General features: G+C 47.3%; 3 protein-coding genes across 7 annotated transcripts; all 3 read right to left on the bottom strand.

The window, feature by feature from the left end:
* Nucleotides 1-17778: 17778 nt before the first annotated feature.
* Nucleotides 17779-36128, bottom strand: Slc26a9 (solute carrier family 26 member 9). Its single transcript, XM_052200007.1, has 20 exons — nt 36004-36128; nt 33714-33853; nt 33486-33596; nt 32685-32860; nt 31140-31304; nt 30325-30477; nt 29944-30026; nt 29129-29276; nt 28184-28297; nt 27915-27992; nt 27220-27315; nt 24851-24957; nt 24111-24180; nt 23928-24020; nt 23702-23815; nt 22874-23167; nt 21919-21973; nt 20934-21076; nt 19701-19772; nt 17779-18358 (listed from the first exon to the last, which is right to left on the bottom strand). The coding sequence occupies exons 1-20, from the start codon at nt 36126-36128 to the stop codon at nt 18311-18313; spliced, it is 2385 nt and encodes a 794-aa protein (XP_052055967.1). The 3' UTR covers nt 17779-18310.
* Nucleotides 36129-71775: 35647 nt separating this feature from the next.
* Rab7b (RAB7B, member RAS oncogene family) lies at nt 71776-95028 on the bottom strand. 3 transcript variants are annotated; one of them, XM_052200016.1, is made up of 7 exons: nt 94910-95028; nt 87457-87544; nt 87136-87203; nt 86339-86465; nt 85653-85868; nt 77944-78069; nt 71776-73673 (listed from the first exon to the last, which is right to left on the bottom strand). In XM_052200016.1, exons 3-7 carry the CDS (start codon nt 87186-87188, stop codon nt 73596-73598), a joined length of 600 nt encoding a protein of 199 aa, XP_052055976.1. In that variant the 5' UTR covers nt 87189-87203; nt 87457-87544; nt 94910-95028; the 3' UTR covers nt 71776-73595. The 3 variants fall into 3 exon arrangements, with proteins under 3 accessions (XP_052055976.1, XP_052055975.1, XP_052055977.1); XM_052200015.1 differs by lacking the exon at nt 87457-87544; XM_052200017.1 differs by lacking the exons at nt 77944-78069; nt 87457-87544.
* A 6393-nt stretch (nt 95029-101421) lies between these two features.
* On the bottom strand, nt 101422-130475 carry Ctse (cathepsin E). 3 transcript variants are annotated; one of them, XM_052200014.1, is made up of 12 exons: nt 130232-130475; nt 124027-124113; nt 121941-122028; nt 114935-115140; nt 114225-114381; nt 113577-113694; nt 112572-112690; nt 108786-108985; nt 105896-106018; nt 104344-104485; nt 104146-104244; nt 101422-102131 (listed from the first exon to the last, which is right to left on the bottom strand). In XM_052200014.1, exons 4-12 carry the CDS (start codon nt 115003-115005, stop codon nt 101967-101969), a joined length of 1194 nt encoding a protein of 397 aa, XP_052055974.1. In that variant the 5' UTR covers nt 115006-115140; nt 121941-122028; nt 124027-124113; nt 130232-130475; the 3' UTR covers nt 101422-101966. The 3 variants fall into 3 exon arrangements, with proteins under 3 accessions (XP_052055974.1, XP_052055971.1, XP_052055972.1); XM_052200011.1 differs by lacking the exon at nt 124027-124113; XM_052200012.1 differs by lacking the exons at nt 121941-122028; nt 124027-124113.
* Nucleotides 130476-142154: the final 11679 nt, after the last annotated feature.

The following is a 142154-nucleotide window of genomic DNA, read 5'->3' as shown; positions in this document are numbered from 1 at the left end:
AGGTGCCCAGTTTTCGGAGGAACCGCCAGACTGATTTCCAGAGTGGTTGTACCAATTGCAACCCCACCAGCAGTGGAGGAGTGTTCCTCTTTCTCCACACCCTCTCCAACACCTGCTGTCTCCTGAATTTTTAATCTTAGCCATTCTGCCTGGTGTAAGATGAAATCTCAGGGTTGTTTTGATTTGCATTTCCCTAATGACTAATGAAGTTGAGCATTTTTTAAGTTCTTCAGGTGAGAATTCTTTGTTTAACTCTGTACCCCATTTTTTAATAGGGTTGTTTGGTTTTCTGGAGTCTAACCTCTTGAGTTCTTTATATATATTGGATATTAGCCCTCTATCTGATGTAGGATTGGTGAAGATCTTTTCCCAATTTGTTGGTTGCCGATTTGTCCTCTTGATGGTGTCCTTTGCCTTACAGAAACTTTGTAATTTTATGAGGTCCCATTTGTCAATTCTTGATCTTAGAGCATACGCTATTGGTGTTCTGTTCAGAAACTCTCTCTGTCCCGATGTCCTCAAGGGTCTTCCCCAGTTTCTTTTCTATTAGCTTCAGAGTGTCTGGCTTTATGTGGAGGTCCTTGATCCATTTGGATTTGATCTTAGTACAAGGAGACAAGGATGGATCAATTCGCATTCTTCTGCATGCTGACCTCCAGTTGAACCAACACCATTTGTTGAAAAGGCTATCTTTTTTCCATTGGATGTTTTCAGCCTCTTTGTCAAGGATCAAGTGGCCAAAGGTGTGTGGGTTCATTTCTGGATCTTCAATCCTGTTCCATTGATCCTCCTGCCTGTCACTGTACCAATACCATGCAGTTTTTAACACTATTGCTCTGTAGTATTGCTTGAGGTCAGGGATACTGATTCCCCCAGACTTTGGAGAAGGTACCATGAGGTGCTGAGAAAAAGGTATATTCTTTTGCTTTAGGATAGAATATTCTATATATATCTGTTAAATCTAGTTGGTCCAAAGCTTCAATTAGTTTCATTGTGTCCCTGTTTAGTTTCTGTTTTCCTGATTGGTCCATTGAGGAAAGTGCAGTGTTGAAGTCACCCACAATTATTGTGTTAGGTGCAATGTGTGCTTTGAGTTTTAATAATGTTTCTTTTACGAAAGAGGGTGCCCTTGCATTTGGAGCATAGATGTTCAGGATTGAGAGTTCTTCTTGTTGTATTTTTCCTTTGACCAGCAAGAAGTGTCCCTCAGAGTCTCTTTTGATGACTTTGGGTTGAAAGTCAATTTTATCTGATATTAAAATGGCTACTCCAGCTTGTTTCCTGAGACCATTTGCTTGTAAAATTGTCTTCCAGCCTTTTACTCTAAGGTAGTGTTTGTCTTTGACCCTGAGGTGTGTTTCCTGTAAGCAGCAAAATGTAGGGTCCTGTTTACGTATCCAGTCAGTTAGTCTGTGTCTTTTTATTGGGGCATTAAGTCCATTGATGTTAAGAGATATTAAGGAATAGTGAGTGTTACTTCCTGTCATTTTTGACGTTATTTTTTAAATTTGATTGCTTAACTTCTTTTGGGTTTGATGAAAGGTTACTATCTTGCTTTTTCCAGGGTGAAGTTTCCCTCCTTGTATTGGTGTTTTCCTCCTATTATCCTTTGTAGGGCTGGGTTTGTGGATAGATATTGGGTAAACTTGGTTTTGTCATGGAATATCTTAGTTTCTCCATCTACGGTGATTGAGAGTTTTGCTGGATATAGTAGTTTTGGCTGGCATTTGTGTTCTCTTAGAGTCTGCATGAGATCTGCCCAGGACCTTCTAGCCTTAATAGTCTCAGGTGAAAAGTCTGCTGTGATTCTGATAGGTCTTCCTTTATATGTTACTTGGCCTTTTTCTCTTACTGCCTTTAATATTCTTTCTTTGTTTAGAACATTTGGTGTTCTGATTATTATGTGACGGGAAGTATTTCTGTTCTGGTCCAGTCTGTTTGGAGTTCTGTAGGCTTCTTGTATATTCATGGGCATCTCTCTCTTTGGGTTAGGGAAGTTTTCTTCCATAATCTTATTGAAGATATTTGCTGGCCCTTTAAGTTGTAAATCTTCACTCTCATCTATGCCTATAATCCTTAGGTTTGGTCTTCTCATTGTGTCCTGGATTTCCTGGATATTTTGGGTTACAAGCTTTTTGCATTTTGCATTTTCTTTAACTGTTGAGTCCATGGTTTCTATGGAATCTTCAGCATCTGAGATTCTTTCTTCTATCTCTTGTATTCTGTTGTTGATATTTGTATCTCTGTCCCCTGATTTCTTCCCAAGGCTTTCTATCTCCAAAGTTGTCTCCCTTTGAGTTTTCTTAGTTGTTTCTACTTCTGATTTTAGATCCTGGATGGTTTTGCTTAGCTCCTTCACTTGCTTGTTTGTGCTTTCCTGTAATTCTTTAAGAGATTTTTGCGTTTCCTCTTTCATGACCTCAGCCTGTTGACCAAAGTTCTCCTGTATTTCTTTAAGTGTTTTTTGCGTTTCCTCATTATTGGCTTTTGTATTCTCCTGGATTTCTTTCAATGATTTTTGTGTTTCCCTTGCAAGGGCTTCTAACTTTTGATCCATTTTCTCCTGAATTTCTTTAAGTATGTCCTTCATGTGTTCCTGTACTAGCATCATGACTAGTGATTTTAAATCCAAATCTTGTTTTACTGGTGTGATGGGGTATCCAGGACATGCTGGTAGAGGAGAATTGGGTTTAGATGCTGCCATATTGCCTTGATTTCTGTTAGTGACGTTCCTGCATTTGCCTTTTGCCATCTAGTTCTCACTGGTGTTAGTTGGTCTTGTCAATGCTGGACTCAACCAGTGCAAGCTGCCCCTTCCCAGGTGGCCTCTGGTGCACAGCTTACCTCCTGCACTGCCTGGAGACAGGGTGCTGTTGCCCAGGCTGTTCAGATCCTGAAGCAGACACCTGAAGGCTCTTGCTGGGGCCCCGCTGGATTCACAGGAGCACACCGACTTCTCCCCGCTGGCCGCCCTGAAGCCCTTCTTGCCTCTTGCAGGACCTGGAGATGTGGTGTTGCCGCCCAGACTGATCTGGATCCGGAAGCGGAGAGAGCGGAGCTGAGGGCTCCTGCCAGAGGCCTCAGGACTGAAACCCAAGCTCTGGGCCACAGGAGCAAGCTGTGCTGCGAGCTCCCAGACTGCCTCTGGGTGTACACCGGGTCTCCCGCACTTCCTGAAGACCGAGCACTGTGGCCCTGGCTGTTCAGATCCCAAAGCAGGCACACTGGATTCACCGGACCACACCGACTTCTCCCCGCTGGCCGCCCGGAAACCCCTCTTGCCTACCTCCAGTTTCTTTATGAAGGTGCTTAGTGCTGTGAACTTTCCTTTTAGCACTGCTTTCATTGTATCCCATTCTTTTGAGTATGTTGTGCTTTCATTTTTGTTGAATTCTAGAATATCTTTAATTTCTTTCTCTATTTCTTCTTTGACCCAGTCATTGAATAGATTGTTCAGTTTCCATGAGTTTGAAGGCTTTCTGTTGTTTTTGTTGTTGCTGAAGTCCAGCTTTAATTCATGGTGATCTGATAAGATGCAAGAGGTTATTTCAATCTTTTTATATTTGTTGAAGCCTGCTTTGTGACTGCTTATATGGTTAGTTTTGAAGAAGGTTCTGTGAGGTGCTGAGAAGAAGGTATATTTCTTTTCTTTTCTGTTTTGTTTTGTTTTGGTTTTTGGTTTTTTTGGATTTTTTTTTCTTCGAGACAGGGTTTTTCTGTATAGTCTTGGCTGTCCTGCAACTCACTCTGTAGACCAGGCTGGCCTTGAACTCAGAAATCTGCTTGCCTTTGCCTCCCAGAGTGCTGGGATTATAGGCGTGCGCTACCACTGCCTAGCAGAAGGTATATTTCTTCGTGTTTGGGTGAAATGTTCTCTAGATATCTGTTAGGTCCATTTGAATCATAACCTCTGTTTCATTATTTCTTTGTTTAGTTTTTGTCTGGATGACCTGTCTGTTGGTAAGTTGGGTGCTGAAGTCTCCCACTATTAATGTGTGGGGTTCAATGTGTGATTTAAGCTTTATGGTTCATTTATGAATGTTGATATCTTTGCATTTGGAACATAGATATTCAGAATGGAGATGTCCTCTTAGTGGATTTTTCCTTTTCTTTCCTGTCTCTTTTGATGGCTTCTGGTTGAAAGTCTATTTTATTAGACATTAGAATGGCTTCTCCAGCTTTTTTCTTGGGTTTGTTTGCATGGAAAAACTTTTCCAGTCCTTTACTCTGAGGTAATGTCTATCTTTGTGGTTAGATGCGTTTTTGTATACAGCAGAATGATAGATCCTGTTTATGCATCCATTTTGACAGCTTGTGTCTTTTTATTGGGGGAATTGACTCAACATTGAGATATGAATGATCAATTACTGTTAATTCCTGTTATTTTATTGTTGTTGTTGGTGGTGGTAGTAGTAGTTGTAGTTGTAGTATTAGTAGTATTATTAGTAGTAGTATATCAGCATGTGTGTGTGTGTCTTTTAGTTTTATTGGTATGAAATTATTTATATCTTGTGTTTCCTTGAATGTAGTTAGCTTCATTGTGTTGGAGATTCCCTTCCAGTATCCTCTGTGGGACTGGGTTAGTAGAAAGGTATTGTTTAAATTTAGTTTTGTCATAGAATATCTTGGTTTCTCCATATAAGTCTTGCTGGGTATGCATCTGTGAACACTGGGATGACATCTGTGGTCTCTTGAGACCTTCAAGACATCTGTCCAGGCCCTTCTAGCTTTTAGAGTCTCTGTTGAGAAGTTGGGTTTAATTGTGTTAGGTCTCCTATTATATGTTACTTGGCCTTTTCCCTTGCAGCTTTTAATATTCTTCCTTTGTTCTATATACTTCGTTTTTTGAATATTATGTGGCCAGAGGATTTCTTTTTCTGGTTCAATATGTTTTGTGTTCTGTAAGCTTCTTGTACATTTATAGGCGTCACTTTCTTTAGGTTAGGGAAATTTTCTTCTATGATTTTGTTTAAGATGTTTTCTGGGTCTTTGAATTGGGAATCTTCTTCTTCTAAAGGCCTTTACAAATCAAACACATTAAATTCTCAGTCTCTTTAAAATAGCAAATATCAATCAGAATCCAAAGTCTTTAATTGTGGGCTTCAGTAAAATAAAAAAATAAACCAAACACTTTCTTACTTCAAGGGGGAAAAATAGGGTACAATCAAATAAAATCAAAACCAAACTTCCACAATATAAATAACTCAATGTTCGGGTATCTGAGATTCACTCATCATCTTCTGGGCTCCTCCAAGAAGCTTGAGTCACTTTTCCAACTCTGCCCTCTGCAACACACAGCTTGTCTTCTCGGCTTCGTCCGGCTCCTCTCCACTGCTGCTGCTGTTCTTGGTGGTTATTCCATGGTTCTGGCATCTCAATGGCTGGGCTGCCATGCTGCAACTGGGCTGCTCTTTTACCAAGAGCCTCTCACAGGCTCTTTGTGGCTAAGCCTCAACTTCCCTGTATGATTCCATCAATCCTGGGCCATCAATTGCCACTGAAGCTGTACCTTCACCAATGGACTCTTCTGGCATTTCACAGTGCCAAACCTCAAGTGCTTCCCATGACCCCTTCATGCCTTCAAAAACAGTACCACCTGGGTGACTAATACTACCAAGTTCGGCTGCCAGCCGGAAATACAACCTTAGCTCCCTCTGGAATACAGCTTTTGTGGGCCGACTTTCAGGAAACACTTCCCAGTGGTCTCCTTTTGATCACTGCTAAATTCTGAGCTCTAGCTGATCAGCATCGAGTATCATCCCAGCAAAGCAAAGGCTTTTTGCTTTAGTAGTTCTGGTATCTTGTTATCATAGTTGATTCTTCAGCTCCAGATGACCAGAACCACAGAAGCTTAAATCAAAATAACAAATGGGCAGCCGGGCGGTGGTGGCCATGCCTGTAATCCCAGCACTCTTGGAGGCAGAGGCAGGTGGATTTTTGAGTTCGAGGCCAGCCTAGTCTACAGAGTGAGTTCCAGGACAGCCAAGGCTATACAGAGAAACCCTGTCTCGAAAAAAAAAAAAAAAAAAAACAAATCCAAAAAACAAAACAAACAAACAAAAAAATAAAATAGCAAATGGCCCTAATAGCCTTTAATATTTCTTCTGAAATTTCACAAGCCAGACCTCCATCTTCTGCACTGCTCTCAACATTCTTGTCTGGTGCCAACTCGTTTTTATTAGGGTTTCTATTGCTGTCTATTATTGGTTTCTATTGGTTTTGGTCATGAAACATCATGACCAAAACCAAGTTGGGGAGGAAAGGGTTTATTCAGTTTACATTTCCACATTGCTGTTCTTCACCAAAGGCAGTCAGGACAGAAACTCAAACAGAGCAGGGTCCTGGAGACGGAAGCTGATGCAAAGTTCATGGAGGAATGTTGCTCCCCGGTTGGGTGATTGTGGCTTTATTATAGAATCCAGAACCACTGTCCCAGGGACAGCACCACCCAAAATGCTCTGGGCCCTTCCCCATTGCCAGCTTATTGAGAAAGTGCCTTACAGCTGGATCTCATGAAGACATTTCTTCATCTGAGGCTCCTTACTCTCTAGCTCTAGCTTGTGTCAAGTTGACACAAAATCAGGCAGTACAGCCCTGTTTATATTTGTTGCTGTGGAGATGGCTCTGTGTAAGTGTGAGGACCTGAGTTGAGATTCTGAGAACCCCTCTAAGAAGCCTGTAAGGATTGTAATCCCTAGGTGGGAGGTAAAGTTACACAGATCTCTGAAGCCCACTGGCTGGCTAGCCTAGCCTATTTAATATTTATTAGTAAAGTTTCTGACCTCCATCCACATGTGCACACATACTTACATGTACTGCATCACTACATGAGCATGAACCCACATATCGACACATGATCACACATGCATACAACACAAATGCATCAAGAGCTTCTTTGAAGTGAAAAAGTAAAAACATGAAAGTTGCTCACTTAATAAGGAAAAAATTATATGCTGAAGTGCTAAGAATGAAATATATCTATTTCTGGAGTTGTTCACATTATCTTTTATAGTTGAGTCTTAGCTTCAGTGCATTATGGCAAAAAATGCATACAAATCCTTTAAAAATTACCAACACTTGCTTTCGGACATAGCATAGAGTCAACTTAAAAATATTAATTTAGGGGTTGGAAAGATGGCTTTGAGGTGGTTTTTGAGAGGTCCCAGGTTCAACTCCCAGTACCCACAGGGCAGCTCACACTGTGTCTAATTCCAGTTTCAGAGGATCCAATACCCTCACACAGAGATGCATGCAATACATGTGTGTATAAGAAAAAGGAAAAGTGAGTTTTATCAGTTGTGTATGGGTTTCCATAGATGTATATTACATCAACTTTTTTTGTTGAAATTTTCTGTACTTAGCCACTTTTTTTGTCTCTGTGACTAGTCAACAATGAATGAGGTGGATTAAAGTCTTTTATTATGCTTTGATTTGTTGATCTTTATTTTCAGTTTATGACATGACAGTTGCCTGGTGCGATGGTTTGTATAAGCTTGTCCCAGGGAGTGGCACCATTAGAAGGTGTGGCCTTGTTGGAGGAAGTGTGTCACTGTGGGGATGGGCTTAGAGATCTTCCTTCTAGATGCCTGAGCATGCCTAGTCTGTGCCTGGCTTCCTTTGGATAAAGATGGAGAGCCCTCAGATCCTCCTGCACCATGCCTGCCTGGATGCTGCCATGCTTCTGCCTTGATGCAAAGGACTGAACCTCTGAAACTGTAAGCCAGCCCCAATTAAATGTTGTCTTTTATAAAACTTGCATTGGTCATGGTGTCTGTTCACAGTAGTAAAACCCTAACTAAGACACCTGGTATGTGTGTGTGTGTGTGTGTGTGTGTGTATCCATTAAATCAATATTCTTTTCTTGTTAAGCTTTTCTGTATTTAGTAACTTTGTGACTAAGTAGCCTGTTACCCACAAAGTACAGAAGATGGCATCAGATCCATTGGAACAGGGAGTCCCAGACCATTGTGAGCTGCCATGTGGGTCGTGGGAATCACTGTCCCATGGATACTAGGGTTCAATTCCCAGTCCTTGGTCTTATGGAAGAGCAGCTGATGCTCTTAACCTTTGTACCATCTTTGAGCCCTCCCTCTTTAAATTCGTTTCTAAATCAGCATACAAGTAACAAGCTTTGGTATGGCATTGTCATACAAGCTTTGGTTGTGTTGGTCTGCCTTCCTGCTTTTCTCCCACATCTCCCTTTGAAATAAAATTCCTGTCATGATGTAATGACCTTTTTATGTTCAGTAATTCTTCCCCCACTCTTTGAAGGGTCTCACTATGTAGCTTAGGTTGTCATCAAATTCAAGTTCGTCCTGAGTCAGCCTCCAGGATGCTAGGATTATAGGTATGCACTACCATGCCCTCATTACTTAGAATAATAATCCCATTCTTTTAAAGCTAATTTGTCTGACATGAATGCAGCTTTCAGTTAGTATTCATCTGGGATCTTTTTGTTTATATTTTAATGTGTGATAAAATAGGTTGTCTTAGTAAGGGTTGTTATTGCTATGAAGAAACACCATGACCAAAGGCAAGTTGGGGAGAAAGGGGTTTATTTGGCTTATCCTTCCACATTGCTGTTCATCATTGTCTTAGTCAGGGTTTCTATTCCTGCACAAACATCATGACCAAGAAGCAAGTTGGGGACGAAAGGGTTTATTGAGCTCATACTTCCAACTTCCATGCTGCTGTTCATCACTAAAGGAAGTCAGGACTGGAACTCAAGCAGGTCAGGAAGCAGGAGCTGATGCAGAGGCCATGGAGGGATGTTCCTTACTGGCTTGCTTCCCCTGGCTTGCTCAGCCTGCTCTCTTCTAGAACCCAAGAACACCAGCCCAAAGGTGGTACCACCCACAAGGGGCCCTCCCCACTTGATCACTAATTGAGAAAATGCCCCACATCTGGATCTCATGGAGGCACTTCCCCAACTGAAACTCCTTTCTCTGTGATAACTCCAGCCTGTGTCAAGTTGACACACAAAACCAGCCAGTACAATCATCAAAGGAAATAGGGACAGGAACTCACACAGGGCAGGAACCTTGAGGTAGGAGCCAACATAGAGACCATGGAAGGGTGCTGCTTGTTGGCTTGCTCATCACGGCTTGCACAGGCTGCTTTCTTATAGAATTCAGGACCACCAGCCTAAGGATGGCACTAATCACAATAAACTAAGCCATCCTCCACCAATTACTAATTAAGAAATGCCCTATAAATGGATCTCAGTTGAATTTCCCTCCTTTCAGATAACTAGCTTGTGTCATGCTGGTACAAAATTTACAGTACATATTTATACAATTGTTAAAAATGTATTAAGAAAGGGTTGGACAAAACCCAACTATTTATGGTGTTTTTTATAATTATATAATTACATTTATTGATTCTCTTTGCAATTCTCATGTGAATTCAAATGATATCTATGTCTACTTGGTTAACTTAAAAAGCTTCCTTTAGTATTTCTTGTAAGTTGAGTGTTCTAGTAACACATTATCTTAGTTTCTATTATGTGGAAATGTTTTTGTTTTTACCTTCATTTGTACAGACTAACTTTGCTGCATATTAGATTCTTTGTGACAGTTTCTCCCTTCCCTGCTTTGTGGACCTTGAAAGAGAACATTGTTACAAAGAACAGAGAACAATGGACAAGATCAGAATAAGATATAGGCGAAAGTCAAGGCAAGCTTGTTAAGTGCATACTTGTGCCAAGTGGTTATAGAAGAGGTAAGAGGCTCTAAGGGAATGCATACTGTGGTACCTAAGGCTGGTGATTATCTAGGTTGCTTACTGTTACTATGGCAATACCATGATGGGAAAGCAACTTGAGGATGTGTGCGAGGTAATTTTTTGTCAGGTTGACACAAATTGGTCCGCTGAGAAGAGGGACCCTCCCTTGAGAAAACACCTTCAATAGAAATAAGCCTATGGGGCATTTCATTGATTGATGTTTGCTGTGGGCGGGCCTAGTCCACTGTGGGCAGTACCTCCCCTAGGCTGGTGGTTGGTATGAGAAGGATGGTTGACCATGAGCCTGGAGAGCAAGCTAGTACACTCCTGCCTGTATGGTTCCTGCTTCTGGTCCTGCTTGGATTCCTGCCCTGACTTCAATGTCCTTCAATGAAGGACTGTAATGGGGACATGTAAGCCAAATAAGCATTCTTCTCTCCAAGTTACCTTTTTGTTATGGTGTTTATCACAGCAGCAGAAAGCAAATCAGGACAGAGATGAAGGGCTTATTTAATCTTACGCTTCCACGTAATCGTTCATCATTGAGGGAAATAAGGAAAGAAGAAGCTCAAATGGGAACCTGGAGGAGGAACTATAGCAGAGACCATGTGGGAACCTGGAGGCAGGAACTGGAGGCAGAGACCATGAGGGAGCATAGCCAACTGGCTGGCTTGTTTTGCTTGTGCTCAGCCTGCTTTCTACAGCCGAGGCCCATCTGCCCAGGGAAGCACCACTCTGATGTGGGCTGGACTCTCCCACGTCAATCATCGACCAGGACAATGCTCCCACCGGCCAATCTGCAAGTCTTTAGTCCAGGGTCTCTCTTCTTAGATATGTCAAGTTGACAACCAAGATTACTTATCACAAGGACCTTCCCCTAAGATGGTTCAGAAAAAGTTATGTGTCTGCAGAGTGTGAAAGAGAGTAAAATAATAATGTGAATAAAATGTTAACAATCAAACAAGAGCAAAGATGTGGCATTTCTTATATTAATTTTGGTTTTGCAACTTTTTCCTTAGTTTGATTTTTTTTCCTAAATAGAAAATTAAAAAAAGAAAACTGTTAAAAAAATTGTTAAAGGAATTGGAGAGGTGACTCAGCGGTTTAGAGTACTGGCTGCTCTTCCAAAGGGTTCAGGTTCAACTCCAGGACCCACATAGCATCTCAAAACTGTCTATAACTCTCACCCTCACACAGACGGACATGCATATGAAATAAAAATAAATAAATTATTTAAAAAATTGTTTAAAAAAGCCTGAAAAGTGGGATGAAATCATGTTATGTCACTGCTATGCATTAAACCTTAGAGTCAGGAGATCTTTCTCTCATTGCTTAGGACCTGATTTCTACAGCTGGGTTCCTTTGACAGCATGCCTATAGAGGATGCATGGAGGAGAAGAGCCGTAGTCTTCAAAATACTCCATTCCTGGTTGGTATGGTGTGCTGGCCTTCTAATGGTGCAACTGTGTAACCTAGAAGAAACAGATTTTAAAGGTAGAAAGATACACATTTACATTCAGTTTAAAGGCCTCTGTGTGTGCCCTATGTAGACTTGAGAGTTCATAGTGATCTTGCCTGCCAGCCCCTTTCTGGTGTTTATTTTCTCATGGGCTACCCTGGAAAGCCATGCTGCATGTAACATTGAAGAGTTCATTGCTTCAAGGCACTGCATTGGTTACTTTTCTATTGCTGTGATGAAGCACCACAACCAAATGGATGTTAGAGCAGAAAGACTTTTTTTTTTTGGCTTATAGTTCCAGGGGGATAAAACCCACCATGGCAGGAAAGGCAGGACATGGCAGTAGGAACCAGAGCTTTCCAATCACAGTTTCACCCCTATAGAAAACAGAGAAATCAGGAGGTGGGAGTGAGGCTATAAAGTCCTCCCCCCCGAGTCACTCACAGTGATGTCCTTTTTCTAGCAAGGCTCCTTCTCCTAAAGGCTTTGTAACCTCCCCAAACACTACTACTAATTGGATCACATGAGCCTATGAGGGGCATTTCCTATTGAAAGCACCCCAGCCACCCATGCGTGACTAATGAAAGATGGGAAGACGGTTCTTCAGGAAGGTTTGCTGTGGCAGCCTCAGGAATTCCTGGAAGACAGTGGCCCTCAGCAGGAGGTACCAGGAGTCATCTTTACATTGTTTTTCCCTCCACTGAGGTCTTGGTCTTGCTCTTGGCTATTTCCTGGGATCCCTCTTAAAGAGCTCTGGTCTCTGATAGGATGGTGGGAAATTAGGAAAGAAAAATGTTCTTGCATTTTCTTCTTCTTGGGAGAATTAGGCTAAGATGAAGGTTCATTAGAAGAAAATCCAAAACTCAAAAGGGAAGGAAGATGATCGGTAATTTCCTGAAATTCCCATGGTTCAGAGCAGCAGAGTAAAGCAGGCTAAGCTGAAGTTAAATGTCAATTAAAAACTCCCCAGCCTCAAGCCTTTCATCCACTTCCCCTTATTTCTGTTCCCCATCTCCTCTTCCCTGTATACCTTGGCTCTGCTGTTTGTCTCTTTGCCTTGTCTTCTCTATGGTCCATTTGTCCCTTTCCACTTCATCCTCCTTCTGTCTTCTCACCATTACTGATTTTCTGATCCTCTTAGAGACAGTCTAGCTTGTTGGACCCAAGACCTATTACCTATGTAAGATCTCACATTTGGGAGGGAAAGGCAAGATTAGATCATGTCTTCCATGAAGGCTTTGCTGGCTAATGGTGGTATTGATCTCTCTGTCTCTGTCTCTCTGATTTATTTTATATGTAAATACAATGTAGCTGTCTTCAGACACACCAGAAGAGGGTGTCAGATCTCATTATGGATGGTTATGAGCTACCATGTGGTTGCTGGGGTTTGAACTCAGGACCTTTGGAAGAGCAGCTAGTGTTCTTAACTGCTGAGCCATCTCTCCAGCCCCCTATTGATCTCTTTCAGTTAGGGTTTTACTGCTATGAAGAGACACCATGACCCAGGCAACTCTTATAAGGACAGCATTTAATTGGGACTGGCTTACAGGTTCAGAGGTTCAGTCTGTTGTCATTATGGCAGGGAGCATGGCAGCATTCAGGTAGATTTGGTGCTGGAGGAGCTGAGAGTTCTACATTTTGATCTGAAGGCAATCAGGAAGAGATTGTCTCCCATGTAGCTAGGAGTAGAGTCCTAAAGTCCACCCCCACAGTGACACACTTCTTCCAACAAGGCCACTCCTACTCCACCAAGGCCATACTTCCTAATAGTGCCACTCCCTGGGCCAAGCATATTCAAACCACCACATTCCATTCCCTGGCCCCCAATAGGCTTGTTCAAATGAGGACTCATGCGTAAACATAGCATAATGGAAAATGTATTTAGTCCAACTTTAAAAGTCCCCAGTCTATAGCAGTCTCAGCAATGTTAAAAATCCAAAGTTCAAAGTCTCTTCTGAGATTGATTCAATCACATAACTGTAATCCCTTATAAAGTCAAAAATCAAAAAGAAGATTACATACCTGAAATATCACAGGATATACATTACCATTCCAAAATGTCATAGTGAGAAAATGCAGGACCAAACAAGACTAAAATCCAGCTGGGCAAACTCCAAACTCTGCATCTCCATGTCTAAGCTCTCTTTAGATCACCAACTCCTTTCATCCAGGTTGACTGCTGTTGGCAGATCTGGCATTCAGCAGCAACAAATTTCATTCTCTTGGGCTGGATCCACTCCTCGTTAGCAGCTTTCCTCAGCAGATAGCCCACAGCTTTGGGATCTCTAACATCCTGGGTCCTCCAAGGAAACTTTCACTTTACAACTTCTTGTTCCAATGTCTGGGATCCACACATGTTCTCCTGGGCTCCTTCAAAGAGTATGGGTCACTTCTCTAGCTCTGCCCCCTGTAGCACTCTAAACTCAGGCTGACTCCACTCCACTGCTGCTGCTGTTCTTGGTGGTCATCGCAATCTTCAATTCTGTGTAGTCTTCTACTGCATCTAGGCATCATCAAGAGGCTCTCATAGACTCCTCATGGTGCCAAGCCTCAACTTCTTTGCAAGACCCCTTCAGTTCTGGGATGTCAACCATAAATGAGGATGTACCTTCACCAATGGCCTTCCCTGACCTTTTACAGTGCCAAGCCTCAACTGCTCTCTATGACCACTTCATAGCTTCAAAAACCAGTACCACGTGGTAATTCTTACACATTAACGAATCCAGTCGCATTATGAGGTACAACCTTAGCTATCTCTGGAACACAGCTTCTTTATGCTCTCTGGAAACACTTACGAGAAGGTTTCACCTCAGTAATGCTGGTCTCCTCTTAATCACCCCTAATTTCTTAGCTCCACCTAACCAGCATCAATTGTCCCAGTAATCACTTCTATTCTTGGAAATCCAGAGCCACGTGTTTGAAGCTGCTGAGTTTTGCTGCTTGCTGGGGCTGGAATATGGCTCCCTTGTTCTATTACATTATCAACCAGATTTCTGTTTTACAACTCCTTCACTGCCTAAGCTTGGCTGTTCTGGAACTTGCTCTGTAGGCCAGGCTGACCTTGAACTCTACAAGGCTTTGTTCCCTGAATGCTGGGACTCAAGGCATGTTTCACTATGCCTGGATCTAAGTTGCTCGGTACCAGTGTGGCCTTGAACTAAGAGATCTGCTTGCCTCTGTCTCCTGGGATTAAAGGCATGTACCACCTGCCTGGGCCAAAGGTTTTCATGGCTACTATTTCTCAAGATCCAGATCAATAGCCTGTGTCTTCCAGCCTCAAGGTCTAGATCACAGTGCGCCCCCTTCCATTTCTGGATTATAGTTCATTCCAGATTAATAGTCCAAATGAAAAAAATAACCATGTAGTAATGCCCAACATGATATAACTATTCCTCGTTCAGCTGCAGACACATAAACAATAAGCTTAACTGGGTATCATCTTGCCCCGAGATCACTACTCCCTTAATCTGTTTATCTTCTTGAACACAGGATTCAGCTCTACTCTACTTCCTGGTGCCCCTTTATTCTCTGAACCATACATTTTATACTTTTCATTTCTCATCTTGCTAAGCTGGGTCAAAATGTTCTTTATGAGACGAAACCAGAGAACAAAGTCTGTGCTGGGCTTTTTTGAGACTTCCTTTGTCAATGCAATTGCTATAAATCTCTTTACCTTAGCTTCAGATAGACTCTTCAGACAAGGGCAAAAAGCAGCCACGTTCTTGACTAATATCACAAAAACAGCCTCTAGGCCACCTACTGAAATTCTTCTCCACTGAAACCTCTTGGGTCAGGTCTGCACAGTTCAAATCACTCCCAGCAACAATGTCTTTCATATTCCAACTAGGATGGTCCATTAAACATCACTTAAAGCATTCCACTGTTTTCCAAATCCAAAGTTCCCAAGTCCACATTCCTCTAAACAAAAACATGGTCAGGCCTATCACAACAGTGCCTCAGCCCCAGTACCAACTTCTTAGGGTTTTATTGCTATGAAGAGACATGATGACCAAGGCAACTCTTATATTGGACAACATTTAATTGGGGCTGGCTTGCAAGTTCAGGTTTGGTCCATTACCATCATGGAGGGAAGCATGGCAGTGCCCAGGCAGACTTGGTGCTAGAGGAGCTGAGAGTTCTACATATTGTTCTGAAGGCAAACAGGAGGAGATTGTCTCCCATGCTGCTAGGAAGAGGGTCTCAAAGCCCACCTCCACAGTGATGTACTTCCTCCCAAGATCATACTTCCTAATAATGCTACTCCCTGGGTCAAGTATATTCAAATCACCACACTCTCTAATAGACTTCACAGATGGGGAAGAATTAATGGGGGCGGGGGGAGTCTGCAGGAGGTATGAGGACGGTTTGATTCTCTCTCTCTCTCTGTCTCTCTGTGTGTGTGTGTCTGTGTGTGTGTTTTGAGGTAGTGTCTCATGCCATATTCTTTATATAGCCAAGGATGGCCTAGAACTCTTGGTCCTCCTGCCTCTATCTCCCAAGTTCTGGGATTATAGGTGTGCACCACTACCCCAAACTGTTAAACTTCCTTCCAGTTAGAAGCACAGAACTGACTCTCCTAAGTGGCCCTGAGTAAGTGGCCCCTCAGCTCAGTCTTCTCTCTCCAATCTGCTCTTTGTCTGGCTCATCAAAATGTATTCATTCCAAGGAAAACAGATCTGCAGTCTTGTTAGGAGACTCATGAGGAAACCTCGCATCCCACAGCCTCTTCTCAGGGTGACCCAGAGCAAAAGCCCATGGTTTGGAGGGATCTTCTTGGCACTCCTGAACACCCCTTCAACACACACACACACACACACACACATTCTCATTTCAAGACCACTTTATTACCAAAACAAAGGAGACTGGCATTTAAATAAATTATACAAATATCTCAAGAGGTAAGGTTTGCAGCCTTCCCAGGGAAATCTATGTCGTAGGTCAGTGTCTGTAAGAACATGCACAGGTATTGAAGACATGGATTACTGTTCCCTCACACCCTCCCTTCCTGCCTCAGTCATGTCCAGGGCAGCAGTCTGTGGGATGCTTATATTCTTCCCTAAGAGTTGCACCTGCGGAGTTTTCTTCAGCACCTTTTTTGTACTCCCACACTGTGTTTCTAACCACACCTTCACCATGGGTTCTGTGAGTGTATATAGATTCAACATGTTGCAGATCCATACTCCTAAACTCCAAACCCCGGCCACTGTGAGTCTGCCATCCTATTCAGTTCCAGGTCTGGTCTGCAGGTTAATGGGATCTAGAAACTTGGTTCAAAGGGGATTTATAATGTCCCGGGGCTCTGTGACCTTCTCTGCTTCCTGGACTTTGGAGGAGGTGGAGTAGGGGAGGGTAGATTGTCATTGGCTGAGGTTCTCTTCCTTCTGGAATTTGGCACTTTGAGTGCAGGGCACAGTGAATCCCAGATAACATTGTCTTTCTGCCTTCCAAGTTTTGGGCTCCATTGGCAGCCAGATGGCATAATGAATTCACGGAGAAGGAACAGCTGTGGCCAAGAATGTGTTGGCTCGTTGTCAGAGCCCTGTTCTTTAACTCTACGGAGACTAGCTCACCAGCCTTCTTAACATAGAGACACATAACGAAGGTCAGGCTGAAGTTAATAATTGGGTTGTTTTCCTATGTTGGGCCAGCCCAACCTGTTGAACTTGGAGAACAAAGAAGAGAGGCCAGATTTTCTGTGTATTTGCATGGTAGTTAGTTTTTATAAGATGTGTGTGTGTGGGGGGGAGGGGAACGGAGAGGGAGAGACAGGGAGAGACAGAGAGGGAGAGACACAGAGAGAGACAGAGAGAGAGGAGAGAGAGAGAAAGGAGAAAGACACACACACACACACACACACACACACACGCAGACAGAGACAGAGAGAGGAGACTTATTTACTTTCAAGTCGACAGTAGGCTGTCTCTAGAAATCTCTCTGTTTACCTGAGAATTTAACTCCTATTGTCCCTTTTCCTAGGGTAAAAAGCTCTGGAGATTGTTAAGAGTTCCGTGTAGAGGGAGGTCCAGTCTGGAATAGTCCTTCACATCTCTACCTAGTAGGGCTTTGAAGCTGGTACATCAAGACTTCCTCCCCTGCCTGTCAGGACCTACCATCACAGCTCTGGGGTGCAGGCTGACAGGGGAGGGTGCAGATGACCTGCCCTTTCCAAGTGAAAATGGACATGGCAGATTTCCCAAGGGGAGGCAATATGGGCTCCAAGGTCCGGCAGACTGTCAGCACCTAGGACCCACCACTTTACATTAGCAACCTACTACTCCTTCCATTCACCCAGTAAAGAGGGTTTCTTAGAAGATTTTGTGCAGAATAGCTGCTGCTGTATCAGAGGATTCTGCCAGTCACCTGTTCCCCAGAACTGGGCAGCCTCCAGGCAGGAAAGATTCAGAAGGAGAGTTGGCCCCTTTGTGGGCAGTTCCTGGAGAGGTAGTGCTTGAGGGTCCTGCCCACGGTCCACACTAGAGTCTGAAGTGCTGGACAGCAGTGGGGGCCTGGGCAGTCTTAGGACAATGAGAGAGAGAGAAACGGGCACAAAGACAGAGACTCCTGGATTGTGGGTAGTGGCGTCTTTGAGGCACAAAGCTAACAACTGGAATAAGCATCTGGAGGGACAAGCCTCGACATTCTAACCCGTTCATCCCTGTGTCCCACGGCAGCCTGGAACCTTCCCCTAGTCACTCAGGACACAGAGCCATTCGAACTGCATCCCAGTGCTCAGCGCAGTTGCTGTTTCTTATCATTCTGTTCTTAGCTCACTCTTAAGGCTGGAAGTCGAGGTGTCCGTCAGCTGCCATGGGCGGGGCTTGCGCTGGTGGGTGGGAGGAGCTTATAGCTGGCCCAGGCTTGAGTGGGAAGGAGGAGGTGATGAGATGTGTTCCCCAGAGTCTCGTCCTTGTCAGGGCAGGCTCATCCAGCTGCACAGGCTGAGATGCCTCTCTCCCAGGGAGACAGGGAGAGACGGAAAGGTGGGAGAGAGAACAAAGAGTTGAGAGAGGCTCTAGCATCCTGGTGGACATCCTTTTCTCACAGTCACTTCTGCGATCCCAAGTTTATCATCCGTGGAAATCCCAGATGCCAGGCACTCTGGAGAAAATATGGGAACCGAATGGGTCCTCACAGGGCAGTCAGGGTCTCTGTGTGAAACATGGTCCCGAACATCTCCTGCAGAGATCACAGGAAGGATGGGTGAGGGGAGGGGGCTATAGACCTGCTGAAGTGAGAGTGACTGTGACCAAGAAGTGACTACATACCCCGGCCAGAGTGAAGAACCCCGAGACTGTATTTGCAAGTGAGCAGGGGAGAGACAGGCTAACAGAAGACATGAACTAGCACTGGGTGATGGGAGAAAGTGCTAGTGACATCTAATTGTGAATTGTGTTCCTTCTGACCATGCTATGTGTGCTCCTTGGGACTTTCTTCTCCAGTGTCAGCTCCGTTTTTCAAGAATTAAGTAACATTAGTGTTAAGACTAGAGAAGCTGTATCATTTCTGTTCCATCTAGGTTTTCAATGCTTCTTCTTTTTTTTAAATGTGCTGGAAATTCTAAGAGAGTTCATAAACGAGCCTGTTAGCTCTCTGGTCTCTCTTGCTAGCAACCCTCAGAGGACTATGGAAGTCAGACCAGGAACGACTGGGAAGAGAGATACTATTTTAACAGACTCTAAGCTGCATTTCTCTAGATGTAGTCACCTGCTGTCTTTAACTCAGGCACTAGAATGGTGATAAATTTCACAAGTCCCAAGAGAACAGTGACAGCTCGTAATGCATGGCTTCTAGTTTTAAATGCCTATCCAGTTGCGATAATAACTCCTACATGCCCCCATATGTCATCTGATTCTCCCAGTATGGAGTTTTGAAAGAACAGGGGCTTTCATTCATTGCTGTATGCCACCTGCAATAGTTGCAGGCAAGCAGTCACCAAAAACACCTCATGAATTAATGAAAGATGAGTAGCCCCTCCTGCCAGTCCTGAGGGGCACACATTTACCAAAATGCCTCTTATTTTACAGATAACAACAGGCCCAGTGGTCTCATGTAGGTATCTACAATTGCAGGCTTGGTACACTGGAGAGTTAAGAATAGATAGCAATTCTTAGCCAGGCATGGTGGCACAAGACTTTATTTAATCTCAGCACTCTGGAGGCAGAAGCAGGTGAATCTCTATGAATCAGAGGCCAGAATGGTCTACAAATTGAGTTCCAGGACAGCTAGGGTTACACAGAGAAACCCTGTCTCAAAACAAACAAGCAAACAAATGAACAAATAACTCCCCCCAAAGATAGCAATTCTCAAGGACTTGGTACAGAGGCTACCTCATTCCGTAGGATTACCCCTGCCCCCTGTGTGTATTGGTGCGGAGAAGAGTCATTATTAAAAGACAGGTGACACCTTGCCACCTTCAAGCTTACAGCTCTGAACTGGAGGAGACAGACAGCAAACTCCTTAGATAGAAGCAGGGCTTCTCTCTTCCCTCTCCTCCCTTACCTTTTGCCCCTCTACTCACCTGTTCTAAGTCCCAATAGCTGGGACCTTCCTCTTCTGAGTCATACAAGGAGAACTCAGTGTCTCCTGGAGCCTGAAGGGAAGGAAGCGGGTGCAGGATGAGCTCAGGTAACAGAGCATCAGTAGATGCATGGTGGCGGGAAGGATGCAGGCTCTAGAGGACCCCAGGCGTCCTCCTTTCCCATCTCTGGCCCTCCTTTGCACAGATATAGGCAGATGTCCTCAGGGCCTCCCCCCTTGTGAGTATTAAAGGCAAGGAGGCGCAAGTTGCTTGACCTTGAGATTCTCCTTTTCTTTGGAGTTCTGTAAAGGCAAGATATCCAAACTCCTTCTCCTTCACTGTATTGTTGTAAGGAGTGTGTATGCAATGTGTGTGTGTGTGTGTGTGTGTGTGAGAGAGAGAGAGAGAGAGAGAGAGAGAGATTTATAATAGATAAGTGGAGAATGTATGCAATATAAATTATTTACAAATATTAAAACAAGGGAGAGATCACTCAGTGGGTAAAGGCACTTGTCACGGAGCTGAAGAACCCAAGTTTGATCCCCAGGACCCACATGGTAGGAGGACAGGGATAGGTTGTCCTCTAGTCTCTGCATGCATGACATGATGTGTTTATCTTTACACACATATGCACATTAAATAAATGCAAAAAACCGGAACCATGTATGACATTTAAACTGTAATAATTGGATGTCATTGGTGTAATGACAAATAGCGAGAAGAGTCCCCATGGACAAGGTTCACAAATCAGAAGGCTCCCTAGTTTCCCAGGACCTGCAGGTGACCTGCAGATGACTAGGTCAGACTCTTCAGCTTTCTGAAATTTCAGACAGAATTATTTGTGTCTTCTTCACATACCACTCACTGAGCTAGTAAATTAAATGCTGAGAGGCTGAGACAAAACTCAGCTCCTCTGTTCATCTTAGCTTGAAATTTCCAAGCCATGACACCCATCACCACTACCAAAAAAGGTGAAGGAAGTGGGTGGTGAGATAGCATATCAATTAAAATTAAGTCTTTATGTCAGATGCATAATTATCACTTAATCCTAAACAGGTTAAGGCAGGTAATGGTTGACCGTGCCATTCTATAGATAGGGACCCGAGATTCAAAAGAATGAGACAGGCAGAATTGGTGCTGGAACTTAAACCATCTCCAGTTCTTTCTGACGTCTGTTTGTCCTCCTGTTTGTGAGAGCCGGAAGCCAGGATTCTCTAAGTGTGAAGACCTTACCCCTCGGAAGTTGCGGGCTGGGGCTTCTCTCGCATTTGCCTGGGCAAAGAGGACTGCGTCGTGGATGCTGGGGAACACGTGATTGCGCTGTACACACCCATCTTCAAAGACACCTCCGTGACTGATGTCATTGTACACCTGGGCTGTAAGGAGGCAGGTAACAGGAAAAGGTAGATTGGCGTTGGTGGGAGGGGCTGGTGGGGAAAGCCAACAATTGGCCCTGCAGTATCAATGCTGGACGGCAGAGGGCAGTATGAGCTCAAACATGCTGAACTCTCACTCCAGTGCAGAAGGAAGTGCTTGGATTTGAGATGTTGCTCAAGGAAAGGTTAAAACATCCATGTGGAAATGGCTGCCAGTTCCAGCCCTCAAGGCTTAGTCTTCCTCTTTCTGCAAACTTCCAGCATGTGGCCGAGCCCTTACTCTAATCACCTTCTGGAGATGGTTTTTGGTGAATGGACATGGGGATAAGAGTTATGAACGTGCTCATTGCGGGGCCCTTGCAGAGCCCTGCTGGGTGGCGTCTGGATACGTATGCATCCCCTGTGTATTTCTCTAGGGTCTCTGTGTGCTTTCTGCCCTTGGCATGTGTGCAAATGCAGCTAGTGTCCTTTGCTCTGAGGCATGTCCTTGAGGCTGCTGATAGCACCCTTTGGAGACAAGTCTCTGGGAAGCTAGGGTCCGTGGGTTTTCTGCGCTTATACAGATCCATGAACCTTCTACTTGGAAAGGATCCGAAGTTCAACCGGTCAGCCCCCCTCCCCCCCATTTACATGACCGGAAATGAACCCCCAGATGGAGAAAGTGACTTAGCTGGCTTGACTCAGGATACACACAAATTAGGGTGAGCAGAATATCATTCTATCTACTCTCACGTACATGAACATACCCCACCCACAGGATGCTCACATGCTCGCTCGACCTCACTGTACCCCTTTCCAGCCTCTGGTTCCCTAAATGCCCACCATAGCCCCAGTTTTCTTACCATGGATGTTCACCAGGAAGATCTGGACACCGATCTTCTCATAGGTGGAGCTTAGCTAGAGGAGTCGGGGAAGGGAGGGGAAGGAAATGGGAGAAAAGAAAGGAAAGGAATGTTCTGAGTGGGTCTTAAAAGTGACTCACGAAACACACTTCAGAGGGGAAGCCAAACAGACGAGCAATCCTGAGGGCCCTGGCAGCCACAGGCATGAGTGGCAGAGAGCACCCTAGGTCTTTCTGGAGTGTTGGCCCAAGGCCTCTCTGAAAAGTGGGGCGGAAATGGGGCTTTGCCAGTGTGGCAGACACTTAGCGTCACCATGACTTGTTTTAAGGGCCAGATCTTTGCTCTCAGTGTTCAGAACCAAGGTGCAATGAGGCAAGCTTTCAGTGAAGGTCTCTACCTCACCGTCCAACCTAGAGAAGTCAGCTGAGCTCAACACCAGAGAAGGGCCTTCACTGTCCCTGGCTGGTGGTGACATCAGCTGGTACAAGCTTTGTGCCCTCTGCTCTCCTGGACTGCCTCCATCCGGGCCTCTCTGAGGTTCGCTGTCAACCTGGCATTGGCAGAGCCTCTGAAGAATGACCAGAGGGGCCCTTGTATTCTTGGCCTCCTCAGGCTGCCTGTTTGGCCTATGTGTTAGTTAGCACATGGGTTTCTTCTCTCCTGGCTTCACTGGTGGGTGTGAGTGGCAGAATCAAGGGTCTCACTCAGAGGACCCAAGGTGTGGCCTGGGACTGATAACTCGATAGAGAACTGAGGATGGTCTTGGTAGGTGGGCTGAAGCTCGGGGGACTCACTCCAGAGCTTCAGTGGCCTCAGCTTGCCCTGAAGAGTGTGTCCACCCTCTTGGTACTGGGGGCAAGGAGTCCCTAGGGTCTGGAACCTCCCCCAGCCAGTTCCAATGAGGGCCTAGAGGGAAGTGGGTCACACGGCCTCCTCCCGCCCTACGGGCCCTCACCTTGGCTAGAGCCTTGATGCCCATCAGGTCCACAAAGCTGATTCCACTCATGTCGAGGATGAGAGTGTGAAAGGTGACAAAGGGTGGCACGCTGGCTAGAGTGTCCCTAGCCTCCGTGGGGGGCTGAGTAGAGGCAGGCAGCTCGCACGGGGCTGCGGAGGAGGAGGAGTCTGGACTGAAGGTGATGTAGGAAACGTGAGCATCGTGAGCATCGGAGGCAGGAGCTTGGTTGTTGTTGGGGTCAGTAGAGGGAGCGCTTTCAAAGTCCTGTTGGAGTTCCTGTAGAGAGACCGTCTGTGGGTGGAAAGGGGGGGCACTGACTTGACTCCAAAGTCAGGATCTTGGCACTGAAGCCCAAGCAGAGGCAGGAGGGGCAGCATCTCAACTTGGCGGTAAATGCCGGCTTCTCCTAAAGCCTCTTCCTATGGGAGGTTTGCAGGCTTGTCTCTCCCAACCCAAGTGGGAAGAACCTTCCAGAGAAGAGAAGAATGAGAGAGAGAGAGAGAGAGAGAGAGAGAGAGAGAGAGAGAGAGAGAGAGAGAGAAAGAAGAGTAGGGTCCCCTGTCCCCTGTGCATCGGCCCATGTCTGCTGCTTCTACATTCCTGCCCTCACTAGCCTGGGCACCTAGAAAATTCCCATTGGAGATGGGGTACCCTGGTTACCTGGGAGCTGGCAGCCTTCTCCTAGAAAAGTGACCACCAGTGCTCCCAGCAAGTGCTCCCAGCAAGTGCTCCCAGAGACTTCCTGCCTCCCTCTCAAGGCGCCGCCAGCTGGGAGCCAGGGTCGAGATCAGAACGGGCACGGAGCTGGTCCAGGCTTCAGCTCACCTTGGTTTTCATGAAGAGGGACTTTCTCTGCTGTGTGGGCATCGCTGTCCTCTTCTCCTGCTTCCGGAGATATTTCTGCTTGGCGAGCAACACTTTCTGGGGGTCCGTACCTGTCTGTGGGGAGAGGTCCGACAGCAATCCTGACCTGTACCTTTGTGGATGGCCTGCCTTTGGCTCCTAGCCCCTTTCTGCTTCCGTCTTCCGGTCAGCAAGGATGGAGGCTTACCTTCGCGATGACTTTTTGCCTGAAGATCTCTGAGTTGGCAAAGTAGAGAGGGGAGCAGTAAGTGACAATCTTCACTCCCTCAATTTCCTGGACCTGTGACGGAAACACTGAGCTCAGGTCACAGATAGGGCTTGGGGAGAGGGACAGAGTAAAGGAGGGAGGTTCTCGACTTGAATCACGTACCCTGTTGTAGGTCTTGGGGTTCACATAGATGTCCGTGTCCATGACCTGGGCCAGCGTGGAGCCATTTCGACTAGAGGAAGAAGAGGAGGGAGGGGAGTAAGGACGCTCACACGGTAGAGCGATGCTGGAGTGGGGACAGAAAACCAGCTGGGACTCCTGCTCTTACGTAGGATTGTTAGACGTTCTGCCCTGGGGACCTGGGCCTGATGGTCTCTGGCTGGTCTACCCCTAGGCGTGTCTCAAAGTGGCCCCCAGACTAGGGCTCAGGAGAGAAGGAAGAAGAGTATGTAGGTGAGAAAATCCCTGGTTCTGAGTTTACAAGAAGAAAGACAAGGTTTCTCCAACGCTAAGCGGCGTCCTTACCCACACTGCTCTAACCTCTGCACTGATGGCTTCTTTTGGAGGAAGAGCACAGAGCCTAGTATTCCCTCCGGGGTAGGGTCCTATTTGGGCTGAGGGGTTTCTGGAGGAGTGATGGGGCACACTCATTGTCTGCTCCCCCTCATCCCCAGTCCTCTGAAACCATGCTGGTTTGCTCTGAGGTTTTAGGATACAGAAATTAAGTAGGTTTAGTCTCTGCCCACTGTCCTGGCTGGGCTATGTACTTCTGAGGTCTGGCTGCATGTCCCTGCGCTGGGCCCAGAAGGCAGAAGGTACAGGGTGCTATGCTAAGTCTTGGCATGGGAGTCCCCTTGCAGAGTGGTCCAGCAACCCCTGGGAGGGACGGGGTTGTCACTTACAACTGGGTCTGGAAGATCACAACCAGGATGGAGAAGGCCACACCCACTGCGACACCGTAGGGCAGGCTCAGGAAGAACGAGGAGAGGAAGCTCACCACCCAGACACACTGTGAGGAGAGAGATGTCAAAAGCAGCCTGGGGAGAAAAACTGCCTCTTTCAGGAAGTCTTCTGGGATTAGTCAAGGGTCTAATCAGCCTGCCCAACTCAGATCTCTTCTTCTGTTATTGCTTCATTTTTGCAATGAGTCACGTACTGGCGCTTTGGTTTGTTTGCCTGCTTCTCTTACACTGAGTGCAGCTTATGACCTTTTTTTTTTTTCCTCTTCAGAGTCGATGATTGGATACAGGGCCTCATATACTAGACAAGTACCCTACCACTGAGCTCCACCCCTACCTCACCCCGATCCTTGTCAAGTTTTAAAAATAGAAATCTAGCCTTCTATTTTACTAGAATACAGAAGTGTGCACAGAGAGGTCACATGAGCAGAGTAAGAAGAGTGTGCCTCTGGTTCAGCCGCACCCAGGTTCAAAGCTGGGTTCTGAACCGCGTAGCTGGGCGAGCCAGTTTCCTAGTCCACACAAGGAAAAATGAAGTCCACTCTGCAGGAAGACAGAGGTGTCAGAGAGTCATTGGTCCTAGTCTTGCAGTGTGCTATGGATGAGGGCTCTCTACCTGTCTAACAGTGAGGTGTCCATGCTTTGGTGGGAACTCAGCTCCTGAACAGAGAGGCAGGTCTCCTGGTTGGGTGTGTCCTCCCTTAAGGGCCTTCAGGAGTTTCTAAATGGCTTTAAATCTGTGCTTCTCAGCCTTCTAAATCTGTAACCCTTTAATATAGTTCCTCATGTTACGGTGACCTCCAACCATAAAATTATTTTGTTGCTACTTTAGAGCTATAATTTTGCTACTGATATCATCTGATGTATAAGTGTATGATGATGATGCATTAATGATACATATGAGGATAATCATAATGTAAATATTTGATATAAGGGATATCTAATATGTGACCCCTGTGAAAGCACTACTCGATCCCCAGCAGGGGCCAGGACCCACAGGTTGAGACCTGCTGTTAAAGGAGTCAGTCTCTGTTGGGAATTTCTGTAGAAGCCCACTGAAAATCAAGTTACATGATGGCTGGGAAGGTCACAGGGAAACAAGGGACTATGGCCAAAGCCAGGAGATTGGTGCCTTGTGGTTAAAGCAGATCCTTGGGAATTAGCTGGGAATTTAGAACATTTAGTTTCTTCTGGTCTCCTCTGCTCATTGGGAACCCCCAAAGGGACCACACATTTCCTGACTTTAAAGACTTCCTTCCCTACAGGGAGCAGGCAAGCCTCTGCCTTCTAGAGGCAGGACAGCCCAGAAGTCTGGAGCCCAGCAGGGAGATTCCAGCTAGACCCTGGGTGGAACTTGCTTCCTCCACCGCCTCTGATGTTGTGTTCACTGAACCGTTCTGAGCCTGACTTTTGTCATCCTCACTTGGCTTTTGCAAGTCTCTGGGCTGTGGTGGGTGTGCAGAGGTGGAAACAAGACAGTATTGTCAATACGAGGGAGCTTTTTATCAGGCTTGCCTGTGAAGGCACAGCTGCAGTATGAAGTCACACTCAAGGATGTTTACGTAGTATGGTGCTTTCCCATTGTGATTCATCTAACCTCAGAGCCAATGCATGATGCAGAACACAAGTTCATCCCACAGACAGATGAGGAGGTAGAACCTTTGAGAAGCCTAGAAACATGCTCAGATCCTGGTCCTCTCCTTTGTGTTCTAAGCTTTCTTTCTTTCTTTCTTTCTTTCTTTCTTTCTTTCTTTCTTTCTTTCTTTCTTTCTTTCTTTCTTTCTTTCTTTCTTTCTTCCTTCCTTCCTTCCTTCCTTCCTTCCTTCCTTCCTTCCTTCCTTCCTTCCTTTCTTTCTTTCTTTCTTTCTTTCTTTCTTTCTTTCTTTCTTTCTTTCTTTCTTTCTTTCTTTCTTTCTTTCTTTCTTTCTTTTTTCTTTTCTTCTTTCTTTCTTTCTTTTCCTTCACAGAATTATCTTTTTTAATTGGAGGGGGCATACTGAATTATAAAAGTGATAGACACTAAGCTTTGTTGATCACGCACGTAACCCAGAGCATGTGCAGTTTGTTAGTATGAGCCCATCTTCTTTATAAGTCATCCCAAAGTGGAGAGAGCGCATGTCTACTTCAGAGGTGCGGAAGCTGTGGTTAGGGAAGTGAAGGAATTCGCTACTGGCTACAGAAGGTTGAACAAAGAGTGTCTCTCTTTGCAGCTTGGCTTCTCAAGCCCTGGGGACTAGGGAACAGCAGACAAAAGGGCTTTGCATCAGGCCAGAGCTGCAGGTTACAGGCGGGCAGGGACACCCCACACTTACGCAGTCCAGTTTACTCTTCCTCCAGAGGTAGTAGGGGTCGGCGAGTTGCTTGAGGGAGTTCTTGAGGTTGACAGCGATCAGGGCACCTAGCACAGCCTGGAGAAGCAGAACATTGCTTTGTGACATTTGAGGTGTCTCCCCTTCATCCTGGCCTTCCTACATACGCCTGACCCCGGAGTCTGGCAGGACAAGGCTAGATTCCAGGATTCTTTCTCCACACTCCTCCTCAGTCTCAGGATTGGCAAGCGTAGCCTCTTGAGCCATGTGCTTCGTCCTGGGTCCAGATTTACATTCCTCCCACCCCCACCCCCCCATTCCACTGCATCCCTGGATGGCTCACACCTTCACATCTTTGTGAAAGGCTCTGGGGGTGCCCTGGAGGACCAGGTACCTTGCCCTCTATTCTCCAGCCTAGGGATAAAACTCCCAGAAAGCTGGAGGTTGAAACACACAGTAACACAGTGAACTCAGTCCTACCCAGCAGCTGTCTCACTGACAAACCAGCCCCGTCAGCTTCAGTCTTTCAGTCTCCCTCGCCCATACAAGGGAGGAATAAAATCTACATCATTTACTTCGTAGGCTAACAGAAACCAAATGTGACAGCGATGGCCAACCAAGCGCTACTTCCATTCATAGGGACTGTGTTGCTGCAGGCTGTCACTGTTCCCCCCCTTCCCCCCCAGCTGGGCTCTTACCTTGGGGAGAGGGTACAGATAGGATCCCAGGACGAGCATGGTGATCATCACCACCAGAGACACACACAAGCTTGCTACCTAGTCAGGGAAAGAGCTGGGGTGAGTGGCTTTGGGGGAGGGGGGTGTCTGACGACTTGGCTGTTTCCCAGCTGATCGTTTGGTGGAATGGAAGCTAGCTGGGTGAGGATGGCATGCTCACGGCACCTGGATCTCTTGGGGACAGTTGCTCTGTTTCCACTCCTACCCCAGTCCCCTGAGACGGGGCTCACCTGGGACTTCCCTCCAGCCCCATCCACAGCCAGCGTGACAGAGAGAGCGCAGCAGATGACGTGGATCTTGAAAAAGGAGCCGAAGAAGTTGCTACAGCCCAGGGCAATCATCTCCTATGGAGAGATGGAAGGCTTGGTTGACAGGCAGGCATGGGGCCTGGGCTGGAGTCAGTCAGCTGTGTGAGGTGGGCCAGGGGCCTATGGCTAGGAAGTGACAGTAATGCTATACCGCCATACACTAGCACTCAAAAGGTTAGCCCCAGGGCTGGGGAGATGGTGCAACAGGTAAAATACTCACTGCAAGGGCCTGAGGACTCAGGTTCAGACCTCTAGCTCCCATGTAAAAAGATTAAACATGGGAGCCCAGTGCTGAGGAGGCTGAGAGGCTGAGACAGGAGGATTCCCAGAGCTTACTGGCTAGACAATGTAGCCAGTCAGTGAGCTCTAGTTTAGTGAGAGATTCTGCCCCCTCCCCCTCCCCCCAATGGTTGGGAAGTGACAGAGGGAGACATTAGATGGTAACCTCTGGCCTCCATAGGTACACACATACGTGTATATGGATGTGTGTATGTGTGTATAGACATGTGCATGCACATAAACATGTAAGCTTTTCCCCAAGACTCCCCACACACAAAAGAAAGAGAGAGTGAGAGAGTAAGAGTGAGTGAGAGAGAGAGAGAAGAAAAGAAAAGAAAAGAAAAGAAAAAAGAAAGTTAAAAACAAGAGGTCAGTGTCTTAGGTCTAGTCCCTAACCCTTATAGCTTCACATCAGCACAAAGAATCCCAAGACATCTTCCCTTTGTGAGGGACTGGGGTGTAACCCAGAGCCTCTTCTATGCTAGGCAGGGACTCTACCACTGAGTCATACCCCCAACCTCCTTAGCTGTCACTAATAGGATTCGGTGGGCCCATACCCCTGAGCCCACCAGGGGCAGCTGGAGATACCTGGTTGGAATCCACGTCATAGCCATGCTTGCTGGCCAGGGTCCGGCCCATAGCCAGATTGATGACATAGCCCACAATTGCCAGAGAGAAGGCTGTGCCCACCATGTCCTTCCACTGCGAAACCATCGGAGCCACTGGAGTTGGAAACCTGTCAAGGATCCACAAGAGGCAGGGTCCAGGGTGTGAGAAGGAGTCAGCTGAGCTCCCTCCGTACGCCAGAGTCCTGACTTGTGTCTTGTGATCTCACTCATTGGAATCAGAGCGCAGGTCCTATTGCTCTTGGTTTTTAAAGGAGAAAGCCAGGGCTTAAGAGACCTAACTTCTCCAGGTCAATAAGCCGCAGATAGGAGGGCTTCGTGGTGCCCAGATTCTGAACTCTTTGTACACACTAGCTTTAAGACCTATAGACCGCTAGTGCTGTGAGGTTTTGCCTCCCTTTTCCCCTGTTCCAGCTCTGTGGAGCAAGCTTTGCCCTGGTCTTCTTGGGTCCACCATGGGTGCTTAAAGACTTTGGTTGATCACAGTGGCTACCTTTCTGCATGGATCAAGAATGTCCACTACAGCAAAGCAGAAAGCCAGTGATGGGTGGATCAGAGAGAGACTTATTTGACGAAGTTTTGTACAAGAAACTTATGGGGGCTGAGGGAGGTTGGCTCCCTTAAGACCCATTTTCTATAGAGTGGTCAGTGTGGGCTGGCTATGTAGCTTTTCTGAGTCAGGGCCATATGGTTTCTGATGGACTTAGAGCTGCTCATTTGTTCCCCGGCTCTGGTGGAGAATGGGGTGCAGTTGACAGCTGAGCGATCTGGGCTTACCCTTGTCGGATCTCCCCCACAATCTGCATGTGATATTTTTTTGGCATCTTGCAGCTCCCAGAGATAGCTGTCGCAACTACCACCTGTAAATCCCGAAGTGAGGAACAGATATTGGCTCTTAGTTAGGGTTAGGTTTGAGCGAGCTCTTTCTTATATCTTTTCCCAGATCCCACTGTCTTGCCTCCTTAGGGGAATATGTATGGGATAGCCTCAGGAATCTCACAGGGGGCACATAGTGGCCATAGAACACATTCACATGTGACTTCTGGTCCAGCTGACTGCCAGTGGAATGGGTAGAGGGACGGACAAGTGCTCCTTTGCTCACAGCCCTCCCCCATCCTGACCCTCAGAACCCCATCTCCAGGCATGCAGGCGCCTCACCACAATCATCTCCGTAGGGATGGGGAAGCGGATCTTGTGCATGTACCGAGTGTTGAGTTCTTTCACCAGCACCAGGAAGACACCGCTGACCAGGGCAAAGATGAGCGAGGCGATGTTGGTGTGGGGGAGGTTTTTGCAAATGTCAATGAAGGTCTAGGGGAGAGAGCATCACAAGCTCTCATCCCTTCTTCCCATACTGCCCTGCCCTTGGGTGCCTGGCCCAGGGGAGAGATGCCACTGGAGACATACAAAGGCAGAACACAACCCTGGTTGTGAATACCATCCCATCTCCAACTACCCTCTCCCACAGGTACATCAGGAGCGAATGCTAAGACAGTATACTTTCTTATATTTATTCATGCGCGTGTGCATGTGTGTGTGTGCATGTGTGTGTGTGTGTGTGTGTGTGTAAGTGTATGGTGCATGTGTGTACAGGTGCCTATGGAGGCCAGAAGAGTGTCAGATCTCTTAGAGCTACAGTTATAGGGGGTTATGATCCACCTGATGTGGGAGCTGGGGACTCGAAGATGACGTATTTTCTTTTCCTTATCAAGAGTTTAAACTAAAAAAAAGAAGGCTTTCTCAGATAAAGGAGTTGAGGCACTGGAATGGGGGGTCTCCTTTTCTGCAGGGATTGACCACAGAGAGCCCCAGTGAATGCTGAGAATCTGTGTTAGACCCCTTTCCCATAAGGAGAACCCATTGGGATCTCCTCAATGGCTCAGCCAGCTATCAGGATGAATAATTCATAACCTCCTAAGGATGTGAACTCTATTCCCACCCTGCCCCTCCCCGGAGGGTGTTTCTAGACTCACAAAGACGATGGAGCCGGGGCCTGTATAGGAGGGGATGGTCAGACCGAAGATGTACTTGAGCACAGAGATCAGAATCTGCAGGCCAGCAGCTGTCATGAAGCCCCGGATAAAGGATTCCGAGAGGTAGATGGCCACAAAGCCAAACTGCACGAAGCCCAAGGCCATCTGGAAGGAAGAAAGCAGACAGAGCACAGTGGGTCATCTGCTCCAATGCTCGCCTGACACCCAGCCCGGCCTGGAGCCTCATGTAGCTCAGAGACAGTAGGGACTCAGGGAAAAGAGGCCTTTGCAACCTTTCCCTGCTGCTGACTAAGACCTGGGTGCCTGCCACCAGACCTAGGTCCCCTCAGTACACAGCCTCTCTGTCACTTCACCATGCTGGCTTCAGTGCCTTCGTCTTAAAATAAATATGGTCCTCCTCCAGTGCCACCTGTTGCCCAACCAAAACTCAAGAGTCACACCGCCTTGCCTCCCACACGCGGCTCACCGCAAGCTAATGCTCTTGGCAAAACGTTTCTTCCTCCCACCCCTGTCTCCTTCTCCACAGCCACCACTCTGTCCCTCCTGCCAGGGTCTCTGCAGAATCCCCGCCTTATGTCTACCTACCACATCTTTCTGTAGCCAACAGGACCCAAGTTGCTTCCTAAGGGACAGACTGCTGACTTTATTACTGGGCCCCTGCCTGCCTTTCTAACATCCTTTAACCTCCTGTCCTTGAGCCACACCAAACTCCTTGCTGTCCCTGTCCTGGTCAGGCGGCACTGTCTTGGGCCTCTGTGCTCTTGTGTCCTGTTCCCTCGGCCAGGCCTGGCCTTTGTGCCCGTTCATTTAGGTACCAGTGAACTTCCGCTCATCCCTACTTGCTCAGGTCGAACGTCCCCTCCTCTCTGAGGACTTTCCTAGGTCCCCATAGCCACTTGTTCAGGACTCTGCTGTACCTGTGCCTCTTATCTCGACACAGCACACAAATTTATCTATTGACAAGGTCACTTCCTCTGTCCTGCTTGGAGCCACTTGTGAACTGGGCCTCTTTTTTTTTTTTTTTTAACTTATCTTTGTATCCTCAGGGCTTAGCTCTATTCCTGGCAGAGCAAAGCGACCAGGAAACATTAGGTGAGTGATGAGAGAGTGACCGGTCCTCTCTGGAATGGCTATGAGCTTGCACACGGCCACACTACATTTTTTCATCAATACCAGAGGAGCCCCTTGTATTTCTGGTTAGATGGCTGGCTTATGCGGTGCCCCTGGACCTAGGGACTGGGGCAGAGGAGGCTGGAGAGGCAGGAATGACGCTGGTAGAGATCAGAGTTTCTCTAAGGGGCATCTGAAAGGTTCTAGGCAGACTTTCTGCTCAAGTTCCATCAAATGTACAGAGGTCGGTGGATGATGAAGACTCTAAGCTATTTTTTAAGGTCCTTTTGGGCCCTAGGATGGGGAGGACAGCAGAGCTCTAAATCAGCTTTAACAGCACACTATGGGGTTTGAGGTAGCATTAAGGTAGTCTGCTTCTCAGGCGCAGTCACTGGTAGAGACTCCGAGGCTCACCTGGATGACAGCAGTCAGGCAGGCAAGTGTCGCAGACACATGCAGCCTTTCTGCCTCCATGGCTGCTGTGTCCACAGAGGTCTCATTGGTGACGTTGTCGAAGATCTGGAATTTCGACTCTGGGGCCAGCTGCAGGCAGATGTTACCCACCAGGATGCTGATAACGGCAAAGGTACCTGTGGTGCCCCACCCAGCCATCAAAAGTCAGAAGTTTGCAGCGTTCCCATGGAAATGATCAAGGGGTCCAGCCCAGGAACATGCACCAGCCCATTTGAATGGCTCCCTGCCATTGGTCTCTGCAAGCATAGCTCTCTACCAGCAGCCTTGTCTAAGCTGTGACAGACACTTCCCCAGATCATATACATCCGTGTTAACATTATCTCATTGGACACCAACTCCAAATGCAAGCAGCAGAGCCTGGACCAGAAACCAGGCCCATGTCCAGGTTCTTTTGCTCCATATCACTTGCCACCAGACAACTCCAGATAGCCCTGCCGAGAGCAGCCATTTCTCGAATCTGTTTGGCTGCACAGCATATGTTCTGTCGCGCTTTGCCCTCCTTCCTGAGAGGGAGATGGAACAGGCTGTGCTGAACGCTCACATGGGTGTAACGATTTCTCCAAGGTCATTGAGGACCTAGGACAGACGCAGCAACCGTTCTTTCGGGTCGGAACAACATCAATCTCAAGAGAATTGAGGTTGGAATGAAGGTGGAATGAAGGTGGAAGTTGAACCTCCTTCATCATGCCCTGAGTCTTTGGGGCCCAGGTCACTGTGCTTACCAGAGGGGAGAGACCTTACCTGGCACCATCTGGTGTATACCCCCAAAGAAGAAGTAGGTCAGTAGGGGGAAGAAGGAAGAGTAGAGACCATTGACAGCAGGAAGGTTGGCCAACAAGGCAAACGCCATGCCTGCAGGAGGCAAAGAAGAATGAGGCTTAGCTCTGGAGAGCATCTGGTTCACAGGGGTAGCGGGTAGAGATGGGGAAAGAACAGGAACCAGCTAGGCCTGGCTGAGGGGACTCTTACCTTGTGGCACCTGGATGCACCCCCCACTGAGTCCACCCAACAAGTCAGGGATGATGTAATCTTTGATCTTGTACTTGGGAAGCCAGGAGAGCACAGGCAGCAGCCCAAACACAATGGCTTTGAACTTGGCGGAGGAGCACCTGCGGGAGAAGAGGGCAGGTTGCAGAGAGAGGCGAACACTCCTGTCATTTAGTTCACCCAATCTCAGTATCCTGAGCGCACATCTTGCATTGCGGGATGTCAAGGAGGGAAAGCGGTGCTTTCAACCGGAGAGCCCCCGGCAACACAGCCAGTGTTGGCTCTCCGACTGGGAATCTATGAGGCTTGGCTGCAAACTGTTGAGTTTATGGTAGTTCAGCTTTCTTGAGGTGTCAAGCCCCTTTCTCTTTAAACTTCTCAAAAAAAACCAGGCAAACTCTGTGGTCCCCCTGAGGTACACTCTGCCAACCTGGTTTCCTCTACCTTTGGTGAGTCTAGCACGGGCGTTCACCCCTGGCAAAGCATCAGAGTGAAAAGATGAGAGAGCTGTTCCGTGGCCAACAGGGTAAGGAGTATCGATCTCTTCTCTGTTTGTGAAAAACCCTGAGATCCTTTCATGGAAACTCATGGGTAGCCGGAACAAGGACTTACAAACCCAAGGGTGACAGCTGGTGGATTGATGACTTGGGGCGGAGGGTTGCTTTTCTTCTCCGAGGTGAGGGAAGGCCAGTGCTCTGGGTCCCTCCGGTGACTCACGGTCTGATTAGGCTTCCTTTCCTGCCCCGCGCCAATCTTTGCTCTTTGCCGTTGCTCAACAATAGTTTCCCTGACACTGGGGCCCTGGATGTCACCCAAGACTGAAACCAACACAGACAATGCTTTGTATCCTCTGAAGTATAGGCAGATTTTTTTTTTCTGTCTCCATTAAACATTCTGTAAAATGGTATCTGCAGCAGGCCCGGTCAGCTCAGCCTCTTCAGTGGCTTGTGGTGCTTCTTGGAGCCAAGACGTGGTGAACAGCTTGATGCATACTGAAAGCGTTGAGCTAGGAGGCAACAGTCCTGCAGGCGCTCCGTCAGGTTGGTTTATGGCAGAGAAAACTGGACGCACCGGTAGACAGTTGGCCGGAAAGGCGTACAACCCACATACCCAGCCTTCTCACACCTCTGCCATATGTCAGGTAAAGCAACCTGAAGTCTGAAGGAGGTGCTGGAAAGAGATGCCAGACGACTTATACAGAAGCCTCAGAGGCCGGGACAGAATTGGAGGGAGGGATTAGCTCTCTAGACATTCATTCGTTCATTCATTCAACCAGTATTTATTGGAGCACTGCCTGCGTGTAAGACGCTTTGCAAGGCTCTTGTGCCAATGTTACAGGAACTGTTAGTTTCTGCTTCTCTATAGTTTTAATGATTCCTAAACTTCAGGAATACATCAGATCCTCCATCCCTCCAGCTTGCAAACAACCTAAATGCGGTCTCATAGGACACAAAGACTGGCTGAACCCATCTGTCTGGGGAGCATGGTTTTGGGGACAGGGCTCAGACACTGGGCACATAGCTCTTGAGTGTCACTGAGCAGAGGTGGAGCCTCCTAGGAGAGGCAGGGCTGAGCTAGGATTTTTAGTAAAGACTCCAGTGGGTGATTCCCCTGGCCTCAACCAGTTCCACCTGTGGCTCCACTTCAGCTACTGCCAGTGACCTCAATCCAAGTAACTGAATCAGCTGTTTCCCCAAGGGAGTGAGGGAACGTGAGGTTTACCAGAAGTCTGGGGAAGGGGAGGATGGAGCCCGTGGCCCAGGCTTCTGGGGTGTGGGTATGGGCCACTGTGTACAGCCATTTCCTTTGGCTGGTGTGTTGTACAACCCACCACCAGAGTCCAGGGACCTGAAAGTGGGAAGACCCTGAAGGCTGATGAGTTCCCTTTCAGTACAGCCTAGGAATTTAGAGTCTCCTCTAGGAATTCTCTGAACCAGAAGAGCTGTGTAAGAGGGGATGAGGCATGGGAAGATGGCGCCTCGGCACCCTTTGATACACAAGGAATGGGGCATGGAGGAGAAGCTCACATGCCCATGTCCACTCCATCTTGTAGCACACCCATCTGCAGGTCCTTTGAGGACCTAAAGGAGACATTGGAGGACTAGGACTTCGGGGAACCCAGGGCAGGGGGGTAGAGATGCCCTACAACCCTCTGAAACAGCTAGCAGCTCTTGTTCCCCTCACCATCCTCCCTAAGGGTCTAATCTTCAGGGTTCAGAATCTCCCCTCTCCTTTCCAAACCCCTTGGAGGCTGGTCCAGGAGCCACATTACCTGAAAGTGTTGCGAAGTTTCTGTCCCACTGGGTAGGTGCGGTCCTTCTTCTCAAACTCATCATCGAAGAGGGCGAGGGAGTACGCAGCTCTGTCTACCACGTAGCGGGGCCTGGGCTGGCTCATGTCTGGGACATTGACAAGCTTTGGGAGAAGCAGAGTGTGGAAAGGTGAGGGGCATCCCTTCTCAGTGCCAGCTGGGCCTCCTCTCTTTGGTCCTCACTGCAACAGAGATTTATTCCAGTCTTCCCGCCCCTATCCAGCAAGGTGCCTCCCTTCCTCTGTCAAGTCTTTCCGCCAGACTCACTTCTTTCGGTGGCCTTCCTCCTCAGGTACTGATGATACACACACTCGCCCTGGCTGTTTTGCTTGGCACCCAGCACGTGGCTGGCACTCCACACCTGTGACATCACTGTCACTCCCGCTGAACACCAGGCAGAGAGAAGGTGGGAGTACAAGGACAAAAGTCACTGCTGGTTTCCAATATGTTAATCCTATTTCCTTAGCCCACGATGGCTCCACAGACTGCTTCTTGCCCCAGGCCTCTGTTTCCCTGCCAGAACTCATATCATTCAGCCAGTTAGCTTGGAACAAATGGGACAACAGCCTGCCTAGAGGCAGGGGGATGGCCAACGTGACCTCAGGAGGACCTCTGTTGGATAAGACTGTCTGCCTACGACTTCACCAACAGGTTTCCCCAGGAAGGACAATGGTGTGCTCGGGGAAGTCTGGATGGCTGGCTTTGGCTCTCCCCCAACAGCTTCCGGTGCCCAGCCTCTCCCCCACCCTTGTGTATGGGTGCTTCTCCCCTCCCCACCCTTTGCGCAACCTCACTGATGTTCCAGGAGCTGAGCAGGGCAGAGCTTGGTGCCAGGGCCCTTGGGGCCCAGAGGAGTTCCCTGTGAGAATCGTTAAAGCTGTGTGGAGGCCCTCAGGGAGGGAGATAGCTGCGGTGATTTGAGGGAAGTCCCCACTTGAGAGGTCCCCAGGGAATCTGGGGTGGCTGTAACCACAAAAGGTTTGAAGATAGGGTTGAAGATGTGCAACCCCAGAGGGAACCACCCTGCCAGACTTCCTAGGTGAAGGCCTCTGGGAATGGGTTAGTGTGTTTGCCTTCTGGAAGGGAACACTAGAAAGAGCTGAAAATCCAGAGACCTGAGACTGGTTCTGGCTAAGTGGGAAAGAAGGAAGGGGCGGCACTGTGTCTCTGAGCTTCCAACCCCTTATCAGCACAGTGGGGTGGGCTCCTTACTTCACAGGAATGTATGTGTGATGGCCAAGAAGGAATTAAGAAGAAGGGATAGAAGGACAACAATGTGAGTGTCTTGGTTAAGGAAGTGTTGTTGCAGTTGATTGACATACGCAACCCTTTGGTCTGTGGGCAGAGAAAAGACTTCCTTTGGAACGGCAGGTTGGACTGTTAGTGAAACCCCACGGTGATACCCACCAGAGGGTAAGATGGGTGCATGAACCTACCCACAGAGCCCCTGCCCAGCTCCCTGCCTGGTATTTAGTATCTAGCAAATGCTTGTTGAGTGAATCAACCGATGGAGTTTTGGAGAAGACCTGGGCAGAAATGAATAAGGGCTGTGGTATGTGAAATGTGTAGTGGGAGAAACTCGAAGTGGCTTCAAGAACAGTCTAAGCTTTAGAGTGACCTGGGTTCATAGGTGCAGTTTCTTCATCCCATAAGTGGGGATAATAACAGTCCCGACAGTTGTTGTGAGGATTAAGCTGTGTGTGGTGTGACGCTCCAGTTTCCTAGGTTCCCAGCAGGTGGCAATGACGGTGATTATTGTTATTAAGCTGGGAGGATGCTTCCTTCCTTATGGGAGATGATTCTCCAGGATCCAGTCTTCATGCTCCACGGAGCAGCATGGCTCCGTTCTCCCTCCCAGCCTCTCTGGGGTCTGCCAGGGGCTGGCTTTCTAGCCGGCTTGTTTGGCAGGCTCACTGGGAGCAGTGGGTGAGGGAGTCTGATGCCCCAGAGGAACCCATAGTGCCAGGCCTGGCTTCAGGGATGCTTGCAGAGTGAGGAGTGTGTTCCAGGCCACTGAATGGACCATAAGAACTGGCCAAATATCTCAAGGTGAGCTGGCTGACAAAAAGCAGAACCACTTAGCAGAATGGGAGGAGCTCTGGCTCCTGAGCGGCCTGAAGGGTGGGGTGGGCTAAAGACGGTCCCAGGCTATTTTAAAGGCTATCTGTTCTGCTAGCACACTTTCAGGCTGGGATATCCCATGCTACTATTCCAGATTCCCCTATCAGCTTTCCTGTTTGCTCTGTCACTCGTCTCCCTCCCAGTCTCCACATTCAGTTTGTCACTAATCCTACTGCTACTTCCGTCTTTTTTTTTTCCTTCCTTTTTTCCTTTTCCCCTGGCTGTGCATTGACTTTGCCCTGCCCCCATCCTCCGGGTCTCACGTCACTCAAGCAATATTCTTAGCAGATTTCTTGGCCACCAGTTTTCCTCTTCCACGCAGCGCTTATGTCCTGCTCGGAAACCCCAGTCATCATTTCCAGGAAGACCAAGCCCAGGCTCCTCTTTTTGGCCTTGTGTTAGATGATCCAGTTGGCTGGTCCCTCTGCCCCATGCAGGCAGGTTGGTCACCCCCAAACAGGCTTGGGTCTCTCTCCAAAGTTCCTCCTCACCCCAGGTGCTCTGACTCATTGCTGCCTGTCCTTGAGACTTACTCACATTTCTCCCCCACCCCGATCCAAAAACCTTTCCCACTACACGTGCCTAGGTGATTACCCGTCCTCTATGTTCTCCTTCATGGCTGCTACTCTGTAGGTACTGTAGTGGGCTTCAGCCATTCCTGGCTGCCTGCCCAGGAAAGGGAGGGAGAGGAAAGGGACAGGGTTGTGCACCCTTCAGAAGGCACTGGATGGGTGACTCAGCATGGTCTCTGCCTCTCTGGGCAAGGCTTCCCTGGGAGTCCCCAGTGACACAGGCTAACAGGAGGAAAAAGTCCCTCTGCTTTTGGTAACCCCAGCCTGCGCTTCCCTGCACACCTCCTCTCCTATTCCAGGACCAGGGCGGTACAGGAACCAGGGCTTTCCACAAACCGGTTTATAAAAAGGAGACGCTAGCGGGTGGGTGAAGTCAGGAAGTTCTGGCTAGAAGGGGACTTGAGGACAAGGACAGGTGCTGGCTCAATTCTCTTAATTTGTGAATGAAGAAACTGAGTCATGAAGAACAGCAGATCTGTGTGAACTAGGCCTCTGACGACTACTCAAATGCTTATGAAGGAAGGGCTACGGGACTCCCAGGGACAACGCTGACCCATGCTCTCTGATGAGCTCCGCTCAGACAAGACTTCTGGGTTCTGTTTCTCCTCTTGAGGACACTACCTGCGGTCTGCCTCCTACGCCGGCCTCAGTTTGTCTGGCACGATGGCAGACTAAGTTGCCCAGTGAAGGCTCAGGGGCATCCCTGGCTGCTGAAGAAGAGGCACCTTCCTCATACTTTGTGTTTGCAGGAAGGGGTGGGCATAGTAGCGACGGTCCCTTCCATCTCAGCCAACCCTTCAGGCCTTGGAGCAGTGGCAGAGGGAAAAGGGTGTGCTATCACGGTGGGGACACTTCAACCTTTTGTAGAAGGGCTTGAGGGGTTCTCAGAGCACTAAGAGAGCCTTTGGTGTTGGGTTGGATGGGGAGGTGAGAGAGGAACCGGAAGGCTGGAGAGATGGCTTCAGCAGGTGCAGAGGACTAGGGCTTAATTCCTAGCATCCACATGGCGGCTTACATCTATCCCTAACCCCAGGTCCAGGAAATCTGATAGCTTCTTCCACCTCCATAGGTACCACACACACACACACACACATATACACACACAGTATATACACACAATACATACATGCATACACACAGGCAAAACCCTTATACACAAAGTAAAATTTAAAACTCTAGCAACAAAAAGGGGACAAAACAGTGAGAGAGGTATCAGAGATGAAATGAGTTGTCCCTAGTTAAACACATAGCCCTGGTGGGTCAAGTGTTATGTGGCCATGGTCATCATTGTGTAGCGAGTCCCACCCTATCACAGTGTTAGCCCCTCCACTTGGATGGGTTTCAGGTGACAGAAAGGTGACTCTCACTGTGGAAAAAAGAGGGAGGCTCTTTAGGGGACACACACACACACACACACACACACACACACACACACACAGAGAGAGAGAGAGAGAGAGAGAGAGAGAGAGAGAGAGAGAGAGAGAGAGATGTGGTTACACAGACAACAATTCTGGGCCGGGTAAGGAATGAGATCAGCCTGGCACTGGAGGGATCTAGGGTTCTTGTACAGCGGAGGAGTTGGAGAAAGGGAGAAAGTGACAGATGGACTCTGAGGACTCCCTCAGACGAGCTCCTACAAAGGAAAGCTCACTGGGCCTCCTCCCTATGCCCATCTAGACCCGTGGATCCCCCTAGAATGCTTGTTTAGGGGTTGACTCAGCGTGATGCCCAAGGGAATGAATGGCAGGGTGCCAGGCCCAGGAAGTAGTCAATCCTGGCCATTATTTTTCACGACTGTCTCTGGGAGACTCCCTTCCGAGCGCTGCTGGCTTAGGTAGCTCACTTCTTTCCTTGACCTCTCCTTTCCTACGCATTCCTATGCTCCAGGCACAGACCCTCACACTTCAGATGTCTGAGTCTTTTCTGTAGGAGGAGGGACATTGGGGAACAGAAAGGTGAGCTCCTGCCCCTACATTTCTGTCCCGTCTGGAGGTGACCCTGTCACTGTAGCCCAGAGTGACTTCCTTCCTAAGCCCTGGCTGGGGGAAGGGTGCCTCGGAGTTGTTCCTTGACACACCTTGCCAGACACCAGAGCAGTCCTAACTTGGCAGATCCCTTATCACAGGACTCTGCCTGTCTGATGGCTATGTTCTAGAGAAAGGAAAGGTCAGCTTGAGGTCCCCTTGGCTCCAAGGGCTTGCCCCTTGCCTTCCTCATCAGGGTTAAGAGTCCCAAGAAAGGCAATCAGTGTCTGGCTAGAGTGGGGACATAAGCTGGTGACAGGAGAGAAGGTTGGGGTCCTGGCTGGAGATTGAGGGCCTGGCAGGTGGAGGGAGGCTCTAGGAGCCTGGGTGCCCCTAAGGCATTTTGAAATGCTCTTTCTTTCAGTTGTCCCTGTTTCTGGTGCAGTAGTCCCTTTCTAGCCCCAGGCTGATGCCCTCCTCTCTGCTATAAAGGAGAATGTACCCAAGGCAAATGTTGACTCTCTCGCCGTTCTGGGACTGCATCCTTTGAAGGACGGCTGGGTGGGAGACTCAAGTCCCCATTCCTTATCTCCAGGCCCACGCACTCAGCTGCCTTCCCTGTTGAGAACAAACTGGGGCTAAATGCCAGCAGAGGCTGTACGGTGAGATTCTGAACAGGGTAGTGAGACCTGCACAAGGTCACAAGGTCCCTGGAAGGACACAGAATAAGATTCTTAGAGGCTCCTGAAGAGACCAGTGAATCCAAGAATATAGGTCGAAACCGCAGGCAGCACTGAGTGAAGTCTGACCTCACTGGAGGATTACATCCTTCAAGTCATGACACAACACCCTCCATAATTTTGGCTCAGGGCCAGCTGGTCTCCATCCCTTTAGGAAGCCTCTGAAGGTCATTTTGTATCATTTGAGACACTGTCACTAAGTTCAGATTATATATCACTCTGCTGGAAGCCCCTGAGTACTAAGAGATAAAGGGTCGGACTTTAATTCAGGATTTCCTAGAGTGAGCCTTAGCGTAGGACAGACCCCGGGAGGGGCCAGAAAACCTGGTGCAGTAGCAGGTCAGGTTCTGGTATGTACTGGTCTTCATGCTGCCTAAGCAGGTTCTGGCCAGGTCTGAGAGCCTGCTGGGGGGCTGCAGGGGCTCTGGAGAGGATTATCTTTGAGTAAAAACACTAAGGGCGAAAATCCTCTCCCAGTTGGCCTATTTCGGGGTGGGGAAGACTTTGCCACTCTAAGGGGCACATCCTTAAAGCTGGTCTCTTCCAGGAATTCTCATCTAACAGGCATAAGCTCAACGGAGTAGTTGGTGTTGTGATGAGGAAAGAGTTGCTTGGCCCAGCCGGGAGAGCCTCTGGGCTCATTTCCAGAAGTAGAGACACTCACTGTCCAAGGATGCCTTGGGACCTCTTAGAACTGTGGGCTGGGAGGCTCAGGATCTGGGCGCCTGTGAGTCTGGCTCCTCACCGGCATACTGGCCCAGACCCTTCCTTCCGATGCTGCACCACGAAATGCTCTAAGCGCCCGATGGGGCCTCCTTCACTGGCCTTCTGCTCCCTCCTCTCCAGCTGCAGCAACAGGGACCAAGTAGGAGTCCACAGAGCTCACGCAGAGTACCCCAAACTGGGGGAAATAAGTGGGGGAAGGAGAAGGTGTAGAGATAGAAGGAGAAGGACACAGCCACTTCGAGATGCACCAAGAGCCCTTTGCTTCCAGAACTTGAAAAGAAGTAGACAGCACAGGCAGCTGCTGAGGAGACCCATTCAAAGCGCCATTCCTTTTCCTGGAAGGCCCTGTTTTGCCCGACTCTGACTGGGTGTCACTGAGCTACTCCAACAGAGTCCATCCTGTGTATTCTTCCAGCAAAACTCACCCTAGCAGCTGAGGGCTTTACGGTGCACTCCACATAGGGCGAGGACTGGAGGGCTACTACTAGGCTCTGGTTCAGAATGTTCTTCCCTTTTGCACTCAGCTCCGCAAGCTCCCACCCAGTCATCTCTCTTCTGGAGGTACCCCTGGGGCCTGCCCTCTTCTCTGAATAACCCCCAGCCCTTGGGTGGGTTGGGCTGGGTGGGGCTTACCTCTGGGTGAGCAGAGCCGGCTGGGCAGGGCTGCAGGTGTGTCTGGGCAGCGGGCAGCAGAGAGGTGTTCCTGAGGTGTGTGAAAGGGCTCTGCTCAAATAATCCAGGGAGGCGTTTATAAATAACTTCACCTCAGGGCCGCAGGTGAGCCCAGGCTTCTGATTGGCTCGGAGGGGAAGTGGTTTTGAACACTACACCAGAGCTAAGCCTAAGGAGATAGGAAAAGGAGATAAGGGGGGAAAGGTCCCAAATGAACAGCTCTTTTTTTGTTTTACCTGGGGAGCAGGGCTGTTTGATGGGAGCTTGGCACTTCCTAAATCCACCCGAAGACAATAGGTCACATTCAGCGGGGCCACTACCCAACAGACTCCCCCAAGGCAGTCAGCAGAGGAGGGGCAGCAGGCAGATTCCTCTCTGAGCCTGCTGTCCTGCTACTTATGGGGCTGGGGGTCAAGCCACTCAGCCTCTTGGACAATGGACACCATTGAAGCTTCCTGAGGGGTTGGGCTCTGTGGCTCTTGCTTTGAAGGTTGGGGATCTAGAGGTGGGGGACAGTGGACCTCTGAGCACTCTGGGAAAGGGCATGAATGGTGCTTGGAGGCCCTGGGGGCCTTGACATACTCAGAGCTGAGGTGGAGACTTGGTTTCCAGCTCTGTCCCTGACCTTAAATCATTGTGAGGCCCGTCCCCGTGCAGTGAATGCAATATACTCAGAACCATCCAAGACGGCACCATGAGGCTCAGAAATACTATCATAAAGAAACGTAAGAAACAGAATATAGGTCAAATGTAGGAACGGCGTTCTGGAAGCCAGCAACTCTCTACACCATCCCTTCCAGGAACCAGAGCCAATGGCAGTGCTCCCAGATGCTTTTGGGGGGGCAAAGCTGTGGGTCCCATGGCCACAAATGCTTTGGGGAAACCTCTGAAAGCAGTGTGGGAATCTACCAAGTGAGAGTCCCTTCCTGATTCCAGGTGGCTTTTTTTCTTTTTTCCAAGACATCTTATGTTAGACTGCCCTAGCCCTGAGTTGTCCTTTCATCTCTCTAAGAATAGAACAGAAGCTCTGAAATGTGATGGAATCAATATAGGGGTGCTCCAGCAAAGCACTGTTGAAAGTGCCCCTGGGAAGGTGAAATGAAGTTGCTTTGGTACATAGTAGGGATTCAACAAACATCTGTTCAATGAATGAAAAAATGAATTGTCTGCAAGCCCAGACCAATGGGTACTTTGTAGGTGCATTGCTTGTGGGGACTAAGGAAACACCCAAGGTCACTCAAGATGTCAAAGTGTAGCCAGGATGCAAGGGACCCAACTATGCCTGCCCCTCTGGTGCAGGGAGGACGTATGGGTGAGCACTGTGCCTAGGAGCCCTTTCCTATGCTCCTGCATGGACGGCATGGTTCCTTCCTGCCATGGTGTTATAATATGGAGCACAGCCAACGAGTGATGTGCTGGGTAGTTGGTCTTCTAAACTCATTTACCGTATGAAAGATGTCAATGCACGGACCTGAGTTTGCTTACTTTTGTGCTCTGAGCACACTTTCTGGTCCCTAAGACTTCACAGCGAGTCTGGGAAATGGGTGAATGATAACGGGAGGAAGTCTTTGAACAAATCAAAACCTAAGAACAGGAACCTGTCCTTTGACATCCAGCGCTGTCTAGTGCAGTGGGCAGTATGACCTGATCTGCATTTTGGCCAGGCATTCCTAGAAAGCAGGTGAGTCATCAGGCTCCTACTATAACCAAGTGACAGTGGCCATCCAGACCAAACAGTGGTCTCTTTGTTGAGCCATCATGCCTATAAGGGAATTTTTGGCTGTCCTTCTTTTGGGCGGAGGGTGTCCTGCCCAGTTGATTGGGGCAACCAGGGTTATCTCTACAAGTGTCTCTTCTCTTTAAAATGACCTATGAATATTTTGGGCTGCCGACCCGTCTAGTGTGAGCTTTATTATCTATTCCGGTTCCCTCTGTGTCTGGCCTGGCTTACTATAGTACTGTTGAACTTTCATACAGGCTATCTGATTTAATTCTAGAACCAGTCATGTGGTGTACACTGGCTACTCTCAGGTTTGTATGAGTAAACGGAGTTTGACTAAACTCCAAGATCTTCATGAAAGAGATCGGAAGTGAATTTGGCTACGACACTCTACCTTTGAACCTGTAGAATCGGGGATTATGTGCGAAGCCACACCTACCTTTTTAATATAACCAGACAGGCTTTTGACCAAGTCTTATGTTGATCTGAATGCAGGGAGCTTGGGTCCTCCAGAACAGCTTGGGAGCTCCCTGGCTCTTTAACTTTTCCATGGTTTCAGAAAAATTCTGGGCAGGGAGGCTTTACCTAATTAGACAGGAATAATCGAACTCAGAGACTCCTTTGAAGTTGAGTCGTAGGTGGGAGAGCCTGGACCAGAAGTGGGGAGTCAGAGGTGGTACCAGAGGGCAAGCTGCCTTGAGGGCTGAAAGGGCACACTGGGAACGTATTAGAATAAGCTATGGGACATGTAGGAATGAACTGGCATACAAAAAACAGAGAAACAGGCATGGCACTGAACCAGAAGCACCAAGAACAAGAAATACAGGCAAAATCTTTGGAAGAGAAACAGCAAAACACTCACCGGGAATGCCTCAGCCTTGGGTTTCCTTAGGCCAGCATCTGTTTTCAGGATGAGAGCTCCTGTTATATTCCACCTTAGGGCTAGAATTTGTACTGGTTCTGTCCTTCCTTCCTTCCTTCCTTCCTTCCTTCCTTCCTTCCTTCCTTCCTTCCTTCCTTCCTTCCTTCTTTCCTTCCTTCCCCCTTCTTTGGCGCTAGGGACTTGTCTTTTGAATACCAAGATAATTAAGACAGAATTCCTGTCATAAACATATCCAGTCTGCTAGACCTCTTGGGCAGGACGGAGAGGAAAGTGGCGCTATAATCCCCAGTGGGTCACTTCCGGGAAGTTGGATGGGTGATTCTCCTGGAAGCACTATTTCTAGAGAACTTTTCAGATGGTTTCCAGTCCTCTGTGATTTCTGAATCAATCTGAGGGTCTATACTTTAGGTTTGTTCCTGGGGTTCCTTACTGACCGCAAGCTTCCTCAATGTCCCCAATTCTTTTCTTAAACATATCATATTACACTACACATTCAGCATGCACACACACACACACACACACACACACACACACAGTGCTTGCACACATGCCATGCTCACATCAAACAGGTCTGGGGATTTTCTGAGTTATGCAGATAAAGCCACAGTGTTCATTAAGTACCCTCTTGACACACCTCATCTTTGAGCTGTTCCTGCTAAGGAACAATGATTTTTCAGATGAGTAAGCTGAAGCTGGGCCTGTAAGACAGACACTAGATCTCCTTACACTGATTGTCCATCCTTGGGCCTCTGGCATTGTGGCTTCTTGCATGAGTGCCTGTGTGGAGCTTGTGCCAAGGGTGTGGGCAGGATCATGTTTTGGGCAGAGTGGCCCGGTGACTTAAACAAATACCTCAAGGCCAAAGACAGAAAAGTCTTCACTCTTGCCCTGAAATCCAGGATCTGATCTGGGCCTAAAGCTGTAAGCTCCAGGCGCACATAGGAACTGGCTGGGTGTCAAGCTTCCCACAGGAAGTCAACTCCTCACCTCTCTCCCTAGGGGCTTAGCACCCCAGCTGGGGCATCTGGTCTGGATGTAGAGGAAGGGAGTACGCGGCCCACTCTTCCCACATAGGGAACCTGAGCTGATACCTGATACCTGGCACCTTGATAGACATGTGGGATCTGTGACCAGCAAGAACCAGTCCTAAGAGGTCAAGACCCTGACAGGAGCAGACAGAAGAGGCTTGCAGAACATATATACAGGACAGTGCTGGGGACTAGTAAGCCAGCAGGGAGCTTAACATGGCCTTTGAGGTGGGATGGTCTGGTCAGGACCTGACTAGAGAGTAAGATCTGAAGAGGCCACAGTCCCTTGAGTCTGCCACCCAAAGGGGACTGCAAAACTGTCATAGAGCCATGCAGAGGGAGATGAGGAGAGGCCTTACGGTTTGTCTGATGCAGCTTCCTCATTTTACAGATGAGAAATGCAAGTCTACGGAGAAGGTCATCAGCCTTCCTGAGGTCATCAGGAGGGAGAGAAGGCAGCTTGGTTGGTGGCCCACAGAGTCTCATCTGTCTTGGAGCACAGGCCAAGCTCTTCTCCCGACAAAAACCTTCCTCCTGCCTCTGTGTTCCATGCCACTCAGTCCATTTTGCCCTCCCAGGGTGATACCCCCAGTCTCTCCACTGACCTTTGGGAGGGGAGCATATCTGTTGGGCTTGGGAACTTGGGGGCTGAGGCTCTGACTGGGAGAGTTGTGCAGCTTCTAGAAGGAGGAGGCCTGGTGAGAGAGCACAGCAGCTCCTAATGGAGCTTGACGCCAAGTCTGATGACCAGAGTTCGATCCCTGGGACCCACATGATGAAATGAAAGAACAGCCTTCCAGTGACTCGTGTGTGTGTGTGTGTGTGTGTGTGCGTGCGTGCGCGCGCGCGCGCTAAGTAAATAAATAAATAAAATGAAGGGAAGGAGGAAGTAAGCCTGCTCAGAACCAGAAATTGATGGTATAGGAGGAGTGGTCAAGGCAGCATAAGCTAGCCTGGCAATGCTGAAACCAGGCCTGAGGACAGATCTAGTGGGGACAAGTTCTAGGCCATTGATGGTAATGGAAAGGCCTCCTGGCTACAATTCTGACTCCGGGGCCCTGTATCTTAGTATATAGGTATAGGAGGTGCTTTAATGGGCCGAGTACAGGGAACCCAAACCTCCAGTTCAGGGAAAATTGAAATAGTTGAAGAGACACAAAATTGGTTGTTTTGGGTTCCAGGGCTGCACCCTGTCTCCACATCTGGCTTAGGCAGTGTGGGTGTTAGATGGGAAAATAGTGTTTGTAGTTTGGGGTCAGTTGAGAGAAGACTGTGTACATCTGTCTTTCCTTTTTCCCAGTCTTTGCACACTCTAGGAAAGAATGCGAACCTAGTAGGTACTTACTATCCATCCCCCCAGAGTCACAGTGATGCTAACCACAGACCTCTGTCAAAGGGAAATGATGGCCTTTCCAAGTTGTGTGGTCTCCCATAGCTTCTTGGGGGACAGGTCCCAGGAGGCAGCAGGCTGACTTCAGGATGCTGTCCTGACTCTGGGGCTTACTAGCCATGTGACCTCAGGAGCAGCGTTAGCTCACTTGAAGTTCTGTTTGTCCATCTGTGAAAGGGGACTCATGTCAGAAGAAGGTGCTGTGATGAAGCAAAGTTCTTTTGTGCATAAATCCCTGCTCTGAGGTGACCACATACTGTCTGGCTCTTGACATATCTTCTTCACCTTTTGATATTCCTCAGCGTTCTGCCCTAGAGTCTCACCCCAGCCAGATAACCTTCCAGATTTGCAGCCCTGTGTCAAGCAGCTTCCCAGGGGCTTCCCCTGAGCTGTCACAGCTGGACAAAACCACATGAGCATCATAAGAACCCTCACTCTGGTACCCTGGCCCCGGTCTTTCTCCTTTCTCCTATTTTGGGAGATGCCAAGTGGACAGGGTCTGTTTGTCCGTGTAGGAGTATGTGGCACTTGGGGACTGAATGGGAACACCTTTACAAAGGATGGGGACATAGGATATACCGGCCACCTTTTTTCTTTGCTTCCTACCTTCCCTTCACATGTTTCTAAGTGACTGTGTCCTTCCCAGCTCTTAGTGAGACTGGCCACCTTCTTGGTGGCAATAAGCTCCTAGACCTCCAGATGAACAGTGTTCTCTCTATAGTTTGGAGGAAACTAGACTCTTTAGGGTGCTACTCACCCACTGTGGGGGTGCCTTTGTGAAAAATTTGACAGCTGTGCCCTCACCACCACCAATTCACTCACATACTCTGAGCTTCCCCCTGGGAAGCTTTGCTTAGGGAACCCAGATTTGCCAGCTCCGCCACATCCCCATCAAGGTGAACATCATATTGCTATTGTTCTGGTTTATTTCTGAGGTCAGGGCACTGAGGACTCAGATCCCTGCTCCCTCTCTGTTCAGAAGTTTTCCTAAAACTATTTACAAAGACTAGGGTAGAGGCAGCAACGTCCTCAGTTCTTGAGGAGGACAAGGCCATTTTGAGGAGGCTGGGACAAACTCAGGGCTCCTCAGACTATCTGACTCTCCCTGATCAGCCTCAACTTCACTGGCTTTCTGGGAGTCAGGGGTCATTTGTGGAGGTCCCTAGTGAGGTGGTTTCAGGAAAGGCGCCTGCCTCTCTGGGTCCTCTTGGCCAGCAGGTAGGCCCTGGGTAGGTGAGTCAAAGGTTGGTTGTGTCTTGTTGGCATTCAAAGCTTCACATATATCTCCACCTCCAGAGCACAGGGACAGCCAGGGGGATCAGCTGACGGAGACCTCTTGGAGGGGTCCTCTCCTGTGAGCAGCAGCCAGTTCACATCATTCCTTCAGGGCCAGGCTCCAGCCAGCGCGGCTCACAGCATGTAACCTGTCTCATCCTGCTCGTACACTGGTTGGCTGTGATTCCAGTCATAGCCGTCTTCAGGGTGCAGGCAGGGGGCCAAGTCTGTAGGCGGGATCTGGACTGCTCCGCTGAGCAAGGAGCTGAGAAGCAGCCAGAGCTTATGTCACACTGGGATGTGACAAGTTTGGGGTTTTTGCCAAGGACAAGAGCGCATCCCCTAGGAATACGTGAGGCCACCTCTGTCCTTGGCAGGGAGCTGAGCTTGTCAGACCTTGACACCAGAGCACTAAAAAAGGTTGGCTCTGCATTTCCCCAAGAATGAGCCATGGGATTTTTGTTGCTAATGCTTTTGACACAGAGCCTCTCAATGTAGCTCAGCTTAACCTGAAACTCACAACTCTCCTGCCGCAGTCTCTTGAGTGCTGGATTAGATTCCAGGTACGTACCACCCCACTCAGCTTAAGTAAGTTACTGAGAATTTCTGAGCTGTTTCCTCATCTGCACAATGTGGTTAACAAGAACACCTACCTCAGAGGAATGTAGGGAAGATTAAACACGGTCATTCCCGAAAAGCACACGGCTGTAATCACTTCCTCCACCCAAGATGGCCCCACTCACGGACACTGCCCTTTGCGTGAAGTCCTCTGTCCAGTCGTCAGGGAATGTTTTCCCTGCCCTGTTTTCTAAGATGGCTCAGCCCTATCTCCCCAATGCCTGTACGCTTGCTCTGGCTGGCCTACCCTCTCTCCCTAGGTGGTGACTTCAGCTGATACTTGCCCAGGTGCTATCAGGGACTTGGCACTAATGGTCAGACCGCTCCTCGGTTCATGTCTTCACTCCTTGCACGGAAGAGTTGGCCACGTGCTTCCTTTGCTTCAACCCTGGACCAAATGTACTAAGCATGTTGGTGTGGTGGTTTGTCATGTTAGTCAGCCTTCTGTGGCTCTGATAAGATACCAGTAGAAGCAGCTGAAAGGAGGTAAGATTTATTTTTAGCTCACGGTTCCAAAGGTTTCAGTGCATGGCAGCTGACTTGATTGTCTTTGGGGCTGTGTGATGCAGAGCCTCCTGGCAGGCACTGCGTGGAGTGACAAAGTCACCAGGAAGCAAAGAGAGGAAAAAAAAAGAAAAAGGTGGGGATCCCCCAGTGACCATCTTCTTCCAATCAAGCTGCACCCCAGCAGTTACTACCATTTTCTAATACAGGCGTTTCCAACCTTCCTAACGCTGTGACACTTTAATACAGTTAGTTCCTCATGTTGTGGTGACCCCCCCAACCTTAACATTATTTTTGTTGCTACCTCATAACTGTAATTCTGCTATTATTATGAATCACAATGTGAATCTAAGACACACAATCCCACAGGGGTTGTGACCCATAGGTCGAGAATCACTGTTGTAATAGCATCTACTATCATCAGTGGAACGGGTCTTTGTCATATGAGCTCTGGAGACATTCTCAATGTACACTTTAATGACTACTAATTTCATTAACTGGCCATCGTGGGTCCTACCTCAGAGCAATTAGGAGAAGTACAACTAATTCAGCTCCCTGATGCGGATGGCCAAGGCTTCCAAAGAGGAACAGGACCTATGGCACACCCCCTGACTGGGAGGGACCGCATCTTCTTGTCAGTCTGTATCTTCCTTGCATTTAGGGCTGGCGTTCTGGGGGTTGATTTGAGGTTCTCCATAGTCTTTCTCCTTCAAGCTTGTTTTGTTTTGAATCTGGGGTTGAACCCAAGATGTGTCTACCACTAAGCTACACTCCAACCCTCCCCAACCCAAAATGTGTTCTTGCAATATTTCTGTTTATGAGTCACAGAGCAAGGCCATTTGGGAAATTCTGCCTTTCTGCCATGCTGTAGAGCTCCAGCCCTTGAGGGACAGATGTCTCAGGGAAGCAGCGGCCAGGAGCCAAGGTCACCGCCAGCCTTGATTTATTCTCTTGGAGTGTATCGGGGAATTCTTTCCTGTATTATAATCCACTGCAATGAAGTTCCCTTCACAGCAGGAATTGGGTTTCTAACATGCAAATCTTACTTAGATCTAAGAAGTAGGTCCTACTACTTCTTGGAACTCAATAGCTTTCTCCACTGGCTGGATAGAACTCAAGAGGGTAGCTGGAAAAAGAGAGAGAGAGAGAGAGAGAGAGAGAGAGAGAGAGAGAGAGAGAGAGTCTCTTCTCAGACACCTGTGTTCCCCTCCAGACCTCTGATTTGGACAAACCCAGACTCTGATCTTAATCAGGATGAGGATGAGCTGGGATTCCCAGCTGGGTGCCACTTCCTCAGGCCTTCTGCGGTGCTGCTTCTTAGATGTAGGATGAGTAAGGCTGGCAGAAGGCTCAGCTCTCCTGTTGGCCTGGTTTCTGTCTCCAGAGCAAGCAGTGAGGGTTTTTGGGATTAGGAAAGAACCTTGGGGACCTCAAGGTCACTCTTGTTCTCTTCCTGGAAATAGTGACTAGATGATGGCGGAGGTGGTGTCACTCAGTTTCAGAGACTGAAAACAAATGTTGTTGTGGCCAGGTGTTGTGACACATGCCTATAATCTCAGCACGCTGGAGGCCGAGGCTGGAGGATCGGAAGCGCGTGGTTACGGTTACGTGAGTCTGAGGCTAGCCTGGGTTACCTGAGATAGCATCTGAAAAAAAGAAACAAAGAAACAAACAGCCAGCTGTGTGTGGCTGCACACATCTTTGATCTCAGCACTTGGGAGGCAGAGGCAGGTGCATCTTAGTGATTCAAGGCCAGACTGGGCTACATAGTGAGGTCCTGGCCAGACAGGGCTATGTAATGAGGACTTCATCTCAAAAAAAAAAAATTAAAAAAAAAAAAAAAAAAAAAAACCAAAACAAATAAACAGTAAAGATTCCAGTGCTTCAGCAATGCCCCTGGGCTTGGGAGTAAGCACCTTGCAGTTGTGAAGCCCTAGGAGATGGCAGAGAGCTTCTGTGAGTGCATCTTGTCCAGGTGCGCCATGGCTCTGTGATGGGGCACGGGCTGTCACCTCCATTTCCCCAGTGTAAATATAGAGGGTCTGTCAGCTACAGCAGAGAATGCTCAGGCTTGGATTTCATTGCTGGACAGTAATGTGTTCGATTTATGTTCAGAAAATGTGAACCGTGAGGCTGGCCCTAAGAAAAGGACTCAGTTTCCTCTGTTCCTAGAGGGCCATCTGCAGATAGAATCACTTGGTGAGGATACATCCTTTGAGAGACATCCTCAGCCCAAGCAGACTGGATGACTGAATACATGCTTTTTTAAATTTTTTTTTTAATTTAACCTACAATAGCCTGGACATGCCAGGTAACTGGGTGGCGTACAGGGCAAAGGGCTGTCAAGGAAGAAAGCTTGGTTGACCCCAGGGCCCCTAATTTTTCTGCCCCACTGATTGCTTAGACACAGCCCAGTGCACGGACACAAATACACATATGCTAAGAACCATAGGCCCTAGGGACCCTTGACATCTGTAGAAAAGCAGTGCACAGGATTTAGGTAAGATAGAAACAGTTCTTGGGCTGAGGATATCAGACCATATTAGACAGTGCGGCTCTTCAGAAGGATGTGTGATAGTTTCTAAAACTGTGAGATTTTCTAAAACGAGAGCTACTTAACTTTCTGGGAGTGGGAAGGGGGGATAGGAATGAAATCAGGGGACTTTCCAAGTGGATGAATGAGGAATGAAGTCACTGCTCCCTTGACGCCCAGGCAGGAGAACAAAGGATAACAATGCAGACATCCCGACCTGGAGAGGAGCAAGGCTTGTCTGGCTGGGAGCTGCCAGAGGGCTGGTGCTGTCAGAGCCAGAGGTTGGTCGCTCGCCCCTGCCCACTTTCCAGGGACCCTCAGAGTCCTGGGGGCTGGGATGATCTTAGGAGGTAAATTGTTTTTTCCTCTCCACATTTTATTAGGAGAAAACAACAGAGAGAAAACTTGCCACACTTCTGCAGCCAGGGCCATGGGCCCATCATCTGGAATCTCAAGGGTGCATCTCTTAGACATGTCTCCCCACTGCCCACGCCCTGGCTGTCCACCAGCCCTCATGTCTGGATGAATTTCAAAGCAATGTACAGCCTTTCCTCTCCACCTAGGCCTACTCTCCAGCACCAGATCACTGTGCAGGAGCATATACACCCACTTCTGTTGCACACCTGCCCTTGGCTACCTCAGGTTCCTATCAACCCACACAGAATATGAGCGTGAAGTTCCCCGGGAGCCCTGTTCTGATATATTCCCTATCCCAGTCTTACATCACAACTGTTCTGAGAGTTTTCCTCTCTCTGATTCTAGTTCAGCTGTTCTGTATCTTCATTTACAAAAGTAAAATGCGTGACTTACAATGTGTGTTTTTGTAAAGGTTTTTCCTTGGCATGTGGGGTCTGTCTCCATTGCTGTGTGGAGTCAGACATTTTTCCTTGGTCAACTTTTTAATAATCTGAGAGGGATTTTTTTGTTTTGATTTGATTTTTTAAGTTATTAGGGGCGGACCCAAGACCTCATACAAGTGCTCTACCAATGGTCTATCTCTCTAACCCAGACATTTTTCTTAACCACCCGACACAATGTCCCCCAATATACTCTCCATTAAATAAGGAAAGGCTGTGGCCAGTGCCTGTGTTGTGCCCACTGGCTTGTCCTTGAGCCACTCAAGGTCAGCTGGGTTGGGTGTAGAGATAGCTGGGAGGTGGGCCACATTTTCAGTGCCCAGCTTTTACTTGCTGTGGTAAAAGTCCTCTTGGGGCACCCCTATCCCCACCCCAGGATTCTTCTAATTCCAGATACTGAGGGCTTAAGCTCTCTTGCCTACCTGACAGAAGCATGGGCATCTGATAGGCAGCCATTTATACTGGATAACTGATAGGTTACCCTGTAATTGGAGGCTCCCCCCCCCAAGGTGTTCCTCTGTAGGTATTGACTCCTTCTGACTTTATCTCCCAGCTGGCTGATAGGCTCTGAGAGATTCCACTGACACCCCCTCAGAAGAAGGAGTGTGAACAGTCCCCACGGGTCCCAAGGCTCAGTTCACTACTCTCAGGGGACATAAATTTCTTTAAGAGATGTCATAGATTTTAATTCCCCTTCAGACTCAAACTCTGGAAGTACTTTGGAATAGTAAGTGACTAAGTATGAAAATGCAGAAACAAATGCATTGGAAGACCCAAAGGAAGCTACTAGAAAACCTCCCTACTCTGAATACCAAGGGATGGGAAAGAGGAGAGGGGAGGGCGGGCCAATTCAAGGAACCACGCCATTAGCATCATTGACTATTACTCAAGAAGGCCTACGCAAGAAGCATCTTCTCCACACACGCCCAGGTTTCTCTGTGGTAAGCCACCTCTCCTGGCCTCCCCCTCCTCCCTCTTTCCCTTCTGCCCACTCCTCTCCCCTTCCCATTCAATGCCTTCCCTGTCTCTACTACCCTCCTCGGCCCCTCTGCCCTCCCACCCTCCTCTCCCCCTTTTCAGTCTCTAGTGAGCCACTATTTTCTGGGCTAGGGTTCTTTGGACTACACACATCCTGCCTAGGCTGAGGGGCACAACTTCTCCTAGACCTTTTAGTTGCTGGCAGAAAGTGAGAAATGGCTTGAGAGGTCCAGAATATTGCTCTTAGCACATCCCTGATGGAAGGAGCGGGTTACTCCCGTCAGAACCGTGACTTGGATGGTGGGTGGGTGGGAGTCTGGCCAATAGGCTGGGTGCTGCTGAGAGCCTACAATAACCTAAGGTTTCCAGCTGGGCCCTGCCCTGCATGACTTCATTTTATAAAATAGTCATTTGCTCCACTCTGAGTGCTTATGTCAAGGCAGAATGACTGACTCTAGATTTTGTTTATGCCAAGTAAACAGCCGCTATCAGTCCTTCATAGGTCACGAGGCCGAGACTGATAATAATGTATTTACTTAAATAAAAATGTTCCCACCTGACAGCTTACCAAGTTAAGTCAGGAGCACATGAGTACACGGATGCCTCACAGCCATGCCAGGAAGCTAGACCGAGGCCATCAGGCACACGGGACACACCAGCCGATACGGTGACCTCCTAGCTTGGCTCACAGAAAAAGAGGGGTATCTAACCATGGTGCAGTGGTACCTGCCTGCCAGCCATCAGACCCTCTCTGGTGCACAGGTCATGGGATCCATTCGACCCCAGTGATTGACAGGTAGCAAACCCCGCCTCCGCCTCTGGAGCTTCAGCCCCACACGACAGATTGTCATGCTTGATAAGGTCGGCTTAAGTCACCTGCAACTGCCATTAGTGTGGGCTTGGTTGCCCCAAAGCAACCTAGTGCGTTGTGGTCTGTTCCCACGTAGCTCTGTGGCTGGGCTGTGTTCCGCCACCACAGTGACCCCTCTGTTCCTGCTCAGGTCTTCTCTCCTGCCTTCAAGAAGACCTGTCACTTTAGACCTGTTGTGCTTTAACCCTTTCTGAAGCACTCTCTAACCCGCGTATGAACCCAGTGTGGACCATAGCATATGATCTGAGAGTTGATATTAGTCATTAAGATCAGAATAAGAGAACCTGTGGTCTCAGGAGCTGTAATTACTAAGCAAGGTTAGGAGTATTGGTAAATTAAAGCCAAGGGAATGGGCATAATGTGAATTTATTGTCATCCAGCAAATTCTGACAATTTGCAAAGACACAGATGTCTCTGTTTCTGACAGTTCTCTCATGGCAGGGTAGCCTGCTCCTGGAGAGACCACTGAGCCGTAAAAAGCTTGCTTTTGAAACTGCTCAGAGTGAAGGAATCTGGGTATTTTTTGGTTGCCCGTCAGCATCCGGGGCTGCCACAAATGGGTTCAGAGCTGCCTGCTCTCGGCCCATCTCTTTCCAAACCTGGGATCCCATGCCCAGCCGCCCTCACCCTGTTTCTTCATCCAGATTAATCCTCACTGGAACAGTTTTCTTCAACGTCGTTCCACTTGAGAACCATCTAGAAGATTTAAAAATAAGCATGCGGATCCCTGGGCTGGGCTCCTAGGAACCCAGATCCATTACACAAGAGTCTTGTCATTCTTTCCTGACAGCTTGTCAGATGACTCAGGGACAGCGAAACCCTGTGTCACCTCAGTAGTGTTGTCTCTGCCCTCTTCCCCCCTCCCACTGTGCATCTGTGTTTCCCAGCACACGTGGCCCGCTGTTGATCAGCACTTGGTGACTTTTCGCATTAGTGGTTTTAGAATCTAACCTTCTTGGAGACCTCCCGTTGTCTCTTAACTGTTCTGCCTGGTTACTGAGACCCAGCCTCTTGACCAGTGGTATCACTATGTAAACCATGTCTGTGTCCTGGGCTGCCCCTAGTTGACAGAGGCTTTGAACAGGCGGCTTCTCCCTTTCCTCTTCACCACCCCCACCCCGTTTTTTATTCTCTTTAGTTTCCAAGCAGAGGAGAAGGTATTGTTACTATATACCATCTCTAACTCAGCCTGCTCTTGGGTTGTTCCCTTACTAAGTCTGTGTAAAGCAGTGTAAACAATAATGCCATTTTGGCCTGTCTCTCCACAGAGGAAACTAGGTACTCCATCAACAAACCTCATTCAAATGCTGAGCTACAATTCTAGTTAATCTGACCAGGACATCTCTGTGGTTGTGTGTGTGTGTGTGTGTCTGGAAGAGAGAGCTGGGGTGGGGGCAATGGGAAAGAAGTTGAACAAGACCTAACCTCTAACCCCAGAATAAATTTCAACCCAAGTGAAAGGTGAAGGAGATGTTGGTCTGGATTAGGGACATTGTTGTTGATTTTTCAAGTTACATCTGTGTCTTAAAGATCACTCTGAACAACAACAACAAAAAACAACTGCACATGTGTTCATGTTTGAGTGACACACCTGAGTTATAGCTCACCAGCTACTTCCTTCTTCTCTGACAGAGGACAAATAAAGGAGTCCGTACGAAACTAATTTGAAAAGTCAAGGAGACTTTCAATCTCCATGCTTACTTTTCTTTTGCCAGTGACCTCGTTCTAAAACCTCAGGCCTTTCATTCTCCTCCAGTCTAGCTCAGATCCAGGCAGGGCATGAGACTGTGAGAAAGTTGGCAGCCAAAAAAAAAAAAAAAAAAAAAAAAAAAATCCCCTCGCCAAGGAGCCTGGAATTTGCCAGGCACCTGGCAGGACCCACCTCTTAGACTTACCTTGGCATGATTTCCCAAAGCTTAGTCCCTGGAGCTGTGGGGGAGCATCATGGCAGGTAAGCATCATGGTGGACAAGCATCATGGCGGATGAGCATCATAGCACTGCCTCAGCTGAACTGAGGGTGTTCTCCCGTTCAAGGAATGAGCAGCCTGGCTCTGGCTGGTCTATAGTTGTTTTTTACTTCTCTAGGCCTGGGACCTGTGACAGCTCCCCACCTTTTCTCTTCCACTACACATCATATGCTCCTCCCTGATTTTATGCCCTCATGTGTCTCAGAGTTTCACTGGACACATAGTACTCTTTCTTTACCAATTATATACTCTTATTCTGAAACTAATTCTTGCTCACTAGAAACATTCAAGCAAAATGGTAATGTACCAGTTAAAAACAATAACAAAAGTCTCCATTATATTACTTTCCTGAGATAACTAGCCTTAGCAACTGGGTGGAACACTTCTAGAGCCTCCTCTAAGCATACCCAGACAACCATGTGAGCCATGCTTTTGATTTGACACCTTTGCTCTTAGGGTCTATTTGCTACCTGGAATCTTCTCTTTCCTTTGTACAGCCTCCCAAGTCCTAGCCTTGACCCAGTGCCTTTCCCTGGCTCCTTAAGCCCCTGCCTAGCCTTAGCATAGCATCTCATGCAACAAGTGACCAATTCCTTGTTTTTGTATCTGTCTTCTCATTAGAGCACAAATTAGTTGCCATGTGGTAAGGGTCAGGGTAGACCCCAGTGGGAGCCACAGCTCCTGGGCTTTCTTAGACTATGCTATTTGCTTCTATAATCTCCAGGTGTACTCAGCAGGGAGCACAGGCCACCTGGACACAGCTCAGGAGGAAGACTGATTAGAGATATGTTTATCTGCAAGTCAGTGGCTAGTAGTTTCACTCAGATCCCACAAGGAGGTAGGAATCCACTTTGTGGATGAGGTTGGTTAGCAGCACAGTTAGGCTTCTGACACAGGTTGCCTACCTCAGAGCTGCCCTGAGGCGGGGCGATGCTGGCACAAGTTCCTGTAGAGGCTGTCTGAATCTAGGCATCTGGACTGTAGGGCTGATGGTTGGGAGCAGTGTTGCTGATCAGCCCAAGGCTCCGGGGATACTGAAGGTGATGGGGGTCCAGGGGCTTACTGGGATACTGGGACGCAGAGCTTGTGGAATACAGGGACGCTCTTTAGGTCACTAAGAGCCTTCTCTCAGGGTGGACATCAGTCATTACCCTGCCTTTGCCCTGCATTGTCCTGCATCGTCCTGCAATCAGATCTCTTTATGAATGAGACATCTAGTCTCTGGTGTTCTGGGATTGAGTGAACCCTCTGTCACTGCAGAAGCTTGCCAGATTACTCAGGCTGTGTCCTCTCTGGGACCTTTCTGCCCTTTCTCCCATAGCTGTTACATCTTAGGACCCTGGGTTGGGGAGGTGGAAAAGGCTTTTTTTTAAAAAAAAAGATTTTATTTATTTATTTATTTATTTGTTTATTTATTTATTATAAGTACACCATGTCTGTCTTCAGACACACCAGAAGAGGGCATCAGATCTCATTATAGATGGTTGTGAGCCACCATGTGGTTGCTGGGATTTGAACTCAGGACCTCTGGAAGAGCAGTCAGTGCTCTTAACCGCTGACCCATTTCTCCAGCCCCCAGAAAAGGCTTTTGATAAGTTATCTCTGCCAGCGAAGTCAAATGAAAGGGTAAAGGCTGGTTTATTGGGGGCAGCAGCTCCTGGCAATTTCGCCGACCACACAGGAAGGGGTCAGTGAAGCAACCGTGGAGAGAGAGACAGGGGAAGAGGGAAAGCACTGAGGGGTGGGGTGGAGAGCCAAAAATCTGGATTATATATTGGAGAGCCTCTGGGGGAGAGGAAGCACAGCCTCCTGGGCTGGAAAGTTCAGGGTGGAGGGCAGGGTATGCTATCCAAGCCCTGTAACAGGTAGGTACTGAGGGATGCTGGGAGAACCTGGAGGCCAGGTCCACTTTGGGATGTAAAATAGACACATCAGTTGCTTCTCCTGAGTCTAAAACCCAACAGTTTTCACTTTTCTCTGGTGGCCATTGCCAAGGTTTTGGCTCCACACTGTCCCTACCTCGATTTGCCTGTTATGGGTGGCTTAGCTCTCCCTTTGGCTTCCCAGCCCAGGATCATCACCAGCCTCCTCTAGGGGCTTGGTTAGAATGAGCTGGGCAGACCTCACCAGAGCATCGTGCAATCAGCACGGAGTATAGAGCTCAGGAGTCTGCATTGTAATACGTTCCTCAGAGTTTTTAGGAACAATCAAGGTCTCCAGCCACTGCATAAGATCATCACACTGTTCTGAGCTAGGGAGGATTGGTTTCCTCGGATGCCAGGAAGGAGTCTGGGTTGGTGGCGTTGAGATAAGACTGGTTGAATGAGCAGAAACCCAGGCAGGAAGGCATTTCCCTGGCTGATCGCCCTTGGAGCAGAAAACTGCCTTCTCACCTCTGGGCCTGTTGTGCTCCCTGCCCCCTGTTCTCAAGTGCTCTTTCCTACCACAAGCCAACCAGGAAGGCAAGGTTCATGTCCGAAGAGGAAACCTGAGTATGGACCTGGATGTGGGCCAAAGGAGAGTGAGAAAGTGAGATTCTTTTTAGGGTTACTAATTCCAGAAAAGAATGAGGGGCATTTTATTATCATTCAAGAACTTAGGAAGGCTCGTTAGATTGGACCAAATCATCAGAGACTGAAGGACGGCTGACAGGAAGGAGATGCCCCATGAGCGCCTCCTTTAGGGTCTAACTGCATGCCTGGCACTTGGTCAGTAAAGGGGCAAGAACCATGAAGAGGGAACACTGGGTCCTTCCTTCATGTGCAGAGGGTCATGCAGAAGGTCATACCCAGCCTGCTTGGTCAGCCTCCTTGTCCCTATCCAGGGGTATCCAGCTATCTGGTTGGCACGTTCAGGTACAGTTCTTGTCCAAGTCTGGCTCGGGCCCCAAGAAGAGTTGTAAGAGGAGGGGAAGATGTGTTGGGGATCGGACGGGTGTGGAAGGCAGTGCGCAGCAGGCTGAGAAGCCCTTCTATGGAGTTCCCTTCCTCCTTGAGGTCCCTGTGTGTGCCAACTGCCTCCATGGTCCATACACACACATCTAGAAAGGTGACGGGCTGCCAGCTTTCTAGTGTGTTGCCACCACACTTCCACAGGAGCCTCCTACGTGACTCAAAGGCCTGTCATGTGGCCAAGCTGAACAACCCAAATGTCACTGGAGCATTGATGGTTTTGTTAGGGAAAGCTCCCAACTCATGACAGGTGTTCCGGTCCAATTGGCCAGACCTATGAGGTGTTTCCCTTTAGCCCTGTGGCGTCTATAGTCACCTTGGTACCCACTGGAACCCTGACCTCTCAGGTGCTCACCTCAGGCTTCTTTGAGGAAGGGGACTGTGAGGACCATTTTGCAACACAGAGCACACACACACACTCTGTATCCATAGACCAGTACCTCCTGGAGGACCATAAGAAAGGTGTCTGTTGTCACCTTGTGGAGTGACCTAGAAATGTATACATGAGGTGGTGAAAGAATGATTCAAGCCCAGTCACAAGGAATAAGAATAGAAACCAGGGTATGACAGGTCTATGTTAAAGGGTTCCTGGGTCACATGTAACCTCAGATAAGGTCTTGAGTCACTGGGTTCTCCTTCGAGATGGGGAGATGACCCGTGGCTCCCCAAAGTGCAGCAGCATAGAGCAGGGGGGAGGCTGGGTGCTTAGTGTTCTTTGGTTATTTGAGCCTTCTGGCCTGTGAAGCCACACTGTTGTTCTCTCTATGTCACACTTAGCCACGGCCTGGCAAAGTCCTTCGTTTTAGAAGTTGGGAAAGTGACATTGTAGGCAGGGCAGCCTGGCCTGACTGGGTCCCATGTTCTCTATCACACACTGCCGACAACAAACTGGTAGCGGGGTGACTGAAGAACTGTGCTGTTTCTTCTCATCTGCTGCTCTCCCAGATGCTGTGCTGCGCCCTCTGCTCGCCTCAGCAATCCTTTGTCAGCCCACAGAGCATCCTTTAATGGTGTCTCTCCAGTGCCACTTTTGCCTTTGCCACATGAAAGAATGGAGGCTTGAGTTGGCTTTGAGGCTCACACAGGGTCGTGTAGTTGGGGAATGTTCGGGGCAGTATCGTGTCCATCAACTGAGGTGTCTATGGAAGGCCAGGTCCTTCTCCTAGGGCCATGCATGACCCCAGTGGCTTTGGAGTCGGGATTCTCAGGACCTAGGAATGAGACATAGCTAATGTTGGATGAGGTGGGCCATCCACTCACTCACTCACTCACTCACTCATTCTTAACTCATTCAGTCATTCACTCACTCACTCATTAACTCATTCAGTCATTCAGGCATGTACTCACTCATTAGCTCATTCATTTAGTCATTCAGTCATTCAGTCACTCAGTCATTTGCTAACCCAGTCATTAACTCATTCACTCGTTCAGTCATTGGCTTGCTCATTAATTCATTCATTCACTTATTCATTCGGTCATTTGCTCACTCGTTCAGTCATTTACTCATTCAGTCACTCACTCATTCAGTCATTCACTTATTCAGTCATCCAGTCATTTACTCATTCATTCATTCACTTATTCATTCATTCATTCACTCCTTTGGTCATTCCCTTCCTCATTCCTCACTCACTCACTCACTCACTCACTCACTCACTCATTGCTCATGTACTCACTCATCAGTTAAGCCATGTTCTTCTGCCATGTTGATGATCTATATTGGCTGTGTAGACGTAGTATGGACCTGCACAAAAGAGCGTGCATAAAGGGGCCCCTGCAAAGCAGACTGAGGTCAGGGGGCAGGGATGTTCCGAGTGGGCAGTGGGGTGATGGTGAAATAACTGAGCCTTCTGCTCCCGTGTTCTCAGTCCTCCCTAGCCTCTCACCTTTGATCCTCTTTGTGGTCTGAGCCCTTGTGATCTGGGCTCATCTCCAGGGGTCTCAGCTCCCGCTTCCTCTCTGGTGGGCAGCCCTGGGTGTGGGCACCATTACAGCTGCTCTGCCCATTGCCCTGTCATCTCCGTGGCTCATTCCCTTGGGTGGTAACTGGAGAAGAGGTGGCAGGTGAAGCTGTGAGGAACATCCTGGCACAGGTCTGGGCTGGAGAGCATGGAAAGCCTTTGTCCTGGTGGCCTGTAATGGGTTTCAGGAGAGAGCTTCAATATTTGATGCAAACAGAGACAACAAAGGATGTGGAGCACCATTGTGAGCGCACCAAAGAGGAGCTAATCCGTCCGATCAGAAGGGATTCAAGACCTTGCCGGGCGCTGGGGGGTGTTGCTGTGTGTGCAATTGTGAGAAATAATGGTGCAGAAGGGAGGCAAACCGTACACAGAGAGAAGCAGTGAGAGGCGCTCCCTGGGAGGTAGGGGGCTGCGAAAAGGGATAGCACCTGTCTGACGAGCCCAGATACGCAGGCAACATTTCCTGCACCCCTGTGTCCCCTGGGCCCCCGTGCCTGGATCAGCAGCTCTCCCTGAAATCTGGATTGGCCTGTCAGCTCTCCCTTGCCTGGGTCATTTGTATCTGGATATGCAAATGAGAACGAAGGTCAGCCAGGCCTCCTCGGCCTTTCTCCCCTCTGCCTTCCTGCAGCTCTTTCTTGTTCCTGATCGCCTTCAGATCTGGGGACCAAGGAAGTGGAAAACGGCGGTGCTTGTAGGCTATCAGCATAAAGAGGTTGTGTCGTAGGACTCTATTCTTAGCTCTCCCTTCCTTCAGATGTGGCTGTTCATTTCATCTGACACATAAATGTTCAGTTCAGTCACCGGGACGGAGAATTTGCTGGAGGTAGATGGTAGAGGGGTTTCCCTAGGTCCCTTCCAAGGGCGAGTAAGAGTGGGAGTGGAATAGACTGTAGGAAGATTGGAGACCTCCGCTCCTCAAACTTTTCTTCGCATTAGCTCTGGGGACTCCCGCTAGGATTGCTTCCTCTCTAGATTCTCTTAGGTGTATAAAATTTGGGGTTGTAAATGAAGAGAAAGAACGGTAGCTGATTCACACAAATTTGTGTAATATGCTATCATTTGCTTAGGATTATTCTGTTTCCTAGATATTTTCCAATTTAATATTTCTCTTCCTTATAGCTTTCTCTTTGCCGTAACTTTCTTTGGATTTAATTTTTTTTTTTTTTTAGTGTATTTTTATTACAAGGCAAGGTCTTATCTTGGGCTGGCTCTGAGCTCATGATGCCTCCCAAATGCTCAAATTACAGGATGTGCCGCTCTGCCAGAATTCTGATTCACTTTCACATCCTAAGATGTCCCGGATCTCCTCATCTGTAGGAAAAGAGGGCAGAAGAGACATGATGGAGGAAATAGGGAGAGAATGAGTGGAGATGTCTGAGCTGAAGGGCAGAATAGCTGTCTGGGGCCTTGGGCAGGTCCCACAAATTCCCTCCAGTTCAGGATGCCAAGAACCCTGAGGCATGGGGGACAGCTCTCAGGACGCATTCCTCTTTCCAGAGGCAGCCACCCAGCAGCAACCCTAAGAGTGTGACTCTCAGGCTGCGCTGGGGTAGAGACTTGTCTGTCTTAGAGCCAGGGCCCAGCTTCAGGGAGAAGCTGGCTTTACGTGCACACTCGAAACCATTCCACAAGGACCCTGCCCTGGCAGTAGACCAGGACTCTCTCCTGGGGTGGAAAAAACTCTGGTCTGTTGCACAGGAAAGAGCTGGAAATGGATCTGCCTTTTTTCTACTAATGATCATTGTATGGAAGATAAATGAGGCTTTTTTCCAGCTGAAGGGAAACACCTGCTAGAAGGTCCCTGCTGGCTGGAGGACTTGTTCTAGTTCCATCATCTTTGCTTCCTCTGATTTAATGAGAGCGTCTCAAAGCCCTCTCCTTCCATCTTAGGGTTAGGATCAGGGTTAGGTTTAGGGTTGGGGTTCAGGTGTCATAACTGTTATTTGTAAACTTTCCTACTATTTTAAACATTATTGACGTTAATACCATACCAGAGCAATACTCTTCTCCTAAAATGTGCATCCCATTGCTCTATTGTCTGGAGAGCTTCCTTCCCCAGGGCGCCAGGGCCTGTACGTTCTGGGTGCAGCCTTCTTTTTCACCAGCACTTGCTGGTTTTATGTCAACTTGACACAAGCTAGAGTCATCCTAGAGGAAGGAGCCTCATTTGAGAAAATGCCTTCATAAGATTCAGCTCTAAAAATATTTTCTTAATTACTGATTAATGTGGGGGGGGCAGCCCATTGTGGGTGCTGCCAGCCCTGGCCTGGTGGTCCTGGGTTCTATAGAGAGCAGGTCGAGCAAGCCAGGGAAGGTAAGCCAGTAAGTTTCCCCCTTCCATGGCTTCTGCATCAGCTCCTGACTCCAGGTTCCTGCCCTGCCCTGACTTCCTTCAATGATGAACAGCAATATGGAAGTATAAGCCAAATAAACTCTTTTCTTCACAACTTGCTTTTTTGGTCATGGTGCTTTATTGTAGCAATAGAAATCCTAGCTAGGACATCAGCTGTCATCTGGCCCCATCACTGTTCCTTCTGTTCCTATCTTCAAGGCTCCTCTCCTCTGCCTGGAATCTGCCCAATAACTTCACATCTCAGTTCCTTTGCTCCTGTTTGCTCTTTCTCCAGGAACTGTGAAGGCCAGTGTCTCCTCACCTGGTCAGGGCTTCACAATGGTATTCCCTGCTCCAGAATCCCCCTTTAGATCCCAACCTAAGATCTCTTATATGTAGTGACACCTGTCTTATTTATGTGGTGACCTATCTATTCTGTTTTTCATATAGACAGAGACAGTTTCTGGCACAGAGTATTAGAGCATAGCAGATGCTCAAGAACTATGTCGACACACACATACACTTTCAAGCGTTTATTTTATAATTTTTAACCGTGCGTTGGTGAACATCTTCAGGTGGGTATGTGAACTTGAGTTCATGTGCTTGTGGAGGCCAGAGGGGCTGGATCCCCTGGAATCAGTTGCAAGCAGTTGTGAACTATGCAGTGAGGTTGCTGGGAATTGAACTTGGGTCCTCTGGAAGAGCAGTAACTACACTTAACTGCTGGGCCATCTCTCTAGGACTGCCCTTCCACCTCCCCACCCCGTCCTTTTTAAAACAGTGTCTTGTTATTTAAGTCAGGCCAGCCTCAAAATTATGATCCTCCTGTCTCACCCTTCCAGTGCTGGCATTATTGGTTTGCATCTAGGGAAGACTTGTTGAATGAATGAAACCGTGTGAATGAGCTGGGACAGGCAGCGATCACAGATTGTGGAGTCAGACAGTCATTCTGTCCCTCGCTGATGGACAGTCACAGGCAAGTTTTCCGCCTTGTTCAGCCTATGTTTCTCCCTCGACAGGGAGAATAATAACTTCCATATTGAAAATTAATCCCAGCACCTTGTTGGTGTCTGGCAGTGTCTGGCAGTAGGAGGAGCTAGCTCATCAAATGGCAGTCATTGATGTAATAGGGACATGGTACTTCCTATGTAAACTGTACCAGGATCTGTTCTGCCTGGGATAGCCAGCTTATTGAATGACACAGAGATCTTCAAGCCATGAACAAATCACAGCGTGTGATTTGTAGGACCAAATGCAGTGAGTACCAAGCAGGAAGGCCAGTGGATTCTAGACTCTAACCACTGGACTTTATAGTTTGTGGATGATTCACACCTGGTTCACTTCACCACCTCCCAAGCTGTTGAGGTCAGCAGGGCAGGCCTCTGAGCTGCCTCGGTTTTACAATAGGAGAGCAGAGGCTGGGGAGCTGGTGCGGGTAACGCTTCTCCATTGCTCTGCCTGACTCCTAGCACGCAGCCCTATGTGGTTTCTGGAACACTAGCTCCAGGCATTCTGCCTTCTACATGCTTCCTGTTCCAGCTCTTGCTAACAGAGGCTAAATCCTCTGTTAGTCTATGCAGAAAAACAACCCAAGTCAGGGGACAGAAGCGGGCTGCTGCACAGCTGGGCCTCTCAATTGAGATGTTCATTAGCCAGGGAGGGGCTCAGCCCTGCTAGGCACCTGCTGTGCAACTCCAGGAAGTCACTCAGCTTCTCTGTGCCCCACTTCCCCCACCTGCTTGTCAGAAGCGTGATACACCTAGTTCATGGCACTTGTGAGGCCTGCTCAAAGAGCACCTGGTGTGTACCATAAACCTCAGCATGCTAAACCTGGTGTTCATTTTCCATAACCGTGGTACAAAGGTTCATGGCTTCTCAATCACCAACATGTTCAGATGTTTTGAATAAATATATATGAATATATGTATATGTACATATAAAAAATAAAATGATAGTCATTAATGTAATAAGCGCATTGTATGTCATTCTTTTATTTTTTTAAGATTTATTTATTGTTATATGTAAGTATGTAAGTACACCATAGCTGTCTTCAGACACCCCAGAAGAGGTCATCAGATCTCATTACAGATGGTTGTGAGCCACCATGTGGGTGCTGAGATTGTATGTCATTCTTAAACTGTACCAGGATTTGTTTTACCCCAGATATCCCAGGATATATACATATACATGTACATGCACTACATATACATATACATATGCACATACACATACACAATATATATATAAAGAATATATATATTCTTTATAGAGTCTTGGGAAATCAGTAAACAATAGTCATCACTCCTTCACAGAGTGGAAAACTGAAACCTGGAAGGAAGACTCTATTCAAGGTCACACAGTTGTGATTTGGCAAGTGGCCGCTTCGCTCATGGCTCCATAGGTAAGTCCCTGTTCATATCTACTCTGAAATAGGATGTATTTATTAGCCATTTCTAGATTTGCATATCCACGAACTTTCCTCTGATCATGGACTATGAATGTAAGCAAGGCCAAGGCTCCTGGAGATTTAGCATGAGGGAAACTACAGCAGGCTCACCTGGAGTCCCTGGGCCAACTGGTGGCCTCTCCTCTCGAGAAACAGCTGTTCTCATGAGCAACTGTTAAGGACAGGACTGGGCCAGAAGTCACAGGGAAAGGAGAGACAAGGAGAAACTTTCACAAAGGGATCTGTGGTCTAGTTTGGAAGAGGGAGGCTGTATCCTCCTGGGGCTGGGATTCTCTGGTTTGTGGTCAGAGGGTCCGAGAAGCCGTGAATGTGGATCAAACTCTAATTTCAAGTTATGACATTGCTCACCAGAGGATTTGATTACCAGAGTTATCCAGAGAAGAAGGTGTGAAGATGGGAAAAGAAGCCATGCAGATGTTCATTTACTTGCTCATTCATTCATTCATTCATCCTTTATTTATTATGCCCTTTCTGGAAGTAGAGATCCCAGGCTATGGCTGAAGCCACAAACATTTTCTTTTCATTAGAAAATGTCATTTTCTGTAATCAAACCCAAATAGCTAAGATCCTACATACTAAACACAATATATTATTCCTCATGAATAGATTTAAAATAAGCGCTCCCATCGAGCTGGGCGTAGGGGTGTATGTCTTTAGTCCCGGCACTTGAGGGGCAGAGCCAGGCAGATCTCTGTGAGTTTGAGGCCAGCCTGGTCTCCATAGAAAGTTCCAGGACAGCCAGAGCTACACAGAGAGACTCTGTCTCAACAAAACAAAACAAAATTAAATGCCCCCAAAACTGCTTTGCACAACCATTTGTTGAGCACCTACTATATGCTAGGCATGTCACACACAGGCCTGTGTGACTCCTGTGATCTGGGTGCAGTGTGGGTTTTGAAACTGGAATATTTGAGTCATGAAAAGGGCTATGTGCTAACACCCACCTTGGATACAAAGTTTCATGATAAAATGATCTCACCACCAGCTGGAGGAACAAGGCTTTCCCACTCAGCCTGGTCGCCTCCTGGGTGTCTTCAGTTACCCTGCCCTCCTCTCCCTTCTTCTGATCCCCACTGATATTTTGAGTACATAGCTGCCTCCTCCTCCTCCTTTTCCTCCTCCTCCTCCTTCTTCTTCTCCTCTTCTTCTCCTTCTCCTCCTCTTACTCCTCCTCCCCCCTCCTCCTCCTTTGTCTCCTCTGTGTTCTGAGGGTTGCTGTGCCCACGCCTGTGAGCCGTCTCTATTCATACTCACAGAGTGGAGTTCTGCTGTGGAGTACATCACATTTTACATATCTGCGTTCCTTCAGAAGGTTATCTAGGTTATTTTTCTATTACAAACAGTGCCACACAGAAACATTTTGATCCTGTCCTTAGATGGACCGGGCAGGAGTGTGTGTGTGTGTGTGTGTGTGTGTGTGTGTGTGTGTGAGCAGGGTACAATTGCTGCACCTTTGGGCCTACTTTGTTTAATACAAACAAAAAGTAGTTGTCCCTGTTTCCATTTCAAACTGAAGAATGTGGGCGGCCAGAGAGAAGGCTCAGAAGTTAGGAGTGCTTGTTGCTCTTGCAGAAGCCTAAGGTTCCATTCCCAGTACCCACATGCTGCCTCACAACCATTTGCAACTCCAGTTCCAGGCGATCTAACTCCCTCTTCTGATCTCCACAGGCACCAGGCACACACGGCACATGCGCATACACACAGGTGAAAATACTCATCCATGGAAAAGGTAAACAGACCTTTTCAAAAGAAAACCAAACAAAACTGAAGGAAATTCTTTTGAAGGGCTACTTTGGGCCTAGTTAAGGGGGCTGGCTCCAAGGTTTTGAGTGACTAGAAAGTCCCGAGACTAACCTTGGGAGATATCTAAGTGTACCATTTACACGGTAATTCACAGAGCACGGCACACTTTTGATAGTTTATCTCAGAGCTGAGCCTCTGAGGCTGGAAACACGTGCTGATATTGACTGACCCTTAGGAGACTGACCCAGGAGAGCAAAGACTGTTGTCCTCTCACCCCGATGAGTACTGACTGCTCTTCTAGAGGTCCTGAGTTCAATTCCCGGCAACCACATGGTAGCTCACCACCATCTGTAATGGGATCTGGTGTGTGTTCTCTTCTGGTGTGTCTGAAGTGTACTCACATACATTAAAAAAAAATCTTAAAAAAAAAAAAAAGCAAAAGGAATAGCTGTGTACACAGCTGTGATTCCATGTACAAGATCAAGCCAGCTAAAATCCCAGCAAAGACTGCGGTGTGGGTGGGGCTCACAAAATCCCATCACTGGCTGAGGGGCTATTGGCAGTCGGCTGAGGGAGAGGTGGAGTCACGTTTCTCCAGGGATACAGCTACTGAGAGGATGCTCATGTGCCAGTTGATGCGTCTACACCCACACATGTGCAGACAGCCCCAGATGGACTCCAAGGGGGTCAAAGGGAGAACACATAAAGTTGTGAGGAAAACGTGGGGGTGGGACACGGGGCAGATGTGGAAAGGGAGGGAATGGGGTTAGAGTTCATCAAAGTACATTATATGGGCGCATGAAATTCTCAAAAGAACGGAAATGGAGAAAAAAAAGTGATGGGGTTTTGGTCTTAGTAAAATCCATGTATGTATTTATTAAAAAAAAATAGATGTGCAGTAGTCCGTTGTCTCCCACTAATGCTCATTCATTCCCAGTCCATAAGGCTGAATGCTAAGCGGAGGGCTTCCACTGGTGAATCAAAACATGCCCACCCTAGCGGTTGGGAGCCTGAGGCAGAAGAATATCAAATTCAAGGCTGTGTATCAATAACTACCACAAAAGACAAACCCATCAACCCCCCTGCAAAGCAACACAAAGCATCCCTTCCCTCAAAACAAAACAAAACAAAAAAACAAAAGCAGGCCCCCCTTCAAGGAGAGGAAACAACAAAGAGTAGTAGGTGTTGCACATTCCGGAGCTACATCTGTGGAGCCAATGGCTCCTCAGCATCGCTCTGGACCAGAGGGAGGGAGACAGGGTAAATTAAAGCCACAGAAGTCCCCATCGGTGACTCCTGTCCCAGTAGAGCTGATGTTGGTCATCCTGATGATTGAGAGAGAGAGAGAGAGAGAGAGAGAGAGAGAGAGAGAGAGAGAGAGAGAGCGCAGGGAGGCTCTGCCAGACTTTGGCTGCCTACAAGGCTGCTCTTGGGCGCCAGAGGCCCATGTGGGACTGCAAGCAGAACCTCGGAAGCTGCCTGTGGTGGAGGGACAGACAGCCCAACAGCTAGGCCGCAGTAGAAAGGCTCTGTTATATGGGAGCACACAGCAGGAGAAACGGGCATTTTCCCAAGTCCCCTCCGGCAGGGCCTAGCGTCCAAGCCTGGTTTGTTTGGTGATAAGATTTGGCTTTGTTCTTTTCCCAAGCCCCAAGGATACATGCCGCAGGAGTCGTGGTCTGACTTCTCACCTTTAGCAGCAGCCTGGGGTGCTCCCCTAGGATCCTGTTGACTCAGGCCTTTTTCTTGAAAAGGGATGGCTGTGAAGAGAGCCTGGAATGTGCTGCCACCACCTCCCACTTGGGCCTCCTGTGGGTGCCTCTGTGGTTTGCTGAAGTTCCTGTGCCTGCTGGCATGGGCGCTAAGGGCCAGTCTCCAACTCAGAGCCATGGTCGGGCTGCAGTGGCTCACGGGGACCCTTGGTTGATCCGTTTGTCACCTCAGCTCACTCTGCCTTGGGGATTGGTCAGCACTTCTCCCAGTTGTATTAGCATATTTGTGAGCCTTCAGACCCACAGGTCCCCACTCCCATTTGAAATATTTAGTTTGTGCTATGACTCTAAAGATGACAGGAAGTCTGTGTCATGTGCTGCAAGGCTGTGGCAGAGCCTTCTCTTCCGGCTGCAGTGTGTCTGGCGGGGCCAGGCCACAGCCCTGTCATTTTAGCTGAAAGCTCACTGCTTTCTCAGGACCCTTGATGGGGAGGTGAGTCCTCTGGAGGGCTCACCGCTAATGACGGATGCTGTTGTTGCTGTCTTGAAATCTTAATTTTTGAACAATCTGATTTCATTACGGGGCCCTGGAAGTGATGTGGCTTTTATTGCCTGCAACATAGTTGACATGTCTAAACATGCTGATATGTATTTTTTTTAAATTAAAATGTAAACACCACAGTCTCTCCTCATCCAAGGAAATGCTCCTGAACACCCACAATAGATGCTTACTGTCACATTGTACTGCCCACCAGGTGCTATGTCTCCTCCTATCCACACGTGCCTGACCAAGTGTAATGAATAAATTAGGTACAGCAAGAGATGGACAATAATTGATAATAAATAAATGACCATGACTCTGTACAAGTAATAAAAGCATATAAGTGAATATTTCAAAACTACTGTACTATTCCCAACCATATCCTCACACGACAACATGGAGTGATGGCATAACTCTGCGATGAGATAGTGACAAGGGTCTTGTGGCATACATAACTTTAGGTTGCTATTAATAGAGGCATTTGGAATGATGACAGCTGATACATCTGAGACAGCTGGGTTAGTTACACCGAATAGAGGAGGGGTGACTGGCTTCGGTAGGATGACGCACTGATTCACCACACTACTTCCAATGACACATGTGTTGAAAGTCGTAAGTTATTTATTTCTGGGATTTGCTATTCAATATTTTTGATCCACAGTTGACCATGGGTAAATGAGACTGGCACAACAGACCAAGGGGAGGGACTATTGTCCCACAAAGTATAAAAACAATGGAAACACTATTTGTTGTGTACCTTTAGATATGGTCCTTATGTTCATCGTGACGCTGATGCGTCCCCCCACCCCCCACATCCTTCCACAGTCTGACTTCCAGGAAAGCCCCACGTGTGTGTGATGGGGCACAGTGCTCACCTCTGAAGGGCACAGGGCTCACTGTTCCTGTGACAGCGGCCGGTGGTGAGTTGTTTTATACTTCAGAGTTAGGTGGGTGCAGACAGGGCCCCCAGATTCCCCGGTTAGTACCCTCTGGCTGCCTGCCTCTCCGCGGTTGAAATATTTGGAGTCTGTTGCTTCCTAGAGATGAATGCCTCTGATCTGCTTGGAACTCAGGAAAGAAGACTTCTGTGGAGACAGGAACGTCTGTGGAAGGCATGAGGTCTGAACCTGACCATTGAAGATCCTGAAAAGCCATCCTGTTTGCCTCCCTTAGAATGGGCCACCCTATCTGTGCTGTGTGAAGCCGGAAGAAACATAGGTTCAAGCTTTGAAATGTACAGGACACAGAATCCATAGCTCTCCAAGGACCTCGCTCTGGGATCAGTCTTTGTTGCCTGGATCAAGGATCCTGAAGTTTTCGCCCAGGATATTTTATTTATTTATTTGTTTGTTTGTTTGTTTGTTATTCATTAACCAACTAGCCCAGGTTTGACATTCCTACAGCCTGGGAACAAACTTCAGCCATTTTCTTGACACAAACACTAGCTTTTTCAAGTGTCCCCAGAACTCCTCAGCCTGGAAGCAGAGGACACTTCTGCCCCCTGGTGGCCAGTCATCAAATGATCAAGGTACCTTCTGGGGAACAGAGTATAATCCCTGGCCTTTTTTCCTCTGAGACAGCAGCTTTGAGTCCTCAGGGAAAGACCTTTCCCATGGAGTGCAGCACACTGTCCATTGCCTCAGGGCCTTGGCCTTGCTGCTCCGTCTCCTGACGTGCTCTTCCCGTAGCTCATACTGTCACTGTCACAGGAAAGCCCTCTCGGTACCTTTGTCTAAAACAGCACCTCATTGTTGTCCTCTGTCCTGCTGGCCCTCTCTCTCCAGGTGTGCCTCCGGAAGGGGGGGCAAGGGGGCAAGACTCCTGTCTTGTGTGTCACCAGACTTCAGTGCAATGTGCATCAAAAAATACTCACCGAAGGAGTGAGCATGTGTGTCCACACTGGCACGTGGGATTTAAATAGACCTTATGGTCCTCAAATCACATTGGAATATGGGGAACCTTGGGAACCCTCATTTGGCAGAGGGCACACTGAGGCCTGGTCAGTTACGGGAGATGTTTGAACACACAGGAAGCAGGGACAACTGTTTTTTTATCCTGCCCACTCAGCTCTCCCTGGAAGAAGCTGTGGGAAGTGTCAGGCCTGTAGGCTTCTGCCTGTTAGGAGCGGCCCATGTCCCGGCTGCTGAGGGAATCAGAACTGCATCTCCATCCAAAGCTGTAGGCCTGTAGTGCTCAAGGGAGCAGCTTGTCTGTAGAGATGAGCAGGGCTGTGTTGGCAGAGAGGAGAAAGAGAAGAGCTTGAGTCATCAAGACTCTGGTGATTTCTCCAGGGCCAGGGTTTGCCTTGTGACATTCTCGCCTGCTGTGGTGGCTCCGCCTCTTAGCAGAGTGCTGGCTGGTGGGATTGAGCTTGGCATGGGTGGCCTGCACAGTTGTCATCAGGAGTCCCTAGGAGTCCAGGGTCAGCAGCATCTGCTCCTTGGCTGGCCTGGAGAGAGCTTGATGGAGTCTACAAGGTGATTCTCTGCGGTGCCTTGGTACTGGGGAGGAGAGAGGAGTCAGTCTTCACAGCCTGAGGTCTAAAGAGCCCTGATATTCAATGGGCCTGCTTGCCGGGCATTCTGTCTTCTTTCTGTGATATTGTCAGGAAACCGAGGCCCAGAAGGGGAAGCCCCTGCCTTCCTACGTTCTCTCCCTTTTCCTCTCTGCCCGGCCTCTTCCCAGGAGTCTGGAGTATTTCAGTGGAGGGATTTTAGAAGCTCAGGCCTGACTTCCAGCCAGGTCTCACAACTTCCCATTCCCCAGAAGGGACAGCTGAGGTGACATGTGGGCTCAGATGGAGATGACAGGTAACTGCTCATCCTTGATAGATACTTGTCCCGCAAACATTTCAATACCCCCAACATTCTCTGTGCCCCAGGTCTTTCCTTCTCTTCTTTCTGGGTGTCTGGAGGAGCCCGGCTGGCACTCTGTCCCCATCCCAGGTGCAGGGAAAGTTGCCCCACCAGTTCAGTGTCTCTACACCACCTTTCTTCCCTTCCACCAACGACCCAAGCTCCTGTTACAACAACAGCCAGAGACAGCCCCTCTCCATCTAACAACCCCTTGGTGCCCACCAGGCTCCCTTCCTAAGAGCCTCCATCCCTTGGCTTCAGGGAAGGCCAGGAATTCTTCAAAGCCATAAATTTTGTTCTTTGTTTCTTTCTTTCTTTCTTTTTTTTTTTTTAAAGATAGGGTCTCCCCCATCCCTGGAAATCTCAATCTCTCTGCCTTTGCCTGGGTATTAGAGTTACAGGTGATAAGGTCACACAGACAGAAAGGTAGCTGATGCTGCTTCTGGGTTTATTTTATGTGTAATGGCAAGAGTCTACATGTGGGTATATGCACAGGAGTAATGGTTCTCAAAGAGGGCAGAGGGCAGGGGTGTCAGATCCCCTGGACCTAGAGCTGAAGATTCTTGTGACTGACCTGACATGGGCACTAGGAATCAAACATGGATCCTCTAGAAGTGCAGAAAGTGCTGTTAACCACCAAGCCATCTCTCTACCCTGAAAGGTTTCTTCTTAAAGGTACCAGGTTCTTTCCTGCTGTGGCTTTTGCTGGTTCCAGAGCTACAACACAGTGCTCCATCCTCACAGTGCTCCATCCTCACAGTGCTTCATCCCCACAGTGCTCCATCCCCACAGTGCTCCATCCCCACAGTGCTCCATCCCCACAGTTCTCCATCCACACAGTGCTCCATCCACACAGTGCTCCATCCACACAGTGCTCCACCCTCATAGTGCTCCATCCACACAGTGCTCCACCCTCACAGTGCTCCATCCACATAATGTTGTATGCAGGAGCGAGTGTGGGAACAGATGTGCACCAACTCTGTGTGTCAACAGCAGTGCTACACTGGTTTGAACACAGACCTCTTGTACGCTAGACAGAACTATACATGGTGGCCTGTCTCAAGTTACCTTTCTATCGATACTCCAGGGACAGGGCCATGCCTCTAGCTTTTATTTTCTCCATAGCACCTAGGTGCAGGTCAGGCTCCAGCTGGTAATTGCCAGCCAAATGTGACCATGAATGTGGCCTCGGGAATTGTGATCAGGTATCAGGTCCGATCTGCTGCACTTTAGTAATAGTGGTCCTGAAGACACCCAAGGGCCAGTCTTCCTACCCGAAGCATTTCTCAGACCTCCCTTATAGGGTCTCAGGGCTAGCAGAGCACCAGCCCCCCTCAGTTACCTCGTATGATGGACATTGGCTATCTCTCAGCAAAGCTCTTTAAATTATTAGAATTTAAAATTAGGATATGTACTTAAGTAGGAAGAATCAGTGTTTGGGGTTGTATGAGACAGGAGTCTGCCCTCAGGGGAGCTCCAGGAATGTCCCCATCACCCAGTCTGATGTCCTCGTTCACTGGGCAGCCTCTTTGCCACCCAGTGAAGCCACCCACTCTGCAGCCTGCAGCTCTCCTGCTGAAAGCGCTGGTACATGGCTCCCTGTCACGGCAGCCATCTTTAATTAGATGCCTTCTCTGTGCAGTATTATATAAAATCCTCACCAAAAAAGTCCCATGAGAAAGATGTTGATGCTGGTCAGCTAGGGCAGTTAAGAAAGAATCTGTGACTTGTGTAAAGCCACACACAGCGCGTCGAGGTAGAGGCAGGATCTGCAGGGCTCCTCCTCAGCCTGAGCTCCCTCCTTCCTGCACAGGCAACTCTATTATGATTACCTCCTCTGAGCTCCAGGGTGGGTGTGAAGGAGCACACGGCCTCTCCAAGAAGGGCCAAGTCATTGGAGGGAATGTCAAAATACGTTTGCAAACATGTGAAGATGTTTGTGAAAATCCATGTGGCTCTTAGGTTCCATCCTATAACATGTTGGTGTGAAATTTCTTTGTCCTCTTGGGCACCAGTGTCTCTGGCACAGTGGGCACCCCAGTGCCACCTACTGGAAGTCCTGGCTCTTCAGTGTTGAGCCTTATCTCCTGTGGCTATAGCCTGCAAGGCCTTGCTGGCCTTACCATGTCCCCTCCCCTCATCCTCTTCAACGCTGCATTTCCTTCTTTCATAAACTAAATTCATAGCTGACTTCTTGCATGAGTCCCATGAACTGAAGCCTGGCTCACCGTGGGACCGGGAAAGGCAGCCTGGTTTCTGGTCGAGCTAGGTTTGAAACCCCGGTGACCCTGCAGGTGTCCCTGCAAGGGACAGTAAGTGTTTTGCCACGCTCCTGGACATCAGGCCCCTGACACAGGGCAGCACCAATTCATAGGTCTGTGGCCATCAGTCACATAAGATCTGACTGCCTCTGTTTCCCGAGTACTGGTATTAAAGGAATGTGCCTGCCCTCTTCTCTTAAGAGACCCTCTCTTAGTTCAGGATAGCAGATGAACTGCTTTCAAACTCCATATTGGAACATTAATATTCTGACATTAGCTGGGCATGGTGGCACACACTTGTGATGCCCAACACGGTAGAGGTAGAGACAGGGGGACTATTAATTAGAGCTCAGCTGGGCTGGATAGTAAGATTTTGCTTTAACAAAACAAAATCAAACATACTGAAGCAAAAACCGCAATTGCTTCTAGACACTCTTCAGTGTCCACACCCACCACATGGGCTGTCGCTGTGCTGCTTCCCTGGACCTAACCAGCAAGTCTACTCTGTCATGCAAATGTCGATCACTCATGTTCTTCCTTTTCTTCCTTCCAAGTCTGATGGTTCCCCTGCTGCCTGTACAGTGTCCAGCACATATGTAGCACTCTACACAAGCTTTTAAAGCCATCACATTGAAGTACCTGAATCTATTTATCTTTCTGATGAGAAGCTGTCAGCAACTCCTATAGGCTGGGGAGTCCACTTGACTAAATAAATGCTTGGTCCCAAGAGACTTTTATCCCACAATGAGGACTGGCCTAGAGATCACATCTCAAATCCCCAATGACTCAGAATCTCCAGTGTCAGGCACAGGACTGAAGTTTTTAGATACACCACAAGGTGTTACTGAAAGGGTCTGTGTAAAAGTACCCTAATAATTATAGCATCACACGTACACACTGTATGCTTCATACCTGTGTCAATCCTAGTATGTCTTTACTTCTGAAAGTATATATATATTCTCAGAGCAAGACCAGCAAGCCAGTGCGATTGTCGAGACCATGGCAAGACTCGCCTGTGATGATGCTGGTGCAGAAACTTGCTGAAAGAATATAAAGAATTCAGTGGATGATGGGAATTGAGAATTGCTGTGTTCCTAGGAATCGTCACATCAGCTACTGCAGTTAGAGTTGCTCTTCATAAAGAAGAACAAACTGCTCCATTTGTTAAAGACTGGTGTATGCATTCTCATGAACTGTGGACTCAATAACACAAGATAGATAGGGAAACAGCTGATGACATAGCTGTATTGAGACAAGCTGGAACACTCACTGGAGATCAACTATTAAGGGAACAGATGAAACTGAAATGCTATTGGAACGTTACTTTCTATTGTATTATGCCTTTAAGATTCAATGGTAGTAAGTATGATTGGGAGAAGCTTATGCTGCGTTTGTCAGGTCATCCTAATTCTTCTCAAATGAGTTATGATTTGCAACAAGAAACTATAGAAGCATTTTCAGAAAAGCTGCCTAATATAATGGGCATGGATGTTATAGAATGTCTTGTAGATGTTGTAACCTCATTATGGGCATGATATGGGCATGATACTCCTATCTCCTCCATACCTTTAGCTGTGCCCATATTTTCTTCTTTGGAAGACCCTGAGGACCCTGCCTAGGGCAGTTCTGACTAGTTCCACTACCGCATCACTCACCCTCAACAGAGCCCGGCTGGCCAGAACCTCAAAGGCTTGTACCACATTGATGTCATTCTTCGCACTAACTTCATAGTACGGCATATCCTTCTCTTTACACCATTCGTGGGCCACCTCCTGGGGCACCTGAGGGAGAGAAATGATCACTGTTTCTGTATCGCTGTTACCATGGCCACTGTCACTGCTGCAGCTGTGGCTTGGGTGTGGGCTAATCCCTCCAGAACCCATGTTGAGATTGCTCCCCACTGTGATAGTGCTAAGAGTAAAGGAGGTGAAGCCTCAAAGGGAGATTAGGTCAAGGACTAACATGGCACTAGGAAGATAGCTCAGTGGATAAGAGCATTCAGTACCCAAGTATGAGGGCCTGAGTTCAAATCCCCAACACCCACATAAAAGCTGGATATGAGCATAGATGCCCAGTCCTGTGGGTTAGACACAGGTGGATTCTGAGAGGAAACTGGCCAGTCAGCCTCACAAAAATGGCAACCTTTGGGTACAATAACAGACTCTGTCTCAAGGGAATAAGGACATTTGTGATAGAGCAGGGCAGCTGATGGCCACCTTGGCCTCTGCACATGCATGGGCATATACTCCTTCTTCAACATGCACACATGCATACATGCACACACACACATGCACACATGCCTGCCCTCCTACACATGCATAAGCATTTTAAGAAGAAAGGATAAAAAGGGGTTGGCACCCAAGGGAGGGAGTCTCTCTTTGGTGAGACTAAGAGTGGTCTGTAAGGAAGTGAGGCCACCCTCAGGTTTTGACTCCCCTCACGCCGTTCTCTTCCATTTCCTGTCACCACCACCCTTGCTTCCTGCCATTACCCCAGCCCTGTGATTACACCACATGGCTGTCACCCCTCCTAATGACTGAGGGCCTTCTCTGTGTCTATAGCTTCATATTTTATCCTTCCAGTTTTTCAAAAAGAGATTTTAAAATTTATTATGTATATAGCATATATGCCTGTGTGTATACCTGCAGGCCAGAAAAGGGTACCAGATCTCATTAAGAGATGGTTGTGAGCCACCATGTGGTTGCTGGGATTTGAACTCAGGACCTCTGGATGAGCAGCCAGTGCTCTTAACCACTGAGCCATCTCTCCAGCCCCATGTTTTCAGTTCTTAATGTGAATCTGTGAGGTGGGTGCTGCCAGTGCTACTTTATAGATGAGGACCTGGAGCGGGGGTTCTCAGCCTTTGGGTTATGACCCCTTTGTAGTTGAATGACCATTCCACAGAGGACACCTGTGACCATTGGAAAACACAGGAACTTATATTATGATTCACAACAGTAGCAAAACAATAGTAGTTATGATGTAGCAATGAAAACAATTTTATGATGGGGCGGGGTCATTTCAACATGAGGAACTGTGTTACAGGGTCTCAGCATTAGGAAGGCTGAGACCACTGCCCTGGAGAATTACCTTTTCCCAGGATACACGGTCAGGGATGGATTTGGACATGGAGCGACAGAATTAGATCCCACTTAACCTGTCGGCTTCCTACGGTCTGGCTAAAAGCTTCCTCTAAACACTGGTTCCTTCTGCAGTGCCTCTAAAGGAGATGGCCCTGTCAGACACAGCGGGCAGGGCGGGAGCAGAGCATTCTCTCTGCCTCCATGCTGACTGAGCAGATTCATGCCAGGAGGACTCCTGTCTCTCGGTAGAGCCCTGAACAGTGAATAAGGTCAGACTCTGCACTTGATCACATGTCTCACCTACCTCCCCAATCCCCGCCACATACTAACTTATGAGATGGGCACTATTAGCTCCACTTTATAGGCAGGAATACTGAGGCTCAGAGAGGTTCAGAAACATAGCCTCGATTGCGCAGCTCAGGAAAGGGAGAGTGGATGCAGGTTCAGCTCAGCATTGCCCTAGCATCTGAATTGCTGCTGAAGGATTTTACACCAGACTCTTGTTTTTTACTGTCACCCTATGAGACTGTGGGTTCCTTCAGCTTGGGCTCAGAAGCTGTTCATTCTTGGCCTGCATATGTGAACCAGCTGCATTGTCCCCAAGTGTAAATGACAGATGCAGTTAGGGGCTTCTAAATATGCCTCTGGATTACTTTGAGGGGCGACTCATACCAAAGAGCGTGATGTCTCATTAGTTATCTTGAGGAAAACTACCTCATATCTTCTATATGCTGTGGATGGCACTTTAAAATTATTTAAATATATTTAAGAGAATCAAGCTGTTTCTCTAGGAGAAAGGACCGTTTGCCCCTTTTCCTAGAACACAGGGCAGGTTGGGGAGACCAAAGGCCACCTTTCCTCACATTGTCTCCTCATCGCTTGCAGGTTCTAGGAATGCCTGCCTTACTGAGATCAGAAAGCCCGTTGCTGTCCACTGTCTCAGGTTCTTGCGCCCCTGGTCTCAGGACTGGCAAGAATGCCCAGTAGCTCGTGTCTTCTTTTCATGATGCCTCTGTTGCCCACCAGTACCGCTCTGCCATTGTGAGGTTTGCACCTTGAGACTGTGGTCAGCTAAGCAAGAATGTCCAGGCCTCAGTCTTGGCCTCTGATGCCTAAGTTTTCCCTGCCTTTGGGAAGAGGAACCCCAGTGTTGATGAGGAGTGCTTCCTCCTGTAACTGGTAAGCCATGAAGATTCCTTCCACCTTGGGTCAATCAATCCTCTACTGTTTAGTGGTTCTGGATCCGTGTGTTGTGTTTATTTTTGTTGTTACTTCATAACTGTAATTTTGCTACGGATCAGTGTCTCAGTTCCTAAGAGCATCAGAAATATGTGTTTTCTGATGGTTGCGACCCATAGATTGAGAACTGCTAGTTTAGAGGAATACTTGGGATGTCTGTATTAGTGACATGTCTATAAACAATCAGTGGATATTAATACCTTACACCCAGAAGGCGTCTTGAAATAGTCATTAGATATTAACACCGTGGACACTGTCAGCATCCTGGGTACTCAAGGTGCTGTGAATCTTTTAAAGTCTTGGAGGGCGCAGTCTAGACTTACGCTTCCTCTCGTCCAGCCCGCTCAATCTCCCAGCTCTGCAGATTCTGAGTATCTAACTGCATCTAAGGTATCTGGTGCTGGGCAGTTACTGTCAGTAGTGGAGTGAGGGCAAAGTAACTCTTTTTCTAGGTTGCAGTCTGCAGGGGACGGTGTCCAAGATTGATCACTCTCTGAGAGAGCTTGGAAGCCATGGCCTCGGCTGTAGCTGCAGCCACAGCTCCACTGTCCCTTCCCTCGACACAGTGACCTCAGTGACTGCTTGTAACCACATTCATCTTATCTGCCACCCTTCTGATTGGTCTCAAAAATGACTGAACAGAATCTCAAGGTCATCAGTTGAGACTGCACCAAGCCAATTCTTTCTGGGTCCCCAGCCCCTGTCCTTAGAGATGGCTATCTAGGAAAGAAGCCATCGGACAGCACCTTTTAGTTTTCTCGGCCAATTGCAGCTTTGAAGATCATCTTATCTTTTTGTGTATGAAGCATAATAGTTATTTATAACTTAAGCTCAGAGGGCTTTAAAAGTGTATCTAAGACGTGGTACCTGGAGACATAGTTGCTTTCACGAGTTTTCCTCTTGCTTACAAAGGACCGTGAACATTTAGTTCTGTTCATTCATTGGGAACCAACGTTTGGCCAAAACTAGGCTGGATTACAAACATTTATTTATATTTATTTATTCATTTTACAATGTGTGCATGAGCGAGTGTGTAGGTGTGCATGTGCGTGCATGTGTGCCCATGCACGTGTGTGTACATGTATGGCAGCTCAGTTACTGACTCTTCTAGGGGATCTGGTGCCCTCTTCTGGCCTCTGCAGGCACTGCATGCATGTGGCACACATGCACTAAGCAAAATATTCACATACATAAAATAAAAATAAATAAAGCGTTCTAAGAGTTAGCTTCTCTGAAACTACTTAGTAAACTTCCAAGAATAACAAGGACTAGAAAACACCATTCTGATTCAGTTGGTTGCAGGTCAGGACTCACCCCCCTCTTCCCCCCCCAAAGCATCAGAGCTCCCCTGAATAAATCCCATGCAGATCAAATGTTACAGACCCTTTCTCATGAGCTAAGGTTTTCTAGCTATTGGCTTCTGAAGGAGCAGTTTTTAGACAAAGGTGAGTCAGTAATTTCTTTAAAATCATTCTGGTTGTATGCATGTGTTGGCATATGTATGTGCACATTTCTTGTAGTAAAATATACACCTCATCAAAGCTAACAGTGTAGTCTCATTTAAGCATATAATTCAGGGCATGATGTATATGCCAGCTCTCAAGTGACCGTCATCACTACTCAGGTCCAGAATTTCCTCCTCCCCAAATCTAGCAATGCACTTTTAAATAAATACTTATATTCCTTTAATTAGGTAGGAAAACCAATTGTGTTTTCCAGGCCTGTCCTTTAGTGGTATTAAGGAGGATACAATTACAGCATTTCCCTTAATTCTCAAATAGTCTAGGGAAACCCATCTTCTGGTTGCTCGGCAGAGAAGAGGTTGGAGTAGACCCAGGGCATGCAGGAAGCATGGCGGACCATGGGTGGCTGTCTCAGCCAGGGTGCTGAAAGGGATGGGCCCACCCCTTCAGCTCTGTGCCAGGGACTTCACGCTCCCTAGATACCATCCTTTGGCTGGTCTTCATTTTCCTCAACCAGGACTTGACAAACCCTTTGCTAAGTTGGCACTAGAGTGAAGAGAGCTAAGGGCAGGAGCTGCCCCGCTCAGTTCTTGGCTTTAACAACATCCACGTTGTGTTAAGTCTCTCTTGCTTCACTCCCCACTTCCTCTTCCACGCTTCCCTGAACTCATTTCATTATTGTTCAGCACATCTCCTTCCTACTAGGCCACCTCCCTCCAAACCCTCCCTCAGGGCCTACCTGGCTGACAGACAGACTTCCTTTATTTTCCCCCAAGCCATCGTTTATCTGGTTTATTTGCCCCTTTGGTGACCATGGCTTTTCCCTGGGTCTCTATCTAACTTTTTTCATCTCCATTGTGATCATTTCCACGTGTGTCTCTCCACAGATGGTGGAGGGGCTTGGCGTGCCTGGTGCCTCCGTTGCTTCTTCCCGACTCTTATCTTCTCTAAAGCAAAGCTCACCCCCTGGGGCGTGGCTCAGACCTCTCCCATGAGCCATCACCTACTCTACACCCAGCCTGGCATCCGTCATTCATTGAACGTTTGCAGTCTTGCTTCCTTTCTCCATCAGCACAAGGCTGCCACTACTTAGAGTCGCCAGAATGATTTTTGTGCTATCGACCTCTCTGCTTTTCCATCTTCTCCATGGAATCAGATCCAAACACAAAACTGGCCTTCCTCTCCTCGACCACAGTTTTCCTCTCTTCTGCACACACATCCTACTCTGCTCTCTAATGTGTGATGCCCCGACTGCCCCACCCAGTTTTCTCAGCGCCCTCCCACCCTTTGATTCTCTTGCTTGGAAAGGCTTCAGTCCCAGGTCCCTGCATGCACTAGCATGTACTTCAGCAGGGCTGTTGAAACACACTCTACAGACGCCACCCCAAGCTCACAGCCTCCTCCTCCAGCGAGCCCTCCATGCTTTGTCAGCTCTTGCCCTCATCCTCTACCAGCTCGTCCTCTGGTGTTTGGATTTAATTACCCAAGTCATCAGAATCCAACCCTGAATTGTATTAATTTGGAATCTATAAAAGCTAGAGTGATTCTAAGTATCCAACCTTTACCATGATTCTTAAGCCTCCTTTTGGATTTCCTTATTCCTTAAGGGTGGTACCTCTTACTTCGTTGAGAAAACTCTGGCCTCTTCTTTTGACCTCCCTCAACTTGGCACACAGGCATATGAAAGGGGATGCTAAAATGGATTTTGGATCTCAGTATTATAGTCTGATAGATTTCTGGTGTGCAGTTGGGTGGCCATAAGACCTTGCGTATTTCCAAGGGCTCATGATGAAGAGTCTCTTAAGAGAACACTAATGTCCACAGCGTGAACACAAAAGGCTTGGAAGGAAGGATTGGGTAAGATTCCTCGGAGAAAGCTGGGTTGTAAATACAGTTGCTCCTGCCTCCCATAGGAGTCGGAAGAGGGCCTTGAGGTGGGCTGCTCACAGATGGCCTCTGGAGCTTGGTGGACATGAAAGGCTGGGGTCTGCATATACCTGAGGGTGCCAAGGAGAAAGATCATGAGGTGGAGAGAGAACTGGCTCCTTAGAACGTGGTCAGAAGGCATGAGCATGCCTTGGCTAGGCGTGGGTTCCATAGCGGAACAGCGACGTTGGCGCTCCTAAGAGCACTGATTGGAGCTGAAGTCAGAAAGCAGACGAGCACACAGTATATACTGTGAGCACACTGAAATGTCACCCACTTAGGGAGTCTGAAGGGCCCAAAGGAATAGCTTCCAAAAGAGGAACCGTACCACACATGCCCGGTCTGAGAACACAAAGAAAACTACACCAAGAGAGAGCCACAAACAAGAACTATCCCGCTCCCTGACCACTTCTTCTTCCTTCTTCCTACTTCACTCCAGTCAGGACTCTACCCCAGAGCTCCTATCTGACCTAAGCAGCTGGGGAGTGTGGACTTGGAAAGCTAACAGTGAAGCTTCCACTGCAGCTGGTCCAGTGAGGAAAGAAACGAGACACTTGGATCACTGACTGAGGCAGGATGTCTGACTGACACTGAGTCTCCGACCTGAACTGGTCACACAGAACTGAAGACAAGGTCTCAGTACACGCTTCTCCCCTGAGGTTTTGTTCTTAGGAATCCCAAAACTCACAGATTCCCTAGGTGCTTTAGTTGTTCTCCAGACTTCTCAGATTCTGATCACCCAGACTAAATATGTCTTCTCTGAACATAAATTTGCCTCTCTGCAGGTGGGGACACTGGAAGCACCCCTTCTGTCTCCCCTCCTTCTCCTGTTCACCCCATACTTCATGGTACTAAGTTTTGGTTCAATTCTCCCGAGGTTTTCTGATTGAAGCACTGTGAAAACAGAGTTCAGACGCAATGACTCCATTTCCCATCACGGTTTTCCGTGAGAAATACCGAAAGAATGTGGTTCTAACAGCTCCTTTGGGTACTATTTGGGCTTTGATCAGCACAAAATACCTTCCTGCTATTCTTTGTAAGTCAAGACAATTTCTATTCCTTTTCTGATTGCATGTAAAGGTTAAAGAATTTTCCACTTGCCAGCCCTGTGATGGTTACCACCTACACAGGTGGACGGCCACTGTAGTCATGGGGTAGATCAGTTGTCAAAGGGTTCATTGGTTATCCTGGGTATGGATAACTTAGTGAGAAGTGATTCATTGCCCAGCAAGCTTGTAGATCTAAGAACTGATACCTTTAGATCCCAGTGTGACTCTAGGCAGAAATACTGTTGGAAGATGAAATCAAATTCCAAGATATGACTTCTGGCTCCTCTGAGGTCTTAACTCTCCAGCTCCCTGTACTCATGTTTTCAGTTCATATCATACTGCATCTATAACCTAGAACCCACTTCTTCTAGTCTATGCTGGACTTAAGATGGCTTTTCACTGTGATCTCCAAATCTCCAAAGTATATAACTATCATTGCTTTTACCACATTGTACTGTAATTGTCACTATTACACTGTAGATTTCTTGAGGCAAGGGCTCTGTCAGCACTGTATGTGAGACCCAACACAGCACGAGGTATGCAGCTGTTACACACAGTTTGTTGAGTGAGTGAATGAATGAATGGATGAATGAATGAACAGTACCTTTCTATCCTCCAGATCGATTTTGTTCCCCAGCACCACCATGGGATATGACTCCTCCATAGGGATGATCTTTGCCAGGACATCATCCCTCCAGATATCCAGGGCTTCGAAGGACTCTGGATCGGTAACATCAAATGCCAGGATACAGCCATCGGAACCTTTGTAGAATGTTGATACCATTGAGCGGAACCGCTCTTGGCCACCTGTGTCCCAGATCTGGAGGGGAAGAGCAGTGCCCCACAGGGCTCTGATGAGTGACTGCAGGGAAGCCCAGCAAGGCTGTATCATGCCAAAACCTTCATTTCTGGATGGGGAAAATCCTGGTATTGCCCTTCCACACCCAAACACTGCACTCTCACCTCCTCCCCCACCCCAACTCTACCACAGCTCTTAGATCTCACTTCTTCTCTAGTTTATCAGGGTAAGGGTTGTTAGCCCAGCTCCCCACAGTAAATACAATTTTGGCATTGTAGGTCACCTGTCCTTGTCACACTGTTCACTTGTCCTATAGTAGATAAACAAGTGGATGTGCCTGTGCCCCAGTGAAGAGACGGACTTTGCTCAGGTTAGCCCATGTACTTTTGCTGATTTTCTCCAGGTCCTCTGAGCTTCTAGTACATGTTGCTGTGTGTGTGTGGGTGATTTTCAGGCGTACATGTAGTAAAGAGGCAGAGGGCATGGCTCACCTGCAGCTTCAAAGTTGTATCATCCAGTGTGATGATTTTGGAGAGGATGCTGGCCCCCAGTGTGGTCTGGTATTCCTCAAAAAATGTTTTGTGTACATATTGGTGAAGGAGAGAGGTCTTTCCCACACTGAGGGAAAAACATTCCACACATGTGTAAACACATACCTATAAATACATACATACACACACACACACACACACACACATACACACACACACACACACACCTATGTCATTCTCAGGACACTATCATCCCCATTTCTTTCTTTCTCTCTCTCTCTCTTTTCTTTCTCTTTTCTTTCTCTTTCTTCTTTTCTTTTTTTTTTTTTTAAGTTTAAGGAAGGGCTTTGATGATCGGCGTAGACACAGAACAACAGTGCACACCTTGGGTTGGTCTCAGGCTGCTCAGACAGGTGCCCAGATTCTGAATTTCTAGTATCTGTGGTCTAGAGACCACCCTTTGGGGAACAGAGGATACAAAATAGTTTCTAGAAGCAGAAACCAACCAAAATGAGCCATTTGGGATACGGTTAAGTATCCCACAGCAGTGCTTAGATTTTGGTTAGGGGTAGAGGGCCCAGAGATGCAGACGGGTTCACAGCTGGACCCAAACCAAGAACATTTTGCCAGCTTCTTTCTCTCAGCTAAGCTTCCTTCTTTGAAGGAAGGTGCAATTCTGCGGTCACTCTGACTCAGACAGGGTCCCTGGGAGGTGGGAGCACAGCCTGGAGCACCGTCTGAACACTCCCAGGTGAGGCTCTTCTCCAGCGAACACCCAGCAGCCAGGCCTGGCTTACCCAAGCGCACCAACAATGATAAGTTTCAAGTCCACCTTCTTCCGGGGATTCATGAGGGACTTCAGGGCCTGTGGGGAAACAGAAGTCATTTTCACACTGGCGGGCGTTGCTTGTAGCCATTGTTGTAGAGGCTAACCCTCCCTTACTCTGTCACTGCAGCCATCCCACAAGTGTCTTCCACTACACCCTAGCAGTAACATTTAGCTGTTTCCCTCTGCGTTACCAGGCTCTTGCTAAGGACTCTAGACCCGAGACGCACACATGACTCAGCTCCCCGTACACCCCTCCTCTGACTTTCCCTTGCCAAAGTTCCTCACTCACCCTTCAGCTGTTCCAGTCCTGCTCTGGGAGGTAGCTGAGAGTGCCACACGGCATGACAGATCTGAACAGAGACCTCTCACAACACAGCCTACAGCCAGGAATAGAGGCCAGTGTGTGGAGAGGGGCTGGGCTGGGCAGGACAAGGGATTCATTGTCACAACTGCCTGGAGGCTTTGGATGGACAAGAACCCCTCCCCCAGCCAAAGTGTGCGGAGGCACTTGCCAATCATTGACTCTTCGCTGCAGCTGGAAGGGGGTGAGATCGGTACACATTACTGGAAGGCTACTTGGCAGCATGTGTGGCGAGCCTCAAAATAGCTCTGACCTCTACTTCTAGCAATGTTTCTACAGAAATCACCAGGAACTTGAGTAAACTACTTTCTTTCCTTTCTAACATTTTATTGATTCTTTGTGAATTTTACATCGTATACCCCAATTCCACCCATCTCTCCATCCCTTTGTATTCACCCCCTGTCCTTGCAACCTACCCTGCAAAGGAAAAGAAAATAAGATACAAAACAACAACAACAACAACAAAAAGGTGTGGTGGAAGCTGCAGTGTGTGTCAGTGTGTCCCACAGTACCCTCTTTGTCTGCACATCTTTATTTGTAAATATTCATTGCAGCTTGTCGCTGGTCTATTCCGAGGCTTCTGGCTTCTGCTATGCTATCTATATTTGATCCTCACTGGGACTCCTCTCAGATCTCCTGTTGTTACCCTGTATCATGGAGATCTTGCAGCTTTGGATCTGCAGGACCGGCCCTTTGATGTGCTCCTGCATCTCATAGATGGGGTGGATTTTGGGGTTGGCCAACTCAAAGCTCTGGATCTGAGCCTGGTAGGTAGCTAAGTTGGTCAGCCTGCCAACTTGCCTGTGCCAAACCACCAGGGCAAGCTTTCCAGCACTGTTTCAACTAGTTCACCCAATGCCACAGCCAGTAAGGGGCAGGGTCAGCTCTCCTGTGCTCATGCCCTTGGGGCAGCTTACCTGTATATCTAGTACCAGGGTCAGGTCTGTTGTACTGCCTAGGTGAGGGGCAGGGCCAGCCTGGTGCCTCAGGCAGTGGTCCAGACCAGAGACATCTGCATGGCCTTTGGTAATAACCCAAGCCTGGGACATCACACAGACCCTGGCTACCATAGAACCGTGGACCTAGACATGGCCCCTGGCAGCAGCCTGGCCCCAGATGTCCCCATGGCCTCAGGTGGCAGCTCAGGGGACTCAAATCAGCATGCCCCTTCCCACAACAGCACAAAGATGGCCTCTTGTGACAGCCCAGACCATGGACACCCCCTTGGCCTTTGCTTGTAACTTGGGCCACAGACATCAACAGAGACTCCAGCTGCAGCAGGACTGTGGACCCAGACATGACCCTTGGTGGTAACCAGAGCCAGGACCTCACCATTGCCTCCTCACGTCTGCCTGTTCCTCACTGTTGTTGAGAGAATAGACTTTTATTTTTCAAGACTGTCTTCCAGAATTGCTTATAAATACCCAATAGTGATGAGGTACTTAGGCTTAAACACATGATGATGACTTTCTTAATCATTGGAGTAGAGTATTTGGGTATTTTATTATATGTTATTAGTGTGCTATTGTGCTTGATGTATTGTTTTTATTATTTTTTATTATATTTATTATATGATATGAGTGAAAAGTTGGTGCTAAATTAAGTGCGCAAGATCATCTAAGCATCAACTAATATCACAATTGCATTAACTTTTTCAGTGCTTGGAATTGAATCCAGGGCTTCATGAATGCTAGGCAAGTACCATATGCAGAGATCCCATGAAACACAAGATGTATACATTGTAAAATAGTTAAATCCGATTAATTAATATTTGTACTACAGAGCATAAACAAATGTGCCCCTTTCCTGTGAAGGGGATTCATGAAAGCCTGGACTTGACATTAGGATAACCTAAGATGAAACACAAAGGGCTTCCCCTCGGAAAAACCAGAGAAAGAAGAACAGGGACCAAGTACCACTAGACAGTGGTGCTGACAATATGACGGGCCTGAAGAAGTGAGGCAAGTGGTGTTATTTCCTAGGAGAGAATGAAATAAAATTATGGGGATGGAGAATGGAAAAGATGGCTGATTTGCTTCTGGGGGAGGAAGCAAGATTGATGTGGATTATGATTCCCATCCCATCCATCCATCCATCCATCCATCCATCCATCCATCCATCCATCCATTATTCTTCTAGTTATGTAGCAAAATTGTCCATCTTCTAGGGAAGTAGAGGCAGGGAACTAAAGATATCAACCTGGCCTGGTATATTGCAACAATGTTGCTGTTCACAAAGGCAAGCAATCAAGAAGTTGCTGAGAAGTCTCTGAAAGGGGAGCTTCTTTGGGCATCAGCTATCTGTTTGGTAGGGGCCTGAGAGCAGTGAAACATTGTTTCTTGACACTTAGGTACAGTGTGTCAACTTAACTTAAAAGACCACCTCAACAGCTTAGAAGGGCTTAACATTTCAAAACAGGCAGAAGGGGAGAGAGGCAGTACCAGTTGAGCAAACCATGTGCAGTGGGTTGCACCACCCCATGTGTAGCATGCTATTCTCACCGTAGCAGTGAGGTGAGTGCAAAACAGGTCTCAGAGAACAGTTACCCCACCAAGCTATTGCTCAGTACTATTACAGTGCTGGCCTAACTTGAACAAGGCTTCTATCCTTACTATCAAATGGGTGTGTGTGTTGGGGGTGGGGGGTGGGGGGAGTAGGAGGAGTAACTCATAACTCACACAACACCACACTGTAGTAAATGGATGCGTTAGTGCTAGGATAGAGGTTAGAGAAAGCTCTTCTGTGTCCTGGTGTCTTCTGATTAGCAGAGTTTGGAGCCTTGGTGTCTGTGTATATGAACATGTAGGGCACTGGGCTCAGATTTGGTATGTTCAACAAAGCCTTAGGTGTACTGGGAAAAGGCAGCCAGAGGGATGAAGAGGTTCTATTCGAATGAGGGACCTGAGGTTGCTGAACAGTAGCTGTGTGTGAGGACCTGCACTCAGTGGACACATAGCATGTGGAGGTGGAGGGAATGTACCATGCTGACATTCATAGGTCAGACACTGTGCTGAGAGCTTTGAAGCAATGCAAATAAACAATAGCACACTGTGTGCATTAGGTGAATTAGTGTGCAATTGTGCTTGATGCATTGTTTTGATATATTTACTGGCACAAATTGAGGTTTCCTAAGAGTGTTAAGGTTTTAGAGTGTTTGTTATTTTAGTGCACACAGAAGAATTATGGGGCTGGCACTGTTATTATCTCTGTTTTACTAAGAACTAGAGGTTTCCAGGAGCTAATTTAGGGCTTCCTAACAACACACAGCCTGTAGTGGGTTGGAGCTGAGACTGGGATCCAGGCCTAGCTCTCTAGACTGCATTGATGGTTGATACTGATTGCCAGTTTGACAGGAGACAAACCTCTGGGCACATCTGGGAGTGAGTTTCTAGACTGAGGCAACTGAGGTCGAAAAATACACCCTAAACAGGGACACACTAATTTATGGTCTAGGATGCCAGACTGAATAAAGAGAATGCAAACTGAGCATGAGATGTTCCTCTCTGCTTCCTGGCTGCAGACGCAGTGTGAGCAGCTGCCCCGTGCTCCTGCTACCACGGTTTTCCCATTTGTGATGGCTTGCTCTCTCAAATGTGAGTCTAAATAAGCCCCTATTTCCTTACATTTCTTTATCAGCATGTTGTCACAACCATGAGACATATAACAAGTGTAACCGGGGTAACAATACACAAGGCACTTTGTTTTATAATAATAGAAAAATTACTGAAGCCTTGCCATTGGCTAGGCAAATGCTCTGTCACAGAGTCACACTTCCACACCCTTTTGAGGTGAAGTCTCATGTCATTGCACAGGCTGGCCTCAAACCAGCATTCCCCTGCCTCATATATGTGTGCTATATTTATATCATTTCCCCCCACCCTGTATCTTCCCTCCAATCCGTCCCATGCTTCCAACCTTGCCACACTCCCTCTCAAATTCATAGCCTCTTTTAATGACAGATTTTCTACACAAATGCCAAAAATCCATAGATATTCTGAGATACAAGGCCATTTAAAAAGGATGAGGTGAGGATGTACAAACACACACTGATAATTTAAGTTAGACCCTGCTCCTCCAAATCTAAGCATTTGACAGTGTGTGATTGACCCCAGGCATCAGCTCACTGAGCGTGTCTCTTTGCTTAACCTTACATATGTGTATCCTGGAAACACATAGACAGAGATGCCATCTGAGGAAAGAGGAGGAAAAATAGAAGAGTGACTAAGCGTTTCCATTGCATCTTAAGTGTATATGTTTTAAAAATTCATTCTGCAATCTTAAATTGTTTCTGTAATATATATATTATTTATATACATATATGTAACACACACACACACACATATATATATATATGTATATATATATATATATATATATATATATATATATACACACACATATATATATAAAGGCTTACCCCTCCTCTCTCATTTTCCCCCGAGTCCAACCCTGACTTAACCTCTCTTTACAAAGCATATGTGACTGCATGGCTGCCCAGAGTCATCTGAGTGTGATTTCCTATTTGGATGAATCACAGTGACTTGTGGGGGAGGGGGATGAGAGAGGCTGCCACATGCCAGGCCATGACTGTGACTTTGGGGTCAGAGAGTCCTCTTTCTCTTCCCTAATCCACCTACTTGTGACCTTGAGCTGTGAGCGTTACTAATTTTGAACTCTCTGCTCCTTCATGGATAAAATGGATGTCACTTATGGCTGTGGCTTCCTCTGCAGATGGCACGTGTGTGTCATAGTATGATAGCTTAACAGGATCTCAAAGCTGGGAGAGAGCCAGATGGCCGGTTAACACCTTTCTGCGGTGGGGATTGGGAGAGGTGGTCCTGAGATCCCATTTGCAGTGGCTGCCATTTTTGGTGATGTAAACATGCCCACTGGGGTTGATGTCAAGCTACAAATGTTGAGCATGCATAGTGCTAGACGGACCGAGGTGCCACTTGATCTAAGCACGGGCTCACGAGACGCAGCCAGAATCTCCCTGGGTGCTTGTTCCTATCACCAGGCCGGCAGGTTCCTCCTAGGAGCCATCCACAAAGAGAGCTCAATTCCTCTGCAACATCAGGTGCTGGGGGAGGCGGTGTTGGAGGGCGGGGTCAGAGTCTTTCCTTTGGATTTTACTGCCTCTTCTGATCCTAGTAACCTCTCTACCCCTTCCACTGTCCTGATGCTCTTTCCAGATGTGCCCTAGAAGTGTGCAGCTACCAAAGACTCCTATACACTGATCCCCAAAAGGACAAACATTTGATGAGTCTGACATCTAAAAATAGCCTTTGGTTCAGAGAGTGACCTGGGCTGGCCCCGGGGCCAGGCTTGGAGGAGTCGGTTTAGGAGCAGACAGGGGCAGGGCTCTCTTGGCTACTACTCCCAGGTTTCAGATAGTAGCTGAGGTCCCCTCCCATGTCCTCCGCCCGTGGCTGGGTGTAGCTACAATGTCCCATTTGGCCTCTTTTCACTGGCTGACTCAGCTTCAAAGAGGGAAGCAAGGCTTCTTGCTATCAGCAAGGCTGAGTCATCTTCACTGTTACTTAACAGTGAGTAGCAGGCTTGGAATGCTGGGCCTGCCCAGCCGGCCCAGCCCACACAGAGCAGGACTCCAGACAGGACCACCTCTTCTCTAGCTCCTGCCCCACAGCACTTCCAAGCCAGAGCTGGGCCCCACCCATAGCTTCTCTACAGAAGCAAGGAAGACTGTTGCTGCAGATCTGATCTTGGGGTAATCTACAAGCTCTCTTGAAGATCTCAGCCCTCACCTTCCCACACCCCTATCCCACTGGCTCCAGCTAGAACCCCGCATAGTCTCTGGCCTTCCTTGTCCTGGATGAGGTCCTATGTAAGTTGTCAGGGAGACCAGTGAACAGGGGCAACTGAGAATTCTGCAGCAGGCCCAGGTTCTCTGCCCAGTATACAATCTTTCCCAGCTTCTAGTCTTGTGCCACAGTTTCTCGTCTCTCCTTTGCTCCCCATACTTTATTCATTCTAACAAACTCACAGGCTGAGTGCCAGGTTTTCTGTTTGATGAGATTCTTGGGGCACAGGAGGCTTTGTTGCCTGCCAGGATCACTTGACAGTTGGCATCACCCACCCAAATCCTTGCAGGTCTAAACCTGCTTCCTCTGCAAAGCACACCCACAGTGCTGGTTTTGAAAGGCTCCTCATTCTCCTTCTTTAAGCTCTCTGGGGAAATGTTTGTTCTGCTTCCCCAAGTAGAATATTCTTACCCTAGACAGTGCCTCTTGTCTCCCTGTACACCTGTTCCCAAAGCATGGCGACTGATGCTATAGACACAGAAGCTTCCCTGAAGAGTGACAATCCATCCACGTGTTCTTTCTAAGCATATATCTATTCATTTGTCCATTCAGGCATCTGTCTATCCACACACTCATGTAGTGCACACTTGCTATGTAGAAGCACGGTATATGTCTAAGGATGCGCACAAACCACTATCTCCATAAGATCTTTATAGTGGGGGACTGATCTATAAGCCCAAAGCAATTCTTTTTATCAATATGCAATGCCTAGCAATTCTAGAACACTTGCATTTTACAAAATGCTATTATAGTCCAATGGATTCTGCAGACAAAACTAGTTGGTGGGCTGGCAAGATGACTCAGCAAGTAAAGGTATTTGCCAGTACCCGTGCAAGGGTAGAAGAAGAAAATTGACTCAACAAAGCTGTCCTCGGACCTCCACGAATATGCTGTGGTGAGTATGCATGCCTATCATTCACACAAAACATAACACAATACACACACACACACACACACACACACACACACACACACACTTAATAACAAACTAGGTTATTAGCCAGCTTAGAGTAAAACCCAGATCTGCTCAATTCTGTTCATCGGCACCTACACTGTAGCTCTTCGCCAGGAGAAATTCTTATGGATTAGAACATGAGAGAGATTTTCCTATTGGGGAGCTCATCTTTCTCTGATAGCTCCCAAATCTTCATCCCAGAAGGCACTCTGTCCATGTGCCAAGGCAGCTCCAGAAGCCATAGGACCTAGCCCTCTTGAAAGGCTCTGTTTTCTTCAGGCGCTGCAGGTCTAGAGGCACAATGACAGCCTCCTTTTAGCTGCCTGCCCTGTCTGGTGTTGCTGCCTTTGGATGTTCCCAAACTGCGCCCCAGCTCCCTGTGATTGGCAGGGAACTCCTTTCTCTACCACACCCAGGAACTTTCCCGCAGTGTAGGGGTCTTTGGGCTGGATTAAAACTCTGCACCTGTCAGATTCTTAGCCTCATTTCTGCATCCTGTTTCTCCTCCTCTTCACCAACACCCAAACAGTCCCGGTGCGGATGGGCACATGTGAGGATAGATAGGCAGCCAGGCCCCTGACAGCCAGGGCTGTGTGGCACTCACCTCACACAGGTGGGAGTTCTGAGTCTGGGCCTCTCTTCCCCGAGTGGCAGTTTCAATCTGGCCAGTAATGAGAACGTAAACGGTTTTGGTGAGAGGCCACTTCCCTCTGAGTTTTCCTCCTCTCTGTGCACAGACTTGGGAAAGTTGCAAAAGAGGCTGGGCCAGGGTGACCTCAGCTGTGTGGGCGGAGGGGGCGGAGTGCGCCCGGAAAGAAAGCAAGCGAGGCTTCAGAGCTGTTTGGATTCAGGGCACCAGGAAAATTCAGTTCACAAGGACTCTGATCTCAGGGGATGAGGAATGGCGGGTTTGAGTTGGTGGACTTTTGGACACAGGGCTTGAGGGGTGACACGTCCAATTTATGGGCTCGTAGGGACATCTGCCTCTGGCCATGGGAGTCCCAGTCAAGGAGCCCTTTGTTTGTTGTTTCCCAAGCAGCTGTGGAGCAGATTTGGTCCAGCCGCCAGCGAACCAGTGAGGCTGGACGAAGGTCTGCTTTTAGGCCTTGCCCTCACCCCACACATCCATCACACACACACACACATACACACACACACACACACACACACACACACGCACGCGCGCGCGCGCGCACGCGCACACACACGCACCCTTCCACCCACACACACACACATGCACCCCCCCCCCACACACACGCACGCACGCGTGCACACACACACAGAGTATATATACACACAAACATACATACATACACATATATGCAGAGAATATATACATATATATATATATATTATATGTATATATATATATATATACACACATCCCATACCCTGCCACACTCTACATGCATAACACACTTGTACTTTGTATACATATCCCTACATCCACTGTGCCATACTCCTTATACATACACTGAACACGCCCCATTCCCTCACCACACCCGTTCTATGCCACCCACACCCCCTACTCCATTCATGTAGAATACATATACCATGCACACACAGCACACCATACCACACACCACACTACACCACCACATATGTACACCACACCTGCATACCACACCACACCACACCACACCACATACGCACACCACACTACATCAGGCTTGTAAGAGGTAAGGCATGTCCTGGCACCTCACAATCCCACACTGGTCCTCTCTGATTAGGTTGCTGGCCCAACCTGAAACACCTAGAAGAAGATGGTAATTTAGCACACAGGTAATTTGGGCATCTCATTTCAACGTCATGGACCGTGTCTTGGGTTTAATTGGCAGATGAAAGGCAGATGGAGTGAGTTTAGACATGACTCCCCAGATGTCAGGGGGTTCCCCTTAAGGTGTATCTAATGTGTTCCACATTCCTCACAAGTTAGAACTTTGTCTTCTTGTAGACATATTCCTTTGTTTGATTACCATCCTGTCAAAGTTCTTCCTGGTCCCAGCATCTCCCTCTGATGAGACTTTCCAGCCACCATGTATCTAAACCAGCCATGGAACCCTGCATTTGGAAAGCAGAGTGGGTAACCTTGGATCCCACACTTGGACAACCGTGTTGCTTGCATTGGCCGTACCAAAGAGTTTCAGGTGGAACAGAAATTGAACAGAAATTTCCTTTTACCAGGTAGCAAACACTTTTGGAAGAAGGCCCTTAATGATGTCCACACTGAAATCTACATAGACAAGCTGAGAAATTTTAAAGCCTGCTTACCTAGGTGACATATTTTAGTTGCTCAGGAAGCCAAGGCAGTGTGCTGATAATTCCTGGCTTATGGAATCTACTTGGTTCCTGGACTATTGTCCTTTAGAAGCTCCCACAAGCCTATGACACCCTGAGTCCTCCCGATCTTATAAGCTAAGCAGAGTTGAACTGGTTTGAGAAAAGCTTCTCCAATATTATCCTACTTTATTTTTTTTTAAATTCTGAAACCGGCTTTTAAATGAACTTTCCTATGCAATTGTATGCCTGTGTGTTGCATGACTATTACTGGGGAGATGTGAACAAATGTCTACTTAGCTAGGGGCCAACGACAGAGAAAAGTAAGGAGACCACCAAAGTCCAATGTGATAACCCAGCGAGCCTTACTGGGCTTACTTACAGGAATATGGGTGAGGGGAAACTTACCACAGGAGAAAAAGTGACTCAACGACACCTGCATCACCAAAGCCTGCCCCAGCATAGGTGACAGCTCACAAAAGCTGGGAACCTGGAACACACTGTGCATGTTGGAGAGTGACTCCTCCAGTCTCTGCCCCTTCTAAGCAGCCTAGCATTTATTACTGCTTATTTATGCTGGTGTGTGTGTGTGTGTGTGTGTGTGTGTGTGTGTGTGTACCTGGTCAGTTTCAGGAATTCCCTGAAGCCTTTGAGTCATTTACCCCCTGAGCTTAAAGAAAGCATTCTTGCAGAATGGAATGTCTCACCTCCCTTAGCGTCTCTTTAAGATGGAAGGTTTTATCCCAGAGGAAATGACTACTCAACTGTGAGATGGTGGCTGAGCAGATTCTATAGACATGTGGTGGCACGTGGACTTGCAGAAGATGTCACAAGACCCGCTGATGAGGAGGACCCTTGGGGTATGGGAAGTGCCCTGTCTGCAGCTGGCTTTTATAGCATCTGAACAGAGCACTGAAACTTGTTCTTTTAGGTACTCTTTGCAGAAGTGTTTCTAGTGTCTTTTGGAAACTAAGACACCAACTATCAGACTCCGGCCCCCGCTTCCTCCATCCATGTGAGTCACAAGTCAGCAGCTTCCCTTCCGTTCTCCCATCATGCTGCGCTGGAGAAAGAGTCCTTGATGACCACCCACTGCATGGCCTGCCACACCTCCTTCATTCATTCAGTAGTCTGAGTAGTCAGGCTCTTGGGGGCTTGGGGGGCAATGGATCCTGGTGTTGACTAAGGAAAGATATAAGGGGGTTCAGAGGAGGAAGATGGCAGCCCCAGGGATGGAGTTTGAAGGGGAAGAAGAAGGAATTTGAACTGGAATTAGAAGGTCTGGCAGGCTGTGTCTATGTTGGGTGAGTGGAGGAATCGTGCAGGTTCAGTTGTGACCTGGGAGTGGGCAGAGATGCTGCTCTCAGCCCCTCCAAGTCAAGAAGAGAGCTGACACCGGGAAAGGACCCAGTCTAGGTACCCAGGCCAGGCCGACAACGCCTGGGCCGTGCATGCTCTGCTCTGTAAATTCCAACAAGGCTTTTGTTTGTTTGTTTAGAGGGGGGTAGTAGTAGTGGTGTGTTTCTACGTAACCCAGCTGGCCTTGAACCTCCTGCCTCCCTACCTTCTGAGTCCTGGGATTGCAGGTGTGGGACATCACTTCTCCTGCAAGCGAGGACATGGTTTAACAGGTTTAACAGGTTAAGGTGACTCACGTGCATGGAGGGGAGGGGGGTTAAACTAACATAAGGTCCTGGATGATCATGAAAATCCTCCCAGCTTGAATGCCTTTTTGTACTCAGGGGGGACTACAAGGAAGTGGGAGCAGAGGAAGGGCAGGCTTTCAGTGACTTTCAGAAACATTCCTCGGTCAGGCACCTGTGTGTCATGCTTTCAAGGGCACTGGGTGGGACTGGGGCATCAGTGGGAATGTTCTTGAAAACGCCCTTGCGAAAAAGGACAAAAGGCCAGGGGGTAGCAACACTTTTTATTTTTTTATTTTTTATTTTTTTGATTTTTTGGATTTGGCTTTTTTGAGACAGGGTTTCTCTGTATAGCCCTGGCTGTCCTGGAACTCACTCTGTAGACCAGGCTGGCCTCGAACTCAGAAATCTGCCTAGCAACACTTTTGTGACAGAGGTAGTGGGACCTGTGTGAAGACAGAGTTGCCATGTTTGTTTGGTCACAGTGGTGTGGCTCATGCATTGTGTCTGTCCTCTGGACTTCCTTTTCTCAGTCTGCTGGACATGCAGCCCCAGGTCAGTGTACTCCAGAGAGCACTTGTCTGAAAAGACCCCAAGGAGAGGACCTTACAGGGATGCTGTTCCCAAACTGCCCCCAACTTGGGACTTGGGGCACTTTATAAAGTCTTTTGTCTCAAGGACCTCTCTGTTTTCTGGGAGTTTCCTTGATGGGTGAGGGCCTACGGCCATCCAACTGCTTCTACATGCGGAATGGGCACTGTCTTAGTTACTTTTCTGTTGTCCTGACAAATCACCATGACTAAGGAACTTATGGAAGAAAGAGTTTATTGGGAGCTTAAAGTTTCAGAGGGTTAGAATCCATGGCTATCATGGTGGGGAGCATGAAAGGCAGGCAGGTGTGGTGGTGGTGGTGGGGAGAGAGAGAGACAGAGAGAGAGAGTGAGAGAGAGAGAGAGAGAGAGAGAGAGAGAGAGAGAGAGAGAGAGAGAGTGCTAGGACTAGGAATAGCATGGACATTTGAAACCTCAAAATCCACTCCTACTGACCCACCTCATCCAACAAAACCACACCTCTCAGTCCTTCCCAAAGAGTTGCATCAGTTGGGGACTGAGTACTCAAATATATGAGCCGATGGGAGTCACTCTCATTCACACCACCAGGCATGAATCCTCGCATGACCCCATGAAGCACCCTGTTACCACGCCCTTTTCACCAGCAAACAGGTGTGGTGCTGGTGGTGGGAATCTAGTCTCGGCTTGTCCAGTTCAGAACTCACATTATCAACTTGTCTACTTCCACGCTTGGGTAGTTTGTTTAGAACAACAAGTTGTCCTGAATAAACCACAAAAGCTATAAGTTAATGAAATGAATACAATCTATAAAGACAAAACAAAAGGCATGTGTGTGCCTGTAACCAAAAGCAAAACGCCAGTGTGCATCCAGGTTAACAGTCTACCTCAGCTGTGGGTGTGTCTTTCATCTCTCTGCCTGTAAGTGACAGAGCGGGCCTGTCCAAGTGACCCTGCAGGCCTCAGAGAACCATGTAGTACCTCTCATAAGCCAAGTATTTATTGTTTTAGATGGATCAAAATTGCAAAGAACCAAATGAGCTAGAGAGAAGATGGGATATATGGACAGCAGAGAGATGTTGGAAGACAGAACTATCTTCAGTGTCAAGAACTCCCCTGAATTTTACCCTCTTCCCTCATTCCCTCCAGCTCCTCCTTTTTTTTTTTTTTTTTTTTTTTTTGTAGACAGTGTCTTGATGTGTAGTGCATGCTGGCCTTGACCTCACCGACTTCCTGCCTTAGCTTTCATATTCTGAAAGGAGAGCAGCAATTTAGGGACTATGTAGACCATGATTGCTTTTGTGTAGAAATAAAAACATTGCATACCAGTAACTATGTCAGTTTATATTAATTGTGTGTGTGTGTGTGTGTGTGTGTGTGTGTGTGTGTGTGCACAGCCACAGAACAATAATACAGATATTCAAGGATAACTTGGAGGAGCAGATCTCTCCTTCTACCATGTGGGTTCTGGGAATTGAACTCAGGCTTGGGAAGAAGGATCTTAGAAAGCAAGTGGTACCTCCACAATGAAGTTGGACTCCAGTCCAGTTTCTCCATGGGAACCCCCAGGACAGACTGGGGGCTGTTTCCTTACCCCTTTCAAGCCTGGTAGTCTACCAAGTATTTTTATTTATAGTGAGCTTTATAGCCATGCCACAGAGAACTCTTTGGGACAATGGTTGAGGCTATCTGATAGGGTGAAAGTATATAAGATTGGATGGAAAATTTCACAGGGAATAACTTAAAGGGTCATTGAAAATTGAATATCAAAAGCAACTGAGGTGTGTTAGAGCAGAGGTTTAAATCCCTTTGCTATAGTACCTGCTCACAGTCTCTGACAACTGGTAAGTAAGATGGAGGGAAGGTCTCAGGCAGTTATCTTCTTTGTATATGAGGTATACTTCACGCAGATCAGAAGGGGGGGATGAAGGGAGGTTATTTTTATGGAAAACAAAAACAAACAAACCTAGAACTGCGACAACCCTAACCATCGAGAGAGGTTGAGTGTGACCACAGAGGCTGCTGACCGAACTTTGTATTACCTGGTGAAGGCTGACAACCTTAACCCACTCATCCAACTTAACATGACCTGTTGAAAGACACCCAGCATTAGCCGGCTCCTGATGGGATACAGCAGAAGTACCCAATGCCATCTAAGTAACATGTGCTTTGCCATGAATCAAGGCCTCGAGCTCTAGTGACTGTTTACTGGGAAGGATGGCTGCAGACATCTGTGTCAAGTGACACTTCCCAATATCTGCTCCCTACTCAAACTCTTTTCTTCTCTTCTCTTCTCTTCTCTTCTCTTCTCTTCTCTTCTCTTCTCTTCTCTTCTCTTCTCTTCTCTTTGTTTCTTTCTTTGTTTCTTTCTTTGTTTCTTTCTTTCTTTCTTTCTTTTTTTTTGGTCTTTTTTTTTTTTTGAGATCAAGTCTTGCCATATGGTCCTGGTTGGCCTAGAGCTTGCTGTGTACCATTGAACTTAAAGTGATCCTCCTGCCTCGGCTTCCTGGGTGCTGAGATTATAGGCCTTGATAATAGGCTGAGATTATAGGTGGAACCACCACACCTTGTTCCAATCAGCAAAATTCTGAGTATGGGAAATTCTGTAGAAGAAAAGAGACTTAAGAGACATTTCAAATCAATTCAATTTATGTTTTTTTTTTTTGTCCAGTTATGGATCTGGTTTGAATCCTGGTACAAATAAACCAACTGTAAAAACAGGTCCACATTTATGAGAGCGTGAGACATATTTAAATTTTGATTTTTAAGACTATTAGACATTAGATAAAATGACATAGTGCTTAGAATTTGCTTTCAAATCTAGAGGCGTGGAACCAGAGGGTTGGAAGATAGAGGGGTTGGGCCACATGTGAATGGGTTATGAAGTGAGGCAGAGGTACATGCCATCATGTTTACTGTGTATATGTTTAGAGATTTTCATAATAGAAAGTCAATAATAAGCAATGAAGACTACAGACAGAGCTTCTTTCATCGTGGTGATGATAGAGATGGTATGTGAGGTGAGGGGAGGCTGTGTCCGCCCTCATGCTTTGTTTGGTCTGAATACTCTGGGATGGCTATATCCCATGGGAAATGATAAATTTGATAGTTACAAAGGCATCTAACAGGTTAAATGGGTATCAGGCATCCACATGTAGGCAAACATCCCTCTTTAGGGGACTGCGGGGGCCAATCCCACTTGGTTATTTCCACGATCAAAGACCGAGTAAAACTGTCGGATGAAGACATCCCCCAGGATCCAGAGGGGCCCGGCTGGAGGTTGAATGTCAAGTCCTTGGAAGCCACTGCCACAGAACTGCATTCCATCCACCAAGTCCTAGGGATCAAAAGAAGCACTTAGCAGCAGACAGGGAACGATGGATGAAGTCTGGAAGCTGCACTGGATGGTGGTGTTGGCCGTGCAATGGCCTTGGATGCTTGGTACATGCCAGGGTTGTGGCTGGTGGCCTTTCTCTCATCTCATGCCCCCATTCCAGCTTGCTCAGTGCATGGTGTGCTTGCGCCCTTTATTATTGGTGTTCTACAATTCTGAGAACTGTATGTTTCTATGGCCGTACTCTAACATCAGCTTATAAATGGAAATACGGAAACAGAACCTTATTGTGGAAGGCTTGGCATTAGAGTGCATTGGTTTAAACCCGATCTGGTTTACTTTCGAGCAGAGCTCAACTTAATATCTGCTCTGTAAATGGCTAGCTATTACCATTTCCTTCTTCACATCTGGGGGCGAAGCATTTGAGTGGGTTCTCTGAGACACAAGGCAAGCACGCATCTATTGTTCTATGAAGGGACTGTAAACTCCCCCAATCTTTTTTTTTTTGAGACATTATGTAACCTCTGTTGTCTATAACTCATTCTCCTGCCTCTGCTCTTCTAGGATTATAGACATGCGCCACCACTCCTGTCTCCCAGTCTTGTTTCTCTATCTAGCAAAGATCTGAGTTCTACCAGGCAGGTGCGGTCTTCCCAACAACCAAGACACTCAAAGTAGCCAAGGAGGAGGTGGGAAAGCCACAGCCTTGTGAGAGGACCGGGATAAAATTGAAAGCTATTTCAGCATCTGTTATGTGCTGAGATGCCTGGCAGGTAGGGCAGGGGTGTGGCTACCAGGAGAGCCTCTTGGATAAATTAGGGGAGTAAAGAAGCCAGATATCCCTCCCAGGAGACAGAGGGGACCCAGCTGGAGGATGATGTCAAGTCCTTGAAAGACACTGCTGCAGAACTACATTCTACTAAGACTTAGGGACTTAAGTCCTAGGGTTCGAAGAAGCCAGCAGTAGTGTGGCAAAGGGAGTGAGACTGGAGAGCAGGGCTGGGTTTCAACAGTGGTATGTTCTCAGAATGGTGTCTGCAGAGGCTGTTCCAGAGTGTCCCAAGAGCCTAGTGCTTTCCCATGAAGTTATGCCTTAGAGCAAATGCTTTTGTTTGCTTGGATGTCTGTTTATCTCTGGTGGCTCTGGGAAAGGTAAGATGAAGGTCACTCTCTACCTCGGCATCTTAATGCTGACACAATTCCTGATGTGACAGGGAAGCATGCTTAAAGGTCAACACATTAAAGTGTATTGCCAAAGGAGGACAACATCAAAACCCAGGCTCTAGGGGATGGGAAGCGACCCAAGGTTCCCCAAATGTCCAGACTTTTGTCTCTGCCTCACCCTCGCAACTTGGGAATCATTGCACTAAAAACATGTTTTACCTTGAGGAGGAAAGGTAATTGGAATGGTGGCCCCTCCCCAGGCAGCTCATTATCTTTTTAACATCACCCTTTAAAAACTTTTATGTGTATGTGTGTGCAGTGTGCATCTGTGCACATGCATGAGAAGAGAGCATTTGATTTCCTGGAGCTGGAGTTACATGTGATTTGCGAGCCACACATGTGTGTGCAGAACTCAGCTGTGGTCCCCGGAAAAGCAGCCAAGTGCTCTTAACTGCTGAGCCATCTCTCCAGCCCCAGCAGTCAGATCTGAACCATTTATTTAACTCTGAGGATCTTAGCATGTATAATAGGATAACATCTCCAGTTGTACATGGGTAACAGGGAGGATTAATGTGTTTGTTGGTAAATTCCTCATGGCAATATCGAAAATCCCCCTTCAGTATCTTATACCTGAGTAGCTGCTGCTTCGTGGCAGAACTGGAAACTAGAAGTTCAGGAGTTTCTACCGCAGGCAGCGTCAACTCTCTCAGAGAGAATGCCACGTCAGCATCCTCTGGACTAACTGGGAGAGGGCTTGGAGGAGTGGTAGCATCATGTAGATGATTTTGAAGGGGGAAGTGGCAGGTATTTGGAGAGGGCACTGTGACTCACAGAATAAGGAAACAGTCCTTACCGGCAGGATGTAGGCAGTTGGGCTGAGGGTGTATGAAACCCCGTTGATGAGGAAGGCAACGTTTGGCATCGTGTTGAGAGTGGCACAATCCACCGCATACTAAAACAGAGAAGGATCAACTCAGACCCCGCTCTCTCCCCAGACAAGGACAGGCTCTCCTGATCCTCCATGATCCCCCCACCCTAGGCAGACACTCACTTCTCCATCCATGGGTGTGGCCCCAATGGCCTCTTGAAGCTGTTTGATCTTGTTAGGGGGGCCAGTGATGAGAGAGGTCCCTGTGTCCACTATGGCCTGGCAGCCCTCGGAGCAGAACATCACAGTGTCCCCCACCTGGATTCTGAGGACAAAGAGCCCCATGGTCCCATGGTTAGCACATGATCCTTGGCCATTCCTGCTCCCTATGGGGCCCTTCATCACATCAGGACACAATAATGGTGTCCTCCTTGGTCTCTTCTACCGCAGGAGTGGCAGCATAACTCAACTAGCACGTTTGTTTGTTTGTTTGTTTGTTTGAGATAGGGTCTTGACATAGCCTTGGAGGTTCTGGAACTCACTATGTAGACTGGCCTTGTATTCAAAGAGATCCACCTACCTTTGTCTCCCAGGTGCTGGGATTAAAGGCATGCACCACCATGCCTGGCCAATTTGTTGTTTTTTTTTTCTAAGACAATCTCACCCTGTCCAGACTAATCTCGAACCCATAGCAGTTCTCACGGGAGCTGGAATTATAGGCATGAGCCATTATACCTGACTCAACTTGATTTTTGAATTTAGATTAATGGTAGGAATACTTTTACTTCTTGACTAAGCTTGTAAGTGTGGGTGCAGACTCCTGCAAGTGCACACACACACACACACACACACACACACACACAAGACACATGCTTGAATTTTCTATTGTTGCTGTTTTCATTCAGAAATGGAGATGGAGAGCTGGGCATGGTGGTGGACACTTGTAACCAACCCCAGCATGCAGGAGGCTGCCAGGATCCTGAGTTCTAGGACAGCTGGGCTACTTAGGAAGATCCCATTTAAAAAAAAAATAAAACCAAGCAAATGAACTGAGATTCCTTAAAAGGATGTGGTGAGCATGAACAGGTAAATCTCTACAGTCTGAAAAGCATCAGGAGCTACAAAGAGTTGGAGCTGTTTCACTTTTTATCCAGATCATCTTAGGAACAGAAACTGGATTGTTCTCCCTAAGCTCCCCCCTTATCCAGCACGGGGCTGGCCATACGTCTATCAGGTATGCAATCCTGCTTCCCCATCCGCTCCATGCCCCAGCATGGGTTTGCAGGCTCCATTTCAGAGCCAATGCCTCCACAAAACCATGAACAGTCTTCAGACAGAGACATCTTGATCTGTTGACTAGCCATACTGGTGGTTTTTAGAACACTGACCACACCCACTTTGTGTGGTGGTGATTTGGGACCACACCTCATCTTCCATACAGGCTTTGGGTTCAAATCACCCGTGTTTTTCCCCTGTTGCTCAGTCCTTGCCTTGTGTATTAATTAAGGCTGTGTGAACACAGGGTAGCTGGTTGTGTGAGTTAGGGAGAGGCCAGCTAAATGTCCACAAAAGGGAGACACTCCTCTTGCCCTCCCTGTGTGTGTTTCCACATCTCCAGTCCAGATGTGAGGTTCCCAGCATCTGCTCTAGTGTCCTGCAGCATCACGCAGCTAATCTAGTTTGAGTTGTGGCTGTTCTTCCATTCAAACATAGCTGCTACGAAGAGGATACTCACCCATCCAGGGCAATCTGCCAATAGCCTTGCTTGGTCACTGGGATCCAGTTGAGGCTCCCAGAGAAATGAGATGGGTCATAGCCTCCGAAAGTGAGTTCACTGCCTGAGCCTCCTTGAGGGTCACTACATGGAGAGAAAGGCACGTTGTCAAGAAAGGGCCACTGGAAACAAAGGGGAGGTCAGATGCCCTTTGTTGCATGTCTGGCCACTCATGTCTGGTACCAAAATAGGCAGAAACCACCTAGGTAGCCTGAGTCTTGGGATCAAAGATTGGACTACTCTGTCCAATGCCTTGTGCATATCCCCTGCCTCTTGGATAAAAAGATTAGGAGTTAGGGAGTATCAGAACTGTAGATCCAAGGTCAAGATTATCTTGGGTGTTGGGTGCAAACACTGTGCAACTGAGGATGCCCCCACGTGCCACTGACACATGCTTTCTCACAGTGTCTGCCCTGCTATGGATGCTGTGGTGTCTGGAGTTTCCACCGTATCCACTTCTTCAGAGAAGATAATTTAAAAACAATGTGTCTTCCTGGAGCTTGGCTATCGGCTAATTTTCTTTGGTAGTTATTTCTCAAGTTATATGCTGGAAATTGGGAGGACTCTGGAGAAAGAGAGCGTTTCCAGGAGGAGAAGGAGCAGAAAGACACCAAGACTGGGGTGCTTCAGAACAGAGTGGCAGTGGGGAAAGGAGGATATATCTATAGGAAAGATAATTCCAGGTTTCATGGGTACTGAGGGTGTCGCTAAGGGGTAGAGCACTTGCCATGCACGAGTCCTGGGTTCTAGCAATCTAACCATCTGATAACAAGCAGACTTGTGGCTACTTTATAGGTTCCCTTTCCTACCGCCCTTCTTCACCCCATTCTACCCTTCCAACTCTCCAACACTAGGTAGAGAGTAAGAAGGTTGAGAAGAAAGGGGTCATTGATATTGCTTGACTACTTCCTGTTGATTAGGGGCATAGAGTTCCTTGGGACAAGTTTTATCTTCACAATCAGGATACCCAGCTTCTTCTTCTCTTCACTTTGTGCATGACTGCTTGACAAACTACATTAACAGCAACCAGCAGCAGCAGCAGCAGCAGCAGCAGCAACAGCAACAACAACAACAACAACAACAACAACAACAACAACAACAACCACTGTGCCTCTCTCAGGCTTCTATACCCTCTCAAGAGTCCCCAGAATTTCAAACTTCATATACCTGCAGAATCTATCTGCAGCTGGCAAAATCATGTCCCTTCTAGATCACACATTGGGTAAATCATAGTCGGCTGCTGTGGATATTCTAAAGCAGTCCCATATCCCACACCTGGGATTAAAATCAAAACAGATTCCTGGATTTTTCTGTCTTTAAAGAAACCAAAATTCTCACTACACTTGATCTTGTTGAGTTCTGACATCCACTTCATGTTTGCCTGAGGAACCTGAGGCCCTGGGAGACAAACATGCAGATGGTAGGATTTACCTCCAAGCTATTCTGGTCTTGCTCCTGACCATCACTGCACACTTCTCCAACAGGGAGAACAGGAGCTTCTAGAAGGGGAAACAGGAATCCTGACAGTGAGGCTCAACTGAAACCCTACCCAGGCCTGGTCCCAGCTGCAGCCATTCTGGGGACTTTTGATATGGGAGGGGGGCAAGGAAAGGGGAATTACACTGGACCATGGTGAGCTCAGGCCAGGCCAGAGTGGGAAAGGTAAATCTTTTTTTTTTTTTGGATTTGGTTTTTTGAGACAGGGTTTCTCTGTATAGCCCTGGCTGTCCTGGAACTCACTCTATAGACCAGGTTGGCCTTGAACTCAGAAATTTGCCTGTCTCTGCCTCCCAGTGTGCTGAGATTACAGGCATGCACCACCACTGCCCGGCTGGGAAAGGCAAATCTTTCTGTGTAGGTAGGAAACTGACCTCCTCAGCACCCCAGGCAAAAGCAGTGAACTTCATGCTCTTTTTAAGTACAGTGTATGCATTTTTTTAAAAATGTGGCAATACAGCTATTAGATAAAGCAAGCTTAACCATTTTTGAGCGTGCACTTCAGATTTTTCATTCCTGTGAAGCCATTCTCTGGAACATTTTCACAGTGTAGAACTGAGGCTCATTAAGGGAGAACCCCCTTCCCAATGCCCCCTCTACCGCATGGCAGCCCCCACTGTACTTTCTGCTTATGAATTCAGTTCTAGGAACCTCGTATAACTATAATTTGTATCTGTCCTTCTGGCGACTGGCTTAGTTCTTTTAGCATAATCCGTGTTCTAGCACATGTCTATGAAGCACTGGAGAGTGAACTTGGGGCCTTGTGTCAACTAGGTAAGCCCTCTACCGCATACAACAGCCATCACTGTTTTTCCTTCCAAAGACCAAGTGATATTCTACTATATGGCTCTACTACATTTTCCTTTCCTAGCCTTAACGTAGAATACTTAACATATTTTAGTATCATCTTACTGTATTTTTACAGTATTTTTAGTATCATATTAATCTTTTCCTTCTCTCTCAACCACTCTTGTCACTCAACTTCTCTCTCTTTCCAAAGTCCCTTGTTTCCTTGTGTCTACAATCACACTCGGCATATAAAAAGACCTTAGTATTTAATGACCAAATAAATCACTAGCCAATTGCAACAGTCCATAAACTTAACTCGCCGTGTTAGTTTGCAAAGTGCTCAGCTCAACTCTTCTATGAGGCAAACCCCATTTCCTTGAAATCCAGAGAGCTTCAGTGTTTTGCTCAAGATCATAGCCAAAGAAGATCCAAGATCATATCCAAGATCATAGGCCAAGGAAGAGATTCAGAGCTTCATGGGCCTTCGGACCATGACGTCTTGTGTACGAGGCTGTCTGCCTGTAGTCATTCACTGATAGGACCTAGGTGACTTGACTGGCCTCACCTGCTCAAGTAGACAGAAAACATAGGCAGAGCCACAAGGTTCTGGGCCATCATGTTATCAAACACCGGGGTCACTCCTCCAACGGCCAGTGAGGGGTACCCCAGCCCCAGAATCCCATCAAACTCTGCATTCACAAAGGTCTGGCCAGGCTCCTTGACACTTTCTCCAAACTGCTGGCCTTCCACAGTCAGCCCTTCCACCTGGAGGAAGAATTGCACAAAGGTTAATGAAGGAGGGTCTCAGATTCCTGCGTGTCCATTCTGGGTGAAGCCAGTTCTTCCTTTTTCAGCCTCCTTAGAAAATAGAAACACAGATTGTGGCTATAATCCCTCTCATGGAATTTCTTCATGTGGCTTTAATATAACACAATGCAGAAAACTATTTTTAATAACAGTCCACATTCCCGTGTAACCCTCCAGAAACAAGGACATTCCAAAGCCCCAGCAGTCCTTTCAGATACCCTGCCAGTCTTTGTATCCTCCTCAAGAGCGACTCATCTCTCAAGCAGCATTGGGTTTGTCTATTTCAGTGGTTCTCAACTTTCCTAATGCTTGGGGGGTAGGGAGGGGGACACAACCCTTTAATATAGTTTCTCACCTTGTGGTGACCCCCAACCATAACAGCATTTTCATTGCTACTTTGGGACTATAATTTTGCTACTGTTATTATGGATCATAATGGAGATATATTATATATAGGTTATATTTTCTTTCTTTCTTTCTTTTTTTTTTTTTTTTGAGACAGGGTTTCTCTGTATAGCCCTGGCTGTCCTGGAACTCACTCTGTAGACCAGGCTGGCCTCGAACTTAGAAATCTGCCTGCCTCTGCCTCCCAGAGTGCTGGGATTACAGGCGTGCACCACCACCGCCCGGCTAGGTTATATTTTCATTGTCACAAATTGACCCTAAGAGGTTGCTACTCACAGGTTGAGAAACACTGCCTTATGCTATGGGTGGGTAGCCAGGCTGTTTCCAATGTTTGATTATTAATAATAATGCTTTGGCACTTCCTCTGGTGAACACATGCACATAATTCCACAGGATCTCATATAGCCCAGGCTAGCACAGAGCTTTCTATGCAATGGAGGAACTCTTAAACTTCTGATGCTCTTGTCTCTGCTTCCTGGGTGCTGGGATTATACATGTGTACCACCTTGTCCAGTTTATATGGTCCTGGGAATCTAATTCTGGGCTTTGTGTGTGCTAGGCAAGTACTCTGCTCACTGCACTGGGTGGTGAGTTGATTGAGACAGGGTCTCACTATGTAGTCTTGGCTGTCCTAAAACTATGTGAACCAGACTAGCCTGACACTCACAAAGGTCTGCCTGCCTCTGCCTCCTGAGTGCAGGGATTAAAGGCCTGTGCCACTATGTCTGGCAAGTCCCCGTGCTTACAAGAATCTTTTCACATTTTGTTGTGAAAGTTGCTCTGGTTTCATTAGATGAGTTATCAAATAACTCTACCAATTCTCTGAAAGATGGGTCTAGAGTTTTCTTTGTGGGGGAGGGTTTTTGTTTTTTTGTTTTGTTTTAATAGCAGAATCAACATTTAAAATAGATACCAGATTATTAATAGTTTCTATTTTATTGTATCAGTTTTGATATTCGTCAATTTAAACTTATTCTAAACATAGGAGTATAAAGCAATTTTTGATACCTTGTTTTGAGGTTGACAAGGTCACTGTGTTTCTTTCTTTTTTTCTGCATTAGTCAGGCCAGAGGGCTACCGATTTGGCTGCTCTTTGCAAACAGTTAATTTGTGACATTGTTGTTTTTGTTTATAGTTTGTATTTCCTATTTTACTGATGTCCTGTTCTTCTCTACATTGTTTCTTTCCTTCCCTTTTCTTTGGGTTTGGTTTGCGCCTGTTTGTTAGTGGCTTGTTTCTTAGTGTTTGTTACTCCAAACAGTGGCTTAGATCACTGGTTTTTCTGCTATTTGCATTTCAGGCTGCATGAACTGCATTAATCGGTGTACTTATATATTATAGGTGTATCAGGTACTTTATACAGTTGCAGATGCTGGTTGGGAGTGCACTTAGGATATGGTTTCTAACCTAGGGTTGCAGCCCGAGGTCTACAGATGAGGCAGCAGAGGGAAGATAGTGCCAAGTGGGAAAGATGCCAACTGCAGCCTGGGAGATGGACTGGCACCAGTGTCCTCTATATTCAGTGAAGGTATGCGTTATGCCAGAAGCTGACACTGCCACAGAGGCCAGTGGGCACCTGGCCTCAGAGCCGTAAGTGCTGAAGGAGAGGCCGCTGCGGCTGTGGTTGCTACGGGCTGGGCTGCTCCCTGTTCTGTTCAGGGGAGCGAGCAGAGAGGCGACAAGCTGTATGCCAGAACTCACTTCCCGTGGATCTCTGTCCCCTCCCTGCTTTCCAGACTTACTACAATGATCAGTTTGAAGTGCAGCCCTCCAAGTGGTTATTTATACCGTAATGTATACATATAATATATATTTACATATGCTTATATAATTTCAACAGAAAGCTCTGCTTTATATAATTATATATGAAAAGCATTTTTCTGATAAGAATATGTTACTGAAACTTTTTTATTTTCAAATTTTGATACAGGGTCTCACTATGTAACCCTTAGCTGGCCTGAAACTCTCTATATAGGTCAGGCTGGCCTCGAACTTAGAAATTCATCTGCTGCAGCCTTCCAAGGACTGGGATTAAAGGTGTGTGCCACCATATCTGATTTTACTTAAACTTTAAAAAATAATTAATTTTAGTGATTTATTTTTCTTTTATGTGCATTGGTGTTTTGCTTGCACCTGTGTCTGGGTGAGGGTATTGAGTCCCCTGAAACTGGAGTTACAGACAGTTGTGAGCTGTCAGTGGGTACTGGGAATTGAACTGAGTTCTTTCAGAAGAGCAGTCTGTGTTCTTAACCACTGAGCCATCTACCTAGTCCACTTAAACATATTTAAGGAGACCTATTATCCTAAAGAGAATAATTAAGGTCAAAAATACATTCGCTTTGCTTTGTATTATTTGATGGCCAGCTCACAAGAGTAATCAGACCCCACACCTTTCATTAGGGCTCAGGTAGATGCACCAGGTTCAGCGGGAAGAGGGGGACAGGGAGGAAGAGAGAGTTTTCTGTTAGCGGCCATTTTTCGGTTAATAATATTTCCCATGTTCAAAGTTTTTAAGACTTTGATGAAGACTGAGCTCTCCTGGCCTTTGGGTCACGCTAGAACTAGACTAACACTCATCCGGGTAGGTCAGTCTTCATTTCTCCCAAGGCCTGGGTCTATACACTTGTATAAAGTATCCAGGCAGGACCAGGACTCCCCTGGCTCTCTGATTCCTACAAATCAGGTTCATTGAGGACCTCTGGCCACGAGAAGGTCAAGGACCTTGGGGCTTTGACACCTGGCTTCTTCCCTGAGTTGGAGTCCTGCCTCCCACCTTCCTACTTCACTAATGGGGCCCCAGCCTGTCTACTGGCTTGCACTTCTTTTTGCTTCCAATATGGGAGCCTGCTTTTCTCCCCTCAGCACCCAGGATTTGCTGATCCAGCCCTGACACCAGGCGTTATGCCCTGACTGACCCTTGTTTCCTGAAGGAAGCCCCACGCTGCTCTCTAAGGTTCAACATACTGCAAAGACTGGCCAGTGGTGCTATCTCAGGTAGGAAGGATTGCTCCCTTGCCCTAGAAATAGCCTTGTCTACTGCCTCCCAAGGCAGAGCTGAAACTGTGCCCCTGGGGCCTCTCAACCACATCTTGCTATCCCCGTGCCTAGATCTGAGGCAAGATGCGGGGATTGTACTCACAGAGACTTGGTCAGCTCCAATGATTCCTGTCAGGCTCCCGGTACCATACTGGATGGAGAAATGATTCCCTACCTCCGTGTATGTGCTGGACTGCGACGGGTGGAATACCGGGTGTGCCTCTGGAAAGCAAGAATGCTGCTTGAGCCTTCCACCCTTGTCCCAGAGGGGCAGAGTGGGTCCCCTCTGCTCCCCACACTAAGTGGAAGACGTGGCTTCCTGGATAGGCATATCATGACCTTTTACTAGTGAGCTGCTGTGTTCCCTAGCCACAGGTGTGTTCTAACCCAGGGGCCAAATATTTGTCCCTGGGTAAACCTGGTTACTCATAGAGACTTCATAGACACAAGATAAGCACCGTCCACCAGGCGCCGGTAGCAGCCTCAGCCATCAGTGTGAGTCCGAGCCACACTGAGTTTCAATTACTACTCTAGAAAATCACTCCTACCTTCTCAGCTGACCTTGACCATGTCTAGTGTCAGAGTTTCAAAGAGCTTGAGATGTGTCCCACACAGAACAAACTTTCTCTGTTTAGGGCTTCCATTTCCCATCTCTATGTAGCCCCTACATTACCTCTGGCCGAATGGACACACCCATGCCACTGTGTCCCACCAGCCACACCTCCGAGGGAGCCAGTCCATCAGAGCCTCTCTGAAGCAGGTGCACAGGTTTCCTTAGAATTCAATCTCCCTATCTGTTCAGGTACAGACCGAAGGAACATACCTGTGTGTTCCTTTGGCTGTTCCAAAGGAAGTGAGTCACCAAGTCAAAGACTTCTCTTCCTAATGGCTAATTTTCTCTCCGTCAATTCTGAGGAGCATGAAGGTTGTTATCTTAACTGGTGGTTGCTTTTCATGTCTGTCCCTGGCCCAGACACACCAAACAGAGATAGGAAGGGGAAGCCGGTATGGCAGGGAGGGCAAGTGGAGGAAGCCAGAGTCCCTCTATGCCACAAGGTACCATCTTAGCCTCCAAGAAGTGGCTCCTGCCACTGCCGAGCTCACTTACTACATGCCGGGCTGGTGCAGTACACAGAGGGGACCCAGAGGTTAGAGGAGCCGGTGTCAAAGATGACGGTGAAGTTCTGCGGTGGGGTGCCGATGGAGATAGTGCCAAAGTATTCCATCTGCAGGGAAGGGAGAGAGAGAGTGTGTGGGGGTGGAACGGAGGAGAAGGGTACTAGAGCATGAAGTGCCACCAGCCACAATCTACAGAGCCTGGGGACAAGGAATGGAAGGAAGAGAGCAAGGACCACCAGGGAGGAAACGGAGGCTAGCCCGGGAAACCCGATTCCATCCTTCTCTCGTTATCCTGATTCTCATGGTATCATCAGGGACAAGGAGATCTGGGAAAACAAGTTCTTCCTTTGCCCAGAGGAATAGTTAATAAAATGCCCAGATGAGCACACAGTAAGGGTCTTTCTTTTTGGAACACAGATCACACTTATCTCCTTCCTTTTGAAGAAAGCCCTGCACACTGGGTCATTTTGAAGCCTGCTCTGCAGAATAGACAGAGACTGGGGGATTGTCTGAATCTTCCAAGCAAAGAAACCCATGCCCGATCATGATGTTACCAACGCAGCACTGGCCCCTGTTGAAGGCCCCAGCCTTCATCCCTCCACCCCATGTCCCCAGCCTTCCACCTAAGAAACCTTACATCCAGGTAGTTGATGAGGGGCTCATTGACACCCTGATCTGCATTACAGGACTCGCTGAATCCAATCATGTCCAAGTTATGAGACCTCCAGAACTCTGAGAGCCGTCCTTGGGCCCGTAGCTTCTTCCGGAGGGACTGATGTCTTCTTAGGGGCACTCTGGAGAAAAACCAGGAAGTAAAAGGGCATCTCTGATCCCCCTGCCTCTGTACCTGTGCATCAGTTTAGAGCCTCACTACAGCATGATGTGGAAGGGGACCTTCAAGACCAGGTGTGGCCAGAAGCAGCAATGGCTCTGTCCTACAGACTCAGAATTTGAGTAGAAATGGCTCTCCCTCCTGGGCACTGGCCTTTGAGATAGTCTAGGGAATGGGAGGTAGGACACAGTCTATAGTTTGATCATAAAAAGCTGACTTAAAGGGATGGAAGGACCCCTGTGGATCGCAGTGCTCAGGCCCACATGAGAAAGTATCTGAAGGCATGGAGTTACAAACCACAGCTATGGAACATACCTTTGAACAACAGAGGGGGAATCCCTTGGGCTGAAGTAGGCACCTGCCCTGGAAGGAGAGGCCTGGGGAATCTTCTCTAGGGATTCCCATGAGATCCCAGCTTCTTCTCATTTCCTCATTAGCTTTCCTCCCCCGGGGCAGCCCTGAGCCTGGGTTGGGGGATGCCTCAGTTGAAGTCAGTCCTGGAGACAGGACTTTACCTGTGCAGACTCCCTTGGGCCTGAGCCAGGTCCAGGAGCAGCAGCAGCAGCAGCATGAGGAGGGGCTTCATTGTGGTCCAAGAGGTAGCTTCTCTCTCTCTTCTCTCTCTCTCTCTCTGCTCCGATCTCCCTTCCAGCTTCCTTTCTTCTTGAGCACAGGGCAGGGGCACTGGCTCTTCCTGGTGCCCAGACCTGCCCTGCCCAGTCTGAGGACCCAATGATAAGGTCTGGAGTCAATAGCCAGGCCCAGAGTAAATACCATGTGTAATAGGACGTCCCTTGTCTGCCCCTGAGTCCCTTTCTTGTGCTTGGGGAGCTAAGGGCAAAACCTGTGTGTGTGTGTGTGTGTGTGTGTGTGTGTGTGTATGTGTGTGTGTGTGTACTCTCTGAAAATGAGGGGTGTTGAGGTCTCAGCTTCTTCTAAGGTCTTAGACATGCAACACTGGCTTTAAGAAACTCCATGTTTATTGTCTAAGGGAGCAAAAGTGAATGAGGGTCCCACCCTGTTGAGCCACTACCATGAGTGTTCAAGTTGAAGATTCCAGAAGGGCAGAAGCCGAAATGACATATGTGTAGCAGAGTTGTTGCTCGAAGCATTAGCCAGGTTTTGTTCCCATATTTCTTGTTCTCCCTGCATTCCTCCAGAGACTCCCAAAACAATTTATCTTACTCAGAGCAAACAAGTGCTCCCCAAAGGTCCTGAAATGGGGAAAGTTTTCTTGACCCCAGACTTGATGAGTCTGGCTCTGGGGTTTGTACGGAAGGGAGTGAAGAGGCATGATGGAGGGGCTGAGTCTGGAGCAAGCCTGTGTTGGTGTACCAGGGCTGCCGTGACAACACACCACAGCCAGTGGCTTAGGGAACATTAATTTTCTCGTGATCCTAGAGGTTGGAAAGTCAAGTTTTTATTTTTTACCATCAACTCCATCCTGTAGGTGTCCGTTCTTCAACTTTCCTGACTTAAGAGCAATAGAGGATGATGGGAGGGAAAACCTTCTTAACTGGACTCCAGCCAATGACCTCTGAGCTGGGACAGAAAGGCTAGTACTCGCAGGGAGTAAAATAATGGGGTACCTGGTTAGGGTTATCTCTGTCCATGCCAGCTAGTGTTCTGGTAAACTGCCAGCATCTTGCCGTTTATCTCTGATGCTCAGGAGAAGGCAAAATTGAGTCTGATGCCAGGCCAAACCCTTTGTGAGATCCAAAACATTGAGGAGACATCCAAAAGAGGAGAAACACGCAAAACTGACTTTCCCTAGTCCCCAAAGCCACCACACCTCTCTAGTATTTACACGTTTCCTGGGAGCCCATCCTCCAACTGCCCACAGGGTGAGGAGCCTGTCTTCTCTCAGAAAGCAGCATGCTGCAGGGGGGCTGGGAGTTCCTGTAACTTATCCAGAACTGATCTCTGTCACGATTGTCCACAGTTGCCTGGCCAGACACCTCAGCAACAGCATCTGTGTTTTTAGGAAGGTTAAGTGCACAAAACAAGGAATGTGGGCATACTGAAAACACTGTAACACATCCCATGGGGAGGATGCTGTCACTGAGAAAACCTTGCACTGGACTATTGCTTCCAGGTCCTCAAGACCAACCCACTTGCACAGAGGATGGGAACATGAGAGAGCTTAAGTGATCCCCAAAGGCATTAGGGATGGGCAAGGGTGACCCAGGCTAGTCCAGGGCTCTTTTGCACACATCACCGACCTATTGACGCCAGCGTACCTGAGCCCTCTCCTTCTCCATTTCAGACTTCTGCCCATCTGTTTACCAAAAATGTATAGGGTTAGGTTGGACCATGTTTAAATGAGGCCTGGGCAACTATGAGTTCCTTGACCCTGATGGAGAAGACTCAGTTTGCCTGTCTGTTAATAGGGTCTGCTGAGTTTGAGAAAGCCTGAGAAAGATGGGGAGCAGGCCTGTGGGGACTTTTTTCAGAGCTGATGGACTCTGTCCTTTCTGGAAACACCAGGAACCTCACCTAACCTGGCTCACTGGGTTCTTCCAGACTGAAATGGAAAACTACTGCGAACCATTGCTATGGATAGTGTGAGCCATTTCTGGAAACAAAAGCCCCTAGGCATGTGCGTGGCTATGTGTGTGCAACCTCTGGGAAGAATCAGAGAGAACATTAGAAATCATCACAGGGGCTAGGGACACCTTGTAGGGAGCAACCCAGTCTCAGCACGTGCAAAGGAGCCGCGAGAAGAGGGTTCCCCAGGAATAGCTGGTTACATGCAGAGGTTTAGCAGTTCCCAGAAGGTGGGGAAGCTGTTGGTGGTGGCACTACCCAGTTAGCTTCTCTTTTTATAGTTTCAGATTGCAGAGGATAAAATCATGACGGGGGCAGCGGCACAGTCCTATGTGGGAGTCAGCTGGTCTAAGGATAAAGGTGTACCACTGGTGTGGGATGCGCAGTGACTCCTCATGGCGGGGAGCTGCTCCCCAGGAGACTCCATCTCTGTCTCTGGCAAGATCATCAGCCCCAAATGACCCTAACAAGGAGTTAAGAAAATGTCCCAACCTCTTTCTGCTCAGAGCCGAGGGATAAAGGAAAATCCGCTGTGCCACAGGCGGCAAGGCAAACAGAGACTGGCCCCGGATGCTCGGATCCACTTGGTTTTGCCCTAACTGGCAACCTGACCACAAAGCCATTTCTTTCATGTCCTCGTGTCTAAGGTGAAGAGATTGCATTGAATGATGAGAAGAAGAAACAATAGGGAGGGCATAGCCGTGTCTCGGGCACTATGTTAAAGGACTTAGAAGTGTTTCTTCAGACCTCACACCTATCTTTTGAGAATATTTAAAGCCATTTCACATATGAAGAAGTGGAGACTTAGGATGATTCCTATGGAGTGCTGTAACCCTGATCCAAACCCAGGTTTGCCTCCGCCACCCCCCAAATAGCAAGTGTTCCTGATCATAGCACTGTACTAAAGGGGCCACAGTAAGGGTTCTCAACCTGTGGGTCGCGACCCCTTTAGGGCCTATATCTCTGTATATCTGATATTTACATTACAATTCATAACATCATGATTTATAACAGCAGGAAACTCGCGATTATAAAGTGGTAATGAAAAGAATTTTATGGTCGGGGTCAGCACAACACGATAAACTATATTAAGGGGTCACAACATGAGGGAGGTTGAGAACCACTCTTCTAGAGGGCCTCATGTTCTAGAACCTCTTTCTGAAAGAGGGAGAGAGAGCAGCTGAACAAAGAGGGAGAGATTAATTTCTGCCGTGGCAGATGATTTGTAGGCTTGGAAAAACAAAAGGTGTGTGTAGGGCCTGGTGTGGTAACAACCGTTCTCAATCATATTTATAAAAATGTGCTTGTTCGCTGAGACACGGTCTCACTGTGTACCCGAAGTATTCACTGTGTGTACCTCATTGTGTGTTTTAAAAACAAGTTTTTGTCTTGCCTTCAATAAACCACTCAGAAAGACTCACTACATATTTCTTGTAGGTGCAAAGATTACATCTGCCACACCTCTCTGTCTGAATTATGAAAAAAAATAACACTTTTATTTCTTCATCTGTTTAATGCAGAAATGAAGAACTTGGCACGAAACAGTTTTCCCACACAGCTTTGCTTTCTTTGTTTTGGTTTTTCAAGACTCTCATTTTCGTGCAACTCGATGTCAGAAGATTCTGACTTCCCCAGCATCTCTCCATGTCACAAACTCAGTCAATTTGAGTTATTACTGCAACCACCATCAGCTGTATTCTGGGAAGTTGGTTTTTAGACCAGAAATTAAGCAGCGTCGCCAGTAGAGGGCGCAGGCACCATGGAGTTTTCCGGCCCGGATGCTGCTGCCACTTGCCAGCATGCGCATGCGTGCCATGCTTCTTGCCTTACATGCTTGAATGCAGAAAAAGCAGGGTTTGAGTCCTACAAAATGGCTTGTGATACCCTCGATATTTTTTTTTTGAGTTTCAGATTATTCATCTATAAAAGAGGAAGTGTGTGCCGGACATGGTGGGGCACCCCTGTATAATAATATCAGCACGGGAGAAGCCGAGACAAGAGGTTCTGCTGCAAGTGTGAGGCTAGACTGGTCTACATAGCAAGCGCCAGGCCAGCCAAAGTTATATAGTGAGACGCTGTCTACGCTGTCTCAAACAGGGAGGGAGGGCCATGTACAAGAGAAAAATCACATTCAAAAGATCAATTAAGAGTGTGTCTGTTCCAAGATGCCGACACAGGCATCTGATTAGATTCAACAAACTCCCTTGTGGAAAAGCCTCCAAATGGAGGTCTTGGCAGATATCGTTTATTTATTTACAGACTGGGGTGCATAATCTCGATCTAATTTCAGAAAAGGGAACCCTGAGGCCCCTCTGCTTTTCAGTAGGCATGCACGATTCGAGGTGCCTCAGGGTTGTCTGACTAACCTTAAACATCGAAGTGGTTTAAAGGAGACTGTCCCCGTAGGCTTACATATTTGAATGTCTGGTTCCTAGTTGGTAGACTGTTTGTGAAGGATTAAGTGTGGCCTTGTTGAAGGAGGTGTATCACTGGGGGCAGGGGTGGGTTTGAGTTTTCCCTAAAAAAGTCAAATCAGTGAGGTACAAGGCACACGGTGCCCCTCTGAGTGAGCTTTATGGGAAAAGTCAAAACACTACACCAGACCTGGTCTTGCTCTCTCTGCCTGATGCCTGTGAATTAGGATGTAAGCTCTCAATTACGGCTCTAGTGCCAAGCCTGCCTGCCTGCCTGCCTGCCTACTGCCAGGCTTCCCGCCATGATGTTCGTGGACTCTGCAACTGTAAGCAAGCCTCCAGTTGAATGACTTTCTTTTATAAGCTGATTTGGTTATGGAGTCTCTTCACAGCAATAGAACAGTGACCAAGACAAGCACAGCCCTGCCTATCCTAATGCCTATCCTATCCTAAGAGATGGTAGCAGCTTGGAGCAGAGTGAACGTGGCAGACGGGACAGAAGTGGTGTGTAGAGAATTATTTGATAGCTAGAGCCTAAAGGATATACCACGGACTGGATAGGGTGAGGGAGACTGGGGCCAAGGAGCACACCTGCAGTCTGTCTAACTGAAGCCCAGGACTGTGCCTTTAAAGGGCTGCAGGTGCAAGGTTGTGTACAAAGCATCCTTTGTGATTGAAAGCTTAAAAACCCCTGGTACCAAGAAAAGATTCAGAGTTATCATCAGTGAATGGAATGCTTTGGAGTCGTAATGAAAAGGCTCTGGGGAAAACCTCTTGGATACATCACTCAGTTGAAAAAGTAGGGCAGGCCGGGTGATGGTGGTGCACACCTTTAATCCCAGCACTTGGGAGGCAGAGGCAGGTGGATTTCTGAGTTCGAGGCCAGCTTGGTCTACAGAGTAAGTCCCAGGACAGCCAAAGCTACACAGAGAAACCCTGTCTCGAAAAACCAAAAAAAAAAAAAAAAAAAAAAAAAGTAGGGCAGAATGTGAGTATGTTATCATTTGTATAGAATAAAAGATGCAAAATACATTAAAATGTAGTATACATATACACAGGCACATATAGTATACATGTGTGAACACACACAGACACACACAAGTCTCGAGGCAGGAAAGCATAGGGAATAGCTTAACAACCTGGAACTCCACTTGGCTTGGGTCCCACTTCTAACAGCATACCTCAGGACATCCAACACACACACACACACACACACACACACACACACACACACACGTCAGCATTAAACTGCAAGTACGCCCCACTCAGAACAATGGAATGAGTTTGTTCCCATTAAATGTATTCCAGAATGTATCTTGATATATGAATCACAGGGACTGATCTGGTTCGGACTGATTTGGGGTACATGTTCGATAAGGCTAACTGTGCCCTCTCAGTGCACAGTTAAAAAAATTTACCTTCTTATATTGATGCAAAATTGGGCATGCATATGATTAACATCAGATGCATTATGGGAAGAGACATGCACAATGAGCAAAGGCTTTATGTAATTGAAGCTGTCAATCAAACTTACCTATGGCACACCCCTTAGTAACCAGACTCCTCCTCCTTCACCCCATAAAGGAAGTACTCACTTGTAAGCCTACATAGCTTACTGTTATTCTTTTTAAATTTCATGTATTTATTTGTGTGTGTGTGTGTGTATGTGTGTGTGTGTGTGTGTGTGTGTGAGAGAGAGAGAGAGAGAGAGAGAGAGAGAGAGAGAGAGGTGTTCATATATGACTTAGCATGCTTGTAGAGGTCTGATTTGTGGGAGTTGGAGTTCTCCTTCCATTGTGTGGGTACTTAAGTCATCAATCAGGCTTGGCAGCAAGCACCCTTAAGCGCTGAGCCTTCTTGCCAGCCATTCAGTACCTGGGGGGTGGGGCAGGTATCTTTGATAGAACATCTAGGCTACCAGGTGTGACGGTGCAATGTTGTTAAGATAAATATATTTCTAAGGCATTGTTTCCTCTACTTTTTTAAATGAAGAAACTGATGCTCAGAAAACTCCAGTAGCCATGCCTGCACTGCCCCTCCCCCTATTGGTACATCTGCTGTGCCTGCATCTGGAAGGGGAAGGGGAGCCTTTGAGACGGTGTGGGAAGCAGCGGTTGGGGTCTGGGGGCACTGGCTCATAGTCTAGTCCTGCATCATCTCTGGCTTACTAAGCTGGAGACAAGTAACTTCCCACCTCTGCAAGACAAAGAAAACCTTTACAGTTTGGGTCCTACTGTTGAGTGGGGAATCTCATTTGGTTATTTTTGGAGCTCCGTCCCTGATTCTTTACCACTAGAATTAGAGGAAGTTTTTCTCAAGAAGAATTTGTTAAAACAATAGCAAAAACAAAGAGGTTGGGCCTGGGAGGCAGCTAAATAGGTGAAAGTTATTGCTGCCTAGTCCGGGGACCTGAGTTCAGTTCCCAGGTCCTTCATAGCATAAGGAGGGAACTGATTCCCTCGAATTACCCTCTGACCTTCAAATTACCCTCTGACCTCCACACAAGCGCTGTGGCATGGGTGCACACACACAATAAGTAAATGTTATAAACAGCAACAACCTGGTGCTGTGAGCTGATAGTCCAACTTCTTGAGGGGCTGAGACAGGAATATGGAAAGATCAAGGCCTGCTGGTGACTTAATCAGACCCTGTAATCAGATGAAAAGTGGAAAGTGGGGTTAGGACTACCGCTCAGTGTTGGATGCTTACCAAGCACACCCAAAGCCCTAGGTTCGATCTCTAGCACCTAGAAAGAAAACCAGAAACCCAAGCCTGAAAACCTGCTGTTCCATCATGTCCCTAATTTTGTAGAACGAGCTTGGCACTGCATTTTGGACAGCATGGTCTGTGTTACGTGGTGGGCAGAAAAGCTCAAGTGTATTTTCAAGGCTTCGGGGCGTCTGATAGCTTCTCTCTCAGGAGGCGGCTTCTAGATGGATTCTTGCTGGGGTGTTCTTAATGGCTGTGATCTGGGTTTTGATGGCTGGACAAGTTGAACAACTGGAGAGCCCCGTTACCTGCTAAGACGCCTGGCTCAGGATCAGCTTTCTGAACCTGTCAGGAAGCAGCTTCATTAAAGTGGCATCCGAGTCGGGGAGGGGGACCCTGGGAGCCCCTCCTCATGGCTATGATCCTTCATGTTCCCTCTTCGGAGTACAGCAAGTCTAGCAGGGTATTTCTTAGCCGCAGCCGACTCGAAGGCTGAGCCCTTACACCTGCCTGTCCCCCACTGCAGGCCACACCCATGTTTCTTTAAGCATCTTCTGGTGGCTAATAAGAAGGCCCATAAGGGCCCATAAGGATACATTTTTCAAATGTGCTACAGTTTCTTGTCCCAGATCTCTGGAGGGTAAATTTAAATTTCCCAACATCATTATTTCTTCTCAATGAGTTTTTTGTCAAGTAAAGATGATTTTGCTCAATTGGGCTGAGCTACAGATTCAATCACTACTAATCTTTTGAGTTTGCAGGGATTTTGTTGTTATTGTTGTTGTTGTTGTTTTGTTTTGCTTGGTCTACATGTGAGTTCTGGGATAGCCAGAGCTGTGTAGAGAAACCATGTTTCAAAAATAAGTACATAAATAAATAAAGATAAAATAGATAATGAAAATGAAAGTGGGCCAGGAAACACACCCTAATGCTTCTCCCTTTGACCTTTGGTTCTGGGACTCTGAGGTGGGGTTGGGGGCATGGAGGGGGGAAGGGTCAGAATCACTGCTTGCAAAGCTCTGGAAACCTGTCTGTTAGTGTTTCTATCGGTAGCCGGTGAACGCCTGCTGTTCAGTGTTTCCCCAAAGGTAGTGTAGGCCTTGAAATGTGCCGCTGAAAATAAAAAGCTTCATGAGTTCGAAGCTTTGACTGAAGAACAGCTGAGAGTTCAGAAGACACCACCTCAGTCCCCAGCACCCGCAGGCCAACTGACTGCAACTCCAGTTCCAAGGGATCCGTACCCCCTCTGACCTTCACAGGCACCAGGCACACATGTGGTGCACATAAATACACATACACACATACATACATACAGGCACCACACACACACTATAAGATAAAGAGATATAAATTTGAAAACTATGACCTCAAAGGCAACAGTTGAGTCAATATAACAAAATCAAAGGTGTTTTTATTTTCCTCATGCTTATTTTTGGTAGCTTCCAACTTCCAAGACACTATGAGCTATAGGAGCCATGCCTGAGAAAACAAAGACAAAAATGCCCTTAATCTGGATGACAAGATAGCCCCAAGAACACCAGCATTTTTGGAAACTGCCAAGAGAAGTTTATGTGAATCTCTATTTAGACGTAGTCTTTCAAAGCAGGGCGTATACAGTAGGCACCTAATAAGTGCTGGTGTGCTGAGTCAGCTGTTGCTGACTTGTACTTCTCAAGGGGCTTCTTGGTGGCTTCTGAAGCTGCAACCTGCCTTCCTGACAGCACTGGAGACAGGTATCGACTACTATCCTGTAGTCAGAAGAATGAACACATATAGAGGGTCTCTTCTACAGGCAAAGCAGCGTCTGACTGAGACCCTTGAGGAACTGGATGACAAGGATGACAAGGCTGCCCGGGCTGTGCAGTATTTGCGATGGTGAAGGCAGCGGGGGCTGAAAATACAGGACAGGGAGCAGACGGCTGCGGGAGTGGACTTACAGTTTCACTGCAGCGGACAGCGTGGGAGGCTTGGGTGGGCAGCGGAGCAGAGATCCTGGCCCAGCCTTCTCCATGATCCAGCGATCTCTTCATAAGGGTTGACACAAGGAGAAAACAATAAAGAAAAATGGACTCGAGTATCTACTGGGTGATGAGAAGGTAGGTCAGACTCGGTGGAGGACTGGAAGTCCCAGTTCTCAAAGCTGCTTCCAGTGGCAGATCCTCTCCAAGGCGCCAAAGATATCTTTCCCTCTTACTTTACAGTGCCTGTGCATTATGCGTTTAAAGGGCATGGCTTTAGATTCCAAAGGGAGCTAAACACAAGGTGACTCTGAGGAGGCTCGGATGCTGTGTGGCCTGGACAAAAGTGACATTGTACAAATAGAATTCTGGGAAAGTAGAGAGGGTCTAACCCCTGCTCATCAGGTATCAGAGTAGATTTTTTCGCCAAGCCACTTAACAGTCTACGAGGCAGCAGACATTACTGGAAAGGTCAGAGCTGTGAGGTAAGTGAATTTTGCAGCCACAGAAGGGAGGTAGTCTCGGGGCGGGAGAGGATTTAAAGGCTGTATTTTATTGTCAGGAGAATCCTTACCAGGCTCAGCTCCAGCTCTCTGAGTTCTCAGCTTGGTCCTGTGGCCCTGTCCTCTTCAGTCCACGTCTTAACTTTGTTCCAGGGCCAATCTCCTCATCCTTAGCCTCAGGGAGGTGCGGCGGGAACCCCCTCTATGGCTCCCTTCTTACTCTTCCTGCTTCTCCTCTCTGTCCCCCTTTTAGTTCAAGATATATTCATTACAGAGATTGCCCACCCCCAAAAAGATGTTCTGGGTGAGATGGTGGGTGCTTATAACCCTAGCACTCTGGATGCTACGGTGGGAGAGCAGGACGTTTAAGGCTAGCCTGAGCTACCTAGTGGAGCTCTTAGTCAAAGCAAAAGTACAGTAGAAAAATAAGACTACGTAAATCACCACTCACAGCTGATCATTCACTTTTGACGTTTACCCTCCCCCCTTCCCCCCAAACCCTAACCCCCCTCCCCCACAGGACATGGAAGATGTCTCTGTGGGAGGAGAGGAGGAACACTCAGGGCCACGCCCCGCATCAAGGCTCAGTGGAGCACACTTGCATCCTGCCTTCTGTTGGTGCAACAGGAACATAGTGAATGCGAATCGATTCCATGTGAAGTATATATGAAATTATCAGACTCTAAAATAACAGAAAATGTCTCTCTCTTGATATAGTCATTCGTTGTAAGGCAGCTTTAGCCATAACATCATTTCCAGGGGAAAGGAGAATTTCCCAAGGCAGTTCTGATGGTTGCTTTTTCCAGCATCTTATTTCTATGGAAACCCCTGCTGTCAACACAGATAGGCAGCTTTTGAATCTCAGAGGTCAGATGTGCACCTCCCATTGCTGACTGGTACTACCCAGGGCAGAACATGCTGGCAGCAACAATAGTGGTGGAGCAGTGCCCAGCATGCCGTTCTGTAGGTAGCTGGGGCACTGTGTGAGCCAATCAGATTCGAGAAGTGACTGACAGGCTTTAGTTCTCTGTCTGTCTGTCTGTCTATCTATCTATCTGTGTGTGTGTGTGTGTGTGTGTGTGTGTGTGTGTGTGTGTGTGTAGGGTGTAGGTATGTGTGCATGTGCACGCATGCATGCGTGTGCACATGCTGGTATGCTTGTGTGTCCAGGCTGGAGGTTGGCATAGGGTGCGTCTCTCTACAGGCTCCACTTTATTCGCTTACCTATTTCTTGGCGTGTGTGGTGTTTGCACACCTTCACGCAAGCGCACATTTGAGGACTCCCCGCCAGATTCCCTTGAGAAAGGATCTCTTCCTGAAGATGGAGTTAGAGGGGCTGGCTAGCAACCCACTGTCATCTTCCCCCTGGAATCGGATGATCCCTGTACCCCTACTAAGTGTTAGCTTAGAAATATGGGTCACCATATTCAACTTTAGGTAAGTGATGGGGATCCCACGCAGGACTGTCCCTTAGGCAGCTGATCCCAGACTTTGGCCCTGCGCCAGTGTCCTTAATATCACACCTCTGCCTGCACGCTTCAGTGTCAATCATGTGTTTCTAATGGTTGCAGAAGTTCATGTCTACCACACATTTTCAAATCATGCCTACAATCCCGAACAGAGAAAAGGCCATAATATTCTCAAGTATAACAAACCTTTCTTGTAAAGGGATAGTGTCGCCCAGGCTAGCCTCAAACTCCCAATCCTCCTGCCTCTGCCTCCTTCAGCTAGTCCTACCACACAGCAAGTCCACCAGCATGTGCCACCACAAAAGACCAGCAGTCTCAACTAATCTGAAACCCTCGAGAGCTCTCAGACACTGAGCCTCCAACCAGGCAGCATACACTAGCTGATATGAGCACACACACACACACACACACACACACACACTACACACACAGCAGAGGACTGCCAGGTCTGGCCCCAGTGAGAGAAGACGCACCTAACACTCACAGTGAGAGAATATATACCTAACCCTCGAGAGACTTGAGACCCCAGGGAGTGGTGCGGCCTGATGGGGTTGGAGTGGGGGATGGGCGCATCCCCTTGGAGATGGGGGAAGAGGAATGGGGTGAGAAACAGTCAGAGGGCACACCGGAAGGGAGGGGGATAATGACTGGACTGTAAAAAAGATTAAAAGATAAAAATAAAGGGATAGTGTTATCTCCAATATGAGATGTGTGTGTGTGTGTGTGTGTGCCTGATAATGACTTTTGGACTGTAGAAGGGCTAGTCATGTGACTCAGAATTTAAATGAGCTTTCTTTTTCTAGTACTTTCTATCGTGGAGACGTTGGTAGCAATGTCAAGAGGTTGACATTTGTTCAGCATGGGCAATATATATTCTGCTTTTACCAAATAGGTAAGAAATTATTTTTTTTCTAAGTTTTTCAATCCTGGTGTTTTGGGAGACATTCTGTACATCAACATTTAAGTTCTGCTTATGGTGACATTTACAGAGTAGAGACGAGTCTCCTTGGTAGAACACATGCCTAACATGTACACAGAAGGCCCTGGTTCAATCCCTAATACTGAAGAACAAAAAAAAAAAAAATTAAAAGCCACACTAACAAAAGCCAAAACACAAAAGCCATTTTATGTTATCATAGATTTATACTTAAATACTACAGCAAGTTAGGTCAGTAAAAACCTCTTTATTACGTATATATTTTCAATGGTAACTTTGGCTTGTGATTAAGAATCTGTATACTTAATAATGTTGATGCTTCCTAGAAGGGTGTCCCCTATGCCAATGGTGACTTTAAAGTCACAATGGTTTCAAGTAGATCCTCTGTCCTTATATCTTCTATTTTTTACCTGACTACTCTGTTTTCAAGGTTTAGCTCAAGTCTGGCAGACATGACAAAATTCACTAATATTCTCATATCTTTTAGATGTATTATTCTGTGCAGCCTTAGAATCTTAGGGCAACTTATGTGGAAATCTCTTATGACTTACAATTGTTTTCAGCTGTGTGTCCCATTTCATCAAATGCTACAGCCTAGGTTTGTAAACCTAGGTCCTTTATGTTTGATAATCTAGTAAAAATTTGTATAATCATTCTCCAGCTATATATTTTACTATGGAAAATATTGTGTTTTTAAATTTTATATAGCTAAGGTAATATATTGTTCTATTGGCAGAGGAGACGAACTCCAGTGGTATTTAACATTTCTTATAGTATATAAAAGTGATTTCAGTCAATAAATTTGGTATATGCAATTTGTTTTTTAATCCAAAACATATGGGTTATTTAGTGTTTGTATTTGTTTTCTGGGCTAATGTTCTACTATAATGCTATGGATTTTCTATAATGTCCATAAATGAAGAATATTCCTGTTAAAATGTTTGTGGTCTTCTTCTTCTTCTTCTTCTTCTTCTTCTTCTTCTTCTTCTTCTTCTTCTTCTTCTTCCTCTTCCTCTTCCTCCTCCTCCCCCTCCTCCCCCTCCTCCCCCTCCTCCTCTTCTTCCTTTCTCTCTCTTTTTGCTATCCCTGGGAGTGCACAGCTCTGATACAGCTCTCTACTACAAAGCAACGCTCTCAACCCTAATTAACTCATTTTGAGACAGGGCCCCTGCAAGTTGCTCAAACTGACCTTCAACTCCTTCTATAACCTGGGCCTGCCTTGGCTTTCCTACCTCAGCCTCCTTCACAGCTGGAACTACAGGCTTGTGCCAGGAAGCCTGGCTCCAGACTTTTTGAGACACTCTTTAGAATGACAGATATTGCCTTGTCCACAAGAGATTTGTGTTTGTGTACATAACAGCAGCATGCCAATTTTTCTTATCAGGTAGAATCTGGTTTTTAGGAAACAGATATTTCAAAGTCACATTTGAAATTTGAAACTGTTGATGTTTTATTTCAGTTTCTTGCTTACCGGGGGGGAAAAGGTGCTAAATTCTCTTTATCTTTGCATTTTTTTCTAGTTTTCAGCTGATTAATTTTCCATTGTTGTTGTCAAGGAGATGGTAAAAGTGTAGACTTCTTTGAAGACTCATAATGTAAGAAGCAGTTTCTATGTGATTTGTTACCCTACTGTCTGAAAAATTATTGGCTTATTCTATTTCCCAAGACTTTAAACCTGTATTATTCACGAAGCAAAAACTTCTTCCTTGAGGGAACTTCTCAGCAAGAACATGCACATGACGGGCATTTCCACTAAGTGACCCAGGACAGTCTAACTTTTGTTGAAAGTCTCAGGGATTGTTGAGAATAAGACCCAGAGGTGAATTCACTTTCTGCTCTTATTTCTAGGACACACCCATGTCAGCAGCTTCCAGATTTGATATTTTCTTTGCACAGTTTATTTCAGTCCCTTTGTTTAGTCAGTAATTCAAATAGTTTTATTTCACTTTTTTCTCCAAAGAGATTTTTCATTTTCTGTTATGAGTCTAACATTTTTTCTTTATAAATACCTTGAAAGAAACAAAATAAACCTAATATATAATATATAAATATAATATAAAATATAATATATTTAATATATTAATCACACAATATATAAAATATATATTACATATAAATAAATAGAATACATCATATATTCTATATAATAGTATATGCTGCATATGTGCATATAATATACAATGTATAGTATATGTGTATATACCATATAATTAAGATATATATAATTAATGCATTATATATAATGGTTTATAATAGAATTTATTTTTAATTTTACAATTATTTTGTTTTTATGTGCATTGGTGTCTTGCCTGCATGTGTGTCTGTGTGCCATGCGTGTGTCTGGTGTTCGAGGAGGCTAGACGTGGGTCTTGGGTCCCCTGGAACTTGAGTTACAGATAGTTTGAGCTGCCATGCATGTGGTGGGAATTCAACTCAGGTTCTCTAGAAGAGCAGCCAGTGTTCCCCACCTTAGAGCCATTCCTCCAGTTCCCTCTAGAGTTTGTAACAGAAATGAATAATATGCTATGAAATTTTGCCAGTAGGTTTGTTTGTTTTTAAAAAGGTGCCTCTGACTGGCCTGGAACTCGATATGTAGACCAGGCTGGTCTTGAACTCACAGAGATCCACCTGCCTCTGCCTCCCAAGTGCTGGGCTTGAAGATGTGCAGCGCCATACCTGGATCAGAAGTTATTTTTGTCCTTTAGCAATGCATTATTAACAGCTGTTAATATCTAATTAGCAGCTCACATACAGTACACTCTAATTTAGAAATCACACGCAGATATAGAACATCACACGAACATCAATGACAGCGAGTCATGCTGTAATAAAAATCTTACACACACAGTTAAATCAGGAACTGAAAGGCACTGTGCAGACAGTATGACTTCTTTTGCAAAACCCCAAATTTTATGAGTGCACAAATAGTAGTAGGGATTTTAAAGCCATTTAAATAGGGCGTGGTGGTCTGTGCCTGCAGTCCCAGCACTACGTAAGAACTGAAGGCAGCCCAGGCTAGCTTGACCTACATAGGGAGACCATGCCTCAAAAGGCAACCAAGCAAACAAAACAAAAACTTCAAAATCCTACTCGAAGCTCCTCTGTAGGAAGCAGACCCATTCTGTCTCAACTTACAAAACTAACAAATGGCAGCCTTCTTACAAAATGTTCATTTTTGCCTGTTAGAATTTATCATAATAAACAGATTTTTTGTCAACTAAAGCATCAAACCTCCATCTCCCAGAAAAATTGTAATAAGATTAAAAACCACTTACCTTTGAAGTTACCAGATAAACCAAAATGTCAAGAATTTCGTTTTCTTGTAGTAAGTGGACGGCCGGGCTCAGAGACTGAGCTCTCTGTGGAAACCCCGTTTTGCTGTTTGCTAACTCCGACCTTAAGCAACTCTTATCTCTTGGCTACCTCAGCTGCAAATGGAGATAACCACGCCTGATCCTTCTAACCGCTTCTGGAGTCACACAGGGTACTGCTGTTCCGAGGAACAAACGAAGCTATGAGATGGGTATATAGTTTTTTGGCACTTACAGGAAGTGTGTCTGCTCTTTGAAATAAACAGGAAACAGACTTTAAAGTCAACTAAAGGAAGCTAGGCATGGTGGTGCGTGTCTCTAATTGCCCCATGTGGGAGGTGGATACAGACATATCAGAAATTCAGGGCCAGCCTCAGCTACATACTGACTTGAGGCTAGCCTGGGGTACTCGAGACCTTGTCTCCATAAAAAATAAAATAATCAAATAAAGGATGTGCAGAGCCAATAGAGGGCATTATTTCCATAAATACAAGATTGGTTTTTGTTGAGCTGGCTGTGGCCAGGTGCCAGTTTCACATGGTCACAGCGGACTTGTGGAGGAGTCCACAAGGCTGACAGTCAGATGTTCTTCAAACTCCAAATACCTAGGTAATCATTGACTGTTTGCAAATAGCTACTGTGTGAATTGAACATGTTAAAGCCATCTTTAAGGCAACTTCAGTCAATAAATAGGCTCCATGATGAACTCCAAGGGACACAGGAGATTTATTTTGGAGAAATGAAATTTTGCAGGTAACAACCAGAAAGATGTTTAAGCTTCAGAAAACGTGAAGTGTTTCACCACATGGAGCGGATAAGGCATACCTGACCCCTCCAAATCCCATAGGAGCACCTCTGCAGCCAACCTGAGGAAAGAAAGGCGACTGCCTCCCAGGTGACAGCGTCCCGGGGAGCCCTTTCCTCACTAGTCGAGCCTTTATGGAGGGCCCACTACGTCCCAGGCACTGACTAGGTACTGGGGAGATAAGTCAGACTGGGCAAGATCTCAGGCCGCGTGGGTCTCTCGACGTCTGCTTTGTGACTTGTTCTGGTCACACTGGGTCATCCTAGGTTATGCCCCTTTTATCTTATCCTGGGTGACACAACGAGGCCCGTTTCTTACCAGTGACTTTAGATGCTCACTGAAGGAGAAAGGACTCTGTGACCTGTTAGCTGGTCTGTGTGCCTGGAACCCTCTTATCTGGAACAGGCCAAGGGCAACTCTGAGTCAGGACAAAGGCCAGTGCCTCCTCCTGTCATCCCAGTTTGTAAGACAGGAGAAGGAGGAGGATTGTCAGTTCAAGGCCAGCCTGGAGAGAAGGCATGGCTCCTTGATCCTCTCTGATCCAATAGTCCTTCCTTTACGATGTTTGGTTTCTTACCCTGGAACGAACAGCCAAGAGTGTGTATTTTACCAAAGCAGACCCGGTCTCCAGGTTCTCCCACCATCCCACAAGCCCTTCCTAGCACACTCTACCCACAACCTTAGACTTTACAGCCCTGGGGCTGGGCTCCCCTTCCCCGGAGGCTCTTTGCTATATAATCCAGACATTTTACTTTCTTTTTCTTCTTTCTCACTTCTCTCTGCAGTTGGCTTTCTCTCTCTCTTCACTCTCCCCTCTCTCTCCCTTCCCATGGTGACTTCCCTGGCCTCCCTCCTTGGGGCCAGTGAACTAGCTCACCCAAAGCAGCTTCCCAATAAACCTGCCTGTATATATATGTGTATGTGTATGCGTATGCATATGTGTACATGTATGCTCATGCGCATGTGTAGGTGCATGTGTATGTGCATATGATGCACATGATGTATATGTATATGTGTATGTGCATGTGCATATGATATATATGATATATATGATATATATGATGTATATGATGTGTATATGTATGTGCATGTGCATATGATATATATGATGTATATGAAGTGTATATGTATGTGTATGTGCATATGATATATGTGATGTATATGATGTATATGATGTATATGATGTATATTAGATGTATATGTATGTGTATGTAAATGTGCATGTGATATTATATAAAATATTATATATTCATCTGGCTTGAATTGGCTCATTTTACAAGCACAGAAATAACTTATCATATAGCACATCCCTTTAGCACTTTTAATCTTTTGCCATATCAGCTAAGGCCGATGAAGATGTCCCCCCTCCCCCCCCACCAGCAGACTGGGGAAAGAGTGGCTTTAGGACAGCTCTTGGTATCGTGGCCACTTCCTCTTAGTCATACAGTCCATCTCATGCTGCTAGAGACATATCATACCCTAAAACAAGTTTTGCTGTATTGGAAATTTTCTTTGATTTTATAATTAATTTGTTAATTTACTTGGTTGGCTACATGCAGTTGTCAAAGGTGCAGTCCTCTGCTCGGTTCTCATGGTCTGGTTTTGAGCACTTGTTTTCTTCTTTCTTTCTTTCTTTCTTTCTTTCTTTCTTTCTTTCTTTCTTTCTTTCTTTCTTTCTTTCTTTCTTTCTTCTTCTTCTTCTTCTTCTTCTTCTTCTTCTTCTTCTTCTTCTTCTTCTTTTCTTTTCTTTTTTTTTGTTTGTTTCCTTGTTTGTTATCCTTTAATCTAGCTTCCAAATGTTGTTTGCCCTTTAGCGTGTTTAAATGATTCTTGGTGTTATTTGGATGGAATTTTGGTTTGTGCGCCCCCCCACCCCAGCCTTGAATAGGCTAAACAAACCTCTGAGGCCTTACTGCACTCACATTTCCCTACTGGACCACTGAGGACCTGCTGAGCTTGCTTTGCAACTCAATCCAGCTGAAACAAAGGATGGGTCTGTGGGTTTTGTCTATAAAAACACAGAGCTGAAATTAGACTTTGAGCCTTGATCAGAAACCTTTGTCTTGGCTTCATTCTTCTCTTGTCCACCCATCCTTTCATTCCCAGCCTCCCTTTCAGGTACCCAGTTTGACCAAAGCTGCTGGACAGCTACAGTTTGGGCTAATAGAATTCTCTTCATCAATTTTTTTTTATCTCTGTGATCATTACTTTGGCCCATGGTTCCGGAGGTGTCAGTTCCTCGTGGGAGGGAGAACGTGGTGAAGCTGGTTGCTCCCATCGTGACAGCCAGGAAGCAGAGAGAGTATCTGCCTTCCTAGACTTTCCCCTCTGACGCCAGGCAGGCTCCCAGCTTATGAGAGGAGGACATCCCCCTTCATGGGGTCTTCTCTGGAAATGCTCTCACAGACGTATTCTGACCAGACCCCTAGGAGCTTTCAAGCTAATCAAGTTGACAATGAAGATTAGTCATCACAGGGATCAAATATTCCCATTGGTATTTCAGGTACCAGCAGCTAGCCAGGAAGAATTCTGGACCCCAGACCCTCAATGTCAGCAGGCAGTCACGAACAGCTTGGGCCAGCAAATGACTTAGGCTCCTCCACTTTGGGGCCTTATTTCCCCTTCTGTACCCCACCTTCCCTCCCTGTGGCAGAGCCTGTGTGTATGCTGTGACACTGCCAGGCAAGCACCCTGTCAGAGCGCTCCCTCCCAGGAGATGACTGCCCTGGACATGCAGTGCCGTCAGAGGACTCAGCTCTAGTTCCTTTTGCTCTGCCTGGTAGTCTTCAAAGGACTTCACAGTTGGCAAAATGGAGAACTTCCATGAGTCTTTAAGTCAGTGGTTCACAGACTTTGTCTCTGGAGCCCCGTACACTCTTTAAAATCGTTAGGAAACCCAAAGAACTATTGTTTTGTAGGCTGTATCTACTTATACTGAGTGTATTCAAAATGAAAATAGAAATTTAAGTTTTAGTCTATTTTAAAAATAGCATTAAAGAACATTACATCATAACATGTTTTATTCTAAAAGATGAATAGTAAGAAGTCTTTGCTATTCTTGGAAATGTTACTATTGACATCTAGCTTTGTAGAACGGTGCTGGGTTTTCAGATCTGCTCCTGCATTCAATCTCCTGTGAACCCCTCAATGGAGCCTATGTGAGCTTGACTGTGTTGTTAGAGGAACTCTGCGAAGGTAACAGGTATCATGGTACTCATATGGGAATGCTTTGAGTTTGTACATCCTCTGAAAGGACCCCTGGAGCTTCTTGGGGGTGCTCCCTACACCTTGAGAACTTCCATTCCATCTGTTCCATCAGGTCTTGATACCCCCAAGAAGCTGTGATTCCTGGAGCTTGGACCCACAGATTGTATTTCCTTAGGCGCCAATATGCCTGAAGCTGTCTTTGCCTTAGTGTGTCTGAAGAGCCTTCTCCCTGGGGATTTTAGTCCAGTTTTGGTCACTGTGACAAAATTCCTGAAGAAAACCACTTAGAAGAGGGAGAGATTGTCTCAGAAGTTTAAGTCAATGGTTGTTGGTTCCATTACTTTTAGGCCACAACAAGGCAGCACATCATGAAAAGAACTGTTTATCTCAGAATGTTTGGGAAGAGAGAGAGAGAGAGAGACAGAGAGACTGAGAGACAAAGACAGAGACAGATAGACAGAACCTATGTCTGGAGCAAGATATACCCCTTAAAGGCATGCTCCCAATGACCAACTTCCTCTACCTAAGCCTCACCTCCTAACAGCCCACTCAGCTATGAACTCGTGGGTGGGTTTAGCCATTGATACGGTTGGGGCCTCATGATCTAATTATCTTATTATAGCACCACTATGCCACTATCTAGGGGCCACTTCTTCAGAGTATGAGCCTTGAGGGGAGCATTTCATATCTGTACCAGGACAGATGGGTGCTATCTGTGTGAGGAGTGGGACCAGACAGCTCTATTTTCTGGAGGAAGAAACATGAATGACCCATGTGCAGGGTAAGCAAGCTTTAGGTTGGAAATTAAAAAAAAAAAAAAGGATTTAAATCCTGGCTTCAGTACTTCTCTCAGGCTATGAGTTTTGATGAGTTTTGGTGGGTTCCTCTGTGCAGTCAAAGGTTGCATGATTCCATCTGACTCTGAGAAAATAAAGGCAGACAATGGCTAAAAATGGGGGGAAAGGTTGGATGTCTTCATCCAGTGAGGAAGAAAGTTTAGAGAACTGAACCAGTTGTTTTCAAATATTTCCAAACACCTTGACCTCAGCAAAAATCTGTGTTGTGAAATAAAAACAGGTTTTCCTTATTGCGAGATGCCCCTTCATATAACATGCCTTGTTTATATCTGAGAAGTTAGTTCTTTGCTAGTGAAATGAGCCAGTTCAAGCCAGATTTGATTATAGTAAGTGTAGGTTTGGAAGCTGCTCTGGGGTGAGCTCACTGGCCCCAAGGACCAAGGCCAGAAAAGTTCCCATGAGGAAAGAGAAGGGAGGGAGGGGAAAGAGAAAGAGAGAAAGGGTGTATGGAGAGAGAGAGAGAGAGAGAGAGAGAGAGAGAGAGAGAGAGAGAGAGAGAGAGATTTGCCAGTAGGGACTGAGGAATGCTGGGAGAACCTGGAGAATAGGTCTGTTGTGGTATGAAAAATAGGCATTCCAGTCCCTTGTCCCAGGGTCCTAAGCCAAACAATATCTGTATAGTAGTCCTCAATTTTCCTTCTTGTTTCCCCTATGAGCATCTCTTAGGATCAGAAGTAGGTTTTGTACCCATTGGAAGAGGTAGCTCCAGGAGGTAACTCCTCAGAAGGATCCCAAATACCAGAGCAAATCAATCTAAAAGGGGTACAGAGTGGTCATTGGTTTGCCTGAGGGTGGGCAAGATGGCTATACCCAACCTGAAACCAGGATGTCTTGTTTTTGCTTTATTTACTTAATTACTTATTTGTCTGTCTGTCTGTCTGTCTACCTATTTACCTATCTATCTGTCATCTATTGAGACAGGGTCTCTCTATGTAACTCTGACTGTCCTGGAACTCAGAACTTGCTATATAGGCCAGCCTGACCTTGAACCCCCAGAAATTTGTACCCCTCTGCCTCCTTTAATCTCTCTCCTGGATTAAAAGGCTACCATACCTGCCTTCAACATAACTTTTGACCTGTCTTGATTTCGGTACTGTTGTGCCTGAAGGAACAGGTCACGGTCCAGTTGTTTTGCCCACCATCGTCTCTTATCCCAGATGACACTTACACTATCTGGAGATCATTGGCTCTCAGACCTGGGTGGGGCCTTTCTAGTGGCATTGGATGAGTGGTGAGCAGAATACTTCAAAGCATTGTTCATCAGAGTGTGGGGATGGGGAGTTGGGGGAGGCAAATGTCTACAGTCCTGCTGCTGAGACCTGTTGTTCAAGACCCGGGCTCTTGTAAAAGCTTTTCTCTGTGCTGGCTCTGTAGACAACTAGAGGTCCTCAGGTCCCAGGGTTTCAGGTCAGTGGTTCTCAACCTTCCTAATGCTGTGACCCTTGACCACAGTTTCTCCTGTCCTGGTGATCCACAACCCATACAATTATTTCATTGCAATTTGATAACTATAATTTTGCTATGTTATGAATCATAATGTAAATAAATATAGGATATTCAGGATATCTCTATATAACCCCAAGTGGGTTGACACCCACAGGTTGGGAAACACTGTTCTGGATGATGCTAACAATGGGTAATGTTTAATGATGATTGGAAGTCTGAGCAAGTAGACGGGTGACCAGTTATCCTGGTGTGCCTGTGATTGTCTCAGTTTTAGCACCAAAGTTCCAGGTCTCGGGATAGCACAGAGACCAGGCTTGCTGTTACCTTTGTAGCTAGGGATTCTCCAATACAGAATTAATTTGTCTGGTTTTAGGGCAAGCAACTGCCCTTTTCAGAATGGGAGAATTCTGGATTTTTTTTTTTTTAAACTAGATCCTAGAGGACAAGGGAGTGACGAGCTTCTTGATATTACAGTAACTTCTGTCATCTGGTGTACAGGGTCTACTACCCCGCCTGTCAAGGGAGGGTCCCGAGTCTCCTTGATGGGTTGGCAACCATGACTGTGCTCTCAGAGGAGATAGTACATTTTGCTGAATTGAGTGACCAAGTGCTGCTTTTCTAGAAGGTTCTTGAAAAATTCTGTTCTGTAGGCCAAAGGCATGTGGCAGGTGCTATTTCCCTTGGGAAAGCATAATTCAGCAAGACTCTGCCCCCCCCCCCACTACCCAGGCATAAACTACTGATGTTTTCGCAAGAACTTAGAATGTAAGATGACTTGCAAAACCCTAAGAGAAAAGAAATCTCTGTATGTCCAGAAATGAAACCACTTCATGTATGAATAAAGGTCAGTGTTGAGCCTCTATTGCTCTCCATCTTGTTTTGGGGACAGGCTCTCTCCCTGAGCCTGGGCTGGCTAACAAATTCCAAGCATCTGACTGGTTCTCCACCCTGCTCCAAGCCAGGGCTGGCATTACAGATGTACACAGCAGTGTCTGACTTTTTATATGGGCTGGTGGTTGAGATTAGATTAGTGTTGTCTAATATTCATGAGGTGTGTTTGTTTCTCTCTCTGTGTGTGTTTCATAAAATATACAAATACCCATTTAGGAGATGAAGACAGCCCTCCTGCCGAGAGTAGCTTCGCCATCCCACAGAATTGGGGGGCACTGTGCCCAGGGGCCTGAGGCTGAGAAGAGGGGCAGCTGTCTTTTGAGCCAAGTACTGAGATGAATGGAAAGGGTCAGGAAAGCCCTCCATGAGATGATAAACTGTCAAAGCTAGTTTCCTGTTGATGTCACAGGATTGATTTCTCATTTCTGCCTCCTAGCCTAGAGCTTGAGCCTGTCAGTTTAAAGCAACACACACACACACACACACACACACACACACACAGGGTTAGACAGAGGGGGTGCAGAAGGGCCCAGTGGCTTCCAGGCAGGGGCTGACAAAGCTCTTTTGAGAGCCAGTCTGTTGCCTTCTCATCTTGGACCATTGCTTGTATTCAAGTAAGGGGTTAGGAGAAGTGTGCATATGCTATGAATATGTAACCAGGCACTTTGTGTGTGTGTGTGTGTGTGTGTGTGCCACAGCTTGCTTGTGGAGGTCAAAGGGCATCTTGCCGGCAGGAATCCATTCTTTCTGTTTATCACGTGCGTCTAAGGGACTGAGCTCAGGTTGTCAGTCTTGGTTGAGTCTACCTCACCAAGCTGGGTCACTTACTGACCCCGGCCACACATACATCTGTCTTGAGCTTACTGGGGACAGGCTGAACTACCGAGAAGAATGAGACCCAGTGCCTCAGTGAATCTCAGGTCACGGATGGTATGAAACACACCGTGTCAACATGGAGGTTTCTACAAGATGTGACCTGAGCCTTGGGTCAAAGACCCAGCTGGAGAGGTAGGTTACCACTCTCAGGATTCAGCCTTCAGACCCTAAAGAAAGCAAAGCACAACTAACAAACAAACAAGAGGGGGAAAGGCAGGAATGGATTTTAATCAAAATGATCATTTTGGGTAATTGCAAAGTAAACATTTCAGGTCATTTTCAGGGCCCAGACAGAACAGCTTTAACTAGAGGAAGAATTGGGGCAGGGGGGAGAGGTCTGTACGGTTAGCAGTCATCAAAGGGTGGCCTGTTGATCGTTATCTCAGGCCTGGCTTTGGAAGGTAGCCTGCGAGAATCCTTCCTGCTTGAGGGGACAAGCTGGCTCCCAGAGGATGACCTTCCTTCTGTTTGGAGTGAGCTGTCTCCCAGGCTTTGTTGTTTTGTTTTGTTTTCCTGGAATCCAAGGTAATTGCATTTGGGTGATCTAAAACAAGACAGGCAGAAGCCCTGGATAAGATGCCTCCGATTTCCTTATCTCTTGCCTTCAGCTCTGAAGGAGCACAAGATAGTCAATTATAACCAGTTTCTAGACACTTACGTCATCCTCGGGCCTACGTGCCCAGGTGACAGCACCTGACTCAAGGTTGAAACAGAGGACAGATCAAGAGTAAGGCAGGAGGCCAGGCTCTTGTCCTGCCTCCTTAAAGCTGCAGCTAAAAGTTGGGACTTCTTAGAAAATGATGTCAGAAATGATAAAATATTTCCTGATAGGGGCTGAGGTATAGCTCAGAGGCAGAGCTTGAACTTATCAGATAAACATCCTTATATGAGCTGGGGTAAAGCCCGAAAGAAACACCTTGTACTGTCATGTGAAGAAGACATCATGGTTCAGGAAGGACACAGAGGCTCAGCTAACCCATCACAGACATTCAAGTCAAGGACAGTTTCTTCTAAGCTCTGGGCCTGCAGGCAGAGGCGGTATACTGCTTCAACACCAAGCAAGCCAGTGCCCGGAGGAGTGTCCTTAAAAAAAAAAAAAGAAGGCATTCAATCACGCCCATCTCAGTCACCAGTCAAAAGAACAGCTCTAAAGTCCCGTGCGGAAGACATGAACCGTGGGTGGCCAAAGGTCCTCAACATTCAGCTCATGACACTGTGAGCCTGGAGTAGCATTGTGGAAGGTTCTGGTCCCAGAGTGACCAAAGAAGACTAGGGCAGCAGAATGTTACCCTGTCTGTGAGCAAAGGTGACAGAAGCGTCAAACCAAGAATGATGGATGGAGAGAGGACTCAGAGGTTAAGAGCACTGGCTGCTCTTCCTGAGAGCCAGGGTTTGGTTCCCAGAACACATATGGTGGCTTACACTGCCTGTGTGACTCCAGTTACAGGATCCAGTGTCCTTTTCTGGCTTCTGCAGGCACCAGGCATGCACGCTGGTGCACTGACAAACTCGAACTTGAAACACCCACACACATAAAATAAAATGAAAAGTAATGACAGTTCTTAAGGGGAAAAAAGGCGGTTTATTTCCACCAGTAAATTGTAGCTCCTGCGGATTACTCACAGTCCATGTTTCCTTTTGAAAATTAGCGAATCATTGCTAATTCTTACAGACAAAAAAAAACCCTCAAGATCAGAGACGGCAAGTGATTGTTCTCAGGTCACCTCGCTACTAATTGGTATTGTCAGGGCTCAAATCTGATCTGTCCATCTCAAAAGCCACTGTTGTTCGATGACTGGCTTGCCTGGGTTAGGAAGGAGAGGCCATACAATGATGCCTTTTCTGTTTTACAGCTGGGGTTATGTTGTGCTTGTGTTTCTTCACTGCCAAGTGCAGGCCTTAGGGATATAGCCTAAAATAAACTTTCCTTCCTTTCCTGTCTGTCAAGCAAAGCTAAAAGTCACCTTAGCTTAGTGACATTTGGTGTTTAATGGCCTTTCTTTCTATTCACACTCTCTTTTTTTTAATTATTATTATTGTTATTTTATTTATTTATTTTCTAAATTCTTTGTTTACATTCCAAATGCTTTCCCCTTTCCCAGTTCCTTCCTCCCCATATGTCCCATAAGCCTTCTTCTCTCCACCCAATCACCCCTCCCTTTTCTCTGTCTTGGTTCTCCCCTACAATGTTGGATCAAGCCTATCCAGGATCAGGGCCCTCTCCTTACTTCTTCATGGGAGTCATTTGATATGCTAACCTATCCACACTCTCTTAATCATCACAGAGAGACCAGAGAAGAGCTGTGTAGACAGGGAGGCTTTGCTGGTAGTTGGAGTCTCTTCTTTTTTATTTCTTTTCTTTTATAACTTTTTAGTGATTCTTTGTGAATTTCACATCAAGCTGCCGGATCTCCATGGCACAGGGCAACAACAGGATATCAGGGAGGAGTTCTGGTGAGGATCCAGTAATGATGGTGTAGCAGAAATCAGGCCTTAAATCAGACCAATGACTTATTGTAATGAATATTTGCACCTAAAGCTGTTTGGGCAAAGTGGTGTGACACACCGTGACACACTACAGCTTCCACGGTAAGATGTTTTTGCTGTTGTTGTTGTTATGTTATGCTATTTCTTTCTTTATTTTCTTTTTTGTTTGTCTTCTTTTGGGGAGAAGGTTGCAAAGGCAGAGGGCAGATATCAAGGGATCAGAGGCACCCAGAGTTCGTTCTTTATTCTAAAGGAAGAACCAGTCCCTGGGCAGTGAACTGTGGGATTCTGTTCAGCCAATTAGCGATGGCGTGTTTAGACCGCCTGTGCCAGGCTCCAGGCATATGCTTCCGCTGAGCCTCATACTGTGTGGACCAGGTACTGGATGGTCTTGGACGCTGGCTCCTCCCTGCTACCCACGGGACCTCCTTTCATGGGTCTGAGGTCTGCATACGTGCGTGGGCGCTTGGAAGGCTGTGAATCTCGGGAATGGTTCCGTTTGCATTCTCAGCTGAAGAAGAGCTAACGGGAACGGCACCCTCGAGTTTTTAAGCTCCAGGTTTCATTTGGTTTTATTCTTTCTTCACCAGCCTTACCTTCCTTCCTTCTCTCTCTTTCTCCCAGGGCTGTGAGACCAAAGCTTGGGCTTGTGAGAACTGGGCAAGTGCTTTCTACAACTAAGTTACACCCTTAGCCTGGCCTTCTTGCTTTTTAATCTCACGGGTTGGAGACTCAATGTGTCCCTCTCCACACAGTGGAAGCTGCTGCCTCGGTGGGGAGACAGCCTCCAGGGCTTGTCACCTCTCACCTTCGCCTGGCACTGCAGGTGACATGGCTTCTCTCTGGATTGCTTTCAAAGGCTACAATTTGCTCTGTATTCTGACTGGCCTTGGGATGGGCCTCAGGGTCTGTGGGAACTGGGGTGCTGCTGACAGGCTCTCTGTGTGTCTGGTCCCCTAACCTCTGGCCCAGAGCTCCCCAGAGCCTGACTAGAATCAGAGACTGGATAGCAGACAGCTCAGAAATCCCTGCTCAACCAACCCTCTTGACTTATAGCAGGCGAAAACTAGGGTTAAAACAAACAAACAAACAAACAAACAAACAAACAAACAAACAACTGTGGCCTGCCCAGAGCCACACCCTCAGCCTGGAACCTGTGCGAGGTTTGCAGGCCTGCCCTATTTGCATCTGCTGACTCTGGGGACTCCCCCGACCCCAAGATCTATCCAGCATCAACTCTGGTGTGCCTCTGCTCCTCTTCCCCTCCCCCTCCCCCTCCTCTTCCTTCTCTCCCTCCCTCTCCTCCTCCTTTAGACAA

Source organism: Apodemus sylvaticus, chromosome 12, assembly GCF_947179515.1.
Source record: "Apodemus sylvaticus chromosome 12, mApoSyl1.1, whole genome shotgun sequence".
Lineage (NCBI taxonomy): Eukaryota > Metazoa > Chordata > Mammalia > Rodentia > Muridae > Apodemus > Apodemus sylvaticus.
The sequence above is the reverse complement of the archived record's forward strand: the minus strand, read 5'-3'. Positions and strand labels throughout refer to the sequence as shown.

Excerpts from the sequence above, each read along its gene's own strand:
- Slc26a9 (XM_052200007.1), bottom strand. The coding sequence starts at position 36,128 with ATGAGCCAGCCCAGGCCCCGCTACGTGGTAGACAGAGCTGCGTACTCC. Across the intron at positions 31,305-32,684 it reads GCCTGACTGCTGTCATCCAG|ATGGCCTTGGGCTTCGTGCA; the intron begins GTGAGCCTCGGA and ends TCTTCCTTCCAG. Across the intron at positions 24,181-24,850 it reads GTGATCTTCCAGACCCAGTT|TCGAAATGGCTCCACGCTGG; the intron begins GTAAGTGACAAC and ends TTCTTCCTCTAG.
- Rab7b (XM_052200016.1), bottom strand. The coding sequence starts at position 87,188 with ATGAATCCCCGGAAGAAGGTGGACTTGAAACTTATCATTGTTGGTGCG. Across the intron at positions 85,869-86,338 it reads ATACAACTTTGAAGCTGCAG|ATCTGGGACACAGGTGGCCA; the intron begins GTGAGCCATGCC and ends CTTCCCCTCCAG. Across the intron at positions 73,674-77,943 it reads CCAGCCGGGCTCTGTTGAGG|TACCAAGGCACCGCAGAGAA; the intron begins GTGAGTGATGCG and ends TCTCCTCCCCAG.
- Ctse (XM_052200014.1), bottom strand. The coding sequence starts at position 115,005 with ATGAAGCCCCTCCTCATGCTGCTGCTGCTGCTGCTCCTGGACCTGGCT. Across the intron at positions 104,486-105,895 it reads TGGCAGATTGCCCTGGATGG|AATCCAGGTGGGGGACACTG; the intron begins GTGAGTATCCTC and ends CTTTGTCCTCAG. Across the intron at positions 104,245-104,343 it reads CCACACCCATGGATGGAGAA|TATGCGGTGGATTGTGCCAC; the intron begins GTGAGTGTCTGC and ends TCTCTGTTTTAG.